Raw genomic sequence first — 144,179 nt, 5'->3', positions numbered from 1 at the left:
GCAGTGCCACCTGCCCATGAAGGGCTCACTGTGCTTCACTCGCGCCCCGAAGCGATTCCTGAGCAAAATTATTGTATAACCAGATTCTCTCATGTCTGCAAAGGTGCACTAAAATGAATGTGTACTTCTCGAGCAACTCTGACAAAAAGTTACTTGAGAAAGAAGTGTTATCATAATGCACTGTGTTCTTCAGTAAAAGGGCAGGGCCATGCTTCACTCGATGAAGTTGAGAGAGAGAGAGAAAGTTTAATGGGTGTACAAAATTGTGCTGGGGTGCTCCCAGTCGGGAGGCCTTGGTTGTGGGTGGTATCCTTAGTCCAGGACCCTATGAGCCGTAGCCACCCAGCATGTTCTCTTGACCAGATCAAGCTGGTCCTGGGCGTCTATGCCGGAGAGCAAAGCTTCCCACTGTTGTGTCTTCGGGTATGAGTTTGTTAGCTGGTATGCCCATGGTGGCCTGGTAAGGCATGGCCGGTGCTTTGCTGTTGGGGCAAGTGTATGGATAATGTGTAGGATACAGGGTGCGATACATAGCATGCAGTGTGGGAACGTTCGTCTAATTGCCTCTACAATGCCGGCTCATCACGCGTGAGTGATGCGTGGGGCGGGGAGAATTTCCGTCCTTGAAGTTGAAGAACTTCGAGCGGAGGCCCATTTGAGAATACGGGGGGGCAGCCCTTTGTAGGAAGCCATGGCTTGGTGTGCAGTCGTGAACAAATGAAATGCTAACAATGGGTTGCGCAGTGTAGAACACCTTTCCCAGTTAATCACTCTTTAGAAACATCTAACACTGCCACTTATCCTGTCACCAAGGATGGTACAGGCCTCACACGAAACATACAAGCCAAAATTATGCCAACATTTCATGAAGTGGCGAAAGTGTCTCAGAAATTGATGTGGTAATTTAGTTAGCCCTAACATGTATTTTGATTGTTCATGATAGTACATCAATGCCAGTCTTTGGTCAAAGTTCTTGGGTCATGTAACAGAATGGCGTCAGTTGTCCTTTGGCGAGAGATATGATTATACATATGTTAAGTTTGTTGTCCCGGAAGGTTTTGTAATGGTTGTGACATACCTCTGTGTAGATGTGTCTGCCAACTTTGGTGTGTATCGCACAGTTGTTGGAGCACATTCTGCGTGAAATGTGTGCCATGGTGACAATTGCTCATTATCTCGGACTACAAGAGCACCTGAAAGCATCACTTGAATTTCAGAATATACCTCAAAAAGGCAAAGTGAGAGTTAGAGTGCTACAAGTGTGGGGGGCTGCATAACTTAATTAGTTTACCGGCATATAGCTTCTTCAATATATGACTGGTTCTTATTGTATCTGAAAAAAACAAAAAAACTGCACATACACATACACGGCATGCTATATATATATGCTGTAGATGTTGGCATAGTCTAATGGTTTCCCCCACAGATTAAAACCATCTGCACACTAGTCCTCTGCAGAAATTAGCATTTAAGTTGGCATAATTCAGCCCTAATTATATGTTGCTCACAACATTGACCCAGTGCTAGTTTACTCATTGTGGGTTTATAAACTACAATGCCAGTTCTTCTTGTTTTTCTGTTTGTACCATTATAATGTTTCTATAATAAACAATTTGACTGGCCTTGAACACGCCATAGCTGCTGTTTGCGATAACAGCAGCAACATGGGAGATCGCCCAAAGAATTCAAGGTGGTGTACTACATCCTCATTTATTGGGATTTTTTTTTTTTAACTTTTCTGTGACGCACCAGGCATTCATTCTCGGTAAAGGCAACATATAGGTAGCATAGCTAGAAGATTTAGTGCACATTGAGGGCATGATGGAGGGCCGTAATAAGCACTAGTGCCTCTTTTCAATACACTCGATCAGACAGCTTTAACGTAGCAATTATGAAGTTATTTGGTAGGCTTATTATGAGACATGAAAAAGCAGGGCGGGGGGCTACGTGCTACACTTGAATGTTGCAGGGGAACTAAATTTTTTGCTGTTAGAGCAAAAAACTGGTTGGACAGCTGCAGACTCCAAAATCACGGTACCACAATTCCTCAAACGCGCAACAAATCGGGAACTGAAACATTGATCATTTAAAGTGGAAAATTCAAAAAGAAGGCCAAATTTCTTGGCGGCTAGGCGATTTGTAGCGTGGCCAGTTGAAAAGATTGTTGCCTCGGATGAACGACCAGGAGACAGACATTTATGTTTTCTTCCCTTTTATACCTACTGCCGCCCAGTTCATGGTCGATCCCCCATAGTGGGTTGAGCCATTACCATAACCATTTCTCGTGTCATGCAGAGAAACATGTCAACATAGCCTACGCGAAGAAGCTGCGCTCCATTTGGCGTATTTGGCGTCCATTTTGAAATGGTCACCTTGAAAGAGGATGTATAATTAGTGATCTTTTGCACATTCAAGGAATTCTGCCACATCATTACAGGGTCAACAGCTATCCGATAAAGCAAAACGAGAAATGCGGTAAACAATTTTTGTGTCAGCTAGTATTCCATTAAACAATGCATGATTTAGAAGGCGCAGAGGTAAAGCACAAAAACGGTCCGTTCCAATTATTATGGCGTAGATAAAGGTGTCGGCTGGACATATGGAGGTATTAGTTATGCTTGTTCTCTTTCGAAATGAAAGAATCTTGCAACAGAAGAATGTTTTGTGTCTGTTAAAGGGACTCTAAAGAGAAACACTGGGTCAATTTAGATTGATAAGTATTCTCTAAGAACTCTCTATAACTCCATTGATTTCGCATTAATAGGCTGTTTCCTGTGTTAGAGAGAAAACGACGGTCAAAGTTTTATTCTTGAATTCTCTGCCAAAACCTCGGGGCTGGTATGTAAGCTTGACGTCACAGTTGTTGTTTTTTTTTTTGGCTGTCGTGGTTCAGTATAACAGTTTTTGAAGCTTGCTAGGTTCCGTCTATGTCCCTTTTACAATGCAGTGCATTCGATATTTACGGATAGAAATTTAACTGGGTCCGAGCAGGCGTCGTCAAAATTGATGACGTAACGGCGAACTGTTGGCGGGAACTTGAAGGCGGCAATGCCACCCGCCTGATCGTTACTGCGAATTTTTCCTGCTTGCCAATTTAGCATCTATTCATGGTATAAAGTCTCGTGTTCTGTAGTCTTGGAGTGTCTGTAAAAGTGTCCGCTTAGTGGACTGGCCATTTCGGCGGCCGCCGCTGATTGGCTGGAGCTACACCACGAGCGAGAAATAGATTCGCTGCAGGGGGGCGCCTGCCATGTCCTCCTCACTGCAGCTGGTACCCCAGCCCAGCCAATCAGAGAGAGAAGTGCATGAGAAAAAGAATGTTTGGCGCTATCTTTTGCAGCCCTTTAGAGTTTTGTACAGGGAGCCTATACAGTAACTCTACAGCACTTAAGGGGAGCACGGCTCAGCGCCAACCCAATTCAGCATGTCGCATGTCGATAATGTCCACACTTGCAGAGTATACACTCTCTCCTAGAGAACCTGAAGAACGCCTCTGCCATTGTCTGCCATTGATCTGCCTCCTGCGCGCGTGATGCCGGCTGAATGTGGAAGCATCATGGAGAGATCAGTGGCGCGCAATGGCGAGGTCTTCATCGGAGAACGCGCCACCGGCTCCATCGGATACGGACTGCATGGTTATCATAATCCCGAGCTTAATCCCCTGCACTGCACACAGCACTGCTGCACTAAAATTATGTGTATTTATATCCTTGTAATGCCCAGAGTATCATATATCGGCCACGCAGAGTTCGGTGACTCAAGATGTTGCATTAAAGCGTGGGAAACTTTATGCAAATCCCACAGTTGCATTTTTGATAAGATGGAGTGGAGTTTCAGTGGTTGATAGTCTAACAAACCAATTATATACTAATTAATTTAGTACAGTAGTTAAATCATAACTGAATTAAAAAAGTATTTAAAGTACAAATATGCTTTCTCCTTGTCAAGAAATAGACGTCAACGATTTGTTTCAATTCTCCTTGATGTGGAGCTATGTTTGGGCATTACAGGGTTTAGCCGACTATACCGTGTATATATACGCTTCTGTGCTGGCTATGCGCCAACTACGAATCGGTATTTACGCGTCGCGACTAAATATTGTGCTCACTTCTTTTTTTTTTTTTCGTTTCTGAGAGCAAACATAGATGCGTCGAAAGCATGTCGAATATGTGTGACTGAAAGAACCGGCTGGATGACCCAGAAACGCTTGCTGATTCCCCGAAAGCGTTTGCACCACTGGCTGAAAACCACACCGAACGTTATCGTCCAGTCGCTGTATGGGAACAAGCGTGTGATCATTGAGTGAGCTTCAATAAAAGGCATGTACCATGTCCAAACGTATACGTCATTTGTTCGTTACATCACGTGTTCTCGTGACAGTTCTAGGATTCTGCTAATAAAAAATTAGTAGCCCCTCCCCTGTCGAGGAAATGTCGGTAAGCGAAGCTTGTCGTGTGGTTCTTCGGTATTTCTCCGAACGAATTGCTCTAACGGGTACCACGTTGTGCTCGAACCACAACCGGTGACACGCACTGCAGCCTGCGGCCCTTTACATGCAATGCCTCGCAACCTAATTCAAGTGTACCAGAGAGCTGGAAGAATGCCAACATTATACCATTCCATAAGAAGGGAGGCGTTAGAGAACTGAAAAATTAGAGGCCCATTAGCTTGCTTTTAGTAGTGTATAAAATATTCAACAAGATAATTTCCAGTAGAATCAGGGCAACACTTGACTTCAATAAACCAGGAGAACAGGCTGGCTTCAGGAAGGGGTATTCTACGGTGAATCGCATTCATGTCGTGAATAAGATAATCGAGAAATCTGCGGAGTACAATCAGCCTCTTTGTATGGCTTTCATAGATTATGAAAAGGCATCTGATTCAGTAGATATACCAGCAGTCATAGAGGCATTGCGTAATCGAGGCGTACAGGAGGCATACGTGAATTTCTTGGGGAAATATCTACAAAGATTCCACAGCTATATTGGTTCTCCACAAGAAAAATAGATACCTATCAAGAAAGGAGTTGGGCAAGGAGGCAATCTCTCCAATGCTATTCACTGCATGCTTAGAAGTATTCAAGCTCTTAGACTGGGAAGGCTTAGAGTGAGGATCGACGGCGATATCTCGGCAACCTTCGGTTCGCAGATGACATTGTCCTATTCAGTAACAATGCGGGCGAATTACAACAAATGATTGGGGACCCTAACCGAGAAAGTGTAAGAGTGGGGTTGAAGATGAATATGCAGAAGACAAAGGTAATGTTCAATAGCCTGCCAAGGGAACAAGAATTCAGGATCGCCAATCAGCCTATAGAGTCTGTAAAGGAGTACGTTTATCTATAGGTCAATTACTCACAGGGGACCCTGATCATGAGAAGGAAATTTACAGAAGAATAAAATTGGGTTGGAGTGCATACGGCAGACATTTGCCAATCCTGACTGGGAACTTACCACTGTCGTTGAAAATAAAAGTGTACAATCATTGCATTCTACCGGTGCTAAGATATGGGGCAGAAACGTGGAGGTTAACAAAGAAGCTCGAGAGCAAGTTAAGGACCGCACAAAGAGCGATGGAACGAAAAATCTTAGGAGTAACATTAAGAGACGGGAAGAGAGCGGTGTGGATCAGAGAACAAACGGGGATAGACGATATTCTAGTTGACATTAAGCGGAAGAAATGGAGCTGAGCAGGCCATGTAACGCGTAGGATGGATAACCGGTGGACCATTAGGGTTACAGAATGGATACCAAGAGAAGGGAAGCGCAGTCGAGGACGGCAGAAAACCTGGTGGGATGATGAAGTTAGGAAATTTGCAGGCGCAAGTTGTAAGAGGCCTTAATTCGTCCTGCAGTGGACATAAATATAGGCTTATGATGATGATGAAACCAGGAGACCTACATGGTGCAAGATAAATGCTAATATTTTTATAAGACGATGCCTAGGACAGTTTGTCGTCTTGTATGTGGTAGGAAAAATTAGAAACGTCGTGTCCAAAAGAAAAAAAAAAGGGAGGGGGAGGTTTGCTTCATGACATTTGTTTGTGGATTGTCATTCTCAAAATTCCGAGGAATAGCAATTGCCAAGAATGCAAGACAAGGTATGAGCAACATGAATGATAGAATGGTGTGGCAAATAACCCGCTTATACCGCATGTCATATGAGAAGGCGCGGCATACACATGTACGTAAATATATTCGGAGGGCCTGCGTGGTTGGGGATGATTTCCTCCGTTACCCGCCGACGCCGGATTTTCTGCGACACGGGGCCCTTAACGCTGTCGCGTTAAAATGCACAAATATCCAGCAGGATCCTACAGCACGAAGATTTCGGAAAAGGGCAGCAGCTGGGATAGGATGGCTGGCTGTCTATGCACACGGGTCAGCAAAGCCGGTATCTTGTAGCGATGCCTTTCCGGTAGTAATGCGTTTTCGCGCTTTGTCAGTGGTCGGAGCGACGGCCCGCTGGGGATCGGGTGAATGACTATAGTAAAATAAGTCATCGCTACGAAAACACGGCCCAAGTGATTCCACTTCAGCTACAAGTATTCCAATTCAATCGTCTTTCTTTGAATTCTTTAAGGAAGGGGGATAGCGCGAACGCAGTCCCCCACTACCAAAAATTGCATGCCCCATCTGCCCCAGTTTGGGGTAGTGGCAGGGGTCAGCACGAGCGCAGTGCAATGCCCGCGCCTCTCCCTGGGGACACCGCCTAGCTGATCACGGTAATCCCGGCACCAGGTAAGTATGCTTAAGGACGGTCTCGCACGGCCTCCCGACTCCGCGGAGATCGCCATCTTGCTCCAGTTCGGGACGAGTCGTTGAACAAACATTACGCCGTTCTCTCAAGCAGTTTGGTCATTACTTTGGCAAAAGTAGGGAGGTTTTTGACCTCTCCCGCGGTCCTTTTATTGCAATTTGTCTAAAGATGCAGAGAACAATCGGTACGCCTTATTTAGTTGCTCAAAACGGAACGTTTGCGACCACGGCAACCCCGTCAAGCTTCGTGTCGTTGACAGGTGGCGGAGCCACTTACCACACCATGGTAGAGATCGATGGGCAAGACGGCTCATTGAAGTGAACTGGTTCACTTAAATGCGTAACCTGTGGTATGCATAGTCAAGTTATTTGGATTTAAAAAGAAATGATATACAGGGTGTCCCAGCTATCACGCAGCACGATATAAAAAAAAGAGGAACGGTGTTACGCGAAGCAAACCTAGTGCGTATTGTTTCCAGTACAGTGGAGTAGCCGCCAGCACTTGTTTCGTTACTGAGATTTAATTAGGTAATTATAATTAATTATCTAACTCGAGAAGTACTGTCTTAATTATCAAAATGTCAATGAGGAAAGTGTAGAGCACCATGAAAAACTAAAGATACAGCTCACTGTTGCTCAGTACGTGCTACATAAAAGTCGCGAAGTGCTACAACGACGTAAGACAAAGACACGAAAAGTGCTACATAAAAGACTCAGCCGCGCGATTGGCCGCTCGAGGCACTTTGCGTGTATTCGCGGGCTTCTTTCACTCACGGAAAGACTTTTATGTTGCATGTATTGAGCAACAGAAAGCTGTATCCTCATTGACATTTTGATAATCAGGACAGTACTTCTCCGGTTAGATAATTAATTACAATTACCTAATTAAATTTTCTCAGTAACGAAACAATTACTGGCGGCTACTCTCCACTGTACTGGAAACAACACGCACTAGGTTTGCTTCGCGTAACGCTGTTCCTCTCTTAAATCGTGCTGCGTGATAGCTGGGACACCCTGTATACAGGGTGTTTCAGCGAACACTTTCAAAAATTCTTAAAATGGCAGATAGCACAATTTTAGTTCATGAGCTGGTCTACTCCAAGAGGCGGACATTACTTGCACAAGAAATTGAAATGCATAATCGAATAATTAACAAAAAATCACTAAGTTTTTAACTAATTACCCGATGGCCCATATTGCAATTTACAAATTGCAATATGGAGTTCGCAAGACGGATCCACTTGGAACGAATTCTCGGGATGACACCAGTTTTGAGATATTAATTCAAGAACTTTGCGGAGAAATGTATTGGCGTTCCAGTTAGTTGCTTAACAAAACTTCGCTTTATGCATTGAAGCACAAAATCGACTGGAACGCCAATGCATTTCTCCGCAAAGTTCGGGAATTACTATATAGAAACTGGTGTCATCCTGAGAATTCATTCCAAGTGGATCCGCCTTGCGAACTTCACGGTTACAATTTGTAAATTGCAATATGGCCCATCAGGTAATTAGTTAAAAACTTAATTACTGAATTTTTGTTGATGAGTCGATTATGCATTTCAATTTTTTGTGCAAGTAATGTCCGCCTCTTCGAGTAGACCAGCGCATTAATTAGATCGGGCTATCTGCCACGGGCAACCATGAATAAATTTTGAAAGTGTTCGCTGCAACACCCTGTATATTAGTAGAAGAAGCGTGTTATAGGCATTTTGATTTGAAGTGACTTTTAATCATTTCTTATTCTAAAAGCGCCAAGCTTTAATATTAATGAACCTTTCTTTTCTGGCATTGGGGGATAAAATGCTTCATAAACTGTAACTGACACGTCACTGAGTAAGCGGCGTTCACTCCCGCCTATATCCGTGCTGGAAAGCGCTGACGAAAGTGCGGTGCTAGTGAAACACTAGCGCGCAAACGAACGTTCGGAAAGCGAGATCGATGCTTGCGCGATCTCGCCCCTTTGAGCCGTGAGCCAAACGAGCTGAGCAGAGTTGCACACAAGGGGTAGGTGAGATCGCCGGCAGAAGACAGAAACAGAACGGCAGTCGAGCCCGAACCGAGCTGACTGGAACTCGAACGAACGTGGTCGAACGTTTGGAAAGCGGAGAAAGAGTGAGAACTGCCGAAGTCGCACCCCGAAGAACTGGCTCCGGCGGAATGGCTCGGCAAGGCTTCCTCTCTAAAAGAACCGCCGCTCACTTAACCAACCACGACTCACTCGTTCTTTAAAAAGACAGGCTTGAGTGTGCAGCATCACGTCGGCGTAAAATTGCCATATGACGCTTTCGAGCACTTGTTGAAGCATTCTTTTCTAAAGGCTGTATTTTATCCACACACAAATTTTCCATAGCGTTTCCCCCGTGTTCGTTAATGAAATTTGATATTGGTGGCTTCCGTATAGTTACGTCAGGGCGAAGTTTTGCGCCGATGGTAAAACACGCTCATAACGCCCAGGACAGGCACGTAGTATATGTAAATCGCGGTATGTAAAGTATGCGGCTTTTGAAATACTATTTTATTCATACCTTTATATGTTTAGTTTTCATATGAATCTTCCTAATAGTATGATATCTTTATACGGACGATTCGTCTCAATAGATTTCATTAATCAAAATAAAACAGCGTTAATCAGAGCCTAAAATAATTTGCCCGCGTTCGCTCAAAATGCGTGCGGCGTTGGTGACTGTTGCCGGAGCCTCTGATATAAATAGGCACTGCGTGCCGCAGCTAAACGTCACCTCCCTTCCCTCCCCCTCCCCCACGGCCTCTCGCTCGTCGAAAGAAGGCGCGTTTGCTCTACATACGTGGTGATTGTGAAGGAGAACAGAGACGCCTACTTTTGCAGCCCTTAAGCGAGCACGGCGCAGAACGCGCGTTTGTTCTCCGCCGTGCGTTCACTCCCCGTGAAAGACGCGCCCCTCGCGCCCTTTCACTCGCACGTACAGCGTTCGGCGCGCGGCGACGATTTCTTCTCCAAATGACGTCATACGGAACCTCACGGCGACGGCGACGGCGACGGCAGAAATCTGCTTTTGAGTGTCCATATAATTGCTATCGCAATAAAAAGACGAAGGGTGGAAATGTTCGTTTTATTGAGGCACACCCAAGAAGAGCTTCTCCCAGCGTCTGCCGTGTAACGGTCGGCAGCAGGGTGGCATGAGCCCTTCTGGAGAACCGCCCCACCGCCCTGGCTACGGGCCTGGCCCCGGAGCACTTGCATACGTAATTTATTGCAAAGTCGGATTTTCACCCGCACACGATTTCAACTTTGCCTACCAACTACTCACGACGCGACCCTTATTTTTGCAAATATAAACAAGGTGTCTTGTTTAGTTCACCAAGGACGCCAGATAAAGCAACTACGATTTAACGCATTAAAATAGGGAAATAACGAGGCTTCAGTAATTACTTGCAACGATTGTCATTAAACTGCAGAGACGTGAAAGTTTCGCCACACATTACACTTAACATTTCCCCTATTTTCACCGAGTCTGAAGTTGGTGTTTTTGGACTCTGGGAGGCGTCGAAGTTAACCGTTAACATTTCCCCTATTTTCACCGAGTCTGAAGTTGGTGTTTTTGGACTCTGGGAGGCGTCGAAGTTAACCGCTGATATGGTATACCTTGGAACGCTTGAATAAGTAACGCTTGAAAATCAACATTCTTCCTACTTCAAGGTAATATAAACACCGTGCCTAGCACATATCACGGAGGAAGCAACTATACATTGCTCGTATAAAGCATTACAATTGGGAGAAGACGAGTATTGAGTAATTATTATCAAAGCACGTAATTAACCTACGCACTTCAATCTTTCGGGACACTCTAGTGTTTTTGGTCATCCCAGAGAAGCGGATAAACTTTTAAATCGCCTCACAAAGCGTCGCTAAACGGGGCCGATATAGCGAAGGTTTAACCACTTTAATTTAACCCCCAATTGACGCACACACTTCGAAATTTCCCTGCGCATTGACCCGTATAATATGCTTCACGTTTCCTTCAAATATAAATTTCGTCAGTGACAGAGTTGATTTTATTATTTTGGGGGGAAACTGTGAAAACTGGCATAGAACGTTTTTGAACGCCGCTTAAGTTATATTCCGTTTACCGAGGTTCTGCTGTACTAAATTCAGCCTTCGACTTTATTTAGAACACAATGCCATTCATCCTTACCGATAAAAGACAAGCTATAAGGCCCGAGCAGGCACCGGCAAAACCGATGATGTTACGGCCGTAGCTCGTGCGGAAAATTCAAGGTGGCGTCGCGACCCATCTTTTGTTTCTTGCGTCTTTCGTGGCCTCTTGGCGCGGCAAGAGTGACAATGTTTCGGTATAATTGCATATAAGGGTCACAGCTCACTAAATAGACACCTCAGCTTATTTCTCTCTCTCTCTCTCTCTCTCTCTCTCTATCGTGCATCTCTAAAGCAGCGTTGCTTTTAAAGCGCGGGAACCGGGCAAGGGTGTGGGACCGAGCTGTATATAGCTGACATGTCACGCCTTTCCGTCATTTAAGTCCTCTGTCGCGCTTGTGGAAATCACCGTGGGAACGGAGCCCACTCCAAGACGATTGACGACAGAAATGGTGAGGAACGCAGACTACGTTGACTATAAGACTCCGGGGGAGGGGGTGGGGGTCGCATAGCTCAGACGAGTAAGTTGGGCGCGTTGGTATACGCATTGTGGTTTACTGCGAATACTGCAAACGGCACCCCTTTTCTTGTCCTTGCTATCCCGATGGATGGATGGATGGATGAGGCTGAACCCTTTAAATCGGGCGGTGGCATACGCCACCTAGCCGCCATGGCTATTAACATAATTTGTACTTTGTGGTGGGTGAAATTTCACCCCTGCCTTAATTTTATCCACCAATCAGATAACCTCTGTTTGGTTATTTCTACCCGCTTAAAGTCTATTTTGCCTTCACTGTCCCTAAACCCCAATGCTTTGAAAAAATCAGCCCCGTTGCCTTGCACTGTAGGGTTAAGCCCCTTACAGAAAAGTATGAGGTGTTCAGCCGTTTCCTCTTCTTCTCCACACGCACAGCACAACGTGTCTATACCTTGGTACTTGACTCGGTACATCTTAGTCCGCAATACTCCCGTCCTGGCTTCAAACAACAAAGAGCTTCCCCTAGAATTATCGTAGATATTTTCTTTGGCAATTTCTTGCTTGAAAGTTCGGTATGTGCCCAGTGCTGATTTCGTCTGCATCCCTGTTTTCCACAGACCCCTCTCTGTTTCCTTAACCTTTTTCTTAGCCGCTGTTTCCTGGTCTGCACCCCTCCTGCTGTCCAAATATTTGATTGACAGTTTTCTGGTCAGCTTCCTCCATTTTGTATCAACATTCCTCATGTACAAATAACTGAAAACTCTCCTTGCCCACCGCTTTTCTGCCATCTCTCTCAATCGCTCCTCAAATTCTATCTTGCTGCTGGCTTCCCTGCCCTCGAATGACGTCCATCCCATGTCACCCTGTACCCCCTGATTTGGTGTATTTCCGTGTGCTCCCAGAGCCAGTCTACCTACCCCTCGCTGCTTAACTTCCAACCTTGCTCGAACCTCTGATCTCATGCACAGGACCGCATTGCCGAAAGTCAAACTAGGGACCATCACCCCTTTCCAAATCCCTCTCACCACTTCGTACCTATTGTAATTCCACAGTGCCCTATTTTTCATCACAGCTGCATTTCTGCTACCTTTAGCCGTCACATATTTTTCATGTTCCGTTAGGTACTCAGCCCCATTGTTTATCCACACTCCAAGATATTTGTACTTATCCACCACCTCCAGCGTAACCTCCTGTATCCTATGCTCGCTGCCCTGATTATCATTAAAAGTCATGACTGCCGATTTTTCTTTACTAAACTTCAAACCTAAGCTATCTCCCTCTTTACCACAGATGTCCATTAATCTCTGCAAGTCTTCCTTGCTGTCAGCCATAAGTACAATGTCATCTGCATACATCAGTCCTGGTAATGACTGTTTAATCCATTCTCCCTGCTTGAAATAGGAAAGGTTGAAGCCAAGTCCGCTCCTCTCTAATTTTTTCTCTAATCCTTGTAAATACAGCATGAACAACAGAGGTGACAGAGGGCACCCCTGCCTAAGCCCCTGCTGTATCTCTATAGGCCCAGATACCTTGTTTTCCCATTTTATAAGCACCCTGTTACTTTTATAGATATCTTTTAAAAGATTTCTTACTCCATCTTCCACCTCTAGAGTGCCCAGTATGTCCCACAAATCCTTTTGGATTACACTGTCATAGGCTCCCTTGATATCCAGAAAGGCAAGCCATAGGGGCCTGTGTTCCTTTTCTGCTATTTCAATACACTGTGTCAATGAGAACAGATTATCTTCTAACCTTCTTTGTTTTCGGAACCCATTTTGTAGTTCCCCAGCACCTCCTCGCTCTCCACCCATGCCTGCAGTCTGTCCTTTATAATCTGCATCACCACCCTGTAAACCACTGACGTCACTGTTATGGGACGGTAGTTGTTTATGTCGGCTTTGTCCCCCTTTCCCTTATATATCATGCTCATCCTGCTCAGTCTCCACCCGTCAGGGGCTTTACCGTCCATTATCATTTTGCTCACTGCCTCTCTTAATGCTTTCTTAGATTTTGGGCCCAATGTCTTTATCAACATAATTGGGATGCCATCAGGACCTGTCGACGTGCTACTAGGAACCCTCTTCTCTGCCCTTTCCCACTCGCTTTGTGCCAGTGGAGCCACTGCACTGACTAGTCCATCCTCACCTGATTGAGCACATGCTATGTTTCGTTCTTTAAATTTTTCTGTCATCATTGTTCTTATATGTTCCATTGCCTCATCTCCCTCTAGTCGAACACCTTGAGCTGTAACTATAAACCTCTGCTCTAGGCTAGTCTTATTACTCAAGGAGTTGAGATGTTTCCAAAATTTCTTCGCTGCTTTTCTATCCTTTTTGTTTACTTCTGACAACCATTGGCTCCCCTTTCTTCTGATCTTCTCATTGATCAAATTGGATGCTTCCCTTCTACAGTTTAAGAAGTTGTTCCATTTTCTGCCTACATCAGCTTCTGGTTCACCCCTCTGCTTTGAATATCTGTGTTCCCTGGATGCTTCCTGGCGTTTCTCTATGGCCTTCTTAACCTCCTCATCCCACCAGCTCTTGGGTTTACGTCTTCTGTTCCCTTTTGTCCTGACTCGTACCTTAGTAAGCTCTAGCTCAAATAGTCCTGTTAAATTTGCATATGTCCATTCTGTTTTTGTATCCTCTGAAATTACTTCCTCAATTTGCTGGGTTGCTATTTCAAGCTGCTTTTCCGAGTAAAATATCCCACCTGGTTGTTCATCTTGCCTCCTACCTACTTTCATTTCCCTTCTAAAACTCACCTTAATACGTTTGTGATCACTACCTAGACTTCTGGAGCCATATTCATCTATGCTCATTACATTTAGCCTATCGTGCATCCTATGTGACATTAGTGCATAATCTATCGTCGACTGCAGGCTCCCTACCTCCCATGTTATGTGCCCTTCACACTTCTCAGTACTGTTGCATACAACTAAGTCATGCATTTCACACATATCCAGCATCATGTTGCCTGTTGAGTCTGTGTACCCGTCCATGTCTTCTATGTGTGCGTTCATATCTCCTAGTATAATAATCTCGCACCCTTCTCCTAGCTCATTAATGTCACTTGATATGCATTCCAGCATTTTTTTGTTTTCCTCTTTGGCATTTGCTCCTGTCCACAGGTATACAAAAGCCAAGGAGTGTCTGCTCTCCTGCAACTTTCCCTTTAGCCATAAATGCTCCTTGCATTCCTGTTTGACCCTTTGCCAGTTCATACTTTTATGAATGAATGCACCAATTCCACCCCCTTTTCTGCTGCCCTCTGTTCTATTGCAATATTCCCATGCATAGTCAGGATTACAGGGAGGTTGCTCCATGTCCCTAAGATGTGTCTCCACAAACCCGTATACCATCAGCTTTTCTTGCCTTAGTTGCTCGTCTATCTCCTCCCACTTCAGCCTATTCCTGCCACCTTGCATGTTAATGTAACCTATGTCAGAATGACCTTGCCCCTGGTGCTTACGTCTATTTCTTCTACCGATTCTACGTTTCTTGAATCTTGGAGCCTCTCTGGGTCCGTCTTCGTCTACACTGGTGGTCTTAGGGCTCTGGGTCCCCCCAAAAAAGCCGTAGCTTGGCGCCCTATCCTACTACCTACGCTCCCGCCCGTGGCACCACTGTAGTGAATGCCATCCTGTGCAAAAGGCTGGGAGCCAGACTCGTACACTTCCCGGTTTACCTCCATTACACCGTACCCAAGTGGTCTGCTCAGACCCGTAATGACCCGGTTAGCCTCAAGCACCCTCCATTCCATCGCGCTAGCCTGGCCCCGGACATGTGGGATTGTGCATATGGTCACATGCACTTTCGCAGAGGTTTCTCTGAGTTTACGCAACCCAACCTCTAACTGTCCGTTTAGGTTCTGGCTCCTTCCCTTCAGCACATCGTTGAGACCAGCATGGATAACGACCAGATGTTCATGCTCGAGGTTGTCCGATACCACCTTCTGAGCTTTTGCCATTGCGTCAACCATGCACTTCCCTGACTGGGCCTCCACCCTCACCCGCCCGTCTGCCTTCACTGTTGTAAGGACGCCCTCCTTAACCCTAGCTACGTTGGAGTCCCCCACCACTAGGACCCTTCGCTCTACACGTTTGCCTCCCGCCTGCGATTGTCGTCCTCCAGTTCGCGCTAGCTGGTTCTCCACCCGCCCTGCGCCACTGACACGTGACGATGTGCTCCCTGCCGTTCGTCCCTTCCCACCCGAAGCCTGCCGCACTACCTCGCTGTAGAGTTGTGGAACCGCCGTGTTGCCGCCGGCTCTCGCCTGCTGTTCAACGGCCCCTAGGCGTCCCTCCCTGCTCTCATGGCATGCCTCTGCCTGAGTCTCCGCGCTGTCCCCGCCGCCCGCCTGAGCTGACCCGGGATTACGCGCCGCCTGTACCATTAGCGCCTCCACCCGCTCTTCCAGCACGGCCCGCTTTTCCCGTTCTTCTTGTAGCTCGCCAGCTATTCGCTTTACCAGGACGGCCTCGGCCCCCTCCCTGTGAAGCAACTCGCCGATCCGAGTTTCGAGCTCAATTCGCCGCTCTCGCTCCACCTTCAGCTCCCCTTTGAGCTCTTCCACACTGGCTGCCCATTCCCTTCCATCCGCCGCACAGCTCCCTTAAATCCTTCACACGACCTGCACGCGAAGCTAGCCTCCTCAGCGTCGGCTAAACTGGCGAAGTGCGTCTCGTCCAAATAACACCAACGTTTGCACTCCTCGCACTGCACCAGCTCGTCATCACCCCTGTCCTTCCTAGCCTGCCGCGCCATTGTCCACCCGTCCACCTATCGAGAAAGCCCAATAAAATACCTGAACAAGGCCCCACGGTAAGCCGTACGGCAAACTCGCTATCCGGCTACCTCCACTAGCTTCCCTAACGCGGTTTAAAACTGCCGCTTTACACTGCTTTCACCATGCAACACGTGCGCCACAACCCGCTTCCAAAAAAAAAAAAAAAAAAAAAATTAAACAAATTGAACTATTCGCTACCTACTAACGTCCTACCAAACTAACCAAGAAACTAAAAAAACATGAAAAACAATATATATAGATAGCTCGGGTACCCTAACACTTCTATCAACCAAATAAGAATAAACAAAAATTGAACTTATTCACTGCTCCTGCTGCGCTGAGCTCCACTCGGCCACGACCGTCCTGTTCGGCTTCACTCGAGAGAGTCCCTGTACGCTGTGCTTGTCCTCCACGCGTGCCCCTTGCGCTTCAAGTTTATTTTAGTCGTGGAAAGCCAACTAGCCGAGTCTTGATTACCTTTTACCCCGTGTAAGGCCGAGCATGCGTCATTTAAGCATGCGCCATTGTAAGGCCGCGAGTGACTGACAGCGGTGACCAATCGTGCTCCTCCCTCGGAAAGGACGGAGAAATGGCCCGGCTGTCGCTCTCCACAAGCCGGCCGAGCGCCGAACCCTTTCTTCTCTTGTCCCCACGGGAAGAACGGAGCAAAACCGATTGTACCCCCCCCCCCCCCTAAAAAAATAATAATAAAAGTAAAGAAATAGCAGCGTCGTAGTGTCTGACGGCCTTGGCACCAACCGAAACAAAGGTAAGCATCGACTGGCGTGCGCCAGAATGCGAGAGCCTCGAGCAGGGAAAGCATAGGGCCAGTTTATAGATTAACGGTATGTGCTGCCAAATGTAGCATTGTTGCGCGTAGTTTTTTTTTTTCTTTTTTTTTTTTTTTTTTTTTTTTACTGGATAAACGCGGGCATTGGATGCAAAAGCAATCAGAAGCCTTAACATATGTTTTCTTTGCTTAAAAAACTGTTAGGCCCAGACAAATACGCGACTTAGAGCAGTGCAGTGTTCCGTTCTAGCATGTCTATATAGTGTAAGCGAGAAAGCGCTCATCTGCAAGTCCAACATCTTTTAGGCAATAAAACCTTAACGTAACAAAAAAAAAAAGGAAAAAGAGCGCCTGTGCGGACCTGTACTTATATAGAATACGATCCCGACACAACATAGCCAAATATTTTGATTTATAGTGAGCTGCATCAAGTTCATGTTCTCTCAAACAGAAAGCTGTACTGAACATAATGAAGTCTTATATCTCATGTGAACATATTTAGGTCCATATCTCATGTGCCAAAGCTTTCAGCATCCATTGTCTTCTAAGCACATTTCAGTGATGATTCAACGTCTCGCCATTCGTGTATAAACTATGGTGCACCTTCAGATTTGCTGTAAACATGTACCTAGCACGCGCCTACCAGTAGGCACCGGGTATCACAGCCACACTTGCAAGAAAGTCATTTTAGTATGTGCCTTTTCACTCTCGACATTCTAAGAGCAACCTTCTGTGGGATTTGTCTCTAAAAAGTCAGATAAAGCGGCACTGTGTATACAATAAAGCAAAACTTGAAAAGCCCTTACCATATGTTATATACATGACGACACACGAGCCTATATATTTTCCTTCCTGCATCCCATAAGCAGTAGTAGATGAAATACAATTACTTCAAATAATATGTATTGTGTCCAGAAGCAACATCCCAAGAGGTGCATTATTAGGAAAAGAAAATGTGAGCTCGCTTTTTTTTTTAACACTAATTCCAGCTACAACTTTGGTAAAACTCTGAAAGCTCACATTATTTTAAAAAAAATTCAGAAGACTTGCTGTAGCCTTTCATCTACAACCTGTGAAGTTTTTAGCACAGTCGACAAAAGCACCTCGTTACATACGGTCAAGCAATTTCACCTGAACCACACATGATGCTATCTGTAATAAATATATTATCTATGATAGGCAGTTGACTGAAAATTATTCTTTGTTGAGGCGTCCTTACTGAAGACCCTTCAGTAATTTTACAATGAAAGAACAACAGTTATGCAGTAAGGTCTCACGAGACAAAGTTATTTTCTAGTACCCAAACACGTTCGTATGAACTAGCTACAGTTGCCCATGTAGATGCGCATGTAAGCAGCTTTTACTTTTGTCAGGAGAGAAATTAGAGGAGTTTCTGTTCACTTTGATATGAAAATCTACTAAAACGTGTATATTTTGTACCAAGATTAAACACAGGCTTTGTATGTGTATGAGAAAAATCACAGCAGCATTTCTTGTTTATTGCCGGCAGACCCAGACAATTGATGAATGAGACAATGCCGAAGTAGGGAAATACAGGAGCTTCCCACACAGAGAAGTTGAAGTTGATTAATGCATACCAGCCGTTTCAAAAGTCAAGCAATATATTTTTTAATTAGCTACTGCTGATTATACCAACTGTTTCAAAATTCAAGCAATAGTTTCTTTTTAATTGGTAACTGCTGCTGATACCCCTACCACAAATTCTGAGCTTGATTACCCTACCGGTCGCACATTACTGGGTCAAGAAATCATTGAGCAAAATTAGACAATTCAACAAAATTGTTACCAAGAACTAGAGACAGGATTTTTAGGCATTAAAAAAAAAAAAAAAAAGAGCCCTACCCAGCGCTAGCGGCGACAGAGAGCCCAACTCCATCCGTGCCGCGCTGTACTTTTTTTTATTTTTATTTTTCTATTGCTTTTATAACCGCACTATGGAGCAGCCTGGACTGTAACCACGCGGTGCTAGAACAGTGACGCTCCGTACTATGTACTTCCTAGCAGCGAGCGTCCTGGGCTCTGACAGCCAGCTAACTTCCTTTTCTGCCCCCCCCCCCCCCCCCCCCCCTTCTCACATGATTCTCTCGTGAATCCACAATTGTTTACCTACCAACCCAGCTATGCGTAGAAGAGAAATGAGCGGCGCTTCTATTCCCTTTGAATTGAAAGTCTACTAACACGTGTATGGTTTGCTCTACATCGCACTCACTCGCTGTAGGTGTAACTAGTTCGCCTGTAAATCCAGTTCGTCATGCTTGTTCAGCGTTTCCTGCCCACTACTTCACCTCCGCCGAGCTACATCCCAGGGTCCTCGACCCATAACACCGCCGGAAAGGAAACAATGCAGGCCACACAACACCTAGCTTATCTACCCACAGTGCAACCAGCAGTGCTCCCCTTCGCCATTCTTTCTTCTAAGAACAACACAATTTTTTTCCTTAAGTTGGCACTCGTTTTTGCCCCGGACCTCCGCACACATGAACCCGGCACCTTCACGTGAAGACGCACAAGAAAGGGTAAAAAAAAAAAAAAAAAAAGTTGGGGAAAGGGGGGGGGGGGGGGCAGGAAAGCAGTGCACGGAAGTACGGTTCCGAAAGAATAAATATACACCATGGTTAACCTCATTAGAAAGCCGAACGAGGGGCACATTCTGGGGGAGCACCATACTCTGTGCCCGTCACAGGCGAGCCATATCTCATCGCGTGTCTGTCGATGACACGCCTGTCGGCCATCTTCGGGCTCCGCTCCCACGCTGGAAGCAGTGAAAAGTGCATCTGCAACATACACACACAAAAAAAGGAAGAAGATAAAAAAAAAAAAAAAAAAAACAGAGAAAGAAGCAAAGAAAAGAAAGCTGACTCCCTCTGAAAGAGCGAACAATCTCTTGGGTCTACAAGACCTCGTCCTGTCTGGTCTTCCTTATTCTTGTGTACTAGATTTTGGCGCTTTAGGTCAAGTGTGAACATTTTGGCATGCAGCAGACGGCCAATAGGCGGGTTCTTCTTCAAGTATGTGCTGCCCGAGGTGGCATCCGGAATGTTCGCGAGTTTACACCGCAGTCTGTGAGGCAACTTATCCGGCACCGAACAATCTACGACGCTGAAATGCATGTGCCGCTGAGAGGACAGGGGGACATGTGCAAAAAAAAAAAAAAGTATAAAAACAGACGACATTGGCGGCGCGGTTGATATGACCCAGACCGACCCTATTCGCAATGCACACTGACCATAGGTGGCGCCCTAGGTGATCCATGATGGCGGACAGAGAGAGTATCAGAATTCTCGACTGCGCGTCCGCGTCGTAGCACGCCGGGAACACCAAGTGTATTATTTTTTAGAGTTTATTCTCATCGGCTGGGGAAATGCCGCTGCCTTTTACAAAACAGCTATCTCTAGAAGAGATTATGGGATACCTTGAATCGTAAGAAAAAAGGATCCGGTGTCTAATCGAAGGCGAAGAGATTTTCAACGCTGGCTGTCTAATTTGTTGCGGCGTCAAGACATGCAGTGCTCACTGCATGTCTGACATGCAGTGCTGAAAAAGACTGTGTGTGCAGACGTCCCACGTGCAAGCTATTTGTTGTGTAGTGCAGCCGCAGTGCGCGCCCCGTAAATATAAATCAGCATTGAATGTAATAACGCCCCGCGTAAATATAGATGACTAGCGTGCATAACCAGAAATATACGTGCGTGCTTGTTATTTTACGGCGCATGACGCCCTTGACCTTACAGATGTATGCGACGCGAAGCGAATCTAGAACGCACGCTTAGGCTAGAGTGCAGCGTTATCGGTTTGAGCCAGAAAAAGTACCAGAAGAAGTACGCCGATCATGTTTTCAAATTCGGTTTTAATCCAAAAGGGTCAGTGCAAGCAAATATGCCACAGACCTAGCGATCGGCGCGCAGCTGCGAACGTAGTTACGCTCCGATGCAACGAGCCTGGCGAGGTCGAGGACGCGCTTCAGCGTGCCGCCTAAATTTATTGTTTGCTGCCGTTTTGCCTGCCACTGAGTCAAAAGTGAAGATTGGTGTGTGTGTGGGAGGGGAGGGGGGACATGTAGAGGTTTTGCAGCGCAAACTACGGCGACAAAACGAGTGCTGCGGTTTGCAGGCGCGGATCCAGGGGGGATGTCCGGATGTCCTGACCCCCCCCTCAGATTTCTGCATCGCCCCCTCGCTGACAGGGGGATGACCCTGTCGAAAAAAAAATATGGCCACCAGCATTCTTCAAAAGTATTTTTCGCGAGTACCAGTGGTATCAGCCTTGTAGAAGTAAAGCTAGTTCGCTCACAAGTATAGTTGTATTCCGTAGGAGTGTGGTGTCGCGAAGTTGCCGTAGTTATTTTTTCTCATGAACACCTTGGACCTCCTGGCGCCTGCCGTGCCTTACTCGTCCCGTCGGTGGCGTCGAATGAACGAGGGGACGTCCCTTTTGCCAAACACGCCGAGGTCCGCTCGAGCGCCTTCGCGCCTGATTAACTTAGTTTCCCCTTGGGATGTCAACGGTTGCCTCATTGGCTGCCATCGGTTCCGCGACCAACCTGCTTAATGAAAGAGATCTCTTGCTGAATGAAGTGTTCATATATAAATAATAACAACCAACAGCTAAACTAAGAACTACGCATAGGCATCTTTTTTTAACTGTAGCACTCATTGTGATCACAGTTACAAGTTTACAATATCCAGTACGAGCACAGTGCCGTTCGTACGCTACAAGTTTTTCATTGTAACTTCGCAGTTTTATTGTCGTACATTAAGCATAGGAGGCTCAAGCCCGCCGGATTCGTTTATCTGAGTGGGCGTTCTCGCGGAGCGGGGCGAAGCCTCGAGCCGCGGCTGCGAAGTCGGGGAGCGTGACGTCAGCGGCCAACGCCAGCGCGCGGGCCTAGGATGGCGTCGCGTGGTTAGAGAAATGGGAGCAGATGCGCGCCTTGTGTAAAAGGATGACGTCGCGTGGGAAACAAAACATGAAGACGCTGGCTCGCGCTCTCGCCTACTACGCCACATCGTTATTCTTGTAGGTGGCGTCGTGAGTCTTCATACGCGGTGATTCGCATATCGTAAACAACCAGCGTAGTGGTTGCTGCATTGGAGCGGAGCGTTACGCCCGTATTCAAGAACGTTCCTCTAGACAACACACCACCACGACTCAAGAGAGAAGATGGCACCGCCATCCCTCCACAGAAGTGGTCATTGAGCTTCATGATCATTCACGGGAATTCATGAGAATTGTCGCGTCTTTATTCTCGATTATTCTGCGCAGTACGACAATTGAAATTTGGAGTCTGATATCTCGGAGCACGGACACGCTAGAATAATTCTTCCGACTGATACTGTGTAGAAACTCGACTGTCTCTAAGTTTTCAATGCAAACATACCCACTTACTGCAGTCAACAAAAAAAAATTGTTCAATTTTAGTTAATGGGCTGCTCACAGCGATAATTATCATCTCACTTTGTGCCTCCCTAACCATATAACTTATTTGCACAGGTGGTTTTTGCGTGCCTCCCAGTGCCTAACTTTAAGAAAACTATAAAGCTTAGTTTTGAACACCCTGTATTATCAGGCGCAGCCGCCAAGCACATGGCTGTATTGGGTAACGTCCTTTTCCTATAAGCTTGGAGAAACCGATACCTGGCTTCGCTACAGGTCTTCTTCCTCTTTCTGGGGTTTTACGTGCCAAAACCAATTCCGATTATGAGTCACGCCGTAGTGGAAGGCTCCGGATTAATTTTGAAACCTGGGGTTCTTTAACCTGCATTACACGCAAGAACACGGGCGTTTTTGCATTTCGCCTCCATCGAAATGCGGCCGCCGCGGCCGGGATTTGATCCCGCGATCTCGTGCTCAACGCCTGAGCTGACTGAGCCACCACGGAGGGCTACATGTGTTGCTTTAGCCGTATAAAACGCGTGTTTATCGTGAGGAAAAACGCTAAATTTCGGTAAATAAGAAAGGCTACTATCATCATCATCATCATTGACAGAAGCTGACCCCCCCCTCAGAAAAAACCTGGATCCGCCCCTGAAACCTTCACTGGCGGCGCCTCAGGCTTGCCGATCCGGACTTCACCGCCCACTCCTCTTTAAGACACGCGTCCAGCGGAAAAGAATCAACCTTATCTCATCCTTCGCCACTCGGTTGGTGCACTGAGGCACGCAACACATCCTGTTGCTTTTAATATTTTTTCCATGGCTTAAATAGAAGCAGTAGCGCACCCAGGATCTCTGCCAGGGGAGGGGGGGGGGGGGGGGGTTGACAGTTTGCCAATACCTTCTAAGCAGCACTAATTTCGATTTCTTCACGGCAAATTGTCAAAAAAATGCGCTTTTTGCGAGTGTGCAGACGATTGCGCGTCTGACATCTTAGTTGCAGTACTCAAATGCGTAAGGAAAGAAAAGGGGTTAAACAAAAGGGGGGGTTAAGTCGGCCTCAGGGGGGGGGGGGGTTACAACCCCCGAATCCCCCCCCCCGTCGGTGCGCCACTGAATAGAAGCTGTTAACAAAACAGAAACGCGTCCGCGCATACCGAGTCACACGGTACCACCGTGCGGATACTCTTTGAAATATTTTTCTCGCTGGCCACTATACGCGGCGTGACAGCCTGTGTGCATTGCGAATACTGCATTTACACACTGACATCTTTCCAGGCGGTTTGGGGACGAGTCAAGGCATCCCTTAATTGCAAGCGAGTTGACTGAACTCGCATCGACATTCGCTCGGCCCGACGCGCTAGCGCTTACGTGAAACCGACGATACCGACGATCGGTTTTCTTCACCCAATTCGACCCAACTTTATCGGGTTCATCAGTTATAAATGTCGCTACCCCGTTATAAACTCAGTCGGCCCGAAATCCAATCGTCTGATTCACGGAGACGCCGGGTTGCCCCGAACGAGGGAGCGTCCGGGCGGGTTCAGTCAGTTCGGCAGCAATGGTCGACTCGCGTGATTCATGCAAGCACAGTTCCTGAGATTCCCTGAAAATTCCTTAAATTTGGGTTCTTCGCATGCGCTGTTAGGAAGGCTATGTACGCATTCATTTATATGTCTTGTGCTTGAATCACGTCTGAAGTCGAGACACTTATCTGGCTCACATAGAGATCATGGTCACGTCATGGTCACGTACTACAAATATACTAATCTTATTTCTAAAAAAAGTTTCCCCTCACACTGATATCGGAAGACCCTCACAGCGTTCTTGCTTTGTCTTGCTTGTCTGCATTGCACAAATCTATACTGTCCACATATTCTAGCCCGCGTGTTTGACCCTGGCTGCGGTTTTCCTCTCAACAAGCGACCTTTGTCTGGTGGGTGGTACTCTGGCGAAAGTGCCGCTGGTGATGATAATTATTGTTGGCAAAACGCGTTGACCGTAGTCCCTGCAGCTGCACGCTCGTTCCGATTGTGAGCGTGCGATCTTATCCTGACCGTCTCAAGAAACAACTCTATACTGTTGCATTGTTTGAACACGTATACCATTCGAGGTCCTGCCCATGGTTAAACAGCGCGTGACAATCAGACGTCGCGTTTCATAGATTTATCCCCTTGCTGATTTATTCCATTCTCCTCGAAAGTGGACCGCTGGACTTGTTTGCGCAAGGCTTAGCGTTAAACAGCGCCAAAACGTCAAAGATATGTCGAAACAGCGGATCGTCAACGCGCTGTGTGCAACGTTTATAGATAACTTTTCATAGTATCTATAAACTTTGTGTGTGTGTGTGTGTGTGTGTGTGTGTGTGTGTGTGTGTGTGTGTGTGTGTGTGTGTGTGTGTGTGTGTGTGTGTGTCCGCCTTCTGTTAATTGTACCTGATTTGACACACTGCAATGCTATCGCAACGGTAGACAAGTTGTAAACCCTACAAAACAACTTCCCCGCACTGCGCAATTTAATTCACAGCAGCGGTGCCCTTTGTCCTCGTTGCAACAATTTTTGCAGGAGGATGACAGATGTCCCAATCGCGAACGCATTGGTTCCGTATGGTACGAATGTGTAGCAAAATGTGGTAGACAGAAGGTGGGATTCGAAGAAGACCTGCAAAATGTGTTGGAGGAAATTCGAGATGTGAAAGGAGTTTGAACAACATTCCAAGATTAGTGGAACCTGCAAGAGACTCGGGACGTTGAAAACAAGAAGTATTATAGTAGTATAGTACTACAAGCAAGAAGTACTATAGCATTCCGGGGGGGGGGGGGGGGGGGGGACCTACTTTGTTTCGATCATGTGCAGCACAAAATAAGTCTGGGCACCTGAGGGAATCTGGGAGATTTATTTACAAACTGCTTATCTTGCACAAGACACTAGAGATGCAAGCCGGCACACGGCCACGTTCGATATTTCGATTTACTGTTTCTGGAGGTTGCGCTTTAAACATGTCGAACTCATCAAAGCAGCCAGCGGCCTCAGTAAGTACTGAGAAACAAGCGTAGGCAAACTGCTCTTCCGAAATTGGCGCGCGTACTCCGAAATCGAAGACGCAGTTTGCCCCGTTTGAGCATCTTGAAGGCCACAATATGCATCACAAATTGTCTACTACTGCGGCAGCTAGATGGCGCCACAGTCAAACATCCCAAAGCGGTTTGTTTTTGCTGAGCGCGCGCGCGCGCGTTGTACATCTCTCGCTAATCCGCCGAAGCATTTCTTCCGTGCACTCTCTTTGTGCCCCTCTCTCCCCCCGAAGTCGCCCCCGCACCGACCAATAAGCGAGGAGGATAAACCCGCTTCTCAAACCGGGCCGTCAAGCTCCGCCCCCAACCGGGGAGCGAGCGAAAACCCGGACGTGTTCACGGTGGGCATCACGCCGCCCGATCGCCACCGAGCGACCACCGAAGGCTCCTCAGAAGAGCCTCCGCGCTGGTTTGCGGTGCTGGTCGTTCGTTGCGTGCTGGTTGGTGTCGTAGTCGTGTAGTGCTCCTTTCTTCTGGCGCGCGCCGGATTGAATCGCGCGGGTTGGTTTGTGCGTCGTCTGCTCCCGTGAAGTGCTTTGTTTGTGGTGACGTTGCCGTCTGTTCGGTGGGGCGACGGAAGACAGGCAGCAGGCGTCGGATACACATACGCGCGTCCGACGTTGCCTCCGAGAGTCGTGGACACGATGACCCGGCGGCGACCCGATTCGTCGATGACGGTTCTCTGCTGACACGGCGTCGACATGGAATGTAACAGCCCCGGAAGGCCGCCACTCTTGGGTTGGCCATCGGTGCCAAACTCCTCGGTGCGATGGGTGCTGTGCGCTGTCTTTCTTCTGCTCGCTTTGGGACAGTGTGTCGTCTGCAACGACGCCGGCTGTGACTGGGATGGCAGGTACGCGTGTCATCTCTTGTCAGTTGACCTTTCTTTTTTCTGTCTAACCACGCTCCAATGCACCATCAATCCTGGTGTGCAATGAATGTCGTAAGATATTGTAGTGCCCATGACAGCGATCGGAGTTACGGCGATATCAGTGATGTCAGTTTGCTCCTCGAATCGATCGACTCTTCGCTACAAAGCGCATCTCGCAACTTGCTGCTGGAAGAAAAGCTATAAAAACATAACGTGCTCTGTAACGTGCAGGGATCCCTTGTCGGTCTGTAAAAAACATGCAACGTGCATTTGGTATTTAGTGCATAGTATTTAAAATGTTTATCTAAAGGTAATTAAAACTTATGCTATTGTCTTTCGAAATGACGTTATTTTAGTTATTTATACTAGCTTGTTCATGGTGAATTAAGAGCGTATGCCGACTGCGTTGCATGGTTTGAGCTCTAGAACAAACTTCATATTTGATGCATCTCTGTATCTTAGCCACTAAATCGGCGCGATTTTTCTTTCATGATCATTCTTGTGCACATATATTTTGTTACATTGCAAGAACGTTTTCTCTTTCGTTATTTTTGCCCTAGGGTTTGCTTCTGGATGTTGTGGGCTTCGAGAGGGGCGGCCTTGGGTTCGAACCCAACCGCGGTTTGTAGCTTAGGGTAACGCCATACGGCTAAGCGTAACGTACACCGCTCTAGCTGTGGGTGCCGCCATGTTGTGGTGGTGGCGCAGAACCTTCGTCACTGCACGGCTGTTCTTCTTCTTTCTGGGGTTTTACGAGGCAAAACCAGTTCTGAATGTGATGCACACCGTAGTAGAGGGCTCCGGATTAATTTTGACCACCTGGGGTTCTTTAACATGCACTACAACGCAAGCACACGGGCGTTTTTGCATTACGCCTCAATCGAAATCAGTATGCAAGATGCCAACAGTGAAGGCGCCTCAGAGCACCTATGACATGGCTCCATTACAGATCGTGTGACGCCGTCCAACGACGTCTGCACCGTATCCTGCCAATCGATTCCGAAACAATGCTTGCTGCTGGCGCATGACCATTAATTGCGTTCGTAACGTATGCAGTTACGAAGAACATTCGCAAGTCAGCGCAAGGTTATGAAAGGCTTACGTAGCCTAGAGGCGGTAGAAAGGCTGAGACACGTGACATGCTGTTGTTAATTGCAGTAACGCGCGACTGAAACACTGAAATGTCGTAATGCGTTACTGAGTGTTTATAGCCAGGAATTTCTTGGCCCGAGGAGCCGGGTGGGGCAGGCTGGTGTTGTCGTATGTCGTAACAATTTCGGTGTAGGAATTATTCTTGCTACACAAGTTCCAGGGGAGGGGGCAAGTGCGCGGAGTGCCCCTGCTACCGTATAATAGGCGAGAGTTTTCGAAGTATCTGCGCCAGTTGACCGAAAGAGTGCGTCTCTCTATCCTGTTTGGCTCAAAATGCAATAACAAAATTGTAATGGAACGTCGTTCTCACTGTAGTGAAATGCCGCAACCTGACAAACCAGTTATAACGAAACACCACTGTCCTTGCTAGGCGCTAATAATACACACACCGAAAAGCGCAAACCTGTCGGAGCGACCACCGGTTCTGTCCACATTCAAGAGATCTAATGCCTTGGCATTAGATCTCTTGAATTATTACATTAGATCTCTAGCGACGTCATTGTGATTCTTTTCTTGGGGGACACACCTTCTGGATATCCTTCATTGTTACGATTGCTCAAGTTTCCGGTTTGGCTTCTTTGTCCGCTGAAATGTGCCGCGGCGTGAATTATTACTGTGATCAGCGTTAAATCGCGTCGGGTAAAGTGACACCAAGCAGGAATACTAACTTAGTCTAGACTGGCATTCCTTCATAACTCTATTCGCATTTGCTTGACGAGAAGATGGTCATTTTTTACAGGAGAAAGTGAAGGCCAAATTTGACTTAAGTTTTTTTTTTCTTTTCACTTTCGCGCCAAAAGCTGCGGTGCCGATGACAGCGACGTCACAAATTTCACCGTATTTTAGCTTATATTGTAGTAATCTACCGTACCGATCCAGATTAACATAATACTTTGTCCTTGACTCTATCGGTGTTTCTTCAATCGCGCTAATAGAAATAAGATACCCAAAGTTGTGAGACGCAAACCGTTTGGCGTATATAAAAGAACGCAATGAGCCCACAACGGGAGCTTGTGTTTTTGGGTACGCTAAGCCCACTTGGGTTCAAACCCGTTCTCAATTACTGCGGCATTGTCGCGCGCGTATACGACTGCTCCTCGAACTCGACGCGTTTCCTTCGAAAGCTGTCAAGAAGTCGGTGGTGAGGGTTTGGAAGTGGGAAGAACAAGAAACGCGAGGAAGATTGAACAGGCTGGCAGTCGGTGAAGACAAGAAGAGACACCTTGTTTGCAGTGATGCTCAGTGAAGCGTTGTACATTGGCGTATCCTTTTGTGCCAGGTGTGAATAAGCGGCTGTACACACTACACGGAGCTTTGTTTACGAACGCCCCCATCAGTCGTCACAGAGAGGTTTCTCTTCCTCGTGGCTATCTGAAAGCGAACTCGGTAGTTCCTCGGTCTCCATTAAGGCAACAAGAGAAAGCATGCAGCTGCGCGTGCGCAGAACACAATGCGGGATAAACTCGTGAGAAGCAGTGACAATTCTGGTAAATGTCACAGGCACTGTCAAGTTGAAAGGGGTTGCTGCGAAGTGCGTTAGCCCACTGTTTCTTCCTGGCAGCTTCATACTTTAAAAGGACACTGACGAGCAACGCTAAATCATTTTAGGCTTGTAACACATTCTTTCAAAACTTCCTTCATCTGGCGAGAAACAGAACTCCAAGCTTGCCTCTCCCGAATTCCGCTCCAAAACCACAGCGTCTGTAAGTCAGTGTGACGTCACAGATTTCAGTGTCTTTCTGTCGCATATGGGCAGTTTTGGAGCAGGAATACATTTCTGTACTTGCAATGGCGTAGCCAGGACGTTTTTCTTTTGCTCGCTTAAATCTTTGGGTCTTTCAGAATCCTACAGAATCCGATCAGACGCTGTCGTAATCTGTGACGTCAGAGAATATGTGACGTCTAGAGCTAGGGCAGGATCTCGACGGTAGTGTCACCACTCGTCTTCCGTTCTTAGGTCTTTTCTGGTATGACAAGACATCTATCCATTATAAGAGCGACCGCTTGGCTATCTTAACTCAACATTCCTCGTTATGCTGTCCTAATTAACGCATTAATTAGCGTTTTAATGCGTGGGCAAAATGGTGGCAAACGCCACGGAGTGATGTGAACGCCTTGATTAACGTAGTTGTACAACAAACACCCACTGGTAGCCGTCTGGTTGTCTGGTGAATTATCGATACTGGGTCCAACGAACCACTGAGAGGTGACGTAGCGCTCGATTATAATTTGAACATTAAAATAAGAAACTTGTGTCCTTGGCACGTGCACACCAGTTGGAATGTTTTCTGCAACGCCGAATAGATTCTTCGGGCAGGCAGACCGATAGGCCGTGTCCACGTTTTATTGCTCAATGTCATCAACAGTATGTTCATCTGGACAGGGACGTTCGGATCAAGCTCAAAAGTGGAGAATTTGTAATTCACTGAACGGGGGGTACGGGGGGTACAGTGTAGTGCACTGTTAAAGGGAACACGCAGTTAGTATTCTGCCATCGATTATGGCAGAGACACGGCACATAGGGACCAACAGGCTAAGTTTTATGTTGTATGTAAATGCATGTCCTTCTTTTCGGTAAGGGCGAGGAAGTGTTTCAGTTAAGGGCCAGGTGTTCTCCATAACAATGACCAATGCTGTACGGTGCGGCATGGCAGTCCCCGTGCTGTTATTGCATTCAACGAACGACACGGTACCTATGGTGAGCTTGTGTCGATCATTAACTCCTCATGCTTACAATTCCTCTTACAGAGCCAATTTGAGCTTCACTATTGTGGCACTGCAGTGTCTGCTTTTATGGAGCTAGGGCCATGTTAGGCACGAATCACCGTGCATCGCAGCGCTCCCTTCAGTTGCAAAGTTGCACTATACAGTTACATGAATGGCCTCGGGCGGCGACTGCGTGATTCGATCACGGAGGCCATACTACATGCAGCCTTATACGAAAGAGCTGTATCGCTGTAAGCACCCTGCCCTTCCACGAGATACATGTTAAGGACACACTAGTGGCCGGAACGCTACTAAGACTTCATTAGAATTTCACAGCGTAGGGCTTCTCAAGAGCAGACCAGTGCAAAATGTAAGCCGATGTAGCCGAGATATGTACTACGTGTATGTACACGTACAGGGGGGAGCGATATACATGTCCCGTCCACTGCGCATACCGGCGGCAAGAAAGACTGGTTAATTATACCGCCGAGCGCGCACGCTTTCTTACTTCGATTTTAGATCTTTTCTTTCATTCGAATACGCCTAGCGACGTCCTTAAGCGACGTCCTAAATAACGAGCCGCGCCGACCGTGCATGTTTCAGATATGAATCGCAACAGCCCGGATTCCTAATTGAAAACTCGCTTCTGCAATCTCGCGAACTTGCATATTCGACGGGCGTGATGCAGAAGTGCCGTACTGTTCCAGACGACGACGACTTTTATGGCTGCATGCTATGGTGTGTCGCAATACACCGTTTTTTTTTTTTTTTTTTTTTTTTTTTTTTTTTTTGCTTTTTGCTTTTTTTCCGTTCGCGTTGCATTTTGTTGAAGCTCGGCGTACGTTGTAACATTGGAGCATGTAGTTACGCCTAAACCGCGTATTCAAATGTACCAACTGCTTATCTCTTCAAATTCAGTCGGTTCAGGCTACGAAAAACTGGTTGCGCACGACACCACGCGCCTTTACGGTCGTTGCTGCTGGGGGACGTCGTAACATTTGTGCAAGGCCGGTTTTTACTTTATACGATGTGTCCAGCTTTCTGGATGATTTCTAATACGTTGATTTCGCTTTATGTTTTGTTAAACTTCCATTCTTTACCTGTGCGCATTTATCGAGCTGCATTATCGGAAAGGAGAGAGATCGTCGATAGCAGACGACATTCGCCATATAAACTGTCGCAGGCATGAAATTAATTGGCTTTAGCGCCTTGCAATGGAAGATAATCCTCGGGAACTTTGACGGGCTCTTGTGTTGCCTTATGTCGCAAACTTGTCTGAGGTTCCAGAGACTTGAAAGAAAGACAATAAATGAAATTTAATAAAAAAAATAACTCTTGCGTTTGCCTTTTTACCGTTCATCCGTCTTCTAGAAATCCGCTGTATAGAAAATAATACAGTGAACTAAAATTAAAGCGAATGAATTAGTCTGTTGAACTTACAGGTCACACGTAGTTTAAATGGGCCCATTGCATATCACTACAGGTGGCACGTACATATCACGGCACAGTTTCGGAGTTTCCAGACGACTCGATCCTAAAACGGCCAGACGGCGATTGCAGACGACAACTCGTTAGATAGTGCCGCAGACGATGTCAAAATTGCTACGACGCTTTTAATGGAAACTGTTCTTCAGGCGCACTCCGGCTTAATTACTTTGTTTTATTACTTCTTGCCTTCGACGAACAGAACCGTGGTGAAATAAAAACATAAAGAAGAAAGAACGCGCAAGCACGGGCTGGGCGGACCTTGACAGGACGATGCTGCTGCCTGTTTTAGCCAGGAGAAACGGGCAAAAAAAAAAAAAAAAGAAAGAAAGAAAGAGATATGAGAGGCTCAGGACTTGGTAGATAAGAAGCTCGACGTTCACGGCCACCCACCTGTCCATGGCCATGCAGTCCTTAGATGAAGTGGCGATGGGCATATCTGATGTGTGCAAAGAAATTACACATGTACATATATATGAAGCATCTTTATGTTGATTTAAATTGCCCGGTAGTTTAACACAGAGAAAAAGAAAAGCTATAGTATATATACCCTGAGGCCTGAGGAAGTTGCGTACAAGTTTCAGCGTGTGACGTCACGGAGATGTGGCTACGCTGCTGTCGCGTTCAGCATGAGGCAAAAAGGAATGAAGAGCAGAAAAGTAATGACACGAATTTTCTCCGAAGGCAATACACGTCGCCGAGTTTTCACGTGTTATACCTGGCAAATATTGTTGTTCAACGCGGCAAAAAAGAACAGAAGGAATACTCCTTGTAGGCGGCTTGATAGACAACTAAGCAGTCATTTTAAGTGGTCGGCAAAATTATAGTGAACTAGCAGCAAAATTAACAAAAGAGAGAGCTTCTCATCGACGTCAAAAAACGATGCAGGCTACTTAGGCTGTCCAAACAAGACGGTGGCTGAGCAGATGGCGGCTGAGCCGAAGGCATCTATAGCTTGGAATCTCGACGGGAAGGTCGTCTATGAGAACTACGTTGTGTTTTTCACAAGTTCGCACACGCAAAGCGTTAAATATACAGCGATAATATGTGCTTTTCTTAAAACCCGTCTTGTGCACGCGAGGTGGCATCACGTCGCACAGACATCTGTCTTCCATACGAGTAACGTAAACAGGGAATTGTTATGGAATATTGTCAAGCATGAAGGCATGGATGACGATTTCATGGAGCTGCTGTGGGATGTGTGTGTATATATATATATATATATATATATATATATAGAGAGAGAGAGAGAGAGAGAGAGAGAGAGAGAGACAACCGAGTACAAATTGTATGGGAAGGCCGAAAATGTAAGGAAGTGGTGGAAATTCACCAAGGACTGAATTAAGGATGTCCTCTGTCTCTGTTGTTGTCCACGCTTTATGTTAAGGGCATAGAAAGAAAGGTGACTGGCAAACAGTGAATTAGGGTTTAATTTATCCTACATGCGTAATGGATAAATGGTGCAGCATAAGGTCCTGGACTGATGTATGCATGCGGACGACATAGTTCTACTGGCGGACAATGCAAGGGATTTGCAGACACTTCCGAATATCCGTGGGAACACAGCGACAAGTTTAGGCCTTAAGTTTAGCACAGATAAATTGGGAATTATGATTTCTAATGAAGAGACGAGTAATTAGGTGGTGCCAATTCAACGGCAAGTCATACCCATAGTAAGCAATATAAATACTTCGGTGTATACATAAACGAAGGATAGAAAATCGCCCACCAACATAATCAGAAAATAAAGGGGAAGCGGAATGTAGTGCTCAGTAATGAAACATAGAGCATTTTGGGGTCACAATAAATGTGAGGTAGTGCGTGGAATCTGGAAAGGAGTAATGGTGCCAGTGCTAACGTTTGCATTCTCTGCTTCAAATCGGATATCTTGTCGAGGCTGGAAGTTAACCAAAGATCGGCAGGCCGGTTGCCTTTGGGAGCCCACGGTAATATCGCAAATGACGCAGTACAGGGTGACATGGGTTGGGCCTCTTTTGAAGTCAAGAGAAGCGCAGAGCAGAGTTAGTTTTGAAGAAAGACTCAGGAACATGGGTCAAAATAAATGGGCGGCTAAAGTGTACAAGTATCTGTACCCGAAAAATGGGGACATAGAACGGCGAAATAGATCAAGAAAGTCAATTACAGGATAATTACCGTGTACAATTACAGGGTAATTGAAAGTGTAAATAGACAACCAGTGGTCAACAAAATGAGAGTGAGAGAAACAGAGACAGCGAAATGGATGCAAAGAATGGAAACAGAAAGGACCGTGGAGATTTACAATAATGAGAAGAAAGAAATAAGAGAACATCTGTACGATAACACAAAGAGTTTGCTATCAACCTTGTTATTTGAGGTTCGAGCTGGTTGCCTAGGGACAAAAACATACCGGAGCAAATATTCGCAATGATATGTGGCTTGTGTGTGCTGCAGCAAAAATCCGGCAACCACGCAGCACATCCTAATAGAAGGCGAAGGGATTCATGCAGTGAGGACCGTAGGTAACGTACACCTTCCAGAAGCGCTTGGGTTTAAAGTGGACGGAAGCATCAGCCGGTCAGCAGTCGAGATAAGCAAGAGACGTTTAGAGTATTGGTGGAAAAAAAAAAGCAGGGAAGAGTTTGATACGACCGGATTCGTTACAGGCAGAGGTAGCAATGCAACGTAGATAGAGAAGTTTTCAGGATAATATATATATATATATATATATATATATATATATATATATATATATATATATTATGGGCATGTATGGAAAAACGCTCGAATGAAAAACTTGTGCAGTATACCTGATTAAATCAAGCAGGCCGGGTGACTATTTGTCACCTCCCTGTTTCAAAGGGTATGCCAATAAATCATCATCATCTTCATCCTTCTAGACGGTTTCACGTGCGTTCCATTACTTGTGCTCGAAGCTGTCAACGAAGACTGTCACAGATGCTGGCCAGAATTGGAACTCCTTCTTAGTCGTCTGCTTCTTGCACCTGCTCTGTCCGTCTGTTTACGAACACGCAGTTTTTTTATACGCTATCGTCCATAGGCGTTTACACGTACTATCGACCAAAAAAGTTCACGGACCGAGGGATCCGACAAAAAGCTGAATATCTCCGCGGCCTCAAAACGCCCAGCCTGGTATTCCCATTTCCAGCTCTACTGGTATATGCGAACAACATTGTGATGTACGGTTTTACTTGCTATACTTTTAAAGGCTGCTCGGATATTTAGCGTTTTCTGAGATCCCGTGGTCCGTGGACTTTTCTGGTCGATAGTACGTACTGATACGTAAAATAAACTCGTACAAACTCCAGCTTGTCCCCGCTTAGAACAACAGACTATACCGAAGCCATCGAACGTCGCACTTCCACCTAACGGTACACGTAACAGGCGTTCTCATCAGTTATTTCCTATTCGCGTTTCAATTTATGCCTTTTCAATTTATGCCGCATTCCGATTGGGGCGAAATCCAGGAATGCTCGTGTGTCCCCCTGGTGGGTGCACCAAGAACCTCAGGTGGTCAAAATCAATCCGGGCACCTCCACTACGATGTCTCTCATAGCTCCAGTGTTGCTTTCGGACGCTAAACCCAATCAATCAATCAATCAATCAATCCTATCTATCTATCTATCTATCTATCTATCTATCTATCTATCTATCTATCTATCTATCTATCTATCTATCTATCTATCTATCTATCTATGTTCTGATTCGCCTTTTCCTCGCTGCTGAACGCCGAAGCCCCGTTCGCCGTCCAATCGGTCAGTGACTGGTCAGGCGAGAGACTTCGGGTTTTCAGAAATGGCTATGCAGTCGCGGTCGATGCCGTGTACACACAGTTGCGGCTCAGCCGGCTGCAGGTGTGCGCTCGCTGGCAAAGCACGACGGAATGCAAGCGTGACGCAATGCGTGCCAGGGCGATTGTGGGGTCGCCAACGGCCGCGTAAAAAAAGAAAGAGGTGTCCAAGGTTGTCGAGACCTGTACCCGCCTCTCTCCCCGCGGCCTCCCGAATCCTGCGGCTTCTTTTCTTTACGAACGTGCGGTGATTCGCCGAGTTAAGGGCGTCCTCCGTGCTGTTTTTTTTTTTTTTTTTTTTTTCCTGTTTATTTACACTCGCCGCGGTGTCTCGGTGTTGAACGCGAGGTAGCCGGTTCGATTGTTTCGGCCATGGCGGCCCCATTCCGATGGGGCGGCAGGCGAAAAATGCGATAGAACCGTTAAAGAATACGTTAAAGAACCCCAGCTGGTTAAAATTAATGCGGAGCCCTCCCTTATACGGCGTCCCTCGTTATGAGATCGATGTTTTGGCATGTAAAACCCCACAATTCAGTATCTTACTTGTCTGCCGCTGTTGTGTGTGATGCGCTCTGAGCCATGCATGGAAGTTCTATCCATCTGTCGCATTCGCGAAAAGAGAAAAGAAAAAAAGAAAAAAAAGGAAAGGCAGGGAAGTTGACCAGACGCCCGTCATGTTTGCTACCCTGCACTGGGGAAGGAGGTATAAGGATGAAGAGAGAGAGAGAGAGAGAGAGGGGAGATAGAGGGATCACAGTTTCGCGCACATTTGAAGGCACGCACCAAGTCTACACACGGTCGCCAAGACCTGTCGACTTCAGGTATACTATAACAACGCTTTCGTCGCTTTCTGTGCCATCGACGCGTACGGCCATGGTCCAATGCGTGTCGTCTGCTACTTGGAGTCCGTACGTAATCGCGAAAAAAGTTCTTACTTAAACACAGATAGGGCAAACAACAACGAATTCAGTCCATACGGAGCGATTTTCTCCCAAACGCTGCTTTTGCAATGGTAGTTGATGTGGCAACAAGTCGACGGAACAGTTTTTCCTGACGAACCGTATAGACCGTCGCAGCGCATTCTATTTGCTTATTTCTCGGTATCTTTAATTTCTTGTGCGTGTGTGTGCGTGTACACACGCTTGTTCTTGCCAGACTCCCTTGTCGCAAGTTGTCCGAGCGGCCCACCCAAGTCGTCTGCTACGCCCAAACAGCCCGCCGTTGGCGCGGCTGTCGCTGTTTCGCGACCTTGTTTCGTCTGCTAGAGGCGCGGAGGCGAGACGGAAAGTTGACGCGTGCTGGCCAAGAAAACGCCTGCATGTGGTTACTAAAGTTGCCGGCATTTCCTGTCGCGCGACCGCCTGGCTCTCCCCCTCTCTTTTTGCACGTCGCTCGCGCCATACTGTGCAAACCAATCGCGTCTTCCTCCGCAGCGTCGTCTGCTGGTCGTGCGATCTGGTTGCATGACACATGCGCGCGCGCGCGCCTGTAATGCAACACAGTGCAGATGACACGAGCGAGAGAGAGACATAGAAGAGGATGAAACAATTGGTAACAGGACGCGCTTAGTGGCGGCCCTCGCGGCTCGTCAAACTACAAACACGCGCGCGCGCACAGCAACTTCCTCGCTCGTGACATCCCGTTTGCCTAATAACATGGCGACCGACGGTCTCCGATGCAGAAGGACGAGCACACGACACGCTACAGTTTGTGAAGCAAGGTTGCAGACGAACGTATACTACGGGCTACTCCAGGTAGCAGACGACACGCTGTCGTCTGCTACCGCATATATATATATATATATATATATATATATATATATATATATATATATATATATATATATATATAGAACCGCATTTGTGCGGTTCTGCAACGATACATATAGAGTGCAGATACATAAGTGCGCCATGGAAGGGGGATTACCCCGCAGAAATTGCAGAGCGTAAATGAACTACGATAAAAAAAAAGGGGGGGGGGACAGAAGTGCGTTAGGGCAGAGAAGAACAATGATGGTTGCAGCGCAGTTGCGCACTTCGAGAGAAAGGACGTTCATTATGTAAATGCCCCCTGTGTGTGCTCTGTTCTGGACGCTGGCTTCGCCGAACTGCAATGACTGTGCGGTCCCGTAGAGACGAGAAGGGTCATTCGTCGGGCAATCGGCTGCTGCGCGCTCATCCGTGGAGCGTGTCCGTCCCTGTTATCATTTCGGAGCGCATTTATAATCTCTCTACTCGATCCCGCGCACGCTATTCATGAACGTCAAAGCCCCCTTCCCAGGTCTCTTCCTTCTTTTACCAGACGACGCGACTTGTGTACGTCTGCTACGAAAAAGCGAGCGACCTGAGTACGTGAGGCCGTTCACTTATCTCTCTATATGCTGTAAACAACGTACTGAAGAGCCAACCGTATAGCGACCGGCATGCTGAAAGTTGTCACGGTGAAATAATTTCTCCGTTTACCCCCCGCTCCGCCGTGGCCGAGCGAAGACGAAGGAGGGAGTTCTTTAAAAGTGGAAAGTCGCGTATACAAAGCGAAAACAGGTGTGCGTTGCGTCTTTACGGGGGGTATACGCTGTCATGCGTTGAGCGATTTGTTCTCTCTCGTCTTGCGTGCGTGACTCCGGTAATTGCAATGCCGGGCACTAGACGTCGCTCGGCAGAACGGTCGGGTCTCTGCGTACCCAGGTGCAAGCTCATCTAAAATTCGTACAGTTCCGAATAATAACAGTACTATCGAGAGTACAAGCCTGTCCGCTACGTGGAAGAAAAGAGAAATCTTCGCTATTTATTTTTTTTCCCCCAACCCTGAGGGCGTTGAGAGCCAACCTCCCATAGGCGTTCCGCTCGGTTGGTTCTCGACTTACGGAGCAAACAGATGTTCGCAGATGTATATTCCGATTTCTCGTCCTCGTCATGACCCGAATAAGAGTGACCGACAGCTACCGTGACTTTTAAATGCAAATGCGGCTGCATGTTCGCATGACGATAATCGCAAACAAGAGACGACAAACGAACAGCACGGTGTGCGCCCTCCTTATCTCCTTTGTTGATATTTTCTAAATTCGAGGCGATAATCAATTAATGAAGTTCACTCACGACCAGTGGTTTGTATTCGAACGTGGAGTTGGAGCCTTGTGCGAAGTTTTGGAAGCCAATGCGCGAGTGAGAACTGCCTTAGGGTGAGGGGAATCCCCTTCCGAGCACATGCACCATACATGTGTACCCATCAGCGCATTGGGTTCACAGGTGGACTTCCCTTCAGGGGAATGAACAAAATTAAATTATGGGGTTTTAATTAAGTGCCAAAACTACGATCTAATTATGAGGCACGCCGTAGTGGGGGAGGGACTCCGGAAATTTGGGCCACCTATGGTTCTTTAACGTGCACCTAAATCTAAGTACACTGGTGTTTTCGCATTTCGCCCCCATCGAAATGCGGCCGCCGTGGCCGAGATTCGATCCCGCGACCTCGTGCTTAGCAGCCCTGCGCCATAGCCACTAAGCAACCACGGCGGATCCTTCAGAGGAATGAATGAATGAATAAAACTTTATTTGAAACGGCTCTTCGACGTTTGAACTGCTTGCCATTGCTGGTAACACGAAGGGCCGTCGTTCACTGATGTGTTAACGGTGCAAAACGCTATCCTGCAAGCTGCAGTGTGCTCTAACTGCGTGTCGAGCACGCCGCCATATTGTTACCGCCGAGCGGTTACAAATCGCCGCCGTTTGACAAGAAGTGCGGTCACGAAGAAACTTGAGATATGCTGCTGCCTGTTTGGTAAAAAGCAGGTGAAACTACGAGGAAGTGTGAATGCACATCGATGGTAGGAGAAAAAAAAAGAAAAAAAATGTGGTTGATCCCTCTTATATAGGAATCGGTATAGAACACGAAAGTGAAACGTGTCTTCACAGAAGTAGTGTAATGTTTATTGCACATTGATATATAATGTCTATTGGTGTTTTGTGGCTAAAGCGCCCTTAGGCGTTGATGCACCCACGCTGACGCCTGGTGGCACGTCTCCTCCATCACGACTACCAACGTCGATGACCATGAGCAACCGTCGTGCATATGGAAGCTGCACTACGCTGCACACGCTAGCACAACGCGAAAGACGAAGCACGTAACTGACACACTAATACAACGCGCAAGACAAAGCACGTAACTGAATCGTCACCGAGTCAAATCAGCGCGTACAGCGCGTCGTAATTGCAGCCTCCGCGATCAACTTCAGAAACATTTTCAGAGCTAATTGCGGAGGCCACGCTCCGCTGTGCTGAGTACGGTGAACGCCACTACCAACGCCACCTAGGTGGCGTTGGTAGTGCTTCTTGATGCCAGCGTCCCTTCGAATGCTGGCATCGAGGCGTCGTAGTGGTGAGACCACCGAAGCGTTCACTGTCGGTGCGCGTTAGTGTCATAATGCAGTACTTCTCTTTTCTGCTCGTAGGCGGCGGCACCGCCCCGAACAAGAGCGCGGGTACACGGAGGAGTGTTAGATATATAAGGCGCGTCTGTGTAGCTCTCTGCAAATGCGTTTGTGGCGCAATGGGTTAAACGCTCGGTGATCTATCGTCGCGGACCGAGAGGTCGTGGGTTCGATTCCCAAATTTTGCATGTTTGTGGAACTTTTTCTTCTGGTTTCTTTCTTTGTATTATGTTCTATGACGTATTTCCGTGACGGAAATACGTCAGTGAAGTCTTGGTGGACCCCGGCATAAAACACTTTCGTGTTAAAAAGAAGCAGGACACGTTATAGTACTGTACGCAAATTGACGGCGAACTGGCGAGTGTTTCGAATCCCGGAACAGACAACAGTAATTGCGGAAGCAGACGACTAACGTGAGGCGAGCAGACGTCTCCCGTTGGCATTGGCCAGCGTCCCGACGCAGCCTCTTGATGCCGTGTTTGAGCAGTCCTCCACCGCCGCGCGCAGCTGCGCCTAATCAGTCTCGATAGCGCTCTTCTCAAAAGCAGATAGCGCACCGCAGATATCGTGCTTCCGGTCGTAACCTTGTTGGAGAAAGTGTGTACGCTGGAAATGGTGGCGACATGTATAGTACGGGTATGCCGTCCTTTCTCCGGGTGTGCGACAGAATGAGTCCTACGAATAAAATTAAATGTGCACTGCTGTTGCTGTAGAAATGGCCACAGGCCACACGTCCTGTTTATATGCAGTTCGCAAAAGCTAATTTATAATCTCTCCTTGGAACGAAAACTCAGAATTATGCTCTTCTTCACACATTACTTCTGCACCGATTACTTCTGCACCGATTATTCTTTGTCGAGCGAAATCGATCCTAACTTTTAAGGTATACCGTCTGCTCGCCAAAAAGGGTCGATGACAGGTAATCGCTCCTCGGGCAAAGCTCACTTTATTTTTTCCTCTATATAGGATCACGTGCTCTATGTTCTCTCATATGTTTGCCAGAAGCCGCCGTCAGAATCGCGTTTCACAAACCAACCCCCTACGGCGCCCGGGGTCTCTGCGCTGACACTAATAGACGGCAGGTGGACGTCCTGACGTCACTCAGCGCGCACTTTCTCTTTCGAGGCACGTATTTCAATCGAACCTCTCTCTACGAAGGCAGGATGATGGGGAGGAGAAGAAGGCTTGAAGCGGCTAGGCAGGCAGCGAACCGTGATATGGCGGCTTCGCGACACGCGACTGACGTGGTGCCTGCGACGCTTGTTTTGTTTCTTTTTTCTTTGTCGACACAAGAGACGCCACTGCCCGACAAAGAAGCAGACGACTACTTACGTATACACAGCCGGTGCCCTCACCCCCCACCGAAGAACACGACCGCCATTAAAAGAGCTGACACGGCCGACTAAAAGAAAGTATCAACAGCAGCGACCAACAACACGCATTTTCGGTCGCAAGGAACCGGTCCTCGGCGAAACGGAGGCCATCAGTGCCGCCTTGTTTTTCTTTCGTCTTCGTTAAAGCTAGCAGACGACACCGACGCCGGGGCGACATGCAGACGGGCAGCAGAAGTAGCAGACGACGGCGGTTCTTTTCGTAACGGGCCAATCAGGCGCCGCGCGTGGCAGGCGCGCGCGGGTAGGCGTCGCCGCCATCTTTGATGCCTCGACGACGGCAATTAGGCATAGCAGGCAGGCATGCCGGATGAAGGAAAGGGGCAGAGAGAGAAGGCATAGGCGCAAGAAAAAACCCGTTCCGGGTGTTTCCTCCGGACAAGTAGTCTCCATCCGACTCGGGGCTTTTGTCTATTTAGTGAAGCGAACGCGTGCGGGAAATTTGTCGGGTGTCGCGCGGACGTTCAATTAGCGTTCTCTCGGGAGCGTCGCGCGAGCAAGCGCGCGCGCTCGGTTTTTTTTTTTTTTTTTTTTTTTTTTTTTTTTTTTTTTTTTTTTTTCAATTGCTTCCGGTAGCGTTCAGCGCCAGTGTGTGTCTTGTGGCCTGATCAGGCGGGCCCGTCTTGGAACGTTGCGGCTTGGTTATATGCGCGGCCTTGGCTTTATATTGGCTCACTTTATATTGGCCGCGTGCTCGTGTATTAGAGTTGCGAGAGATGGCGAGTCTTGAGGCAAGGTCGTGTTTCTTTCTCGAGGTCCGCCGCGCTGTAACGGGTTGTTAGCCGTTTCTTGCTCCAGCTCCATGTCCCCCCCTCCTACCCCTCTCGCTTCTAATTACGGAAGCGTGCGGGTTGCGGCATGACATCGCCTTTCTTATCGCGTGTTGGAGAGCGTAGCGCGCCTTCAGAAAGGCGCCTTCTTAGACGGCCTTCTTGGAAAGCGAGAACTCTGCCTCAAACGTGCATGTCCGGGCCTCTTATCGGCTGATCGGAAGCGCAAGTTAGGGAGAGCGCTTAACTTCCATCCCACGCACCTATACGTGTGCTAACAGCGGCGTGTGTTATTTCGAGAGGAACGACATAAACGAGGGAGAGAGAAAAAAAAAAGATGTCTATGAGAAGGAAACGTGGTATTTTTCGCGCTCTCACGCAACGGGAAGAGCTTTTGTTTTCGAATGTGATAGTTTCACAAGGCATTATTAATCCGTGGTCAGCGCGAAAGAGCTACACTTTGTTGCTAGCGCGAAGGTAAGTAGTGACTTGTGAAACGCGAGGAGGGATGTCCAATGAAAACTGACGTACGTTTCCTGGACTCGGTATCACTAACAGGCACGATATTGATCGTGACAGCAGTCTCAAAAGTTTTGTGCAACCTAACGGCGCGAAAACAATAGAGTCGAACCGGGATATATCGAATCCGAAGGGGGGATCGCAAGAAAGTTCGATATATTGGTAATTCTATATATGGAATAAAAATTTTATACATAAATTTTCAAGGGGATTTTACTGCTGATCGTTGTACACAATAATTCGTTATATCCGGGTTCGTTATATCCGGGTTCGACTGTATAGAGGAATAAAGCATAGCAAAAAGCTGTTATGAATTTTTTTTATACTGTGCAACACTGGTTTTGGTGATACATGATCAATTCGTTCACCGTATTTGGCTACAAAGCTACAGCCCTCCGCTATGGCGTATTTCGTACCCACTCCAGTAATGATTGCAGGAAACCCTGTCGTATGAAAGACTGACTCTCTCTCTCTCTCTCTTTCTCTCTCCGATGTCCTTTTCAGCGGTCTCGGGTCTTCGGACGCTTCGTCGGCGAGGTCGTCGCACCGGTGGCTCAAGTCCCGGTCCGTGGTGCCGGTGTACCTGCGCTGCGACCAGGGTCGCGTCACCTGGAAGTACCCGCGTGGAGCCCTGCGCGTCCTGCTTCGCCTGGGCGGAACCGGAAGTGGGGGCGCCCGGGACTTCCGGGCCTGCGTCAAGATCGACGCCAACTCGACGGGCGCCGCGGTGCACCTGGAGGGCCACCGCAAGCTCATCCCTTTGCACAAGGTGAGCGCCGTTCGGGAGTCCCGTCAGCGGATCCCTTGGCGATGTGACAACTCGGGTAGAACATCTCGACGCGCGCGCGTCGACTCGGAAAGCGAGCTGACTTAAGAGGAAGCTTTAGCTCTGGGCCTCCTATCTGACTACATGGAAAAGCAGAAATAGTTTTTCTCGGCAACCACTGCACTAAATTTGATGAGGTCCGTTACATATAAAAGATGAAGTTAAAATATAGTGACTGTTGTTGCGATTTTTCGTATTTATTCGTTCATTTTTAAATAAAAATTGACAGAAATCGCAGATTTTGAGAAAACGAAACTATGAAGTTTGCAACTCCGTAACTCATCAATAAAAAATGATATCCTAATTTTGTCAATTGCACCTAATAGTACATCTAAAGCGGACAAAATTGATATATTATACATGGCTGTCAAATAGACCACTAATTTGTGAGTAGAACTTTTGCATTACCCTTGTAAACAATGTAACAAGTTCGCGTAAGATGTAAAGTGACATAATAAATTTGTCCGCTTTGGATGCTCTAATGGATGCAGTTTACTGAACTGCGATATCTGTTCTACGTGCAGAGCTACAAATTTGTAAACTTCGGGCTTCTATTTTTTTTTTCATACTTACCAATTTTTGAAAATTATATTTAAAAAATTCAGGTCCTAAATCGAAATTTCGCTTCCAACAGTCATTATAACTCAACCTTCTCTCTCGAATGCAACAAATTTCATTAAAATCGGCACAGTGGTTATCTCAGAAAAGCGTTGCTTCGTTTTACATGTATTTAAATAGGCGGCATCAGAGTTTGGGCCCGAGATAAACTTCCGTTTAAGCCGACCCGACCTGGTGTACGCGCATCCTGCCAGGTGGGTTGGGCGAGTCAACCCACACTCCTTGCATTGGGGTTGGTCGAACTCTAATCGACACTCCAATTCGCCTCGGCCCAACCCGCTAAAGCTTACAAGAATCCGCCGAACGGTTTCCGTCTCGACAAGCCTCCTCGAACCGACGTTATCGGTTTCGTACAAACGTAGCTTATCTCTAAGGCTGTTATTTGGACCTGTTAGTGTACCTTTACCGTTTTTCTCTCTCTCTGTTAGTGTACCAGTGGTGCAGATTACGTAGCGCTTTACGGACAACATCGTTTGTAAATGCTCTTTTTGCCATCGGGCCGGTCGCCCTTGCTAATAGTATGTCCAGCCAACGCCTCCTCCAGCATCAGGTTTCGCTGGAATTTGTTTTGCGAACGATTCTAGCGTAAGAGCTATTTGTCAGTACGGGCCAAAGATACCAGTAAAAGAGAATGATCACGCCCGCCGTTGTATGTGTATCGTTTATGTCTTTTTGTTGTCGATGTCAACGTAATATTTACCAGTAATCTGTACCAGTAGCTTAACTCAGGTACTGTGAGGAGTGTAGCGGTAGCTTCGACTCACGTCAGCCGATCGGGAAGGAGCAGCAGATGCCATTATCCGCCTCTGATCGCCCTTCGCGTGACGTAGACGGAATGGAAAGCTCACGGGAGGATTAGCAGCGGACAATGAGCGAGCCCGCCTCCTCCCTTCTCTGGAGCACGCAGCTGACGTCTCGTTACTGATTGGCTGACGGGAGCACACACGATCGATCTTGTAGAACTTGGCAGCCACTTGACGCTTATTACCGGCGAATTACCAGCTTCTTTACGTGAGACATAATTCAAGCTTGGCTTATACAAGTTTGTTTACATATGTGTATGAAGTCGTTTGCCGCTCCTGGTACTTTTCAGCTCCTGTAATGACGTTGACAGTTTCCACACGTGTGCTCTTTTTTTTTTTTTTTTTGTGGGTGAGACACCGATAGCTTGGTTCTTTCTTGTGCATAGAAGTTATAGCATACATGCTAGGGCGTACTATTTTTTAAAACCGTCGTGTGCTATTACGCAACTTCTAGCTTGACACCGGCTCTACAAAGCAGATACACTTTAATATTCGTGGTATAAGTGTTCTCAATGAAGTGGCGTTTATACGAGGTTGCGAGGTAGCGCTCACAAATGGCGTCTGCACTTCAACAGAGTTTTAGTAGACAAGGGGACCCAAGCTGCAAGATATAGAGGCCACGGAACTGCGCATGCGCGGAGAGGTCCGCGCATGCGCAGTACCGTGACCCCTAGTTATTGCGTTCTCAAGCCGCTTGGGTCCCCTAGTCTAACACTCTCTAATGACTGTTCGCGCTTCGCAGAGCAGACGACACACGAATTCTCGTCTGTTCTTTTTTTAACGCAACCAGTGTCAAAATCCGACTCGACTTTCTTTCCGGAACATTAAAGTGCGTGCGATGTAACTCTCGGCACACTATAGAAGAGCAGAGCACTAGTCAAGTTCGTGCGCACGAGGCGGTGCCTAAACGCTGTCGTCTGCTTGCCTCCTGCAGGGTCAGTCAGCGCCGCGCGGAGCAGAAGACGGCGAAGTGCGGCGCTGCTTCACCTCTTACAAGGGCCAGGTGGCGCTCTTCCTGGAGGCCACGCCCGAGACCAATCACCTGCTGAGCAGGGACACCTTTCGCCTCTGGTACCACCTCACACCGGTGATGTCGCAGCGGGACCTCGAGGACGAATTGGCCGGTGAGTTGCTTGCTTCCTCTTCTTCCTGACACGCAACGTCGCGTCGTCTGCTCGACTGGTTTCTGCGTTCGATGGCGTCGTACAGAGCCCGCTTCCGTCTGTCCCACGGTCGATGCCAACAAGCCCGTTTTGAGAGCCACTCTGTCTCCAAGAGGCATTTTTCTCATGGTCAGCAAGTTTTATGATTGTTCGTTGTTGTTGTTGTCATCGGTAAGAAAGACGACGAGACACGTGTGCGAGCGGTTGCAAAAGTTATTGCAGGGGCCGTGGGATTGGTAGTGAGATGCGCTTCGTGGTAGGGTGTCCGGGCCCATGCGCATGCGCAGTGATCTCGGGGAGGGGTGGCAGAAAACTGCCCAGTCGCAGTTCGAATTTCAGTTCCGTCGTAACCGTCATCCACGAATAGAAATGGTCATCCACGCGAAATGTGGTCACAACCATGATGCCGGAGCTGTTAGTGGTTCCAAACGACCAATCACGTTCTGGACTTACGAGATAGATACGAGAGCAAGTTCTGTTGATTGGTTAGTTGCCGCAAAAGGCACGTGGCGTGAGATGGTCCGGTACAGATCAGCATAGAGAAGCTGCAGCACTCTGCTGCTGCGGTCATGTTGATGCGAACATCTCCAACGGCCCACGATTACTATTTCTTCATGGAAGATTCTATAACGGCTGCATTCAGGCATGGCCGACGACGCGGTGGACTTGAGGGTCCCTCTTTCTGATCTCATCCCGTTGCATGTCTTCCTCGGTCCCCTGTACACTTTCTATGCGCATTGACCCCCCCCCCCCCCCCCCTCGCTATCTGGTCGGACGAGAGCGTCGCTTCGCGCCCCCAATCTCAACAGTGGACGCGAAAATACGTCAACCCTGCCAAATTGCCCTCGCTTCCGCGTAGCGGATCTCTTCCCGCCTTCCGGCGGATCCGTGTTACATTCTGCATCGCGAACAACCAACCTGTCCTCCCTCCCTCGGTGCTTCTGCCTTCTACGGCGATCATTCTATCCTCCTTAACTCGAGACACCGTAAGGTTTCACATATGCAGGGCTTGTATTAGGTCCATTGTCGGCGGTCGAGCCAAACCACCGGAGTGGTACGGCTGGACCACCGGGAAAGAGGAAGATGGAATAGCCGGACGGGTACGAAGAAAAAAGAAAACCCGGTATGATTGGACAAAAGACGTCATCTTGTGCCCAGAGGCAGCCTATAAATGCAACAGAAAAAAAAAGGAAAGGAGAGGAAAACGGTCGTGTTGGTAGGTACACAGCCGTAAGGAAGGAGCGCGCAGCAAGCGGAGACAGACGTCGTCGGCGCCACGTTAGTCCTAGCGGCGGCCCACAGAAGAGCGTCTCGACAGTGGGGGCGTAGGCTCAAAAAGATTGCGCACGCGCGGCTGTCCTGGCTCGCGGCACGCGCAGCTTTCGGTGTTGGTCTTCTTCTTTACCTCCTCTGGGGCGGCAAGCACGTGCGCGCAGAAAGCCTCCCGTCGTCTTCATCGTCTTCTCGAAGAAGTCTGTTCGTTGTTCTGGGCGCCCCGCGACTTTTCTTTCTCGGCCTGGGGATTTCAGCCGAGACTGACGCAGCAGCGAGGGCGGATGGGCGGGCGTGAAGCCGCGGGGGAGGCTGATCCCCGGCGTGCGCAAAAGCCTTCACCGAACCCCGTCCCGGTCCCGCAAGCGAACGCCAACAACAACCAGAAAGAAATGAAAGACGATAAGCCTGCAGTCTGTACGGAGCCAGGCATCAAGGTGGTCGTGGTAGTGCGTTGCAAAGAGAGAGAGAGAGAGAGAGAGATATGGGCGACGGGATTTCGCTTCGGAGATGGTGTGCGGGGAGGATTTTCTTCCTTCACAGCCGGTCCAGAGAGAGGCGCTGCATCGCAAGGCAAGAGGCACGTGTGTATGTAGTGCCTTCTTTACGTTCGCGCATCCCATATGCGCATCCGAGAGGAGGCGCTCGCGGAAGGAACAGAACACAAAAGAAAAAGTTAAAAGGAACGAGAGAGCGATGGGAGAAAAAAAGAAGAAATGGGAAAAGGTGGCTGCATGAAGGGCGTCGGTCGTCGCCGTTCAAGTCGTATGTGCGCGCACGCTCATCTGCGTTTTTTAGGAGGGGTCTTCCTCGGTCCCGACGGCCTTACACATAGCCAAGCCGCGGCGGCAGCCTGCCTGAATGCCCGCTGCGTTGTGGTGGGGGTCAGCTGTGTTGTTGGGGGTGCGGTTGTATGAGCCGGTGCTGTGGGGAGAGTGCGGCTGGCGTGGCCGGTCCTCTTTTTGAGTGGCCCCGCGCGGGGTTGGGCGGTGGTTGCGCTTTGCGAAGCGCCGGTTTGAACCGGCGGAAGACCGGCCAACGCAGTTTTTTCTTTTTTTTTTCTTAATTTGTTCGCATTCGGAATGTCAAAGTGGAATAAAGTGAATGTGGGGAAGCCGGTCGAAGGTAGAGATGCGATTGGAGAGCCTAGAAGAGCGTGTGTGTGTTATATGTAGAACACTTTACAATGTGGTGAACACGGTTTCAATCGTGGATCCGGAGTCTGAAAGAGATGTGACGTAAGGCTGACGTATTTCTCTCGAATTTACCGCTGAATCGCCACAGAATTTTTTTCTTCTTCTTTCCTTCAGTGTAGACCTCGACACTGTCTATAGGCGCGTCGCTTGCTCGGAATTGACGCCTGGCGGCTTTGGTAGCGTGTGCTAATGAGAGTCCACCGAAGTGGGCACCGTCTTTTTGTTGGTTCCCTTTTTTTTTCCGTTGCTCTGCCAACTCCATCAGGCGGGGGTAACTGCTTGTCTCACACTAAACTTTCATCACTTAGGGTTCTCAGACTCCCCACGATGAGGGTACATTTACTCTGCTCGACGCAGAAAATAGGCGAGCCTGCTGCATTGAGGTAGTACGAGAACTAAATTGGAGTCAGTTACTCCCTCGCGAAGGAGTTCGGCAGCACTCCTTTTGTTCTCAGAGTGTTAACAACAGTTTTACGCGTTACGCTATATACAGTAGCGTTGAATGTGTTTTACCTGAGTCTATTTTATCATCCCGCGAAGGGCATTTAGTAGATACCGGGATTGTACCCTACTTCCGATGGCTCCATTTTGGCGGGAAAGGTGAAGTCGCCGAGTCAGCATGTTGTAAGGATTGGGCGTCTGTTAATGATTGTGAGGCGGGTTCGAAGCAGTCGCCTCTGAGAACTGCTTGGTATTGCTTTGTCATTGGCACCGATATAGCAAACGGCAGAGACATAGAGCTGATTACATCAGATGGATGCCTTTGCGAAGACGTTCTACGTAGCGGGCTGTCCAGGCAAGGAACACATCGTGAACACGCTTGATTAAATGGACGTGAATGCTAAGATGTCGGCGAGCATTACTGACAGCCCAGTATACTCTTGATAACCGTACTCCCTGGACCATGGCCTCCATGATGAGGTGGTGTACGACGCCCAATCTCGGAGGCCACGCTTTGTTTCGCAATCATTGCGCATTGCAGCTAAGGTTGGGGCTTGCTTCAGATACTCGGTAAAGAGAGAGCCGGCTGCGTGTTTCAGAGAAAGGAGTAGGAGGAGTGGTGGCCCATTGTGGGCTACTAATCCCCTACGTGTACTAATCTTCCACTGTTCAGCACAGAGGCTGGGCAGTGGAAGAGCGCTTCTTCTTTGTTCTGGTTGGCTGACGCAACGCGCAATCTCCTCTGCACTAGACCGAGTTGGTGAGATGACGAAGGACCGGATGAACCAGAGCATCTTCGCGTAAGTCTCGTCTCACAACGATCTAAATTTAATCCGGAAGCCCGGCCAACGCAAACACGTCTAACGTCCTTGGCCAGCCGAACCCCATAGATATCTCAAAACAATTCAAACTGAGAGCCAAGGATGCGATTCATTTCGCATCGCTTCCAGCGCTTACGCGCGTCACTTGCCTTGACACGATTACATTCTTCGTTCGGCGTCCTCCGCTTACCCAAACGGTGTTAGAATTGGAAAATCCATCGTGGAAAGGTGGACGTGGCGTTTACGGCCCGAATAATCTGTCTCAACACCGCTTTGCCAAAAGCCAAAAGCGGCGAGCTGGTCGGAGAAACGTCGAAATCGACACAATCCTCTCCCTTCCCCGCGCACATTCGAATCGCATATAAACCGAGTGACTGCTTCGTCCATTTCGCGCCGAAATAAATAAAAGAAGCCGAGTGCCTTGACCTCGATCGCTAAGTCAAACGGCTGCGTGTGTGTGTATATGCCTTCCCAGAGTGCTCCCTCGTCAATCACCGGCTCTCTGTCGTTCCCGCTGAGCAACCTTTTACGCAACGGAAAAGCATAAGCAGACGGCGGCGGCGGCAAGCAAGCCAACGCTTCTTCCGCGCGTGCCCGGCCGGTCTCGGCTTGGCTTCGGCTTCCTCCTCTCCCCTTTTCCTCGGCTTTCGTCTTTTGCTCTCGCTGTTGTGGTACTGCATGCATCCACCTTGCGGTCGACCCGGTCGTCTTCGACGCGCGCGCTTCGTTGCGGCGTCGTCGTTCGTGTTGCTTGGCTGTTCCGACTCGAAAGGAAGACCAACCGGTTTGATGCCGTTGCTGCTGCTGCTGCATTCGGGGGGTTCTTCGGGGCCGCGTTGCTGGGATTTGGAAGTGGTTTCCGAGCCATCCTTGGAGGGGGCATGATGCGAGGCTTAGCGGGGATGGTGGTTGGAAGAGGCGGGGGGGAGTCGGTTTGGGGATTTGCTGTTGGTGCGGAGGCGGTGGTGTGTTCGGAGAGGAGGAGATGCGAGGCAGGCTTTACTGGTCGGTCGTCAATCCGCGGCGCTTCGAAAAGTGACTCGCGGTGGGACCCTGTGTGCGTCTGCTTTTGAACGTTTTATGTTCAGCTGTTCGCGTGTTGCGTGTGTGTTTGTGCTGCGAGAAAGGCTTTGAGAGAAGGGGCGCGTCGGCAGCTTTTGGTGTTGGTTCTGAAGAGAGAGAAAGACGTCCGAACAGGAATGAAGAACGCTGTATTTTTCGCGCGTGGCGTACAAGAGGAGGGGGCTGGGAGGATTGGCGGCGAGCAATTGAAAGACGACGTTTCGGACGAAAGGAGCGATTTTCACGCCTGACCGACGCGCGCCGGAAAAAGGGTTCCGTTCCCCGCCGGCTATGCGTGCGTATAGCTGTGGGATGCACGCGGGCTTTTCTTTTAAGCGAATCGTAAAAACAGACGAACGCCTCGGCGATTAAGTTGTGCAGGGTGGTCTCTGTTTATGGTTGGATAAGCTCCGATCAGGTTGAAAACTGCCAAGTTGTGCTTGTGGGTTCAGAGGGACGATAGATGAACGCATTGAAGGCCAACTGGCGAAGCTAAGCATGGACTTTTTCCTTCTTTTCTTCCTTCCTTCTTTCTTTCTTTCTCACTTTCAAATTCCCGCATCTGTGGCTCATTTTCTTTCGCTGAGTGGTTGTTCGATGTGGTTGTTTGCTAGTCTGCGTTAATTCTTGCTCTACGCGGAAATAAAGGTTTAAAGGCCAACTGCAGCGAGCAGGCAAGGGAAACTCGAGCCCACCGCTCTGGATTCGCCAGTGGCTATCGGAAACTATTTATCCGCTCTAAAATTTCGTTGGAACTGGCCTTTAACGACTCGTTCCTTCGTGAAGGGTATAACGTCATCGAGGTCTTGAATTGCTGTCGGAACACACGCAATTGGCGAACGCTATATATAGGTCTCACAAGCACGACGCACACCAAAGACGACGCTGTACTATAATCACCGTTCCCTAGGCAACCGGGCGGTAATATTTTCATAAGGGGCGGCGCTGTTTTTTTACGTTACGTTCGCACTTTACACGCTCACTTCCCTCTGTATATCTGCGGCCGGCTCACCCTTGAATCTCCTTCTCTCTTCAGAACAACATTCATGATGATGATGATGATGATGATGTATAGTGTTTAGTGGCGCAAGAGCAACATTCATGAGATTTTCGAAAGTCCGCTCGAGGCGTTCCGGCACCCAGAGAGTCCCGTTCCCACGGCTGCCCAAGGCCGGGCGACGCTCAAGCGAGCTTTCACACTTGACACCGATTCTCGATGCAAGCGGCAGCAGCAGCGGTTGAGGAAGTTTTTTTTTCTTCCCCCGACGAGTCCGACGCCCGATGCGTTCGTTGGTCACTGACACGGTACCCTCCACTCCCGTGATTGGGCCGAGTGTGTGCGAGATAATTGGCTCGTATCATGACGCAAGCAGCGTCTTCCTCTATCTACCCTGGCTGGCGCTTTCGCGATGACTTCTCTGGCTGTGGCCGCAGCGACTATAGGACAGCTCGGCGTTTAATTGCGAAGCATGTCTCTCGATATCGATCAGACCTGTCCAATTAAGGAAAGCAAACATGTTTGCGTTCAGGCGCGGATCCAGGGGGGATGTCCGGATGTCCTGACCCCCCCCTCAAATTTCTGCATCGCCCCCTCGCTGACATGATGGATGGCCCTGTCGCAAAAAAAATATGGCCACCAGCATTCTTCAAAATTATTTTTCGCGAGTACCAGTGGTATCAGCCATGTAGAAGTAAAGCTAGCTCGCTCACAAGCAGTATTCCGCAAGTATTCCGTAGGGGTGTGGTGTGGCGAAGTTGCCGTAGTTATTTTTTCTCATGAACACCTTGGACCTCCTGGCGCCGGCCGTGCCTTACTCGTCCCATCGGTGGCGTCGAATGAACGAGGGGACGTCCCTTTTGCCAAGCACGCAGATGTCCGCGCGAGCGCCTTCGCGCCTGATCAACTCTGTTCCCGGGCCATTAAGGTGTCATCGGTTGCCTCATTGGCTGTCATCGGTTCCTCGACCAACCTGCTTAATGAAAGAGATCTCTCGCTGAAGTGTTCATATATAAATAATAACATTGCAACTAACAGCTAAACTAAGAACTACGCATAGGCAACTATTTTTTTAACTGTAGCACTCAGTGTGATCCCAGGTTCTTCTTCTTTCTGTGGTTTTACGTGCGAAAACAAGTTCTGATTATGAGGCCCGCCGTAGTGGAGGGCTCCAAATTAATTTTGACCACCTGGGGTTCTTTAACGTGCACTCCAACGCAAGCACACGGGCGTTTTTGCATTTCGCCTCCATCGAAATGCGGCCGCCGCGGCCGGGATTCGATCCCGCGATTTCGTGCTCAGCAGCACAACGCCTTAGCTGACTGGGCCACCTCGGCGGGCTGTGTGATCACAGTTACACGTTGACAATGTCCAGTACGAGCACAGTACCGTTCGTACGCTACACGTTTTTCATTATAACTTCGCAGTTTTATTGTCGTACATTAAGCATAGGAGGCTCAAAGCCGCCGGATCCGTTTACCTGAGTGACCGTTCTCGCGGAGCGGGGCGAAGCCTCGAGCAGCGGAGCGGCTGCGAAGTGGGGGAGCGTGATATCACGTCAGCGGCCAACGCCAGCACGCGGGCCTAGGATGGCGTCGGGTGGTTAGAGAAACGGCAGCAGATGCGCGCCTTGTGTAAAAGGATGACGTCGCGTGGGAAACAAAACATGAAGACGCTGGCTCGCGCTCTCGGCTACTAGGCCACATCGTTCTTGCAGGTGGCGTCGTGACTCTTCTTCATACGAGGTGATCCGCATATCGTAAACAACCAGCGTAGTGGTTGCCGCGTCGGAGCTCCAAAGCAAACGAAGGTTTGCTTTGGCCGAACACTTGTTGTCAGCCGAACACAAAGAATCTTCTTAAGGAAATCAAGGTGTCCCAACAGAACTCCAAAGACGGACCCGTGCTTACGCATGCATAACAAACCTGCGACAGATCATCCCAAATTTTATTTTAAGAAACAATACAGGCTAGACATACAGGGTGTTCAAAATTAAGCTTTATGGTTTTCTTAAGATTAGGCACTGGGAGGCACGTAAAGAGCACCTGCGCAAATAAGTTATGTGGCCAGGGGGACACAAAGTGAGATGATAATTATCGCTGTCAGCAGCCGAATTACCTAAAATTGAATAATTAACTATTCATTGACTCTAGTAAGTTTTATGTTTGTATTCAAAAGTTAGAGGCAGTCGTGTTCCTACACAGTTTCACTTGGAAGAATTCTTCTAGCATGTCTATGCTCCGAGATATCCAACTCCAAATTTTAATTGTCGTTCGCATGATTACGCATGCAAGAGAGTGAGGATTGGCGCAAAGCTCTTCCATGATGTGACGCGGCTGTTGAGTGCGGCGTTTAGTCTGACAACGCGGCGGAGGCATTGGCAAATATAATAACTGTCCCCCTTCGCCTCACGGCTGGCGAAAAAAAAAATCGAAGAACCCGTAACTGCTGTCGTAACACGCGACCGCGCAGCCTGTAAAGCTGGCGGCAGCTGCCATGCCGAGATAATGGCGCGAGCGGAGAAGCCGGAGTGTAATGCGCGTACGTAATGGTGACTAGACGACCAGGCATGGTCATTGCCTGGGTTACGCAAATAAAGTGACTGCTGATTTCCAAGTATTGTAAGTTTTATTGAAATCAAAAGCAACAACTACGCCATCAACAGCAGAAACCTTTTTAGCTATGCTAACGAATATTTCATACATACTGCCGCTTTAAGTTTGGTGTTGTCATGCACAAATCTCATGACAACACTTCACCCATCAAGATGTGAATGCCCTAAAAAATCTTAAAAATGCTTCCCTTCCACAGCAACACAAAGCATAAACCGCTCGTGCGTCGAGTCGATAACTCTGCGCAGTAAGACAATTGAAATTTGGAGTCGGTTATCTCGGAGCACGAACACGCTAGAATAATTATTCCGACCGATACTGTGTAGAAACACGACTGTCTCTAAGTTTTCAATACAAACACACCCACTTACTGCAGTCGAAAAAAAATAGTTGTTCAACTTTAGTTAATTCGGCTGCTCACAGCGATAATTATCATCTCACTTTGTGCCCACCTGCTGGGTGCCTAATTGCCTAATTTTAAGAAAACCATAAATCTTAGTTTTGAACACCCTGTATTATCAGGCACAGCCGCCAAGCACATGGCTGTATTGGGTAACGTCCTTTTCCTATAAACTCGGAGAAACCGATACCTGGCTTCGCTAAAGGGCTTCTTCCTCTTACTGGGGTTTTACGTGCCAAAACCAGTTCTGATTATGAGGCACGCCGTAGTGGAAGGCTCCGGATTAAGTTTGACAACCTGGTGTTCTTTACCGTGCACTACAACGCAAGCACACGGACGTTTTTGCATTTCGCCTCCATCGAATCGAAATGCGGCCGCCGCGGCAGGGATTCGATCCCGTGATCTCGTGATCAGCAGCGCAACACCTGAGCTGACTGAGCCACCACGGCGGGCTAGAGGTGTTGCTCTAGCCGTATAAAACGCGGGTTTATCGTGAGCAGAAACGGTGCATTTCGGTAAATCAGGAAGGCTACTATCATCATCATCATCATCATTGACAGAAGCTGACCCCCCCCCCCCCTCAGAAAAAACCTGGATCCGCCCCTGTTTGCGTTAAGTTAGTGCAGTACCCGATTACCTGAGTCAAGGAGGGAGGGAGAGGGGGGGGAGGTAAATTTTGTTTCGAGACTGCCACTTCCGAATAGAAAATAACCATACTGAGCGGTCGGATTCGGTGATGAATAACTCGGGAACGCAAACGCTTTGAAGGGGCTCGATTCTTTTCTTAGTCGAAACCATACACAAAGTAGAAGACGGGGAAGGGAGAGAAGGATCAAACAAAGTGAGATTGTTTTCGAATACGACTGTCTTCAAGTTCTTATATAAACGCATACCGTAATCGCGAAAAAAAGAAAATGACAACAAATTTAAAATTACGTATTTGTGGAGTTTACTTGTTCGCAGGAACGGTCTCCGTCAAAGCCCATAAACCTCCTGTGCAAAGCATTCGAGTAGCTAACATAGCCCTTTTTTTTTTTCTTCTTCTTCTTTTTGTTGTAAAATTACTGATAGCGTTACCTTGAAGACCGTGCATACTGCATTGTGAAAGGACCTTTACGTGTATGAAACACATTTTCGCGGTGACGCGTCCGTCCGGCGCGCTTTTTTCCGACAGCTCTTGTGTGCGCGAAGTCCCGCGTCCATTCCTCGCACGTCCTTTCTTAACGAGATCCCCGCGAATTAGTCGGGCGTGACGGAGCACTTGGCGTTTCCGCCTGGCACCACCGCCCTCTCACGAACCACTTTCCTCCGTTGAATAGCGCCCCATATACAAATAAGGCCGAGCGTCGTAACGCGCGTGCGTGGCTTATTCGCGTTGTCTCTCTCGCAACGGGATCTCGCGAGATATTCGTCCTTGCGTCGAATGTCGGGCGAGATATGCCACTCACGAGCGCCACGCCCCAGGGGCTCCCCGACCAATTCTTCTCGCTGAGACTGTACACGCACAAAAAAGAATGAGGCCCCTTTTTTGCCGACTGGTATTAGTATACGCTTGCAAGGCGGCATGTAAATTCCGCGAATTGCTTAGACAGCTTATCTCTAAGACCTGGTGTCGTTTGCTGCGCTCTGGTATTATATATGTGCACAACGGAACGCGGCTCCATTGTGCTCAGACTGGACTCCGGTGTTAGCATTGACTAAGGCGGAACTTCGTCGGCGTCGCTGAAACCTTGGTTACAGTATACGCGTTTGTGTGTGTGTGTGTGTGTGTGTGTGTGTGTGTGTGTGTGTGTGTGTGTGTGTGTGTGTGTGTGTGTGTTTTCTGTCTGTACGCTCCTCCGGACGTAAGCGCTTCAAGGATTCGTTTTCTGCTCGTATCTGGGTGGGTGTAATGTGTGCGAGGATTTCTTTCGTTCGATTCTGTGACCTCGTCGTCGTACGCGTTTCACGAACGGCCGATAGAATAGTCGGTAACGTTCCGCCTCTTCGACAAAGACAAAAAAAAAAAAGACAAAAGAAACGAGAACAATACGCAATAACGAAATGTGGGTTGCGACGCCGCCCCGAAGATGACGTCATGGATTCGGACATCGTCTACTCTGGTCTTAATTTTTATTTTATTTATTTGCTTCTTTCTGTATACAGGAAGGTAAACAAATAGTTTAATCCGCTAGAAAAAAAAAGAGTATCCACTCACATTTTTCGTGTTAAGGAACTAAAGAGTCAACCGGCCAGTTTCAAGAACATCTCCTGCGGCACAGCGCCCCAACACGAATAAAAAGTACCTCGAAACCTGTGACGTCACGCTCACGTTGCGGTGCCGAGGTTGCGGCGCCAAATTGAAATACGTTTTCTACATATTCTTTTTTTTTCCACTAATAGTCATCAACCTCTGTTCGCCAGACGAGCAAAGGAGAGTTTTGAAATACTGCCTTACGAGTCCGACCTACTTTAGCATTGGTCTTTATATAGTGCGCCTTTAAGCACACAGATGTAGGATCCGTAACTCGCGCTTTGATGCTGTTCGTATGTTTGTCTATATTGTTCTCAAGGTCTGTATATACGCCTCGAAAAACAAATCACCGGGTGCCCCCCTACCTACCACGTGTGCTCGGTCACACGACGACGCGCTGAAAATCGCGCGTTGGGACGACGCGCGACTTCGACGACTCGAGACGATTCAAGGGCCGCAGCGAGCAAACAAACGCGCAGTTGGTGTCGAGTCCGAGCCCGGGTGTCCATTACGAGCGGGCACAATGGAACGGCACGCCATCGCCTCTCTTCATTCGGCTCATGTGACGTCACTCGAAGCCAGCGTGCCTCGATCGCGAATGGACCAACCGGTGCGGTATCACGTGTGCGCGTGTCGGTTGTTGTGACGCCTGGAGTGCCTGGGTGGACTTTGCGTACGGCAAGAGAAAGCTCGCAGATGGCGTTCTTCACGTTTCAAACGGCGCATTCCAGTCTCGAACCATCGTCGTCGCCTCCGGATCGTCTATCTGCTCCAATGGCTGGCCTTGGTTTTCGATGTCACGAGGTCCTGTACGTGGGAATTGGGAAGAGAGGAACCTCGGTCGGTTAAACAGCAGCAGGCGTGGCATTCGCCTGCTGCGGTGCCCCGTTCGATATGGCGCTGAACGGATCGAAACCCTAGTAGCTGGGACCGCGTTCCGATGGAGATAGAGCGCTCGTCTACTTGAATTGACGCCGAGGAATATTAAGTCGAGCTGTACTAGTAAATTACGGTTGTGCGTTAGGAATAAGCCGGCTACTCTTACCGTGAGGCTTGGCAAAGCCAGAAAACACGCAACAAGTGGCGCGGGTAGCGACGCCTGTGGGAAGTTCCCGCACTAGCCTCTCCCGTGAGGTTAACTAATTCTGACGGCGTCTGCTCGGAGTCTAGTTATCAGTTTATCGGTTCAAAAAGTACTGTAAATTGCATTCTAAATGAACAAGACTCGGATATGGTTTGCCCGGTTTATGGTTTAGGAGGGTAAATGAAAGAACTGTATGTTGAGGAACAGGACTTCAGAATATTGTAGCTCCAGTAAGTGGTTGACCTGTTTACGAATTCTCACTAAACTAGGCAGACGTTGTAGCACACCACAAAAGAATGAACCTAAAGAAAAGAAAACAAAGAAAACTATATAATACCGCACTTGTAGTTGTAGTGAACAGCATTGGCAGCAAGAGTGAAGGGCGTGCAACTCGGTTCCTGAGCGCAAGACCTTGAATGTTCACTGTAATCGACGATGCATTGACTTTTGTGCTTTCTCCGCAAGAGCCGAGCTGAATTTTGCGGCCTTGTATTGTCGGTGGGAGTGTGTGTATGAGTATATAGTGGAGGGTGCCTGCCGTCATCGCGATACGACTACTCCGTTGCGAAAGAACAAACATCCACGTGCGCCCCCGTGCGGGGGAGGGGAGTTCCACAAAGTTGGTGAGGATAGAAGCCCGCGATAAATTGTTTCGCGGCGCTAGCAAGCCTCAAAGAAACCACAAAGCCGCACGGTCGTCTTAGGACGGGTATTTAGGGGGAGGTGCTCAGAACGCTAAAGAAACAAAGAAAAAGCAAGATTGCGATCCCCCTTAGCGCTATCATCTCGGAAAAAGCCGAGCAGAAGACAAACAACCACAGCGGCAATCTTCTGCTAGCGGGTATCATAGCAGACGAACGCTGCTGCGGCGTTCATGGCAGCAGCAGCAGTGCCTTGTGACGCACGTGTTTTTGCAGCGGACGTGGGCGTTAGAAGAGATGGGGCTGTTCTCTTTGCCGAGGGCATCCCCCCCCCCTCTCCCCCTCAGGGGTGCAACAGGTCGTTCCTCGGGGCGTCTTCTTGCTCTCGAGGCCGTCCGAGACTGGTCAGTCAGCGGGGGCGGCCTCTTCGGCTCGCTTGCAGACCGGACCGGGCCCGGGCGGGGGGTCAGGGGTCACGGCGGCTCGCCCCGCCGCTCGCTGGCTTTTTCTTTCTCTCTCTCTGGGGTATCAGCCGCGAGCACGTTCATGGCGCGCGCGCGCGCGAGCCAGCGAGCTGCCCAGGACCCTGGACAGCAGGGTACGGTGCGCGGGGCATCGTACGTATGTAGACCTACCTCCACCGCGGTGTGGTTGTTGGTGCCGCGGTATCTTCCCTCCCACCACCTATCGCCATCTCTCTTTCTCTCTCTCGCCACAATCTAGCAGGGCACGAGGCTTCTTCTCTCGTGTGTATGCTTGCGTGCGCGCTTGTTACCGGGTCGTTTGTCTTGCGCCTGTTTTTTTTATCTCTGCGTCGTTCCTGCCGCCTCTCACTCTCCTTGCGTTTGGTTTGTTCTGTTTAGTTGTGGCGTCGGGGGTCTGCTTGCTTGGCTGCTGGACGGCTCTTGGCCGTCGTCGTCTGTTCCGTCGTCGACGTTCGCCTGCTTCAGTTCTTTTTGTCCGCTGACTTGTTTATCGGACCGTAGTCGTTTGTCTGTTTCCTTGTTGACCTTAGACTGTTCGTGGTTTGCATTCCTTTTCCGTCCCTTTTCTTTCTCGATTGGTTTTCGCCTGCTATTTTAACGTGCGCTTGCTCGCGCCGCTCCTCTTAGCTGTTGTGTGTTTCGTTGTTGACGTTCGTCTGCTTGGCTATGTATTTTCGTCTGTTTCTTAGCGTCGGCGAGTCTTGTCGTCTGCGCTTTGTCTGCTAGCTTGTTTCGTAGTAGTTTCTAGTTAGCGGTCGTTTCCTTCGTGTGCTCGCTGGAATGCTCTGCTGCGTGCTGCGCGCCACCCCGTGGGCAAGTGTTGTCCATTACCCGTATCTGCCCGTGCCAGTGGTCTCCCTTATCTTTTATCTCCACTGACGCGACACGGCCCACCACGGTGTCGTGATGTGCGCCTTTTGACTTCGCGATTCGTCTTCGGACATGTCTTCCGACTGGCACGTTTCGGTGATTTGTCTTCTTTTCCTTTGTCGCCGGCTTGAGCATTGGTGCACGCCTAATGCGCCCCATGGGCTGTTAAGGTCACGTGATCTTCCGCTTGGCTAATCTGCCAACGAAGCTATCAGTTGCTGTAATTCTTGCAGTACTTTATCTTTTCTCGGTCTCTGGAACTTCTTAAGCTGTCATCGGTCGCTTTTCGTTTCTAAAACGGTTTCTTTAGTTCTTTTTTCTTTGTCCTGCTGTTCGTCCACCGGACTGTCCGTTTTTCAAGTGCACACAGATGGCGCAGGTGACATGAGTTGTGGAGATTTCCGATGACAGGTTGCTGACGTCGTCGGTGAACGCTATAGTATATATACGCTTTTCTATCCAGTTGTGTTTCAGTATGGTGGTTTCACGTCCCGCTTCTCGTATTTCGGCCTTGTTCGCAGCCTGTTTCGTTCATTTGTTGAAAGGCGTCCTGCATTGGCCTCGACCACCCACCTACTTTGAAATGTGCTTCGTTACGAAAGTCTCCAGCTTACATTTCTGGCAGTCGTTTCCGTCTCTCTTGGCGGTGTGCATATCGGCGCTTGCAAAACCTCGCACGAGCCGTCGTCATTGATTCATTTACATATGCGAGTTCTCTTTTGAATTGCGTGTAGCGAGCGTCAAGTCCATTTGCTGTTCTAGTTCTCGTAATTTGTCTTTCTTTGGCATTCTTAACTTGTAGCAAAGTGCTACTCTGTCCATCTGGGAAGTCGCTTGGAACTATACCGCAGACGAGCGAAGACGCGTAAATGAATGCTATGGCGTTTAGTAATAGGCAGAGGGAAACGAGGGGTATATACCGAAAACGCCACGAGAGTGCAATGAAGCGGGCAGCGACTGTAGCCGGTTACGGCCTGGCTGCGCGTGGTTGTTCCTGGCTGTACGCGTGCGCGGTGCCCGCTGATTGCGGGCGAGCGTGTGGCGTTCAGAACCTGTTTCTCGAATCGCTTGCCCGCGAAAGATCGCTCGGCCAACACACGCTGCACACGCGCTTGCAAGGGTTCGCGCGCTCACCGAGCTTTCGTATGTGGGGCGCCGGGTCTTCGGGCGTCCGCCATTATGGTGGATCCGACGCATATGTGTTGTGAATCGGCGATAAGCGAAGCTTTCTTTTCATGTTTCCTGAACTGTTGTTCACTTCGACGTAGCTCAACGCCTCTCGCCGTATACACGCTGTGGTCATTGTTGTTTTGCTGCCTCAAAACGTGGCTCGTTACCCGCGAGTTGTTGTTGTTGTCGCCTTCAGTACTGGTACCAGTTTGTTCACTTTCAGCCAGTGCCCCGCAAAGTGAGGAGAAGCGGCAAAAAAAAAAAAAAAAAAAAAAGAGGCTTCGCTTTAAAAGCGATGTCATCCACTGGGAAACATAGAACGAATGAAATTGCCCGCATGGATTTCTTAGAAAGACACCTTCGCTGCAGTTGGAGAAAAGTTCATCCTGGGGGCCGGGATGGGTCCAGGTCGAAACCTGGACTATAACGATGCGTTTCCGCTGCAGGGCGCCTAGCTCTATCATGTGAGCTTACGTTTCTGGCTGCAAGCCAAGGTATAAAATAGAACGTACCGACGACGAACGGACGTATTGTCACGGAAGCGAAAGGTAAACAGGAGTATATTTGCAGGCTATTACACAGGTTACCTGCGACATATTTGCAAGATATTAAATCGATTGACGAGAGCTTACAAGATGGCTGGTGGATCTCTTGCGAAGGCAAACGGTCGTCATAATGGTCCCGACGAACACTTTTCTTCCGTTTTCGTCCAGTCGCCTCTCAACAATGTTTCTCGAGAATTTACTCGGATTTGACCACCTTTGACGACTGCCGAGTGACGTTAAAACCGCGATATAACCGTACGTACTCGGACCTGCGCAACTCACGCCTACCGGAAAAGCCGCACTGGCAACTCTACGGCCTCGACGACGCCGCAACTCAGGTTTTCTTTTATGCATCCCGTTATGCATATGACTCCAAACGCTTTACGAGCAAGCCTGGTGGCCTCCCTGCGCAGCTCCATCATAAAACCACCCGCGGACGAGAACACTGCGCTTCGCATCGCGTCGGCCGTTCATTCGCTTCGTTGACCGTTCCCATGGGCGCCGACGACATCAAAAGCGTCCATGACTCACTCGCATGCAAACAGCTCGCGTCAGCGCCGGACTCGGCCCGTAGGGTAGGGGAGATGATGACAGGCAGGCCCGACGAGAAAAATAAAAGAGACGCCGCCGCCGCCGTCAAAGCGCGGGGGTTGGCGAAAAACATCAACAAACATCGCAGAAAAGCGTTGCTTTCCCGCACCCGGATGCAAGGGAGAAATGACGACGTCGTCGTCGTGGTGGTGGGGCGGTGGCAGCAGACCGGCCCAGCTGAAAAGCAGACGAAAATGCCTGGCACGCGTCTCATCGCGCGAGATCTCGTTTTCGCTAGGGCCGGTTCAAGCGAGAAACCGAGCACTGTCGCGTGTCTTGCGGCGGCGTTGATCGTCTGTCGTCTGCTCGATCACACAAAGCGCGAACGAAAGAGAAGGGGGAACAAAACCGTGAACGGCTGCTGGCACGTGACAGCCTGTGTGCGTGCTTTTAATCGCTCGCGAAGCAGACGACAGAGGATCCAGACGACAAATGCAGGCACGCGTCATCGCGCGAGATCTCGTTTTCGCTCGGGGTTAAGCGAGAGCAGACGAACGACCGTCGCGTGTCGGCGGTGCTGATCGTCCGCCGCTCCCGCCGTCTTTGATGGCGGAACGAATGAAGAACAACCATGGAACAAACCACGGTGCCCCGCGGCCGGCCTTTCGGCACGTGACCGCCTGTAGGGGTGTAATCGCTTGGAAACCGAAGTGATTTGCACTGCTTTGAAGGGGAGGGAAAAGCAGACAAAAAAATGTAGGCACGCGCCATCACGATATCTCGTTTGCGCTCGGGATTAAGCGAGAAGAGAAGCAGACGACAATCGCGTGTCGGCCGCCGACGTTCTTTGTCTGGTCCAGTGAGAACGAACGAGGAGCAGACGGTCACGCTTTGGCACGCGACCGCCCGGCTAGTCGTGCTCAACCGGTCGAGAAGAAACAAAAAGAAACGTTTTACGGGGGTGATGGGCGGTGACCCCTCTTTGTTCTGCGGTGAGTGGACATAGAGAACGCGAAGCAAAGGAGAGAATAGAGCGGCAAGTTGGAAAGCGGCGACAGCGTAATTGAATCGCGCAGGACGTACTACGGTACAATGTCCCCTTTTGGCTCACCCTCACCTTACTGCGCGTGTCTCACACGTGACCTCGGCTGACGTCATTCCGGGGTGGCCTTGGTTATTAATCCCGGCGTGCGAGAGTCCTTGGTTCAGGACGGTGACGTCACCTACTGAATCTAACCAGCCATTTTTGCGACCATGTCGGTGCGACGAACCGCTTTCTATATTGCGAAGGTGGGGTTGAGGAGGAGGATTAATGTGTGAACAGGTCTGTGTCGTCTGTTCTGACTGCGCTGAATACGTGCAGTCTGCGTCAAAAGTTTACGGATCATGAGTTCCGCGGGAAAGTTCAATTTCTGAGCAGTATTTGCACTCATGCGAGTGTGACCGTACATCATTATGTTTCTTGCATGTAATAGTACAAACTAGAAATTCGAATTCTATGCTGCCTTCTGAAGCTGCGGTAATATTCAGCTTTCGCTCAGGTCCCGAGGTCTGTGATCGTTTGACGCCGAGTGTACATATCAGCAAATAATCTATGCGCAAAAGGGGACGCTTTTCTTGTGTTTGAAAGCTACGTTGATCAAAATAAGGAAGATACACCTTAGCGCATGTAGGAAATAGTCCACACACTGACCAGCGCTTGCCATACACGTAACGGTCCAATCACAGCACACGATAACGGCCGGCAGTAAATGAGAAAGCCTAAGAAGATGGCGGCTAGAATGCGCCGGGTACATCAGCGGGATCAGTTGCAACAGTATGCGCAGTTGGGGATGGTAATCGGCGACCCTAATTTTAAAGCACTTAGTATCCCGGCGGGTTCGGCCACATCGACCAATACACCCATCGGTACGTTAGACGCAGCGGGAACCCCCATCAAAGGAAACCATCCATTCTGTCGGCACTTCCCACCGTCCCCATATATAGTGCCGCTAATCACTGCAACAGCAGCAGCCGATGCACAGACCCACAATAAAGGGCACCGCGTTTACTGTCCGCTCAAAGCTGCGCCAACCGTGCACGCCCATCCCTAAAAACTCGTAAAAGGTAGGCCTCTCTTCGTCTTTCTCCCTGTGGCAGGGATGTGTGTCGCTTTGCTTTACAATCACTCGTATAAGAACGGCCGCGTTCTTTTGCGGCGTTTCTCTTCCTAATTGGTCATCGCCGAAACGCCCGGGGCAAACCGGAGGGACCTTCTGAACAACGTCGGGGAGCTTTTCAGAGCAGTTCCCGCGCTTTCCCGAAGCGGCGCAGTTCCCGAAGCGTAATGAGCACCCGCCCTTATAGTGCGTTGTCGTCTGCTTTCTTTCTTCTGCAGACGATTTTTTGTATCCTCTCCCTTCTCGCCCTTTCCGGTTTTCTGTTCCTTGAAGGAAACCCTGTCTCACAATCTCCCCGGAACAAGCCCAGGGACAGAAAAAAAAAAGGAAAAGTCTGGTTCCTACTCAGCTTCGTGGTTCCTTGCCTTTCCGCCAATGGTATCTGGTTGACGGCGTCGTCTTCTGCAAAAAAAGGGTCCTTGTGTCGTCTGCTCCCCCACCCCTCGTCGTCTGCTTTTCTCGCGGTCAACTTCCTAGCTAATCGCTTTTCCGTGCGGTTCGCCCTACTCAGCGTTTCCCGCCAACAATCTCTTTCTTTGTCCCTTCTTCGTCTGTCGATCGCTCGCCAATCTCTACCTCAAAGACGACTTCGAGCTGCTGCCCCCCTCCGCCCCTCGCCTCCCCCTCTCTCCTTTGAGGTCTGTCCCCATTTTCGACCGTTTCACCCACGACGCTATCGGAAACGGCCACCTACCTGCTGACTTCCTCAACGTTTCCACAAACTTTCTCGAACTTCCGCACCTCAGTGGTCCTTTGTTGGGCGCGGTTTGCGTTGTCACAAGCGGCGTTTTTCGGCAACAACGGGTCTGTTGACGGGAACAGAAGACAGCGACAACGACGTTCCCTAGCGGTCGTCTCTCTCCCGTTTTCGCGACGTCTTCTGCTGTTGCTGCTGCTGCTGCTCGGTGATTGGGCATTAGCGACGGTCGAGTGGTCATCGTAAAGTCTGCAGCTGCGTGCCAACAATGCGCTGCTGCTGCCGCTGCTGGCGAGGAAAAAAGGGGTGACGTGGATAGAAGCCGGACGACAACGCTTGGCCTTGTGCCTTCGGCCGCCCTTAATTGGATTGGCGTCGGCGCGGACCTCTCCGTTGTTGACGGGCGACCCCGGCGAGAGAGCTGGAACATAAGAGAGTGTTTGGCCACGCGCGCGCTCGTCCGCCGGGTGACGTTGAGGACTTGACAGGCCATCTATTTCTCGGCCGGAGGTCGTGGCGACTATAGCAGCAGGGGCGTTTATACCTTGAATAGGAGCCCCCTTTGTGCGGGACGTTCGCGTGCTGTACGTCATCGCTGAGGCGACGTTTCCGCGAAGAGACCACCACCACCGCTGACGTGGGAAACCGTATATATACATCAAGCGAGGCGACGTCGAGAGCTTGCGTTTGTGTCTCGGTTAGGTTGCGACTCTTGGCTAGCTTCTCCTTGGAGGCTTATCACGAGTCCTGATAGTCTACGATAGTGACTTCAAAAGCAGCGATGCTATATATATATCGAACCCATGTATAACGAATTATCGTGTATAACGAACAGCAGTTTAAATTTTATGTACCATTTTTATATACCGAATTACCCATATATCGCACTTTATTGTGATCCCCTTCGGATTCGGTATATCCGGGTAGGACTGTATCCGATAGGGTTGCCGTTTTGATAGATATGGTCTGTCTAGTCGGTAGTTACAGATACTCATCGGTAGTTGCTTTCAGGAAATGAGAATCGAAAAATATCGATTAACTTTATTAAAGGGTACAAATTGTTGCATACCTATTAATATTCGCTTCCATGAAACTGCTTTACCATGTTCAGCGTCCCTACGCTTCGAGTTGTCGATGAACTCGGTATTGCCCTGCAGTCTGCTAACGTCCTGGTTAGCTCGGATGGTACAGCGCTGTCGCCGAAGAAATGCGTTGAGCCCGGGTTCGATCACCTGGCGAGGAAGAATTTTTTTTCTCTTTAACTGACAAACTTTCTCTGGGAAACTCGCGCGGGTTTCCTTAGCGCATAACCATCATGTAGGGTAGATGATAATATGTTACCTACGCCACGCGCATATTGAACTTGACGAAAAGAGAACAATTTTATTTTAAGCTTGCTACCAGTACATCTTAGCTTCAAAACGCGTGTCGTGGTCCATTCTCTACTGTTCTTCTAAGAAGCTACTAACTAGTTAAAGATGAACTGCAACGAAATTTCACTTTAGCTAAATTAGTTATAAATGAGTAGTATGTACCACTAAAGCAATCTTGACGAAGCCGCAGGGCCGGTAATTGCACAGCATTCTCGTTAACAGACTTTAAACAGCACGTAAGCAGACGACACGTGCACCTGGTGGTTGTAGCTATGACGTAAGTCCCGGTACGCCGCCTCATCTCGGAGGTCATGCCGAAGAGCCACGCGCTCTAGGGTATGCGTCACTTCCGGTGAGTGGCAATGGCGTTTCTTTCTTTTTTTTTTCAGTTTCGGATTCAAGAACTGCTATTTCTTTCAAGCTTTTCGTAACGCTTTCGCTCGCATTTCAAAAGTCAAATTTTGTACAGAGGATCTTAAGCTAGGCTTTTTTTTACGCAGTCCAAAACTTCGTTCGCAGTTGGCCTTCAATGTAACGGCATTGGAATTGATGACTTTCCCGTAGCAGCGTGCGGCACTTCCACCGGAAGTGAGCAGTCTCCGCCATCCGAGTCCCTCCCCGTCTTCGATCTTGTTACCGTTATACACTTGCGCCGACTCGCCATATGGCCGCTGGTCCACGCATCAGTGGTGCTGGAATCTTTTCGAGGAGCGGCGGAATGCGTCTCCCGACAACCACCAACACCGCCGGACACCGTCACTCTCGCAATTTGCAAACACGCCCGGCCCTCCGATACCTCGCCCCCATCTCTACGGTCCCCAGCAAACTTGTGGGCCCAACAGAGAACCACGCTTCAGTTAAAAAAAAAAAAAAAAAAAGAAAGTGCGAGTTCCTGCCGAACCCCCGAATCCGCTAGTTGGCAGCACTGTACGGTGTTATTTGGCGTTATTAGCGGAGGCTTCCTTTTCTTCATCTTCTCTCGGGTCTATGTGGGCCTTTTTAACTTCGCTCATGTATATATACATGTACGTTTCTTAGTGCTAGGGAGAAGGGCAGTTCGAGCGGGAAAAACTCTGCTCGGCCAGGATGTGCTTCGGCGGGGCGGACGGGCGGTGTGGGCAATCGCTTCAAAGAACCGAAAATGCCCGCTCTCGTACACCGTAGGGAAAAAAAAAAAAAAAAAAAAAAAAAAGAGGCAGTGGGTTATTCTTCGGTTGTTCTTTGTTGTTTTCGCCTACGCGGGAGGGGGGGGGGGGGTGGCGCTCGCACAACCGGCCCTCTAACTACCGCCTTCTCCGCACCCTAAAAATTCATCCTCGCCCTTCTCTTGCTTTGCCCTCGCTTAACATTCCTCCCCACTTCGAGTCCTCTACCTCCGTTTTACTGCATTTTGTCGGCTTTCGTTTTTCTTCTTTTTTTTTTTTCGTCTGTTTTTGGTTGCAGACGATCAGCTAGCTTTTCGTCTGCCCGTAACCTCCTCGCAGACGGCTCTTCGTTTGGCCCACCTTCTTTTTTTCGTCTGTTAAGTTCTTTCTTGCCTGACCCTCGGCTGCACACGGGCAAGGCAGAGTAGTGGGGTGTTATTGGGCGGACGCTTCTATGTGGGAGGGAAGTTAGTTCTCGGCATTTTTTCATTTGGCTATTTTATTTTACCGATTTCTGTCGGCCCTTATCGTCTGCCTGTGACCGTTCCCGCCCTTGGCACACGTGCGCCGCCCTTCACTGCATAGGCCACCGCGTTGTTGGGAGCACCGACCCACCGACCGGCCGTCAACGGTGAAAATGGAGAGAAATTGCCCCTCCAACAAGCCCAGAGACGGTTTTTCGCGCCACTTGGGCTCTCCGTTTCTTCCTTTATGTCCTGAAAAAAAAAAAAAAAAAAAACCTCGAGGAAACTGCTTCTCTTCACTGATTGATCTTTTTTTTTTGTTTTGTTTTGTTCTTCCGCTTCCGTCCAAATGTCGTTGTAACGACGAATCGAATTGAAGAGCAACTACGTCTTGTTCTTTGGTATTGGCGTTTATTCGGTGTCTTCTGGAAACGCATTCGCAAATGTTTTCGTCTGCACCAACTGAAAAGTCACATAAGCAGACGACCCTACCGAAATGCGCGAACTTCTGTTACGCCCTGCGCACACGGAACGTTAGAAACCCATGTTGGCGGATTATATCGGCGCAATTTAGCTGCAGACGAATGATCGTAAGCTCGTGCTTCCTTAGTACGATGGAGTTCTCGCGAGGCCGTCATTTCTCCCTAAGCGAGCGTTTTTTATTCATCTTCCGCAAGGCAGAATGTAGTCGCCTACATCTTCTCTCTGTTCTTCCTGCTTGCGCACGCGTTTTTATTATCGCATTCATCATCGCCATCGTTAACATCAACAAAGCAACAAGGACCCAGAAGTACGGTTCTGGCCGTTCCCAAAAATATTTCCCGAACAAGCACGCACGTCACTGATGATAAATGACGAAAATGATCCTTTTTAGTGCTTTGAGAACAATAGGGGCAGGCTCTTACGCCGGCTCACATGTGGCGCGTGTTGTCCACTTACAAGGAGGTTCGCGCTCTCTTAAAGCCTCGGCACAGACTCCCTAATAGGCTCGCGAATCAGCAAGACGGGGTCAAGACGAGCAGACGACGCATCGCCAGACGGCCCCGATCTCTGGATCTTCCTCGCCTCTTCATTGCGTTCTCGAGCTGTGATGGGTGAGCGCGAAAAAAAAAATAAAGAAAGGAAGCCATTCTAGCGAGAGAAACAATAAAACAGAAAACGACAAGCAGTCGACAAGCCGAAGCAGACGACGAAGAAACGGGTGCAGGCGGCCATCTTGAAAGTTTCATCTTACCCCCGCAGCATGGCGCGCGTAATGCTCGCCTTAGGGTGTCTGCCCTTGTCGACCGGGTGCCGGCTTTTCCTTGCGTTTCCTTTATTTCTTTTTTTCGGTGCTTTTCTTGCGTAACTGTCGTGCCTGTCTGCCCCGCCTTTGTAGTTTTCTGTTCTTGTTTCGGTTCGCGAGTCTCGTTGCAGACGACATCTGACAGCGCGCATGCGTCGGATCTTCGCGGTAATGGCCTCGCTGCTTAAGTAGTGACGAGTGAACGACTAAGCGAACGAAAGATGGAAAGAAAGAACCAATGAACCTGTGGTGCGCAGACGCAGTTCCAACTTCGCCAGCTATTTTTTTCTTGTTTTTTTTTTTTTTCTGTCGACAATCGCGTATAGCGGAAGTGCGTAATCCACTTCAAGAGAACACTCTAAGCGCAAAAAAAAAAAAAAAAAAAAAGCCTGCCTCGTGTGCAACACTAGGCGGAGAATAAAAACACAGCATAGCTGCCGCTAGCGATTGGCCGAGAACGGTGATTAATGCCGTTTGCGCATCGGTAATATTCTTCTAGGCCCTGAATGCCAACCGAGCAAAATTAATTGGTTTCTATCCTGACCACCATTTCGTAAGTCGTTAAGGTGAGACCGTTTGTCTATAGTGGAAATTGAAGGACTGTGGGGATGTACTTTAAACAAAGTTTTGCAATACTCACAGTCGCTGTACAAGGAAGGCCGTGTGGTCGAGGCCGGTTTGCCTGCGAATGCAATTTCTTTCGCTGCAGCGAACGATTGTTTGCTTGGGGGAACGGAGGGGGGTGGGGGGGTGTAATGCGAAATTGTGGATGGGCCTACACCGCTATACAAGATGAACTTAACATTGCCGCAGCGTTACTTCAGCGCTCACAAATGAGTGTTTGTTGCTTATTGTGCAATCCCCGTTGAGAAAACCGTTCCGCTGTCGTGCATTTCAAGCGAAACCGACTTAAGCAGGCGATCCCACGACGATTCGGTTGTAGCCGCGCAATTACGCAGCAACGGGCTCGTTCGCCGTGGTTCACTCTTCCCATGACTACGAGAAGCGTCGTGCGAGCCGTCGCACTTAGTGCAGCCGTCTGTTAATGTGTCTTCTGTTTTTCAAGGCCCCACATCGCGTGCTTGTAACCGCAAACACATGTGCGGCACATGTCCGCCTTCTTTTTCTGAAAGGGCATGTCAGTTTTTTCGCGGCCAACTACTGTACGGCGGCCGCTCCAGACGTCGGGAGCAGACGACACCCGATACGTCGGCTCCTGCTTTTTACTAAGGGTGGCGCCCTCGTGCGTTGGGTCTTCGAGGCCGTTTAGGAGAGTTCTCCCCGCATGCTTATTTTCTTCTTTTCCTAAATTTCTCATTTGCTTTTTGCATTCCAAGGCTTCGCGTAACTGCAGTTTTCTGTCTCGCCGACGACAAATCGTGTTTTTGAGAGTCTTTTAATTCTAGATTTCTGACGGTGCACCTGTTTGGACAGACAGACGGCAATTGAAAGCTTAGTTCTTAGTGCTTACAACGTTGTGGCTGCGCGCACAGGCTAACATTCCCGACTTCGCTTGACGTGAAGGCGAATAAAGCAGCAGATGACACGTGCGATGTTTCGTAATGAAGCAGCCTGCGGAGACCAGACGCAGTACAAGCGCCCCCAGCTCAGCAACGCGCACAACGCAGCGACCGAAATCGTCTTCTCGAGCCCTAGTATACATCTTCGGAGGGGCGTCGTGGTCCCGCTAATGCACTCCGCTGTTGCTGTAGTCAAATGCACTGCACCGCGCGATCTGTGCTCCAGACATGCGCATTTGCATTCTGCTCCACACGTCTTCTCTTGGCGCGTCTGCCGTTTGCGTTTGATATGGGAGGTCTTTTTTTTTTGTGTGTGTCTGGTACCCGTTCGTTCCTGCTGCGAACTCTTCTTGTAGTGTGCGGCCGATGTCGACGAAACGGGTTTCGCTCTTTTTTTGATGATCGATATATGCTCGCTGCGTGCTATAAGACTTGAGGTTAAGAGAACTGCAAACTGTACCGAGTGCGTGACGAGGAAGTATCCGGATTTCTGTTTCTTTACTTACTTCGTTCGAGATTTGATAGGGAGAAAGGGTTATCAGGAGGTAGGACTGACTGGCGATGCCGAGGGCATAAAACTACTCGAGGGTATGTACATTTCCACTAGCTTATGGAGCCAGCGTACACAAATAAATAAAACAGAGTCGCGTCGCCACTTAAGGGCCACTATACGTGCCCTTGTTAGTAAACGAGTCCTTAGCAGACGATAAAGTTAGGCTTAGCAAGGACAGCTCCGCATTTCTGTCGTCTGCGCAGACGACACTGGGAGAATTCCTCTGCAAGTCGTCTGTTCGGACTTATTTTGTTTCCACAACAGGTCTGTGCTGCCGATATGTGATACGTTCAAATCGAGCAGGGTTGATTGGGCAGGGTGGTCTTCGCAACGTGCTGCGGTTTCAGGCACGATCTACGGTACGGTATATATGCGACCGGTTGAAATGCCTGCTGCTTTTGTTTATCTATGTCGCTCCCAGAAGCGGCCACACGCGCGCTGGCGCTGTATTTCAGGATGTGATAGTATCGCGTTTCTAAGCTGCCTGACCTGAGTTTATCGCAACGACTGCACTGCACAGATCTTCTAGTTCCGGTGGTATACTCTGCGGTCAACTGTACTTATGTACTGTGCGAGATTACCATTCGCACCGAGGAAAGAACGTGCGGCTTTGCATAATCCCTCCATCCGTTCGAGCACTCGCCATGTGCACCGCTTGCAAAATGCACTCTTCTGGTAACCATGTATTGGCGCTTGTTGAATTGGTTAAATCCAACTTGATCCCAGCGACCGTAATGAAAAGTTAGGATTACGAAGAACCCAGTGTGAGCGGAGCGCTTCTGTATGAACATTTCCTGAAAGGTATATATCATTTGTTTTGAGGCGTTGCATTTCAAACAGCTGGCGTGGCTGTACTTTTGTCTACAAATTCAGCAGCTAAAGCTTGCAGGAAGCTGCGAGTAAATCTGCTTATGCAAACAATAGTTATTTTCTATGTCACCGTCGACGTGCTTGCACGTTCAAACCTTGCGCGTAAGGGCTTTAAATAAACACCGAGAGCTGTTGGCTGCGCCGCCAGAATTTTACTATTGAATCGTTCGCACTTCTTTGGCCGCCGTCAGCAGCCTGTTTCTCGTAATCGAAATCGTGACCTGGGTGAACGCCAGCCCTCCCCACCAATGCTCTGGCGGCGTCCAAAAACTCGGCTAAACGCCACACAATAAGAAATAGGAAGCAAACGCCTCCGATTTTGCGGGCCCCAAAAGGAGGTGGGAAACGAAGGTCGCCGATGTTATCGTCTGCTTTGTTCTCAACCCCCACCCCTATAGCAGAACCGGCCCCTGGAAGGGCGCACAAAAAGAGACAAAAACAAAGCGTTCGCGCCATCCATCCGGCCACACACCGTCGTCGTCACCACGTCTTCGAAAAAAGTAACCGGAATGAACTCAAGTCGATAACGCAACAAGCTCCAAACAAGTGGAAACAGACGGAACGCGCAGACGTCCGGCTTTATTAAAAGTCGTCTGCTTCACCCCGCTTGTCGCGCGAATAGTTGGGAACGCGTACGCAGTAAGCAATCTTGGAACAGGTGGAACAGACGAACGCGAAAACGTCTGTTCTCATTAGTCGTCTGCTTCCAGCGCGTTACTTGCCCGAAGCACTTCCCCCATTGGCCTAGCAGAAACAAACATCGTGACCCGGTGACTGCGCTCCTACAGCCGGGGTTGGGGAAGTGGGGGGTTGGAACACGATCGAACGTGCGTTCCTTTAAAACATTAGCGTCGAGGCGTGAAAAACATAAGAAGCGAAGGCGGGAGAGAAAGCGAGCCGGGAAGCGATGCGTGCCGGTCCGTTATAGAGAAACCGAAACTGGTTCCCCTTCGGCGGTTCACGCTCGCCCGCCGCGGTGTGCGCTTCGAAAGCCGCACACGACGACGGCGTCCCGATTCGTGAAGTCCCTGGACGAGCCGCGAGTTGCGCGCGCGAGGTCAACCGGTGGTGCGGCGCATGAAAATCGAACGAAAGGCCCCCTCTCGCGGGTCGTCCGGAACGAGGTCGCCCATCGGCTCGGTCTGCACGTTCGGGCCGAAGCCGAAGAACGCGGCAGCAGCCGCCACCATCGTTGGCCCCTCTCGTCTGCAGTCTTGTTCGCCTTCTGCAGTTCGTGTGCTGCAATCGCGACTGGTCTTCTGCATCCTTCATCTGCAGTCTTGCCTTTTTCTTTCTTTCTTTTTTTTTCTTTATTATTATTTTTTTCGTCTGCTCCGCTTACAAGTGGAATTCTGCTTCGGGTATATGGCGCCTTCTTCGTCTTCCGCGATGATTTTTTTTTTTTTTTTTTTTACGTGGTCATTTCTCGTCTGCTATGCGGCGACCTACTCGTCTAACATATTTTAGTTTTTGGACGCGGTTAACAAATTTGTTTTGTTTTTGCAACAAGCCTTCCGCTTGGTTCGTCTGTTACGTTGACTTTCACTCGTCTGGTCCATCTTTTTTTTTTTTCGTTTCGTCTGCACGGCTTCCGAATGTTCGTCTGCTTTGAAGCCGTAGCCAAAGCGTTTTCCGTGAATATATGTGCCCGCCCCGCTGTACTCTTTCCTGTCTCATATGCAGTGACCTACTCGCAACGCGCGTCATGTTCTTGTGGTGAACTGATTCATTTTCCTTCCATTTTGCTCCTACATTACTTCGTCTATCGAGTTCGTGTGCAGTTTTTGTCGTCTGTTGCATTTGCCGAGGAGAGGTCTTCTGCTAGTCCCGGGTAAAGAATCTTCTCTGCGCTGGCCTAACTGTATTATTTTCTCGTTTGCTTCTGTAACAAGCCATCACGAATCGATGATAAGAAGAAAAGGAGCTGCTACAAGCTGTGCATTGGACAATAATTCACGTCGCGCGAATATTAATTTCCATCTGCAGCGTCTCCTGCGCTACTTTCCGAGCGCTAATTACACAAAGACTATGACTGTTTGGAGAGTGATACTAGCTACCGGAGGGCATGCCTCACAGCGATGAACTGTTGTGAAGTCATCGTACAAGCTGCCAAGTTGCGCTTCGAAAATACTGCATTCTAAGATGCGTTTTGATTAGCTATAGCAGATACAATTTGCTGCGCCCCCCGAGTGTAATAAATCATGGCTTGGCATCCACAAAAACCAATTCCACACCGCTGCGATCGTCTCGAAGATGGCACGACGCTGCCATCACATTCCGTGCTGGCAAAAAGATAACTAATAACAAGAAGAAAAGGAGAAATAAGAATAGTCAAATTCTAATGTAATTACGTCATTTCTCTCTGAAGGCAAAATTATTGCACGCGACCGATCTTTTAATAAATTCTTTAGCAAATAGTATACTGTTCAAAGCGGTGAACAGCGAATAACTGCAACGCCAACGTGGTCTGCACGTCTTGCCTGTACTGCGCCTGTTTGTTCACATGTTCACAAGCGTAAAGCTGTATATAAGAACCTGTTTTTGACTGTTTCTTCTTTTTATCACACCACTCCTGCGTGGAACGCCTCCAACTGATAAAAATAAAATAAAATAAAAACTATCGTGATTATTATAGCGTATTTCTTAAATGGTCCATCTGCTTTTCTTCTGCCTCGCAAGGTTGCGCCACCTCCGAGCGTCTTCTGCTCGCGAAATTCCAGTTTTCGTCTGCACACACATACACAAAAAGGAAAGTTTCCTATACTCTCGCCGAAATAAATCGTCCGTCGCGATACGCAAACCCACAAGACGTGTATGCTGCGTAAAGTGGGTTCGCAGAAAAGGTCGTTTCTGTCCACGACTTTTCGTATCGGACCCTATTTATGGAACAGGAAAACGCGTCCCCCCAAAACAAACTCGTGACGGAGCTATTTGCGTTCTCCAGAAAAACAAGGCTCTCGATATCGCTGCCGCGTTGAGAGCCTATATACCGCCCGCCGGACCAGTTCTTTTGTATGATAGTATTTTGATGTAGGATGGTACGTGTTGATTCAGGGTTGTTGCCGCATATGGAAGTTCGTGGGACCGTACGTGGATTCCTTTATATTGAAGCTAAAGACCGACATTAACTCAGTTGAGACTGATGAAGTACGAATGAGTATTAGAAGTTCCTCTCATATATGTACACGCACTTCATCACAGCGGCGTCCGTATGCGTTAATTTTCACTTATCGGGTAACCTTGGGTTTTCATTTGTTTATTTTGTCGTCGTTGTTATTGTTGTTCCGTGGTGAACAGTTCTTCGTTTCAGGCATGCGGTATCGTCCAGCGCTAATCTTTATCTTTCTTTTTCTTTTCTTTCTATCTTTCGCAGAATGCAGACCTTGCACGGACAGGGAACTCCTGCACCACTACTGCTCCAGCGATTTCGGTAAGTGTACATTTCGACGCGACCCGTGTTTGCAAGCGTAATCTCCAACCTTGAGCCAGAGACGCACTATGAGCATAAATTCAAGCACGAACAATTCCGCAACTACATCATTGCGTTTGTTCAGGTTGTCCAGGTTCACCCGCATTGATAACAGTGGCTTAATTCGGACTCCAAAAGTTGTTCCAGGCTTGGAACAACCGGATACAGAGCGATTAGAAGTCGTACTTGTAATATCATTTAAAGCAGACGAAAGCTTATGCGCGTGGTATCGTCTGTTAAGCCCTGTCTGTTGATTACAAGTCGACTCGGTTATTTTACTGTTCGCGCTTCAATTTATATGATGAGTGAGAGCTTTTGAGACACCCGTGCGTCTTCTTGCAGCCCATCAACGCTTTTTTTTTCCTTCTTTTTAATTGTTTCCTCGAGTGCAAAACTGTTACCCGAAAGAGTCCCGCATTGTGAGCTATTCGAGTATTTCATCTACGTCGTCTGCCGCTATAAAACCTTTGTTCGCCTGCTGGGAATTGCGGCTTAATGTATGATCATCCACTTGCTGCAATCGGTCTTCCTTTTGGAAGCGATCAAGAGCAAGAAATAAAAGGAAATAAAAGCATGGACAGTCTTACATGCGCCTGCGGTTGTTGCCGTCTGCTAGGCATATGACCAGGCGCCAGGGACTTTTATTATATTTCTTTTCGCCGAGTTAAAGACTAAAAAAACAAAAAAACGAAGGAAAAAAAACCCGCTATGACTGCTTCATTTCTCTCCTATAGAGTTCCTTAGCGATTCTCGACGAGGAATGACTTGCAGCCATTTTCGTTCGCTTCGTGGATGCGTTCTCCACCGTCCCCACATCGACAAAAAAATATCGTTGAACGCGTATTTTCTTATAGCGTGGGGCTGTCTTCGCGGCAATGTCTTTAACCGAAAAGCCGTAATATTAGACGGCCCCGTATTTATGGACCAACGCCGCCGGCCGAGCTTTCGCGTCATTCCACAAAGGACCGTCGAGGGTCATGGCGCTCGTTAAAAAAGCGGTCGTCTGCTACGGCAGGGCTTAACAGACGATACCACTCGCATAAGGTTTCGTCTGCTTTAAATAAGATTCTCGCGGCGACAAGGTTACGACCGTTCCAACCACCCCCACGTCCCCTGAAGGAAAAAAAAAACGAAAAAAAAAAAAACGAAAGAAATACTCAGCAGCAACAGGACGAAGTGTAAAGAGATAGAGGTCTTCGGGCTAAAGACCCGCGTGCGTGTGTGTGGCTCGCGAAGTCTTGTTTATGACGTCTCAAACTCTGTGTGCCACGCCACCACGCGGCCCGTGTCTGCATTCCCAGAGTGTCTCTTTTCAGAATCTGATGAGAAAAAGAGGGTGAGGGAGCAGCGGCACACGGGGAGAGGGTAAGAGACGTTGAGCAGACGACAAACATAACTCGAACAAGCAGACGACGCTCACGCGCAGACGCAAAGCACGAACGAAGAAAAGGTTGGCAGTAGAGGAGGAGGAAGAGCGAGTGCATAAGCTCTGCACTTGAAACTTGCGTGAGCGCGATGATAAGCTGTACGTGATGTAAACAGAAAGAAAGAAAGAAAGAAAAAGAAAGACGCACTCATCGCCCCTGCGACATCATCAAGGAGATGCTTGCTCCCTCTCTCTCACACGCCGAGATTCATGTCTCCGTGAAAGCGAAGCCAAGATACAAGAAAAGAAAAAAAGTCGGGGGATGGGCAGGCTCACGAGTCTGCACCCTGGGTTCACTCCCGCGGTCTCACGCTCCCACTGGTTAGCGCGCTCTGTTGTCACCAGAGGGCGCCACGATGCGCCGAAGTATAAGAAAAAAAAAAAAAAAAAAAAAAAAGCGGCAGTCCCAGTGTACTGTAGCAGAAGTTCACGCAACCAACAGCAGCGTCATCAAGCGGCCAGCCCTACTAGAGTGTACTAGAATACACTCTTGCCCTACGAACCACCGGCGCAGCAGCCGGCTCGTCGGTGGCTTGGCTACGGGCTAAAAATAAAGCTCGCGCCTCTTCTTCGCCTCGTTGTGGGAGTCGGTGGAGCTTCTGGAAGGTTAGAAAGGAGGGACGGCGGCAGGCAGCAAGTCGCTAGGTGCAGGGGCAGGAATCTCAAATCTTTTTCTCTCTCGCCAGTGTCATGGGGGGCAGGGGGTCGGAGAGGGGGCAGTGAGCAAAAGAAGAAAGATTGCTGGATACGAGGCGACGCGGGTTATCTGTAACAGGCCACCCTGTGGACAGATGCGACCCAGCCGAAAAAAACGTCCCCTCTCCTGTATACCGGCCATTTTTGGTCGGAGAAGGGGGACAACTCGGCACAAAGTGTCTGTTGGCGGGCCGGTCGACAACAACGGAAAGGAAGAGGAAAGAAAGAAAACGGAAACAGAAGAGAACCACGTGACTCCATTCGCCATGTTGCATGCACGCGCAACATTATCGGCGAGCTCCTTTTCCCTCTCTAAAGGCTGGTGGGAACAGCGGCGCGCGTGGGAAGATGTTGTAGGCGGGAAATTGGAGACGCCATATTGTTTCTGTTATACTGAACCGGCGTGACGCGTCGTCTGCTTGCGTCGAGTTTTTCGTCTGCTCTGGACAACAACAACCGGCCCGCGCGTTTTTCGAACGTCTGGCTTTCGTCGGGCGATCGACCACTGCAGAATGGTACACATCACGTCTTAAATGCCGCACGTTCTTTGGTTAATGCTTGCTTCTGGACGATCGGTATAAAGTCCAAATAATCGGTCAATCTTATATATTGTCATTACAAACATGCTGTGTTACTTAAGAAACACCTACAGCCTATAATATCTGCATAACCGTTCGCTACACAACAGTTAAATTGTTCATATAACCGTTCTCTACAAAACATGAATGTTTGGCATTACTTGGACGTCAACTACAGTTGAGTCTGCCATTTTTTTTTTTTTTAGTTTCTTAAGTCAGAATTTTACGTAGCCCTCCCAACTCCTGCAAGTGGAGTTGGGGCTAGTCATGTAATGCGTACAACAGGTAACCGGTGGTCTATAGATTAGAGTAACAATGAATGTTAAGGAAGCAGAAACTACAGCTGAGGTAGTGATATAATTAGAGGACAGCGGTGAATTAAGGAAGTTCGTTGACACAAGGTGGATTCAGCTGACGAAGAACATGGGTAACGGGATATCGCTGGGAGGGATCTTCGTCCTGCAGTGGAGCTATACATGATGATGATGATGATGATGATGATGATGATGATGATAAAGATAAATATCGGAGGTCAGGTGTAGCGCACCGTATTCAGTATCCCTGTAATGCCCAAACGCCAGTTCCACGTCACGGAAAATTACAATTGCTCCACCTTTGCGTCTGGCCATCGAGAGAGTACACTTGTAAAAACCAAAACGAAGAAGTGCAATTCCAATAAAACTTAATCATATAGAAATTAATTAGCGATTTGTTTACTGAACTCCATGCGTTAAGCTTCCCGCGATTAAAACATAATTTTGAGCTATAAAAGTATGCGTAAAAATTGATACGTTTGGGGCCATTACGGGGATATCCATTGTATTCGCAAAGCACACCTTGCCTTTTAGGGGAGCAACCATAGCTACTCGATAGGCCCGCCATTTCTGAGATGTTGCTTCAACGTAAGAGGTGAGCAAACGCGCTAGCTCGTGTATATGGGTCGCTCCATGAAGTGTGTATGTACACATTCACTCAGGGTCACAACGCGAGTGTGCGTATACTATGCAGGCAGGGTTCCAGGGCGTGTGTACACTCGATACACTCGTCTCTCGCGAGTACAGCGTCTTATACTCCCTGCGACCCCCTCCCTTTCTTGGAACTACCGCGGAGCGAGCCTATAGTGGTTTCGGTCGTGAGAACCAAGCGTCGCACAGTCATCCACGAATCTCTCTTCCTCATTCTACGCTCTCGCGGGTATTCCGAAGCGTGTTGCGCAATAATGAGCACCGTGCGACCGTGACGCTAGTGTCATCTAGCGGCGAACGGAAGATTGCTCGGGGGTGCGTTTGTGCGACGTGGGACTTCCGTAACTTTTTTTTTTCTGTCGTGCTTTTAGGTCATTGTATTATGTTTAATAAAAACCGCGCGTTGGTGGTGGAGCATAGAGCTGGTTGTCATCGGGGGCCGGGTTCGCAGTGGCGCGGTCAGCCCAAATAGGGAGTTTTAGGAAACATGGGACCCCAAAGTTAGGGGACGCTATCGGGTCATGCGTTAGGGAATTTTAGAAATAGCGTCGCCAAGCGCGGCTACTAATGACCGTATGCTGAAGCACCTGCGCGGCCTGCGGAAGTGCTTTGTGCAAGCATTGGATCTGTTCAATTTGTCAAGCACCCACTTCGGGCAGTCCTGGGCAGTCCGGCGCGTCAAATCGAAGGTGCCCGTTTGTGTCACATGGGTGGCGCTGATGTAGCCACTGTGTAGGCCAGTAACGAAATGTGGCGCTCCAAAAGAGACAAACGATCGAAGCTCTCGAAAGGGGAATGGCGTTCTTGTCGCCTGCCCTAATTCATTCGTCTAGCGGCGCTATATATGAACGCTGCGATTCAGCGTTCATATAGCGTTCATCAGCGTGCTTGCGCGTTCACCTGCGTTTGCGCGTTCATCGGCCCAAACACGCGAAACAGTATACGGTGTCCTGGTCAGCCTCATCCCAGATCTGGCCATAGCTTCGACCGAGAACTGCCAACACTTCTCACGAGACAGCGTGTGCGCGTCAGCCAAGTGGTTCGCTTATATGCGTTCTCACTTTCTTGTGTTCAGTTGCCCGAGTGTGTAGTACATTATTGTTCGGCGTGACTCGAGGCGTTCGTTAAACAGAGGCGCGGCCCTCTTCCGAGCGAAAGTGCATCTTCTCGGTAAGAGCAAGGAGAGAGAGGTACAGAGTGCGGGTGTTGGCGATTGGGGAAGGGAAGTGCAGCAACAGAAACGCGCTCGAGTCTTTGGGATCGCCGTCCACGACATCTTCCCATGGTTGCCCCCTCTGGCACCCTTGGTATTGTACAGCAAAGCGCGCGCGCACTGAACTCGTGTGCACAAGCGCATAACGGAAACGGGACACCACGTCCCTCGTTTCGTGTAGACAGCACAAGCGTACATAGCGCACACGCGCAACATGCCGCGTATGTGTCCTCAGAGCGCGCAACTTGTTCCCACACCTCTGATCTCTGCTCGGAGCGCGCACATCGCTCGTTTCTCTGATTTGTGTGCTGTCTATGTACGTTTTTGTTTCTTTTGTCTCTTGTACATTGTGGTACAATAGCGTTCGCTGTGTGTGACGCCTGGAGTTGACACAAGCGAGCCTTCGGTATGCGCTCGTCTTTCGATGCCGCCACAGTCTGCTGCTGCTGCTGCGGCGGCGGCGTGCTTACACTCTGAGTCTTTCCCACAGAACCCCTCGGGCTCGCTCCCCCCCTGCTCATGCCACTTCAAGCTCGGTTTATCTTTCTACGCAACAGTCTCTTGTTTCATTAGTAAACGAAAGAAGCCTGAGTAAGCCCATCTGTCCTGTTTAAAAAAAAGTGTGTCCTCGGGGTTCTGGTGTGCGCCCCGTTGTTAATTGCCTCCGGGTCTTTGCTTCCGTTCGACCTTGGCCGATCATGAAACTGAGTGGTCGGCGAGCGTGTGTGCATGTCTTTGACTTTTTTTTGTGTGTGTGGATCGGGCGTTGGCCGGTGTGGACGTTAGCGAAGTATACATTCATGCGAAATGCGGCCACCGTATACGACAGGACTGGATGCGAATGCGCTAAGAGCGGGAGTTGTCACAAAACAGAACGCTGCTCTTAGCTACTCCTCTTGGAAATCGGTAATTTGGGGTGGCCTGGCCAATATGCGGTGCGTTCTGCAGCAGGTGGTTGGTGTAAGCCAGCGACTAACAGACATTAGGCTGTGCCTAACACGAGACGGCAAAATAGCTCTTTGGAGAATGTCAGTTCAGGAATACCAGAAACGGCGAACTCTCTGCGTTTACAATTATTGGTCGGCACTCTTGTCGAAGTGTGAAATTCGACCAACGAACGCCGACCTGAGGCATATGGAAGAGTCATAGTCAGTTCGCGGAAATTGACGCTCGATGGCGATCCACTGAGCCAACTGCACAACGGCCTCGCAACTGTGGTGACGCGCGACCTTAGTCAGTGTGCTCTGTTCACGCAAGCTACAGTCGGTGTAAGAACGCATCCGCATTGTCCAACTCGGAAAGAGAATTCGAATAGATCTGTCAGCCATATTGCGTACACTCATCTCCGTGACGTCACGGTGGAATACTGTTGACACTTTCAATGTCAACGTTTCTCAGGAACCGTTTCGTTGCGCGGATGCACAGGGGTGCACTACGGATTTGCGGCCGGAGCTCTAAATTCTTACAAGCCGTCACCGAACTGTATTCAAGTTCTATCAAGCGGCCACAGACGTTTAGCTTGTAGTCGGCGAAAACGCAATAATTCAGTACGAGCTCTGGAGGCCCACAAAACCGCACTGCACTTGTCATGGGTGCATCCGCGCTTCTGAAAGTTCCTGAAAAACACCAATATTGGAAGAAGTTCGCTTCCGTCATGACGTCACGGGAAATTCACGTAGTCGGCTGACGAATCTATACAAGTTCTATTGGAGATGAACAGCGATGTATTTGTCACTACGTTCTTAAGGTTGTACACGACTGTAGTTCGAGGCTTTAGGCCTCGTCGTGGTTAGTCGCAGCTGTAGGCAACCCTCTCTCTGTCTCGCTACGGTTTCACGAACGTGTGTGTCCACAAGAACTAGCGTTTAACGCCATCACGAACAAGCGGGATCCCTTGGTTGAACTTCTAAGATTGTTTGCCCCGTCCTTCCGGGGCGGCATGCATAAATCTCGGCGCAGCGCCCTCTATGCGAAGCCCAGCGCAACGCATATCGCACCGCGGCCTGTTCTTCTTCTCTCCGCCCACCTGCTAAAAAGCGTGCGACCTTCTGGCCGCCAACAGGTGCGGCCGGGCACGCGAAGAAACAGGTGACCGACGCCGCTCGGTGGTGGCGGTGGACGACGCACACTCGACGATCGCGGAGAAAAATCTCGTTCCCCGATCACGATCTCGCGGCGCGCGCCGTGTCGGCTCGGCTCAAGATGACTCGCGCGCGCGTGCCTGATTGCCCCCCACCTTTTCCAGTCCTCCTCGCTAAATGCGAGGGTGCTGACCTCTGCCGGCGCGGCACACAGCTGACCGACGCGAGGCCGCATCATGAGTGGCGTTTAAGTGTCCCGCAGCCGCACCATCACAGACCCTCGGCCCACACAAAAGCCCCCCTTTCGCAAGGTCCCAGCCATCTTACTGCACCCCATCCGCGCACCCTCCACGCCCCAATGCAAATCGCACCGTCGACTCGGGAAGAGCAAAAGCCGCGAGCCCCGAAAGATCGCGAGCGAACACACAACGGCGGCGCCGCCTGGCGGCGTCGTATCGGCCCTGCGAACGAACGATGTGCGTGTGTGCGCGCGCGCGCGAGCAGACGAATACGCAAGCAGACGAAAAACAGACGGCGAATGCAAAAGAAGACCGGCGACCGACCGCTCGCTGAGCAGACGACGAACAAGATGTACGCAGACGAGAGAAGTAAAAAGGGCCGGCGCAGGAAAGACGCAGCAGACGACGCGTGCCCGCCGCGTCTTCCATCCAGCGTTGCCAGGCCGGAAACCGGTTCGGGCCCAGATTAGGCCTAAGTGCGAGCGCGAGGCACGGTAAAGAAAAGAGATTGCGCGGCGGGGGAAGGACGACGCGAAGGCCTGCGAGCAGCCAGACTGGCGTCGGCCCGGGCTGCTTCGTTTGCGGGTTGAGCCGAGTCGATGAAGCCAGCGCTGCGGTCGGTGTGCCGGCGGGGAGAGGTCATGCAGCGGCTTGTGCGGAGTTTTGGGAGGGGGGTAAGAAGATCAAGGGTCAGCTGCAACGCCGCGACTTTCGAAACGTCACGAGCGCAGCCGCAGGTGGCGGGGTTGTTCCTCCGCGCGCGCGCGCCCTCTCGGTGTGGCTTTTCTTCTTTTCTTGCAAGCGGTGGTCGTTTAAAGAGGATGCATCCGCGGTCTCGTGCGCGAGTCTCGTCTCGTATCCGAAGCGACGGCGCGGAAATGAAGAGGAACGCCCAGATGAGAGAGAAGTTATATATCCACCGAGGAAGGAGGACTTAGGCGGCGGGTGGCGATTATAAGCGTGGGCACGAATCTCGCGTCCAGATGGTAAACACGGTACGCCCGTAAGGAACCCAGCTCGGTGGAAGGGAATGATGCTCGCTGCAACAGCGATGCAGTCCTTTCTTTTGCAGTTCTGCCACCGCCGCCCTCAACCCCCACCCCTTCTTTCCCCTTCCATGCGTACGCACTTGCTCGTAGCGCTTACAAGTCACGCCGGTTATGTACTGCGCTGTGTTCGCTGTCATGTAAATGCCTGTAAACCTTTTTTTTTTATGCGTTCTATTTTATGTTTTTTTTTTTTTTCAAACTCAAATCCGCTCTCGTCGGCGCTCAGCGGGATGCTTAGGTGATCACGAAGCTCTGTGTGTGTGTGTGCCTGGTAAAATTGTAAGTGATGTCCGTTTCCGCGTGCTCATGAAAGAATGGGAAATGACCTAGCAGGGTCTATATACCATAGGCTGTCAGCAGCGACATCAAGGATTCATTCAGCACTTCCGTTTTATACGATTATACGGGGCTCGTGGAAATGGTTGCCCTCGATCCTCCCACCCCATCACCACTGCTTGTGGCTACACGTAGGGATATGTATTTCAACAGGAACTACATATGACCGGTGTCGATAGGTGGATTGAATTTGCTCAACGAGCAACCGATCGATTATCCTTAGTTCCCTTTTTCACCCGATATCTATATTTGGAACCCCGTAGTCGTCGATGCCTCCGTGAAAGTCTGCGCTTCTCTTTGGTAATGGCGTGTCGAACTGCCCTCCTTTTGCATTTCCTGCACTTCCCATTTTAGGCATTTGCAGGAAAGATGTGAGAAGAAGCGCAAGGCGCGTGGCGTCACGCAGCCAAGTGAATTGATTGCACCAGACGTGTGTCAGATTAGAGTTTTCAGCTAATCATCAGTCACAAAAGAGCACAAGAGCACACCTCGCGTGGAAGTGCAAACACAGATAACGCAATTTTGCCATGGATCAGTTCAGTTTCTTGGCAATCTGTCTGAAAGTGCTTCGAGTTGCTTTTACAGTCAACTTCGCGTTGAACTTGCCAAATTTCCAGGCTACATACGTTAGCGCAACCCTTGCTCTCTAGTAACACGGAATCGCTTACTGTTAGGATAAACACCTCTTGTTATTCACACCGCTCAAAACATCATAAAATTTATTTATTTCGTGATAAAAAGCCACCAGGCAATCAACTCTTTCAGTAAATCGCACCAACACCGCCGTCATACCGTTCGCATTTTTTTTTTTACCCACGTAGTACTAAGAAGTGTTGTTACATCGGATTGAAGTACTGATGAGGAGTAGACGACTATCGATGTGCTATATCTGATGGTGATAGTCCAGTATCGACAGGTCGCATCGTCAGGGTGCCGTGTACCGCTTAGCCGAAGGTACGCAGGAAACGTCACCGTTAAGTAAGCGGCGCTAAAGAGATCAGTTACGCTTTTACAATACGAAAAAGGTCACTGTTACTGTCAGAGGAGGCTTGACAAAAATGAAACACGAAGTTCCCGCACAAGCACGCCGTGGACGTTTGAATTCTTGCGGCGTCAGCTCCGAGCCAGTTAACGTCCTTTATCGGCAAAGATCGACTGGGCCTCGTATTGCAAAAGAACCAAAGACTGGGCTTAGCAAGTTTTCAGAACTTTCACCGAGCGACATTGACCGAAATATGAGAAAAAATACTTAATGACGTCACACTCGCGTGCCGACGCTGCGGTTTCGGCGCGCAATTCGAAAACAAGGCCCCGTGACATTCAATTTTCTTTCCTAATAATCATCCTATTACGCGCAAAATTAACGATAATAGTTTTTAAAGAAGGCTTTGCCAGTATAAACTCATGTAGTGCTTCTGTTTAGTGTCCCTTTAATACGGCGTCTCTCTAGAGTGCTTCTTGATGGCTTGAAGCACCGCCTCCGAGAGGCGCGCGCTACCCGATCACGGAGGCCATTCTTGAGATGAGCGATTTCTTGTATACGTGAGTTCCGATGGTGTCTGCTGAAAAGCATGCAACATCCGCTATGCCTCAGCTGGGTTAAATAGAAAGAAAAAAAGAAAATTCGATACCACCCACAAGGGCACAACTTGTGCGCAGACACACCCAGCATGCCGACACCTCGTGCTCCTTCTGCTGGTCATGACTAAACTGGAGAGATTCCGGGAGCCCTGGCGCACGCAGCCGACCGAAGCGCGATGACGACGGAGTCCACGCGAAACCCGACACGCCCTTAATTTGTCCCCTTGCTCGGTGCTTATGCAACGAGAGTCCTTCGGTGTACGGCCAGGCACAGATTGCCTCCCGCGTGCCAGGCAGCTTACGCAGCGGAACCTCCTCCGCACGCGTGTATTGCATATGGTTCTCAGAAAACCATAAGGTGCTCATCGCCCGATCCCAGGGCGGCAGCTTTTGCCATATGGTGCGATCGTGCCTATCCCTGTCGGGTACATCCTAGACTGTACATAATTTTTACACTCTTGGGGGCTTATCTTGTTCCCAAACAATAATGGTGAGTTATTTTGCTTGCATTTACTTTATTATTACTCTGCTCGCGCTGTTTTGCCACCAGGATAAGGCGATTTCACGCTGATATACGCGCATGCAGTATAGGGGACTCGAAAGTACCGGGAGCGCAGCGAAAAAAAAAGAAACAACTAAATGCACGCATGTATAGCGGTTAATGTTTGAGGGCAAGTTAAGCCCCAAAGGCGGGTGCACCTTAAGAACCGGTGACTTTTCTACGCCGGAGTAGCTGCTTGCCTCGTCTTTTGACTCTTTTTGGAGAGTCATCGAACTCCCAGATGGAGTAAGTTCATTCCTCTTGCACCTAACCGGAGTGTAAACGTACTCCATCGGTATAAGTGCTAGAACTCCAGGATGCACGAGCAGTGTAAACGTACTCCGTCAGGGACCACGAGAACTCTCCAAAAAGTTCAAATATGAGACAATCACTATTACCACATAAAGAAGCTCCCGGCACTCTAGTTGTTCTTGGAATGGTTACCGTGGCTTCTGCAATGCTCAAGTGTGAGGATCACAACATCTTAGGAGACAGTTTTTAATGAAATTTAACTCTCTTTAGATTATAAGCGCCACCTTTCCTTCATTTTTCTCCCGACTGTCTCGTGCACATGTGGCGTTATGGAGCTGAGGAACACTGTTCCAGTAGTAGAAGACAGAAGAGTGTCGGTTCTATGCGTAGAAGTTCTTTTTTTTTTCAATGGAGTCATTATACTGCACACCTCTTCTTCACCATCGCCCGGCCCCTTCGGGGTTCAAGAGTGCCGTCTCGTACAGTATTTGCCTTTCACTTAGCTCTGCTCGAGGCACGTTTCCGCTCACGGGGTTATCTACCGGGACCTGCAAAGGCCATCAACGGCGAAAGAGCAAGGCAACCGAAGTTTTTCGCGCCCAACTAAGTTGCGGTTATCTGGATCATTACTTTCTTTTCTCGTTTCCTTCACTTCGCTGCGACGCCCTTCTCTCCCCACTCTCTCTCTCTCTCTCTCCACATCCTGGGGCGTGTCTCGCTCACGACATTCCCCGAAGTGCGTGCAAGGAGTATGCCGCACTGTATGCTCCGTCGAGTTCAAACGGGCGTCGGCAGAACGCGCGCACTCGAAGGAACACACACTCGTAGTAAAGTACAGCGCGCGCGGCGAAAACTGCGCCCCCGCCCAAAATCCCCGTCGCCATCGTCAACAGCAAATAGCGGCGCGCGCCATCTTCCGCCCTCGCAGACAAGCAGAAAAGAGAGAACAGACGAAAACATCCTTGCCCGTCGTCTGCTATGCCCCCTAGACGCCACGCAGCTTCGACGCCCCTCCCCCACCCCACGAGAGCGCGCTTTTGGGTTCTGCACAACAAAGGACGAAAAACGGCGCACACTGAAGCAGAGGCAGCCGGGTTCTGAGCAACTTTTGGAGACAGATTCGAACCCCTCTCTGCCTTCTCGTCACCGGACTGCAAATAACGCGGCGCGCGGCAAAAGAAGTTTGCTCAAAAAGGGACGCCGCCTAGCGGTGAACCACCGCCCCGTCGACCGGACTGCGTGCACAGCCGGCAGCGGCGGCGTCGTCTGCTGCGGTTGTGTGTGTTTTTCGTCTGCTCGAACGAACGAGTCCGTCTGCTCGGGTGGGCAGGCGGGCGGGCACAATGCTCGAGACCTGTTGGAGGGTTTTCTGCTCGCACCGTGCTCGGAGAGGAAGAATAGAAAAACGCAGTTTTTCTTTGGGGCGGCGTCTTCAAAACCTGTGCCGTCATTATGGAACCACTATATATGCGGCGGGCCCCGCACTTCGTTTCTTCGCTCCGTTGCTGCTCTCGTTTTGCGTTTTGTGTTATTCTGGAACTGCGCCTGGGATGAACGGCGCACATTCACAGCAGCCTATAACCTTCGAGGAAAAAAAAAAAAATGGAGCAGTGCTGGCGTGTCGATGACTCGAAACTTCTTCTCGGTTGAAAAATTATAGGTCCTGTCAGGTGTCCTTGCCCTCTCCGTTTGTTGGCGCACGCTCCGCCGGCTGCTAAGGACAATTGTATCAATAGGTTACTCGAAGAACGTATGTCTGGCCCAACACAAGAGTACATCGAGCTGCTCTTCAGAATTGAAGGGGGAACGCGTACTGAGGAATACGCCGGTGTCAGGAGAGTTAGCAATTGCACGAGGTTCCCGCGAACACAAGAGTCGACTTCTCGTTTTGCGCGATCTTCCTCATTTCTCGTATAAGACAAATTTATGTCTTCCCCATCCAATTGCGGTAGGCGGAGGAAAGCTCCCTGGATTTCATTCATGACCTGAAGCCACTACACAGTTCAGAACTTCTGAGACCCCGGTTGTTGTGCGGTGATATGAGCGGATAGCAGACGACGACTGCAGCGGACGACAAGAACATATCGAAGAAAAGCGTGGCAGACGACAAAGACGAATGCTCGTGAGACGCGCTTTAGCTGCACGTCCAGACATGCGTCTGCGGAATGTCTTTTACTCTCATCCGCGTTCACTAAATCCCTCTTTTATTATTTAGCGGCCCTTTGCTAACGCCCAGAGTACGCGTACAGCCCGACTCGCATCTTCCATTGAAAATGGAAACCACCCGACCAACAAAAGAAATCGCCCGCTCGAGCGCTGGCAGTGTTCGCTGACCCGTGCAGACGCGACATCTTTTCCCGCCTAGGCGGCGATTTTGCCTTTTTCAATAACGTTTTGGTGTTGCGACTGTAATATGGGCCTCCGAAAGACCCAGAATGCCAACTATCTGGAGAAAAACGCGTCTACGATGCAGAATGGTGGGGGTGGAAACTAGAGACGATAGATTCGCGCCCGCAGCGAAACTACGTTACTAGCCGAAATCCGCGGAGCCAGACGAACCATTGTTGTGCTCGCAGTTTAGAAAGCGTGTTCCTCCCCATCTTGCTAGATGGAAAAAAAAAAAGGAGGGGGAGAGCATGCCCCGACGTGCCCACGTCTTATGGCCCGTGAGGAATAGTGCATGAAGCGCTCGGCGGGGATTAAGTGTGCGAACCATGAAAGGACCGCGAAGCGGGCAGGCAGGTCAGGGTACAGAAGCGGCAGTGGCGGCGGTAAGGGGAAGCAACCATGTTCAACTGTACCACTGTGATGTGATGTCCAGCAGAGAACCAACCAGCCATCCAAGTAGGTGCGGGGTCAAAAAGCAACGCTCTGGTGGACATAGGAGACAAGATCTTTTCACGCCGTTACCTTTCCACAACCCCCACGCCCTTCCGCTCTGCCCTCTGGCGGCGGTTGGGCACACAATGGAAGGAGACCCTTCTCTGTCAGGGCTGCGTACGCGTAGCTTTAGAACCGGGGACGACACACTCGAATCGCAGTGCAAACGCCGTCGACCGAAATGTCTGTTGACAGAATACGGCCGGCGGATTAGTGGGCGCCACAGTGCCTTTGAAGAAGAGGCCTGCCTATCCGGGACATGCCGTAGTTCCGTTTTCTTCTTCTTCGTTTCACGTGTTCGCCTATGGCTTGGCGTGCCTTCTTTTCATTTGCGCGACGATGAAGGTGGACGGCCTTTCACTTTCCGGAGAGCCCTCCTCTTCACGGGCTTTTAGAACGCTCGTGGCTGTTCTGGAAGGCCCGCGTCTTCTTCCCCATCTGGAAGGCTGGGGGCGCGACTGCACAATGCGTGATTGGGAGGCGGATGACATCTAGTGGTCCGCTGCTTAGCATATCCACAATAGAGATATATCCGACCAAGACCCGCCTGAAACGTGAGGTCGGGTCGTCCGCTTTCCGACGAACGAATACGTGACGAAGTGGTTCGCGCGGTTCATTGTTGACAGGACAGCGAAGCGTCGTCGGGTGTCGCGGAAATCCAGCCGGGGAACCCGGTGATTAAAGCTCTTTTGTGGCCGCTCGAACGTGCTTTAAAGAGTCTCTCGAATTCGCCGAGAGTAAACTTTTTATCGAACGACCCGCGACCCATGGCATCGTGCGCTCGTGTTTGGTTTCACGCGGCCATTTTCTTGCTTCGTGGCGTTGACGTTCTTTGTTCGCTGCTACTGTCGTCTTCTCTCTTGGATTCGCTGCACATGATGCGGCAAGAAAAAAAAAAGAAAAAAAAGAACATTGAAAGCGGCTTGCTTTACTACCGGCCCGCAAGCTGACGAGAAGCAGTGCTAGCGAATGCAGGGAAGCGTGTTAGGTTGAGGTGCTGCGTGTAAGTTTGCTTGTGTGTGGTTGTTACCCGTTTTTGCATAACAAGCGTGCAGGGCTTCTTTTCGCATGCCGTTACCTGTCCGTCTAATACAGTTCGCAGTCTTTTTTATTCACATTTGGTTTTGGTTATTACTTCTACCACATCTTCTTTGGAGTTGTTACCTTTGTTCGCTTCATTGTTGTACAGTATTAGTGCCTTAGTTTGCATCGCTGAAGTCCAGTGTACGCCATGCTCATAATAGTGAGCTAGTTTTGTGCAGTGTATACAGCGTATGTGCGGTAGAACGTACGTGAAGTATAATTCGTTAAACAAACAAAGCTATAGATTACCCTTTTATTTTACTGTGCTACGTTCAGGGACTAACAAACATTTCTCGTTTCTGTCTTTTCCACCTGCAGTTGCGGAAGGCGTCGTGGCTTCCCTGAGGCACGTGCATCGGCGCGACGTCACCGAGATCATGGTGTCCGCTTCGCGCGTCCACAGGGACTCCATCGAGGAGCCCGCGTTCCTGCCCGGAAACGACAGGAAAATGGCGGCTGTGCTGCAGCGCCCTCTGAAGTGTGGCACCCGCGCCGGGCGCGGTCACTTCTTGTTCATCGGCGTGCATATGCTGGGAAAGCCCACAATGCGCTGCGCGCCCAGACTCCAGTACTGGAGGAAGCTGAGGGACCGTGCTACCAGAGACGGGACGAGCATGTGCACCCTGCTCTGATCGCCAGCGGATATCGTGCCAAAAAGGAACCTTCGAACTGCTTCGTCGTTATCTGACACTCTCACGTCGTCATCTGACACTCTCGGGTGTGGGCTACTGGACTTAGCCACACCCGATTTCCGAGCACCCATGGCGGAAGCTACAGGTGTCGTGTGCTTCAAACAATGGCCTCCGAGCGTCGCCCTATTTCGGAGGTCACGTTCCAACGTTGCAGACGTCAGCGAAAAGATCGTCTGTATCTGGTTCTCGCTTTCCCTAACGGATACGGCTGGATGTGTCGTCTGCTCCGAAACGTCGACAACGAAGGCCTTCCGGAAATGACGTCTGCATTTCGAACATGACGTCTGCTTTTCTTTTTTTCTTTTTTGAACACCTGCAAAGCAAGGCGCCGTCTGCTTCGAGAACGCCCCCAGCAAGAGCTTCGACATGTCACCTGCTTTTCGAGCGTGTTCGATGAAAACTTCGGTGAAGCGCCTGCTTCTGGGAAGCTTCTGGATATGGCCCCGGTATTCCTAACGGCCCAAGTTATGACCTTTGGATGTTCCAAACACCGACGAGGACGACACCTGAAAAGATCACGTCTGCCGTTCCAAAACCCACGAAGTGCGTCGTTGATTCGCGATTGGTGCAGCTTGGTTGTTCCCTGGACGTCCGTCGTCTGACGTTATAAACCAGTGTTTGACAGTGAACTGCGTGCGCCCCTGTCAAAAGTGCGCGCGTGATTGTTACGATGATTTGAAAAGTTTATGTACTGTATCGTGCACGAATAGGAAGGACAATTATTGTGGAAAGCACTGGCAAAAGTCAAAACGGTGAAGTTTTGTGCGTGTGTGGGCATCGTACAGCTTGTGGCCTTCAGCGTTCCATACCGTCTGTATTTCTCGGTTCATAGCCTCCAGTATTTTTGCAATGCCTGCCCAGTCGCTCCGTATTCCACGGGAGCCACCGATCCACTGCAGCGGCTCCACGTACAGTTCCGTTATTACAACTCTGTTGTTGCTAGAGCATGGACAACTTTTACTGCGCGCTGATGCTCCCACGCTGTCGCATGACGTGCGATGAAGCAAGGTTGACGTGACCCTAATCTTGCTCTATAAACTGATCATTTACTGGGAAAGCTGCGCCCTCTTGGTAACCTCTGCTTTTCTCGTCACTGTGCAGATATTGAAAAAAAAAAATTAAAAATACGAGAGACTATGCTTGGCTGCTCCGCAAAGGTAAATTACCCGCCAAATGAGCGCTTAACAACAGTATAAATATAGCATGCTGTATAGCTTGCGCTAACAGAGCTTTAGCATAGCCGAGCAGATTTTTTTTTGTTGAGCAGCTGTGTTCCTGCCTACGTATTGCCCGATTTATCAGTGCCAAAGGTGCTACTGTAAACTGTCCCAGAGTGCCAGGTCTCGCCTGCTTTTCCAGAACAGCAGCCCAGGCGACCGAGATATACTACAAAAGTGCAATGTCAGCGTGTAAATAGTGAACTATACATGTTCTCATGTAAATATTTCCACGTGAAGGAGGCGAAAGCATAAAGATTAGAATGGCGGAAGTGTACAGGAAATATATTTTTTTGTTTGCGGCAATTTTTTTATACTTTTTATTAACGCCGGCTTAGCAATGTTGCTGATCTCTCATCGTTCTGATGTACTAGAAATGTATTGAAGGAAACGTTCGTGGCAAGTACGATTGTGTTTGTCTTTCGTCCGAAATGTGCACTGTCGCTTACTGCGTTAACCGAGGTGCACTGTTTTTGTTGCTTGACTCGTGCAATCGGGCCAACCTAGCCTTTTGTTCAGATTCCAACGAATTGAACTTTTGATTTAGTGCATGAACTTTTGTCAGAACAGAAGCAAGAAAAAAAAAAAGTCCATGCATTTGTCGCATTGAGCACTTAAAGGGGAAAAAAAAAAGCCTGCCTTATAGCAAACGTGGCCCAATAACGCTTGTTTGTTACGTGTTGCCTATGTAGATACGAACGATGATGTACAGCGCTGTGTACCATACTGTAGATAGTCCAGAATAAAGTACGTGTTGTTGCAGAATGACCTTCGTATTACTGTGTGTGACGTTTTGTGGGCGGCCGAAGCCTGCACTAAACACTACGTATATATGCATCTCTATGTACAGTGTCCGCGGAAGTGACTGATTAAAAAAAAAAAAAAAGCATCCGTCTTATGCTCCTAAACGAACGCTGAGGAAAGTCCAAAATGGACAACATTCTGCAGCCGCCTTGTGTGACGCCCTTTGACGCTGGACACAGAGTCGGACCAAGAGAATGCAACATTTTATTTGGTGCCGAGTACACCGCACCAGAACGTCTTATTTTTGCACGGTCGCACTCGTCAAACGCAAAACGTTAAAACACGGGCTATAAAAGTAACTTAAATAAATGCACACAAAAAATGTTCGCCTGGGATCGGGCCGGCAGTTGTCAACGAATGCGAGGACGTGCACTTTCTCCGGCATTTCGATGCCGTATTTGGCAGTTGTGACACAGCGTCTGCGACAATTAACCAGCGGTCGCAGTTCCGAGCAACCACCACGTAAGCACAATATACCGCGGTGTACACGTCTGCAGGAAAAAAAAAATGCACGCTCGTTCACAGGCTGCAAAGTCGACGAGGAAGTGCGGGCAGTGAGAACTTGTGAGCCGCTTCAAGTTAGCAGGCCATATAGGGCACAGAACGAGGCTTCACTGGGAAGTGAACAAACACTTGATGGCAGTTGCAAGTTGTCGCAGTTAACTCTGTCTTAGTCATCGATACTTGGCAATTAATTGCACGTTTCACTAATGAGGAACAGGGCACTTCCATAGAAACTGCAAATCGTGCCTTAGTCATCGTTGCTTTGGAAACTTGCTCATTCTCTCATAGAACGAGACAGTTTGGTAAAGGCTGCTTAGCGTAGGGTGTAGATTTCCTTTAGGGTACAGGACAACTATTGCAGGGATTTAGCATGAACGCTCAATTTCTCAGCACCGATGATGAATGTGCACGTGACACACAGCATGCGCATCGCCAGGTTTCAGCAAAACATGTCGGCAATCGGTTCCAAGTCACGTGACCTCGAATCGGTTACAAACGCCAGGCACGAAAGGAACAGAAGAAAGTCGTTACAGCGAACGAATAGTTCGATGTAAATTATTTCATCACTCGGTCTTTTACTTCATTCAAATGACTACACATAGTGAACAAGTAAAAACAACACGAAAAAAAAAAGTTTCTTCACGCACCCACGGCTGATGTGAGAAGTCTATAGCCGTTGAATTGAACTCTCATAAAGTAACAAAAAGGAAACTTCGCTGATCATTGCGACCACCGAGAAAAGTGCAGGGATTGAAACAAATGCAGGCTGCTAAATGATGTTCGGTCAAACATAACAGACCAGTCTTTCAGCATGATGAACACCACCATTCATGTAAGTGCTTGAAAAAAAAAAAGAGCTCTTCGATCTTACTACTGCGTCAATCCTGTGCTTTTCCTGTGCTGTGCTTCGATCTTACTACTGCGTCAATCCTTATATTTCATTTTTTTCACAACTCACTACCTGCACTTCGACCACTCCCAGAGAGCCACAGAAAAAAAAAAAAGGAGTCCATTTGACTAGTCCTTGTGCAGCTACCATCTGAGAGCACATTAGCAAGGACTTAGCTATAGCACATCACATGACGAATAGCTGGTGGTCAGCCTGTGCGAATTTTCTTCACAAATCTCAAGCTTCGTCTGCGTGATGCAAAGCTGCATAATGCCAGGTGAAGTCGTGATCCTCTTTCACGCATCGCAGCAGTTGTGCTCCTTAAAAGTACCAAGCGCCACCAGCAAATGGTCCTGCAAGTGGCGTCTGTGCAAGGCTGCCATGACCACAGGTTTTTCCCAAGCGCGTCCACGTTCACTGAAGCCTCCCACAAACTCTTCAATCCTGTCCATGTGGTCGCATATACGGGCAAAGCTCACACAGGCTCACACGGGTGGTTCCGTAGGGCGAACACTTGTCAATACGTCCACAGGCACGTCAACCAAATCCCCGCTTGTCGCGCCAAGAGCAGGGCTCTCGCCATTACTTGCCGTAGAACTTCTTGTTGAGGAAGAAGAGCAGCAGGTTGTTGTTGACGCGCGCCCGGTCGCAGAGGTTGGTGACGGCGACGCCCTCGTACTGCTGGCGCAGCAAGTCCTGGATGTCGAGGGTGAACTCGTCGGTGCTGACGCCGAGGAACTTGGTTCGCACGCTGAACACGCCGGCGCGGTCGGTGGGCGCGATCTCGAAGCTGACGCTTTTCAGCTGGTTCGTCTCCAGCCCCGAGACCTCGAGCAAAATTCCCTTCTCGTGCAGCTTCCAGCCCGAATACTTGAGGGCGCTCCGGGACCTGTCGTTAAAACGAAAAGGTATGGCAGCATGCTTGGACTCAACAGTGGTATCATCCCCAGGCGTACTGAAAAACCACAGTGCTGCCTAACTACCGCTTCGCTGATCTGAGAAGAACCGGTGACCTCATATATATATATATATATATATATATATATATATATATATATATATATAACTTTGCGATACTTGACCGTAGTTATAGAACCAAGAACGTTAAATTTCAACGGGAGCCGTGAGCCCAGGTATTATGGCAACACATGCCCCCATGCCTACCCACAGCAAAGTTCGTCACCGGCATTAGGGAAAGGCATGCAGTTCATAAATGCTACTGAAGTCAAGGACGCTCAGACGGCTCGACCTCGAAGGCCATGCACTAACTTCGTGAACGCCGCACGTGTACTGACAGAGTTGCCTGTCGCGTCAACTGTATGACAGAAATGAGCACCGACCGATTTGGTCGGTGCTGATTATACGGCAGAGCGGCCTGTGCTGCGTGCTCCCCCAGTGTCCGCCGCTGATCACCCTCCGTTCGAAAGTCGACTAAACACAAGGGCAATAATAGGGAAAATCAGAGGCGCACAATGGACGAGCCGTCCTTCATTCTCTGGAACACGCAGCCGGCTGTCATTTACTGATTGGCCGACAAGGGCCGTACACAGCTTTTTCTGCAATATATGCACGGAGAAATAGCGCCTCCAAGCGACTTTGCGGAAGCGAAAAAAAATCCGCCTCCGTTTCACCCTTTATGTAGAGCGAAGCTGTTCTCGACGCTACACAAGCACAACCGACGTTAAGACGACGCTAGACATGCACCACCACTACAAGCGGCCTACGTCACGGGCGCACACACGTGTGCGGAAGTGCAGCATACATCACCATGCTTCTAGGCCCTCCGCCAAGCGCAAGTGCCTTATCGGACTAATCGAATTTTTCAATGTAAATTGCGTCAGACAATTCGTATAATATACGTACGACTTACACACAAGCTGCAGACATGATAGCTTCGGATTGTAATTCGAATATACGAGAAAATAAATAATTATGTTATGCGGGAACTCAAAAGACAAAGTCCTTTTCCAGCTGTCGTTTGAGATCTGTCTGAGTGGCCGCGGCCCCTAGGTGGCGGTACTGTTTTTTTTTTTTTTTTTTTTTGGGGGGGGGGGGGGTGAGCACAAAGCGAGCCCAGGAAAAATCCCGACCAACTACAGGCTTACAGCTTCGCTGTATATGTAACCCAAACTCGCTTGCATTCTTGTGTACCAGCTCTTACTGGGTTTTGTAAGCACGGCCGATAGCCGTCCCCTAACTTTTGGTCCCCGATTCCTAAAGATCAACAGTGAGACGGAGTATGAGAAACCAGCGCTAGTCACGAAATGGCCACGGAAATGGCGCGACATTTTGAACTGGTTACCCATAGAAACGTTTCGACGTCAGAAGCGTATACACGTATCCCTCTTGACCGCTGGGGTAAATTAATTGGCGCGAGCCTCACTTGAGTGGCTTGAGGTGCTGGATGTCTCCGGCCGACTGTCCGGCGCCGCCAGGACCGATGGACTGCCGCCTGGACGACTTGCCCGCGGACAGGTTGGCCAGGCAGGCGTCCACGTACCTCTGGTAGTAGTCCAGCGTCTCCTCGTAGTAGCGCGTCTTGACGTCCAGCTTGCGCTGCGTGTCCGCCAGGTTGGCCAGCTCCCTCTTGCGGTTGACGCGGTGGTTACGCTTCTGGAGGATGTCCGTCGCGATGCTGCTCATCAGGGCCTGCGGGTTCGTCGGAAGAGTGAACGCAAATTACTGGGAGGCACGTGTCGAACTATACACACTCCATGGCACGTACACCCGCCAGCACCGGCTCATATCGGTGCCGGTCCATGACACTTCCCAACGCCATGCCGGAAAAGAAAGTATGCGCTTCTCTGCGTCGGGGTGCGTCGGCACTTGTGCGATCGCTTCCAGTTGGCGCAAATTGCGCCAACTCGGCAGATCACGTGATATTCAACACTGATCGTGCAGGAAGGCAGCGCGCATTTCAAGGTATCGGCGTTCTCGGCTTGCCGCCGCACCCACAGCATGATCCCGTGGGCTCCAACACTGGCACAAACACTGTGCTAGAGTCGTGCAAGCGTAGTAAACATTATAGCATATCGTACGATTATACAGCCGATAAGTAGTCTCGCGCATCATTCTGCTCATCCGTAGCCTTTGCGATAGTTAAAGACAATACAAAGTTTGCACGCGCGTCACTTCCGGTCCGCTCCGCTCCGCCATTGCTAGGTACCTGCGGCCTAACCGGCTACTCGCGCTGCATATATTCTTGATCCGAGGTTCCGTCTCGCGTCGTGATCATGTCAACCTGCGCAACTTTTTGGTTGCCGCTCAAGAAGCAACACTGACAAGAAACCGTTGCCGCACAAAAAGCAACACTGCCAAGAAACCGAACTACGCAGAACAAGGCATACATTATATATATATATATATATATATATATATATATATATAGATATATATTTGTGACAGGGCGTCAAATAGGCTAAAGGCGAAGCCCGGTATATAAACAGACTATATACAGAGATGGCCAAGATGGCTGAACACGCGCATCATCTCTTTCGTTAGTTCGAAGAGGTGGCTCATAACATCTAACCGCTCCGGCGGATGGTTGAATTTATTTTATTTGTGGTCGTATATTTCGAGGCAATTTGTGTAGCCACAGAATACTGTATTTATGTAGGGAAATAGGCGAGCAGTTTGTCGACTGTAATTTGAGCGGAACGGCTTCAAGCGCCGTTAACTTATGCTATGTTCAAAAGCCTCCGTACTTGCTCTGGTTAGTTCGCAAGTATCGTCTGCAGGTATAGTTAACACTATAGGGGAAACTTCACGACAAAGGTTTATTTTTTAAAGCTTTCTTGAGATTAGTTATTGTCCTTTAACTAATATATTCAAAAACACAAAAAAACTGCTTGAAACTGGGGTCTTGAAATATTTGCTGCTCATAGATATTGAGAAAAGGTGCTTCGATGTCGAAGTTAGCGCTCATCTTTTGCTGGAAAATAACGGGGATGCTTAGAACTTTCTAAGAATGTGAAGGCGAAAGCCTAGTTGGACATATATATGTGTACATTTTTGTTATTGCGATAGCAATTATATGGACACTCAAAAGCAGATTTCTGCCGTCGCCGTCGCCGTGAGGTTCCGTATGACGTCATTTGGAGAAGAAATCATCGCCGCGCGCCGAACGCTGTATGTGCGAGTGAAAGGGGGCGAGGGGCGCGTCTTTCACGGGGAGTGAACGCACGGCGGAGAACAAACGCGCGTTCTGCGCCGTGCTCGCTTAAGGGCTGCAGAAGTAGGCGTCTCTTTTCTCCTTTACAATCACCATATATGTAGAGCAAACGCGCCTTCTTCAGACGCGCGAGAGGCCGTGGGGGAGGGGGAGGGAAGGGAGGCGACGTTTAGCTGCGGCACGAAGTGCCTATTTATATCAGAGGCTCCGGCAACAGTCACCAACGCCGCACGCATTTTGAGCGAACGCGGGCAAAACGCCGACGGCGTCGACAATAGTTCTGCGTGTTGCCGGTGCTTCCGCATGTCCAAGTTTATACAGCTGATAAAGCTAATATCATTACTCCGTATAGCTCTCTACAAGTTTGCTATCGCAATTGATGCTTCGCCTTTCAGGTGAAACTGCGACAACTTTTTTACCAAAAGTGACAACATGACAGCTCGAACGCATAGTGCTGTCGGAAAAAAAAGCAAATGCTCGTTGGCTATCTCGGAAACCGGGATAAATCGGAATCATTTTCACAGCCCGAATGACTCCCTTTCATATTTAAGAAATAAATTCAGTGTTGGGGGTAGCACAACAGACAAAAAAAAATTAAAAAAATAAGCGAGATGACCTACATGGAATGAGCGTCGTGTTGGCTCGTTTTCTTCGTCCCTTGCGCTGCCCCTGATGACAAATCCAAACCAATGCGGAAATTTTCTGCTCGTCAAACAAAAACAAAACAAAAAAACTGCCTCAAGTTTAGCCGCTGCAGGCATGCTCAAACACACGGTAAGTACGGAATGTCGCCGAATGCTTACATTTTATTGTGATAGCAATTATATGGACACTCCAAAGCGGATTTCTGCCGTCGGCGTCGTCGGCGCCGTTGCCGTGAGGTTCCGTATGACGTCAACGGCGATGAAATCGTCGCAGCTCTCCGGACGCTGTATGTGCGAGTGAAAGGGAGCGAGGGACGCGCGCTTTCACGGGGAACGAACGCACGTTCTGCGCCGTGCTCCTTGAAGGACTGCAGAATTGAGCGTCTCTTTCCTCCTTTACAATCACCATATATGTAGAGCAAACGCGACTTCTTCCGTTGCGCGAAAGGCCGTGGGGGGACGTGAGGGAGGGAGGGAGGGGAGGCGACGTTTAGCTGCGGCACCAAATGCGTATTTATATAAAAAAAGTTGTCGCAGTTTCACCTGAAAGGCGAAGCATCAATTGCGATAGCAAACTTGTAGAGAGCTATACGGAGTAATGATATTAGCTTTATCAGCTGTATAAACTTGGACATGCGGCAGCATCGGCAACACGCAGAACTGTTGTCGACGCCGTCGGCGTTTTGCCCGCGTTCGCTCAAAATGCGTGCGGCGTTGGTGACTGTTGCCGGAGCCTCTGATATAAATAGGCACTTGGTGCCGCAGCTAAACGTCGCCTCCCTTCCCTCCCCCTCCCCCACGGCCTCTCGCGCGTCGGAAGAAGGCGCGTTTGCTCTACATATATGGTGATTGTAAAGGAGAAAAGAGACGCCTACTTCTGCAGCCCTTAAGCGAGCACGGCGCAGAACGCGCGTTTGTTCTCCGCCGTGCGTTCACTCCCCGTGAAAGACGCGCCCATCGCGCCCTTTCACTCGCACATACAGCGTTCGGCGGCGCGCGGCGACGATTTCATCTCCAAATGACGTCATACGGAACCTCACGGCGACGGCGACGGCAGAAATCTGCTTTTGAGTGTCCATATAATTGCTATCGCAATAAAACGTTGCGAGGCGAGAAGGTGGGTAAGATTTCCGACGCTGCTCGACGAATGTCCCATTCTGATCTCGTCGAAAACCTCCTAGCCGCCCCCAGAGGCACCGGCAATAGTCACCAACGCCGCGCGCGTTCGGTGCGAACGCGGGCAAAACGCCGACGGCGTCGACAACTATTCTGCGCGTTGCTGGTGCATGTCCAAGTTTATGCAGCCGATAAAACTACTATCATTACTCCGTATAGCTCTCTACTAATTTGCTATCGCAATTGATGCTTCGCCTTTCGGGTGAAACTGCGACAATTAAGTTTTTGGGGCTGCTTGTGCTTCACGAAACAAAATATTCATTTCGACATATAAGAGCGCACAATAACGACACCGCCACCCCTAGTGTTGTGTTTCCCCAGCCCATCCCTTCTCCACCGCAGCGTATAAAAGCGCAAATAAGTGGAATAAACGAGTTACCAACCAACCAGCTTGTGTTTCACACACAAACAAATAGAAACATTGTGCAAGCATGATTGAACTTGTCGGACAAGCAGGGCCATCTGTGGATTCGGAGCAACAAAGCAAGAATGCTTTTACTGCCGCACACAAAGGAACTTGCTTTCTTTCAATTCCCTGAGGATGGTGACAAGACCCGCCGGCAAGCGCTTCACTGGTATACATGTTCCTCACCCAAAATAATTGTTAAGCCACAGTGATTTGCAGGCTTTCATTTCTTGCAGACTGACGCAGGTCGCAGTAAACGCCAGGTAATTGTAATCATTTCAACGTGCATCGTAGCTGCCAGCGCCTCGGGGTCTCAAGTCGCACCGACGCGCAGTTTGTACCGAGTCCACGCCGTCGCACATTTGGACTTTCGCTTTATGGCGAGCCCACGTTGGCCGGAAAAAGCCATCCATGTACGAAGGGCGGAATTCGGGACTTCTAACTTTTACCATCGCGCAGCCCCTAGTGGCTCCTAGGACCATAAACGTGCGGCGCATATGCGTCGAAGCGAACGGGGAACATAGAGCCGCGCACAAGCGAGGTCACCCTGCAGCAATGGCGGACAGTCGGTTCAGACGATGGATGTGACGTCACGTGAAAACTATGTATACGAAAGCGGTAATTAAAACAAGGATCCATGTTCTTATTCTGATAAGGACTGTAGCTGGTTAATGGTATATATATTGTCAGTGTGATGTCCGCAAAAAAGAAAGGAGAGAGACAATAGACAATAGAAATCTGGCCGCGCCTCTCCGACCTCGAGGTAACTTGCCAAGACAGACGCCGTATAGGATTTGCATCACTAGAACGTTGACTTGTGACAGTTGGCGCATCTTCCAGGTCATTAAAACTGCCCAGGGGTGATTCATTTTCTAGTGCCGCGCACTTATTATAACTTGAAACAGTGAAGAGCACGTGCAGACCGCGACGGTCCGTAACCCCCCTCTGACGCGCGAGCACACAAAGTCATATAGAGACGAACCTTTCATATTTCGTTCGCTGCCTCTCCTGTGACTTGTTGCAAGCATGGCCAGCAGTTCGCGGCGAAACATGAATGCTTTCCTCCCGCGTATGCGTTACCCCCCGCGGCCTGAACCGCTTTCGAACGCTGGCTATACCAGCGGACACGTCCAAAGCTCCACGACGGGGCTGCCCCCATCTGCAGCGGAGACGGGAAAAACCGCCGATGCCCCGCAGGGCCCGTGGCGAGCCGAGCTGCTTCCGCAGAGGAAACGCTCGCACGGACGCACGCGTGGGTGGCCGACGACGCACTGGCGACGGTGGCGTGCGGTCTGACTGACCCGTTGACTCCTCCTTGAAAAAGATTCAGTGAGGCCCCAACGGCGAAAGACCATCTGTGCAACAGCAACAATGGCGAGAGATAGAGAGATAAGCATTGTTCTGGCGATCGCTGGCAGATGGGAATAGAAGCCGGCGTCGTCCAAAAGGGATCAAGGAGGGAGACGAACGCCGACAGGTTGGACCGAGAAGACAGAAAGAGTCCCTAATCTTAGATGTTGGGCAAGTAACATATTGACACGTGTACTCATTTATCATTTTATTGCGATAGCAATTATATATGGACACTCCAGGCGAACTTTCGCCGTCGGCGTCGCCGTGATGTTCCGTATAAAGTCCAAGTGCGACATCGTGGCCGCGTGCCGTGTGCAATAGCTGCGAGCGAAAGCTTGCGAGGGTGAGCCGAGATGAGGATGGTGACTTGATGCGGCAGTGTCTTCTCATGCTCCCAAAGGAAGAAGGCGAGGAGGGTGCGCGCCGTCTTCTCAGGCGCGCAATTAAGGAGGGGGGGGGAGGGTAGCGGGGAGGTGTGCGCGAGCTAGGAGGGATGTAGGAAGGGGACAGGTTATAGTGCGCATATCCTCTTCTACTTCGGCTGCTGCGGCTGAGAGCGGCCGCGCGCGCCCTATTTTCGAGGGAGGTAATGTGCGGTGGGTTCGCAGGCTAGGCTGCCCGAGGATAGATGATGCCTTCGCATGCGGTGTGCTCTCGCGCGCCTAGTTCGCCTGGATGCGAAAGGCAGCACGAAGAGGATTGCACGTCGCCGCTGCTGCTATACCGCTTATCACGCCAGCGTTCTGACAGCGAGTGTCCGCGGTCATCGAGTGAGATGTGTTCGTGTTTGCCTGTGCGCGCGTGAAAATGTGCTTGTTAATTTAGCTAGTAAGCGAATGTTTCCAGCAGTTTATTTCCGGGGACCACCTTTCACAGTATGTTGCCCGTGGTTATGAGTTATAGACAATAACACGTTAGAATGTAAAGTGAATATTTTATTATTTGGGTTGATTAGGTGAATTCCGACCAATAAGAAACGATATATTGCAGTTAAATGTTATTTAAAGGACTCTAATGGCAAGATTATAAGTAATGAGCTCTTCAATGGGTTGTTGAAAAATTGGACTCATGTGTGCATTATAACAAGAAAACGTAATTATACAAAGCGCCTGTTTTTGTATGTTCTGCAGAGGTGCTAAATGACAAGAATAAGACCCCATGGTGACATGCAATAATAAATGAAACTGTGTAAGAAAGCATAGTAAAGTGTAGCCATGGTGGGAAGATTGAAATAGCGAGCTTTTAACAGTTTTCTAATATAAGTTACCTTTGCCTTTAAGAGAGAAATATGCGTGTTCTTTATATTACTATATCTTACATGACGCCAAAAAACGTACATTGATCCGTAGATATGATAGGAAACGAGTTATTATATATTGGAGAAATGTTAATCTTTTTCTTGTCGCTTGAAGAAAACACCATGCACTTTGTTTTAACTGGATTTATTATTAGCTCATTTCTTTCGCACCATCAATAAAGTTTAGTAATCTTGTCGTGAAGCCTGTTTGTTATTTCGTTGTTGTCATAGACCAAAGAAAATCTAGTGGTGTCGTCCGCATATAATAAGCAATCACTAGAATAAGTTAGTGTGTTAGGCAGGTCACTAATGTAAATTATAACAAAAGCGAGCCAAGAATTGAACGTTGGAGAACCCCCATATAAACCGTTTTAGTGTCAGACATTCCTCCGGATATGCAGACCGTTTGTTTCCTGTTGTGAAGGTAACTACGCATTAATTCTAACGGGGGACCAGTAATTCCGTAAAAAGTAAGCGTATGCGTAAGAATGTCATGGTTAATTGAGCCAAATGCTTTAGTGAAAGTCAATAAAAACTGATCCCACTAATTTCCCACCGTCAACATAATTCTTAATTCAATCAGTAAAAGCAATCGTGGCGGTGCCAGTTGAACATCCATGACGAAAACCTAATTGTCTATTTGTTACCAAGTAGAATTTATCCTGGCAGTTGTAAAGACGGGATGCAATATGCTTTCTGCAACTTTTCCAAAGAAGGGAAGGTTAGCGATAGGCCCATGGTTAGTAACTGCAGTACTGACGTCCTTTTAGATGACGGGAATAATGTTGCTTTCTTAAAGTGCGTCTTAGAGCACAGCTCTTGGGCGCCCGTTCTAGCGTTGAGCGTCGGCCTCGGCGTCCCTCGTAACCGATCGAATGAGCACAGCCAAAGATGAAAGAGCGAAGGCGGAGCGCAGCGGGGGATGAAAGACGGCGAGAGCGAAGACAGCGCGAAAAGGAAAGGGGAGGAGGAGAGTACGGCGAAAGGTAGAGGAGGAAAGAGGAGTGCCGCACGAGAGATGCTCAACGGCGGCGACCAGGCATGCGGCGAGCGCTATGTAAACAAAGCGCTGGCGTGGGCTTGGGACCCATTGCGCATGCGCTACTTCGCCTGCGCTGCCTCCGCTAGAGAATGCGCTGGGCGCGAGGCCACGCATTCCCGTGTTCGCGCTTTCTTTCTGAACCATGAGCGACGCAACCGGTGGAAATGCTTCGTCTGCCGCTGCTGCTAAACGAGCTGCCCGAGCAGAGGCTCAGCGCCGCCGCCGAGAGGACCCTGTCGTTCAAAATCAAATTATTTGCCACTACGATATCGCGAATTCAAAACACCTAAACGGCTGCGCTCAAAGTTCACATTAGGGAGTACCGTAATCGGTGAATTAAAAAAAATATGGTGTATGGTCAAGTAGTGGATATAAAGCTAACTGTATCTTTGATGTAGCCCGCACGAATATTATTGATACCAGGACTTGTGCATTTGTGATTAAGTGTTGAATTGCATGTGCACTTCGTTTGCTGTTTCCGGGTATACAAGAAAGAATGAGACATGTCGAAGGTTATCGCACAGGGAAGGAGTATATAGGTGTGCGTTGCAGAGAAATAATCACTGAAGGGCCCGGGTGATATCACACAAGTTGGTCAGCTTATCTCCGTTGAACTGAATTTCTGATATGGCATTGGTATCTGCTCTTCTGTTCAAAAGGTCGCTGATTATACGCGATTGTTTGAGCTGTTGCCTATTGCCTGAACTTGATTATGATCGATAGTGAGCCACTGCATGTTCGTGAACCTTAGCTATAAGCCTTCTGGCGTGTTTTTTCGCTTGCTTGCTTGTTAACTTAAGTTGAGCTTGCTGTGTCTGTCACGAAAAAACGAAGACATGCCTCCCGAGAAAGTTTGGTGTATATAAGGTATCATATAGCCTTAAACTTTGTGTATACGGCTTCGTGTCCCGATTGCAGCTGTTCAAATGTTTGGGGAACGTCGAGTCATTGTCTCGTTCAGTTGGCAAGTGTGTGTGTTTGAAATGAAGCGAAGCAATCGCGTCTTCTATCTCTCTATCTCCACATTTGCGGCCTCGGCATGGACCAGGGTCAACCATCAACTTTTACCATGAACATCAGACAGCTGACGCTGACTTATGTACTAGTGCCACGTCAGTGCATATGACTGACAAGGAATTAAGGTTCCTCGCTCTTGGCTGAATGTTTCTACGCGGCCCTCGTCCTTCTCCCCCCGACGCGTTTATTTGGAATGATTGCTTTAAAGCCACATGCACGTGCCGATGTTGCTGTAACCACACCAATGTTTATCATTATTGATGTAGTGATGCCTGTACTCGTTTGTTAGGCGATCTTTCCAAATTTAAAATTTCGTTCAACATATTCGATGTCAGCGCATGCGCAGTAGCGCTCCTGGTGGTCTGTTCCTCAAATTGAATTGAATTGAATTTTTATTCCGCAACAAGAAAAAGCTACCAGGAGGGCCGGTAAAAGCTGTAAGAACAGCTTGAGGTGCGACCCCCCTAGCACACCGGGAAGCATAAAAGCTTTCCACTAAGGAAACACTTACACTCAGTTGCAAGCGAGCGTCTTTCCAGTCTTGGTCTCTTTTCCTCAGCAACACTTATGCGGTCCCCTTTGCAAGATAATGTCAAACTAAATAGCCCCAACAACTTACTACTCTAAAACTTACATACTTGATGCATGCGCGAAAGGTCCGTTGTAGTCAGCGGCTCAAATGTGCTCAGTCCAGCGAGCGGTGTCACCGCCTGCTCACCTGGTAGTCGTCCTGAGCCGTGGCAATGCCGCGGCCTTCCAGCATGTCCAAGTTTCGCAGAAGCGCCTTGCGGAAGGCCGACAGGGAGCCGTACTTGCGGCGCCCCAGGAGGCTCGCGGTGGACACCTTGGGGAGCCGCACGGTCGCCTGTGCCTCGAGGAAGGCGCGCTCCAGCTCGGGCCCGGCTTCCCCGTGGAGGATCTCGTCCACGCTGCTCGCGTGTCGGAGAACCTGCATGATGAGCGGCCACGAGTCGCCGATGAAGGTCCGAACAAACGGTGGCGAGTTATAACAAACTATAGACTATATATATCTTCACGCTATACTATAACACGTGCACTTGTTTCTCTTTCTCGAGTGAGCGCGTTTCACCGTCTAACAAATGCTATCGATGGTTCTGTCCGCTGTCTGCTGTCAACGGACCTTATGTATATAATCTGATTGCATGTATCGCCGACTGCGTTCGCCGCTATCGCTGTGCTTTGAGTGTAGCCTGTTTTTCTGGGCACAGGTACGTTCGCCCAATAAAGAGTTAGTTTCGTCATTCATAGTTTTGCTACTGTGTTCTTGGCCGTCACTACCACGTGACAATACCATATCCTGAAGATAGCGAAGATCACGGTAATCCCGCGATGCCCCTCTTCTAGCGCAAGGCAACCGAGTCTCGATCTGAACGCGGGTCGTGTCTCGCTGGTCAGGAAACTGGATGGAGGTACGCAAAGAAATGCGATCGCATTCAGTAACCAACAGTGGGCGAACAAAGCATCGAAGAACGAAAATTTCTTCGTCATGCAGGGCAACAACAAAGTCACCTTATCGAAACAGTGGCTCCAGGTCAAGGGATATCTTTGTTCGACCCCTGATAATCACTTCAGTGAGCGTCCACATTCCTGCGAACCTCTGTGTTCTTTGGCTATCGATTTCGGTATCGCGCGCGTTCCGCGTTGTAAAATTATTCTTCTGCGCAGTTCGCGTACAAATATGCGAGAAGGGGACATCGAAAAACAGGGGTATAGGACGTCAACCAGGACTGCGCCCGGTTTGCTGCTACTTCTTCTCTCTGTGGTTTTACGTGCCAAAACCAGTTCTGATTATGAGGCACGCCGTAGTGGAGGGCTCCGGATTAATTTTGACCACCTGGGGTTCTACGCTGTACCAGGGCAGAGAAAAGGGAACCGCAAAAATGAGAATGTAAAATGAACTGTACATACACGTGAGCAGTGATGTCACTAGGCTTCCCGGAACCCGGTGCGGCTGCTCGGCGTACCCGTGTCACCACCCACCCCTCTATGCCCTCCGACCTATTTCTTTCTTAACGTACATTTTGTATACTGAACGTGAAATTTTTAAAAGGGCAACGCTCCTATTTTTGCCTGTAATTCAGCATTTAATCATTTCCGTAAAAATTAAACAAAAAAGGCAATATGGTGGCAGTTTGACACGTCACATGCCACATATATGTTCCCCCCGATGCTTTTGTTTATCGTAGGCAGTCCAGCGGAGTGATTTTTAAATGATCACGTAAAGAACAGCAACTCTAAGCCACGTGTGCGCTTTTCATATGACGCTGCTGGAGTCATTAAGTCTCGCGCCAAGTGCCTGATAGCTTACACCACGCAGGCTGTTCGGCTGTTAAGCTCTAGCTCGAACCTACAGCGTACGGCGCACGACAGCGATGTTATCGCACTTCGACGTTATGTGGAACATCACGGCGACGGCAACGGCGCAAATTCGCCTGGATCGCCTATAAAATTGCCATCGCAATAAAAAATGCAATCCATGGTCTATTGCGTATATAAGTTTACTGATGGGTTTTCATGCGCCAATCCTGGCCTTTGAGGGACGCCATACAGTGGACGGTTCCATACTAATCTTGGTTGCCTGGAGATCCTGCACACCATCCTGAATCCAAGTCCGCGAGCATTTTATTGCGATAGCAATTATATGGACACTCCAAAGCAGATTTCTGCCGTCGGCGTCGCCGTCGCCGTGAGGTTCCGTATGACGTCAATGGAGATGAAATCGTCGCCGCGCGCCGCCGAACGTTGTATGTGTGAGTGAAAGGGCGCGAGGGACGCGCGCTTTCACGGGGAGTGAATGCAAGGCGGAGAACAAACGCGCGTTCTGCGCCGTGCTCCCTTAAAGGCTGCAGAATTAAGCGTCTCTTTCCTCCTTTACAATCACCATATATGTAGAGCAAACGCGACTTCTTCAGACACGCGGGAGGCAGTGGGGGAAGGGAGGCGACGTTTAGCTGCGGCACAAAATGCCTATTTATATAAAAACGTTTCGAGGCGAGAAGGTGGTAAAGACTTCCGACGCTGCTCGACGAGTGTCCCGTTCTGATCTCGTCGAAAACCTCCGAGCCGACCCCAGAGGCTCCTGCAACAGTCACCAACGCCGCGCGCGTTTTGTGCGAACGCGGGCAAAACGCCGACGGCGTCGACAACAGTTCTGTGTGTTGCCGGTGCTGCTGCATGTCCAAGTTTGTACAGCTGATAAAACTACTATCCTTATTCCGTATAGCTCTCTACAAATTTGCTATCGCAATAGATGCTTCGCCTTTCGGGTGAAACTGCGACAACTTTTTATTTGATACTGTAGAGAGAAAAGCTGGACCAGTTTATTCTGGTTCAGAGTGCCTCTTTTCAATCGTTCGTGTTTTTCAGCGCTATAGGACAATGTTCAATTTCCAACTGGTTTTTGCACTACGCCACCATCGGAATGCGGTCTTCCGAGTCGGGGAAATGAACCCGCGTCTTCGTTGCTGAGCAACAAAATGGCCACAAACCCCGAGTCACAATGGTTGCCGAGCTTGAGTCCCAAAGTTACGTTTGGGTTTCGTACGCCTCATAGTATAGAAGGCAACAGATTACTTTGACAAGGGACTGTGTTTTCAACGGGTGCCAAATTGTCAGTACAAAGGTGTTTGCGCATTCTGCCCGACATCAGAGCACTGACCTTGAGCAGTTCGACGATCATGTACTTGGTGTCCCTGAGCAGCTGGTCTGTTTCGGGAACATCTTCCTCCTCTTCTGAGAACTTTCCGTACAGGGACAGAGATACCTTGGCCGAAGACAGCACACCCACATCCATGGTGTCTGCCGAAGCGCCTCCACCACCAACCAAGTCCTCGAGCGTCGGTTCGGGACCGAGGTCTTCCAGGAGGCCGTGCAGGGGATCCTTGAAAGAGAGACGCGTGGTTCGGTAACTATGCGGCCGGTTATAAAGGTCATCAGTCGAATAGCGTACGGCACTGCAGACCGAATCGGTTGGTACTTTATAATGAGACAATACGCCAACACGTTGATGCGTAGAGCAACGAACTAAAAATTGACAGTCAGTTAAGTATCCTTACGTGATTTCAATGCGAAAGCACTATGTCTTCTCTAATAATTTGGTTGCGTCCATGATACGTGACGTCATACATTGTCACGTGTCCTTCGAAACTATCTTAATCCACCGTGTTCTAATTTTTACCAACATTAGTTCACCTTAATCCACCTTGCTCTAGTTTGTACCGACCTTAATCCAGCTTAATCAACTTTAACCCACCTTAATCCACCTTGATCTAATTTGTACCAACTTTAGTCCACCTTAATTCACCTTAATTCTCCTTCATTCACTTTACTTCACCTTAATTCACTTAACTCCACCTCAAGTCGCCTTACTCTAACTTGTTCTAAATTTAATTATGTATTAATCCTGACGTCATACAACTGACTGACGTCATATACTACTGGCGTCATACAAGACGTCATACAATCCGTCATACTACTGACGTCATACAATCCTGACGTCATATACTACTGAAGCCATACAAGAGGGTGATCACGTCACTGATGATGATTATTTTTGGCACCACTCGTTGCCTACAACGCCGGTTTTTCTGCCTCATGGGGCATATAATGCTTTCGCATTAATAAAAGCGCCCCCGTATCTAAACAAGTACAAGCGAAGAGCGAATGGCGTTTCAAACGACGAACATCAAGATCACTCATGATTTAGGTTAAACAACTATAAGGTCAAGTTGAATGTCTAACGGACTGTCGATTTATATAGACTGCTTACTTTGGTCGACTAATGGATTTTAACATATGAACGCAACACGTGTGTTTCGTACGGTTGTACGCGAGGAACCAAGTCCTGCTGGGGAGCAAGTTCTCGAAGAGTCCTGAGCACTATCTCACGAATCCTGTGCATGCAAAGAAACTACTTGTTTGCTCCTAATGCTACATTTGTGCTTTTAATAAACAACGCTTCATAACGCGTACTATGTGATAACAGAAACTTGCTAGTTTTCAGAACATTAAGGATGTGAACGTGGTTTCCTATTAATTTTTATAATGGCTGTTCATTAATCGAAAAGTCTTCGAAAACTACTCGATATTGGATTTGATTCGCTTCTGGAACTATTCGATTCATATTCGATTCGGTCTCAAAAATCACTATTCGCACACCGCTAAAGAGGTATGAATGGGATAATGATTAGAATCCACTGAAGGAAGGTACTCAGTTCCCCCCCGTAATAGATTCTCCTCATTTCCCGCTTTCTGCGAGCGCGCAACGCGCAGCTCCCGAAGTTCCTGCCCCGATCACCTTGGGGTCCGGTGCAATGTCGTCCTCGTGTTCCAGCAGCAACCTGTGCGTGCTGCGCAGCTCGAGCGCCGTGAGCGTGATGGTGGGCGGCGAGATGTACGTGGCCTCCGAGTAGCTGTCCACGCTGAACCGATCCTCGGGCTCCGAAACTTCGCACGCCTCCATGAAGAACCTACGCCATGAAGGGATTACACGCAAAAGAGAACGCAACGCACTCTTACAAATCAACGGCATGGAAGAGCGGATGTCCCCGACAGTTAGACAGAACCACGGCAAGCTCCCTACGCGCACCAAACCCCGTTCAATGATCCCTTGCCTGCCCCCGTCAGCACGTTTTGCTGACATCGCGATGGGGGGTTCCTTCGTCCTTCAAGAACCATACACTGCTTGTACTACAGTTGCAGAGAAACGCACATGCAAGGCGTCGCGTACATAATCCTGAAATGCTTAAAAAGCTCCGGTTTCAAAGTACAGTACTCCTTAAAGCGCCGCGATAAATTTGTATAAACGTTTCGACCTCATAAGAGCAGATGGCTTGTAAGACTCGAAAGTCAACGGTGCGAACTAAATTCCAATGCCATCAAAGGCGCCCAGAAATGAGAGAGCCGCCTGGTCAAGTGTGCTGTCCCAAAGCTATACGCACATGGTCTGACAGGCACCGCACCAAAAGGCTGTGGATAAATATCGACCGCCTTGGTTTTTCCGTACCAAAATCTTTGTACAAGGACGTTTCTGCGGTCGTAGTCAGGAATCTGTCTTACCGAAACGCCTTTGAAACTGAGTTGCGGCATCGACTCGTGGGTCCCAGTAAACAAGTGCAGTATACATATAAAGTATACGAAGATTACTTCTTTCGTTGTGGACAGTGCGGCAAACACTCGCGCATACCTGTGGAGGATTTCCCTGCAGGACTCGATGAGGTTGTTGAGGCGAATCTGGTAGGCGTGCTTCTGGCGGTACGGCACCCCTGACGTGGCCGAACTGAGGATCTTGGAGATGTTGCCCAGGTTACGCCGTTGCACGTTGGTCACGGGGCATTCGGGCTCCAGCTTGACGACGCCGAACGACTCCGGGGCCACGATGCCCGGGTTGAGGTAGCGGTAATACAGGATGTTCCCGATGACCTGCATCATCAGGGCATGAACAAATCGGGCATCAGCTATGTTTGCGCTAGTGCTGCATAATGAACCTAAAGAAATAACTGTCTTCAGCGATTCCTACGGCTCCGAACTCGCTTAATGAGGCAGTTCTGCATGCTCTCAAGAGCACGCGGGTGTGCTTGGAAGCTGTAAAAACCTCACCACATGGCCCACAGTAAGGTCGGGTAGCACGTGAAGTATGCACAAACTGCGAGAATGGATCATTGATCATTGTCATTTCTTTGTGTGGGAATTGGTGCTCCTCCGCGATGTGCTGTTCTTGTTAACTTTAAAGTGTACATTTCACACTTTCATATAAGACTGCGCATAGAAGCAACACAAGGCCCACGCAATGAAGTGGCGACGATCATTCATTCTTTATTATCATCAGCATATTGAACTCCACTGAAAGACAAAGGCCACGCCCAGAGACCTGTCAATTATACCACTGCCTAGCGTTACGCAATTCCATGCCTTGTCCTTAAAATATTTTACTCTTTTCCTTCTCCCTCCATTTAATCATTTACCAACCTCGACTGCGTTACCATTTCGTAGGAAGCTTACTTTCTAGCAAATGAATTTATATGTATCCGAAGTGCGAAGCGCATACACGAGCAAAGGGGGTCACAGAAAAGCGAGACTTGAAGCGGCAAAAAATTGACGAACGAGAGAAGCCTAAGCCTGGAGCCAACGTTTCAACAAGGGGATAGTCTTTAGTTGTTGCCGCGGACGAAGACAATCCCCAAGGTCGAAACATTGGTTCCAGGCTGGGCGCTCCCGCTTGTTCGTCGACTGTTCATCACTTCAAATGTATACACAGAGGCTGTGGGTCACCTTGGTGATCTCCTCTCCCGCCGATTCCGGGAACTTCTCTTCCAGGGCCTTCTTGAGGACCTTGCAGAGATAGAGCATGCCGTACGGAATCTTGCTCTTGCTCTCCGCTATGGTCCGCGCGAACATCTTGGCCTTGTTCTCCAGCTGCATGACCGAGTTGTGCAGCATCTTGTAAACCTCGTTGTGCTGCAGCGCCTCCTCCTCGTTGACCTCGTACTTGAGGCCGCTGGGCTTGCCCGACGTGGTCTCCATGTCGTTCACCCACTTCTTGTAGATGTCAACGGGGTTCAGGTCGATCTTGAGCTCCTTGTCGTCGAGCACCCCCTTGACCAGCGGCGAGAGAAGCAGCTCGAGGCAGTTGTGGCCCCCGCGGGTGCGGAAGAAGCCGACCACCATGCGGACGACCAGCGGATTCCCGCGCAGGATGTCCGAGGGCTTCTCGAGCTTGGAGCGCACTTCCTCCTGCAGGGCGAACCGGAAGAGCCGCAGCAGCAGGTATTCGTCGCGCGGCGTCGAGCCGTAGTTGTAGACCGAGTAGATGACCGACTCGACGAAGTTGTTGGCCATGGCCAGCGGTATGACGAAGATCAGCTTGGCCAGGTAGTGGGGGTCGACCTGGTGAAGACAAAATAAAAACAAAATAAAATAGCAGTGTGTAGGCGAAGTCCCCATTAACGAGCGAGTTCGACGTCTGCGCGACGTGCTGGATTTCCAAAAGCAGCCCAACAATTTCGTATCGGCGTTAAAATCCACAGACATCAGCACGTCTACCTTGAAGAAACAGCAGCTTTGCATTTTGTGTCCTCCAATACTGTTCGCTTTAATAATAGCTCTGTCATTCTCACCTTTGTCATTGCGTGCACGGCTGCATTACAGGCTCAGTGGTAATGACACCCCTTTAACTAGACAATATATGAATATAGTGACGTCAAAAGTGAGAGATATAATCGTACGGTGTTGAACCGCTGAGCGGCCTTTATCTCTGCTCCGTCGATATGGCTTCACTGCCAAAGACGTGCGGCTATATACGGTCTCTACTCCACGACGTTCAACTCAACCCGGTGATCGGTATACGACTGGCTACAGGAACCGCTCAAACGGGGAACGTAACGGGGAACATGTGTCAAAGTTATTTGTTGGATGACTAATTTGAAGGCGGCAAGAAAGAGCTACACATCGAAGAGTTGGCAGGCGAGGCGGTCAAGGCTCTTCTCGAGACCAAAAATAGAAGAACTATACGACAACTGACCATTAGCAGCAAAATGCTCATCGACCCTTTCTTGCACACTGCTTGCTTCAGCGTCGAAAACAGTTGCAGGAAAGATGAAAAGCGTTATATATCTCTAACGTACTACGCGCTAGCTGTCCTAACGTACACACACAGTACCGACCTGGAGCAAGTAGAAGACGTGCTGGTACGCCTCCAGCCTCTGCCTGCTTCGTCGACTGAGCGCCGTTAGGCCGCCGCCCGAGGTGTGTAGCCAGTCGGACTTGACGGCCGCGAGCGCAGTGTCCTTCTTCTTGGCGCCGTGGCTCATAACGTCCTCGAGGGTGATGCAGTTGCGCACCAGCAGGCCGATGCGGATGTCCATCTGGAAGACCTCCTTCTCCAGGGCCTGGTTGTGCCGGATGGTGGCCACCACCTTCTCCTTGACCTTCTGCAGCTCCATCTCCTCGGACAGGTCGTGCTCGCTGATGTCCAGCATGTGCAGGAACCGCTGAAGAACCGGCACCGTGGGCGTCGCCCTGGTCAGCAGCTGGTAGTCGCGCAGCGCCCGGTGACCCCGGTACCGAGTCTGCACGAACGTCACCACGTCTTGCCGGTCCCTGTTCGAAGAAGAAAACCAAACTGAAGGGGGCTACTCAAAGAAAAGTTTTAACGAGACTGTGAAGAGATAAAAGAGAACAAGTTCCGCTGTATTAGTGAATTACCATTCTACAATACCAAAAACGCAATGTATTTTTGCCGTGGAAGGACGCTTGGTAAGCCAGAAAGTCATATTGGCAACATAACGAGGCATGTGTTGACATAGAAATGCCGCTGCCATGGCCGGGATTTGATCCCGCGACCTCGTGCTTAGCAGCCTAATCGCTAGACCACAGTACGGGACAGGTGGCTGTCTCGGCTCATGGCAAGGTTAAGTCGAGACTGGGGTTTCTTTTATACGAAATCCGGGACGGTCCCGCAGAATGCGAGATGGTTAGCGGTTGACAACCAGGTTGACAACCAGGTTGACAACCAGATTCAAGCATAGTTGACAACCCTAATTCATCCGCGGGCATGAGTATAAGCAGTCTTGACGATGGAATTGCTTGAACGCCGGTGCAAGAATATGGGGATCCATGTCGGATTCCGACTGGTGCGCATGTATTTGTAATGACGGTTACCATTTCTAAATTTTAGCTTCCTTGACTGCGCATGTACGGAAATGACTTCAACATAGTACAAAACAGAAGAATAAATAAACGAAAAGAATTCCTGCAGAAGGCTTCTCCCCACAAGGTCTTGTGTTGCGGAGAAACTAGCATCGGGGTACGCTCACATCGGTTGGTAGCTACGCACGCACGCATGGACCGATATTTTGTGGGGGCATCGCAAGTATCGCGCACAGACTGCACCTCCGCTGAACGCCGCGCTATCGACGAAAAGCTCACTTGTAGTGCTCGTAGAGCTCCAAGACCTTCTTCCGGGCCAGGAACCCTCTCGCGTACGACTGGAGCCGCACGACGAACGGAACCAGAGCCTCTAGTTCGTATAGCATCCGGCGGTAGCGTCGGCGCTGCCGTACTGCCCGGAACCACGACTGCAGACGCACGATGTCGTCCAGGTGCTGGCAATAGAAGGCGTACTGTTCGCGCACAGCGCTGCGGATGAGGAACCCGCGGGCGCGGGCCTGGAACTGGGTGATCATCGGGGACAGTTGGGCCATGATGCGGGCCTCTTCCAGGCGCTCGTTCACTTTCAGGACGGCGGCCTGTGTGGAAAAAAAGTAGCAGGTTCGCGGCACGAGGAAAAACTTCGGCGGATCTGAAAACTCTCTGTAGAGGTGTACATCAAGAAGATCGTCAGGTGAAAGCGACGCCACGGCGTCTCCCGTCGCCTATGTGTTGCTCCTGGACGGTAAACCCAACAAATTAATCAATCAACCAGTCAGTCAATTGATTACACACACACTTGGAAACCGCGTGGTCTTAGCAACGTGGTTTCGGAGAGAGGCCCGATATGTATTTCGCTTGCTCAGCACGAACTGTTGCATCGTCTTCATTCTGCTTGGTGCACACTTGCTGCGTGTTCTGTAAACATCACTTATAAATCAGCCACTCAACTGTCCCCATCATTCCATCACTAAGTCACTCAATGATTCTATCAGTAAGTCGCTCTATTATCCAATCTGTCAGGTACTAATTCAATCTGCCAGTCATTCCATTGTTCAATCAGTCGCACCACGCTTCAACCACTCAGTCACTCCACAATTCAATCACCCACTCACTTCACGGCTCAATCAGTAAGTCACTCCGCTATTCAATCTTTCAGTCACTCCGTTATTCAGTGAGTCCGTCACTCCAAAGTTCAATCAGGCAGTCACTCCATGTTTCAATCAGTCACTCCATGACTCAATCACTAAATACCTCCATGGTTCAATCCGTAAGTCACTACATGATTCAATCAGTGTCCATGATTCAATCAGTGTGTCACTCCATGATTCAATCAGTCATTAATTCCATTATTTAATCAGTCATTCATTCCATTATTTCATCAGTCATTCATTCCATTATTTAATCAGTAATTCATTCCATTACTTAATCAGACAGTCACTCTATTGTTCAGTTAGTCAGTCAATCTAAGCTTCAATCAGTACGTCAGTGCACCAGACAGTCACTGCGTCGTTCAGCGAGTATACACGTTGAAAGGAACGAGTGTCACCACCTACCCGCACGTCGTCCTGCGAGAGGAACGACGTGTGGTCGGCCTTGGGCGTGGGCGACCACTCGCTCCGGAACTGGACCACGTTGAGGTTGAAGAAGAGCCCCGGCCGCACCAGGTAGGCGAACCACTCGATGGGCGCGAACGCGAACGGGGTCCGCTTCTCGAGGAACACGGCGCGCAGCTCGCGCATGTACGCCTCGATGGCGGCCGCGTCGTCCCCGCAGAACAGCGGCACCACCCGCAGGCTCTCCAGGCCCCCCCGCACGTCCTCCACGCTCTGGTTGCAGACGCCCACGTTGAGCGTGGCCAGGCCGATGCACATGTTGCTGGCCTCCACGGCCACCTGCATGTACACAGATGTGTGCAGGCCGAGCTGGATAGTATATGGCTTGACAGCATCACTCTTTGAGGGAAGCTGGCAAACGCGACACACCATTCTATATGGGTTTGGACAGCGCTTGAAAACTAACTACCCGTGCTCGAAGTGGAATTCGATACGTACGAGTACGTCGGCCACTATTAGCCGCACGTAAACGTGCCGATGGTTTTTTTCAGCCCCCAAGAAGCTTGCTCAGCTGAGTCGTCGCATCACTTGTGCAGACAGAAATGTGGGCTGTGAAAAGAACCACGAAAATCGTCCTGTTAAGTGTGCCAACAACGTCGTGTACGAGATTGCCCTATCCTGCGGAAAAGTATACATCGGCCAGACGGGGCGATGCATCAATGACCGACTTAGGTAGCATGCAAGAAATCTAGCTAATAAGGAGGAAACGCATCTTGATGACCACTGTAGTAGCTGTCCCACTTGTGAACCACTTCAGCAAGCAGAAAACCGGTAGTGAAACGTTAGATACATTATCAAGAAAGCAGGTCAGGAGTGTGTATAAGCGATACATCGATTGCACTGTACAATGCAGTGTACAATTGCACTGTATTGCACTGTACAATTCCTTTCGCGCCTGGTGTACTCACTTCCTTTTTTATGGTTTCCATATTCCTTGTAACGGTGCGCCTGCGCAGCTTGCCGATATATATACCTGTGGGTCTGCCTTCAATAAATCAGTTGTTAGTTTGCGCCTGTGTTCGTCTTCCTCTCTGTTATGCCGCCCCGTTGCGCGCCATTTCAAGATGAAATTCTTACGTCTGTATTCCCACTTCACAAGAACGACAGCATAAAGTTCGCCTCTCAACTACCACCACATTTCTCTCACTATAGTATTCCTTGTAAATTGCTCGAGCATATTTTGTTTTCACATTTATTATAAAGCATTTAGAGGATAACTTATTGTTCGCAAAGGCACAACATGGTTTCCGAAAAAGTTCGTCCTGCGAAACCCAACTTTTTTTTCTTTCAGCCACAAGCTTCATCTTATTCTTGACAAAGGTTCATGCGCTGACTGTGCTTTCTTCGACTTTTTCTTCTTTCAGGGGTTTTACGTGCCAAAACCAGTTCTGTTTATGAGGGACGCCGTAGTGGAAGGCTCCGGATTAATTTTGACCACCTGGGGTTCTTTAACGTGCACTACGACGCAAGCACGTACACGGGACTCTTCGACTTTTTCAAAGCATTCGATAAACTCTCAAATTTCTTCTTTTTAAGCTTAATAAACTGTATCTTGATCCTAACCTGCGTGCATGGCTTGAGCACTCTCTTCTTAATCGGTCACAGTTCATTGCGTCAAATAACCACTTATCTCCATTTAGCCGTGTTGAATCTGGTGTTCACCAAGGATCCATTTTAGGCCCTCTTCTTTTCGTTTAAGTTACATTATGGTTCGCAATTAGTTCGAACATTTACATTTTTGCTGATGACTGCCTTATCCTTCACCAAATTTCGGACAATTCTGATACTAACATCCTGCAAGACAACATTAACGATATCTCTAACTGGTGTGCCATACGGTTAATGCAACATATTTTACATATTCCATCTAAGTGCAAAACCAGGCGTGTAACACGCAGCGAACTTGCTCCCTCGACCTACTACCTAAATGATATACTACCTTGTAAGTCGTAACCACTTACAGATAGTTAGGCGTCCGCATAACCTCGACACATTCCTGGTCGTTACACATCGATTACACAATCAACAATACTAACCGTCATGCTAGGATATGTTCGCCAAAACTTCTCTTCTGCTCCTTCGCCATTAAAGTATATTTTATACAAGACATTAATTAGGAATAAAATGGAATACGCTTCATCCATCTGGATTCTGGAACCCGCTTTCTGAAACCCTGATTCAATCACTTGAACGAGTTCGAAATATTGCCGCGCGCTTTCTTTTTAGCGATTACTGCATAACCGTACATCAAGCGTAACTTACATGAAAATTTCCTAGCAACAACCGCTTCCTGCCCGTCGTAAGTGCTTTCGCCTTGCCCCGTTTTACAAATTATACTTCCAGAATTCTTGCCTGCACAAAAACCTTATTTCAACCCCCACTAATCACGTAACCACTTTCCCGCGCAGTTATTGCGATTGAAGACAACCAGAAATTTCGTATGGTCATAGCCGACATCATCGCTCCAGGCTTCACTTGACCTTATAATCATGCCCTTTTGCAGCCTTACTTTGTTATATGTGTTTGTTTGCTTGTTTGTTTCGTTTGTGTTAAATTTACACACTCCCGTTCTGTTATATCTTTAGTCTTGAGGGCATACAATAAAACGAATAAATTATCGTTTCTGCATAGCCCATCGATCGTTCTTTGCGTAAGTTCTTTTCGGTCTCGAGAAATGACAGCTTTTAAAGACAAGCTCCTTCAGCCCCTCAGCCCCTCTCTTCTCTCCCCCCCCCCCCCTCCCGGCGAATGCTTAAACAGGAGGGACGGGGCAGTTGGGGGGGAGGTACGGTGACTCGACTCTGGTATATATCTTAGTGACGCGCTGGCACCACCGTTTCATATATAGCTCGGTGAAAGCGTACACCATGCAGAAAAGGTTACTGCGTTCAAAGTGAGGAACGTCGAAGCTGAGCTGCGCATCGTGAGCTTTACTTTAGACATATTGTTACGGAGAGTTGGGCAGAAATGACTTTATTTACAGGAGATGGATGATGGTGAGCGCGCAACCAGGCCTAGAAGCACTTCGTCCTCCTCTTCTTTTCAACTGCCTCTTGTATGCTCGTTACATTCCCCCACAAGCAGACGAAGCCCGTAGGGCGAGTTAGGAGGCATCAGTAGGGTAAAAACGTTTCAGGCGAGCAACATGAGTCACTTGCGTTCTACTTGATCGCCGGCCATTGTCCAGGAGGCGAGCTACCACATAACAAAGTTCACTCAAACGTTCCAGGACAACGTATGGGCCAGAATAGTGGGACAGGAACTTTTGACACAAGGCCCGCTTGCGTTGTGGTGTCCAAAGAAGCACCAAGTCGCCTTTGGCGAACGAAACAGGCCCGTGACGCTCGTCGTAACGGTCCTTTGAACGGTGTTGCGAGGCCAAAGTACGAAGGCGGGCTATTCGGCGGGCTTCTTCAGCGAGGCACACAGTCTTTGACACAGAATCGTCGTCGTGCAGAATAAAGTTTAAGAAAGTATCGAGAGGGCTGCGCGGTAGCCTTGCATAGAGGAGATAAAATGGGCTGTAGTTCGTGGTTTCATGTTTCGCCGTGTTGTATGCGTAGGTTATGAAGGGCAGCACGTCGTCCCAGTTCTTATGGTTGGAGGAAACATACATGGCAAGCATGTTGGTCAGTGTTCGGTTCGTCCTTTCAACGAGGCCATTGGTCTGTGGATGATACGGTGTGGAGTGACGGAACTCAGAAGTGCACAGACGAAGTAGCTCCTCAACGGCGTCCGCAGTGAACTGGCGACCACGGTCACTGATGATAACACGCGGTGGACCATGACGAAGAACTACGGAACGCAGCAGGAAAAGCGCCACACATGCAGCGGTGGAAGAGGGTATGGCTGCAGTTTCTGCGTACCGTGTGAGATGGTCCACGCAAACGATTATCCAACGGTTCTTATTGTTAGATAACGGGAATGGACCCATAAGGTCAATGCCTACTTGCTCGAAAGGTGTACTGGGCGGTGTCAATGGCTGCAGGGGACCTGGTACAGCGGTGGTTGGTCGCTTGTGACGTTGACACGTTTCACAACTAGCGACATAGTGTTTGGTTGTCTGGTACATGTTGGGCCAATAAAAGCGCTCTTGCGTGCGGTGTAGCGTTCGCACGACACCAAAATGACCAGATATCGCATCGTCATGCATGGCGCGTAAGACGTCGGCGCGGAGACTCTCGGGAACAACTAGAGAAAACGTGCTCCATTCCCGGAGTAATTGTTCTTATACAGCAACTCATCACGAATGGTGAAGCGACCGCTGCCTTGAGCAGTACGAGCGGCGGCAAACAGCGGATCCAGGTTGAGATCATTGCGTTGCTCTCTCTGAAAGTCTGCCGCGTCGGGGAACGTACGAGTAATGGCAGCGAGATAGTCATCAAAATTCTCAGCTTCGCAGTCGGAAGTCGCAAGAGGAATGCGAGAAAGGCAGTCTGCGTCGGCATGACGACGTCCGCTCTTGTATGACACCACGAAGTCATATTCCTGTAGGCGCAGCGCCCAGCGCGCGAGTCGACCTGATGGATCACGCAAGCCAACCAGCCAGCATAAAGAGTGATGATCGGTGACTATCTTAAATGGTCTTCCGTAAAGATAACATCGACGGTGTCCTTCGTGGCTGATTATATTATAAGCTCGGCTCAGTCAACTCATTTCCGGAGCCACCTAATGTACATTGCAATGCGTTCGCTTCGCGGTGACGTTGGGCTCCGGGAAAAGAACACCGTTCACATTACCTGGTTGGCAGTGTCGATGACGCTCTGAATGTCGTCAACGCTGAGCGGCCGCTCATCGTCCAGGGACCTCTGCTTGACCTCCAGAAGGTCCTGATAGAGAAGCACGTGGTCGCGGCTCAGGTGCTGAATGCCCGCTGCTGGCGCCAGCAGCGCTTCCATGGTTGCCTGCAAGAAGTGTACGCGCGGTGTTGCACCGTGAGAAGACGCAAGCTTTCAACAAAAGGTGTTCGCGAGTCCAGGCTGTCACTTTGCTCCCCTCGAGCAAAGAAGCGGCCCATAGCAGCACAAGGCAAGGTCCCGAAAAAACGGATTCGGCTTCGCCTCGAGCAGCAGTGACACCCCTCCCCCCCCCCACCCCTTTTTTTTTTCTTGGTACCTATATAGCGCACGTCGCTTATAACGAACCAAATTTTTAACTGCTTGTTTTTATCAATGGACGACCGCGTAATATGGACCTGTGGGTAACTCAACGCGGCGGTGTATAGTTGCGATATTTCGCTCCAATTTCCACTTCGTTATATCTAGTTATACACAGAGCTTCGGCGAGGTAAACACGACGGCATCGTAGACGCGCTGTTACAGTCCTCCGACGGTTACTTCGTTATATCGAGGTCAGACCACAATACGCGTCTATCTGCGGCTTGCCCAGCAGCGCTATACGTCGTGGATGCGCTATTATGGCCCGACTCCTTCGTTATATCGAGTACAGAGTTCAATACGCGTACACCTGCAGCATGCCCAGCACGATGATGTCAGGGATGCGCTATTATGGCCAGACTACTTCGTTATATCGAGTTCAGAGCGCAATAAGCGTATACCTGAGGCGTGCCCAACGCGACGGCGTCGTTGATGCGCTCCAGGGCGTCCTCGCGGTCGGCCTCGCCGTCCTCCGCCGCGTTCACCTCGTTCACGATCTCCTGGATCTCGGTGTGCGTGAGGAAGCCGTCCGCGCGCTCGTCGAGCACCGCCTTGAGCGCCGCCAGGTACCGGTCGTGGCACTGGGGCCGCACGTCAGCGATGTGGGCGTGCGGGTTCTCCAGGCAGGCTGCCGCGTCGAAGCTGCCGCTCGCCTTCAGCGCGAAGTTCACCTCGGCGATGGCGTTGAGGATGCGGACGCCGCCGATGAGCTCCTCGTGGCTTAGGTTGTGGCCGGCCTCGCGGCGGATGAACGCGAACTGGTTGTGGTAGAGCGGCGCGGCCAACGGGTACACGCCGGGCAGCCGGGCCGCGGGGTCCCGCAGGGCCTCCAGGGTGTCCTCGGCGCGACCGCAGTCCAGCGACATGTTGACGGCCTCGATGGCCGCCTCGAGCAGCGTCTCCTCTTCGACCTTCTCGTTGGCCAGCTGCACGGCCACCTGCAGGTCGCTGCGGGACAGGGTGAAAGGGTTGTTGTTCGCCTGGGCGTCCTCCTTGATTTTGGCCAGGACCTGCACGGTCGAAATGGGACAAGAGAAAAAAAAATGAGGACCTCCAAGACGGGGAATCGGGGATCGAGGTTTAATTGCCGTTTATTGTTGCTTTGTTTGCAAACAGGAATTATATACAGGGTGTCCCGACTATCATGCACCAAGATTGAAATACATGCAAATGCCACGTAGCTTGACAGAACGAATGTGATGTTGTTTGCCGTCGCTTGGAGATACTCAGATTATTTAATTCATTCCGCCTAATTACATCATTAGTCTTAATAAACTTCTCAAATATTAGATGAAAACTGTAGAGCGACATGAAAAACTCCCGATACAGCTTTCTGTTGCTCAATACGCGCTCCATAAAAGTGTCTTCCGATCGTGAAAAATGCCCGCAAATACACGCAAAGTGTGTAGGCGCAAGCTTCGCCGCGCCCTGCAAAGTGATCACGTGACGGAGCATCAGCGGGCGCACCTGAAAGTAGGCGGGCACGTTGTCCTCGACGATGTCGTGGACGCCCAGGTCCTTCCTGGTGAGCAGCAGGTGGCCGAAGAGCACCACGTCGCCGTGGTTCATGGCGTCGTCGATCTGCCCCAGCAGCACGTTGACGTTCGTCTCCAGGACGTAGCCCTGCACCTCGGCCAGGCTGAGCAGGCGCTCGTACATGTCCTCGGCCTCGTCCTCACCGCCTTCGAGATGCCGCATGGCGCGCTGCTTCAGCTTCGAAGCCTTGGCGCGCTCGAGAACCTCGTGGTACCTACGCGAGCCCGCAAGAGTGCGTACGCATCATTATACGTTTGATTTAAAAAAAAATTAACACGCATTCCTTACAAAAATAGTTAGAAAATTCTGTTGCGTTTCTAATGCGTTTTTCTTGACATCCCTAGACTTTCTGTTGAGATGCAGTTGCATTTCATGCATGATTTAAGAATGTCGACATCGAACCGTTCTCTTCCGCTGCTTATCGGCACCGACATGCACAGAACCGGCTACTTTGTTTTGTACGCCCATGCACTGACGTATGCTTGAAATTTATTTCTTTGCCCGTGCGATCACAGAATGAAATGCATTACCTGATTATGTTGTTGCGAGTAAATCTGAAAGTGGTTTTGAATGTGCCTTGAAGTCATGAGGGACTCAGTGAGGGACGAGATTGTGACATAACTGTCACTACAATATCTTGCAGTGACAGTTATGTCATAATGTCGTCCCTCACTGAGGCCTGAGCCATTTATTCTAATGTCTTGTACGCCATACTCCACTGCTTCTGATATGTCAAATGTATCAAATATATGATTATTATATTTATGAACGCGTCGGTTAACTGCTGCAAATTTCATGCGCTGCTTTCTTGTTTTCCATTACACTCCCGCTGACCTGCTTGGTCTCCCCGTAGACCGCAGTATGCACATCTAAAGTAAATAAAATAAGGCTAATACGAAAACCGACGATAACGACACACGCACGAAATACAAAGAGTATACAAATAAGACAAGTCAATTGCTGGACTCGCAACTTAACTACATTGTTGCCATAACCTCAAGGTTTCAACATGCGCATGCGACATGCGCCAGCACAAAGATACGCTACAACCACCACGTGCATATACTACACAGACCACTCAAATTTATTATCATATTCATGATTTCAGATAAGCATACTTGTCTTCAGTTAAGCCTGAAAATACGCCTGACGCAGATGCCACTGTGCTTCTTTATCTGGAAGGTTTCAAGAACACGTATGCTTTAGACTATGCTTCAAGCAGCTCGCGGCAAGCTACCGGTGACGTCATGGCTGTGACATCTTTTGAACATCACTCACTGCGGGATCAGCATCAGCGCGCTTTGAAAGACAGCGCGCATGACAGACCCGCGGTTTATAAGACGACACGGCTCGCAAAGTATACAGAAGTGCCGCGAACGGAGAGGTAACATATATGTAATGCACATACCTGTGCACGTTCTCCGGCCGCACGCCTTTGAGCTGCGCGGCGGGCGCCGAGAGCGTCTCGAAGAGCAGGTCCTCCTCGCCCTTGTCGATGGCCGTGTTGATGGCGATCACGGCCGAGGAGTCAGCGCTCGTCTCCTTGGCGAGGATGCCGTCGATGAGGCTGAACGCCGGCATGGGCACTTCGGCGTTGAGCACCAGGCTGCGCCGGACCTGTCCGCAGCCATCATCAAGCAACCCCATCGTCATCGTTATCATGATCATCAGTAAGCAGCCATTGGAAGTATGCGCTGATGTGCTGTTTCTGGGTATTCTCAAATTCCGCGGCATTGTCGACTTCGCCATCTTGTCATCTCTGATTGGCCCAGAGGGCGGCTACGGCCTCTGTGGTTGGCTCAAAATTCCTCCGTTACAGAATTCGACAACATGGTGGTATTTGAAGATGTCCAGAATAGCACCTCTAGTCTCGTCCGCGTCAGCAGCGTGCATCTTCTTCGTTGTCACCTTGCAACAGGGCAATTGCCAGAAATTTATGGAGTATAGCCACTTAATTCCTACAATAGTGCTCGACCACGACCTCCGAAACCAGGAGGCGCGTGCGGCGCAGCGCACAATGTCGGAGGCTGAGCTTGACGTAAGGCGATTTCAAGTATAGTAGAGATCAGTGATTTCAACCTTGGAAGAAGGTAAAAGACTAGGAGGGAGCATGACGTCAGGCAGCTAGCAGCGCCAAGGCAGCCTCCCCTGACGCCGCACCTGCTTCGGTACACTTGCGTGAATATTTAAATTTAAATTCTGGGGTTTTTATGTGCCAAAACCAATATATGATTATGAGGCACGCCGTAGTGGGGAACTCCGGATTAATTTTGACCACCTGGGGTTCTTTAACGTGCACCCAATGCACGGTACACAGGAGTTTTTGCATTTCACCCACATCGAAGCGCGGCCGTCGCGGCCGGAATTAGATCCCGCGCCCTCGGGCCTAGCAGCGCAACGCCAAAGCAATGCGCAACCACGGCGGGTTGTGTAGCTTTGGAATACGAAAGTTATCTCTGTCGCTGTCAGTGTAACGCCACTTAAGCGACATGAACCAATAAACTTGGAAGCAACCGCCCTTTGCAGCGTATACAGTTCAGGTGTCCCCCTAGAGCGAGGAAGCATTGACCAAAATTGTCCCCGAATCAACGCAATCCAAAGAATGAATGGTCAATCAATCAATCTGCAACACGGTAACGTCCGCCGGTCGATGTCCCTTTCTACAAAACCTTAATAAGCCCTATCATTACAGGCATGATTACGCTACACTATCAGCACTATGATTGAAGATTTCCTTTGAGAACTTCGCCGAATTTCGTGACCTTAGCTGTGGTATGGCTGTTCCCTTACCGAATAAGAACCAATGACAGCGGAGCACGCGCGCCGCGCGCGCCGCTGGGTTCCTTGTACCACCACCAGATGGCGCTGGCCTCCGCGTAACCGCGGCAGCGGCGGCGCCGGTCGTTCGGAAAAAAAAAGGAACAGAAATCTCGCCTTCGCGTATCTGCGGCTGCACGGTAATGAGGAAGTAAACGCTTCTTGCGGATAGAATGAATTAGAATTGCGCTAGTTAGGTGCTGCCTCTGAAACCATGATGAGTTCAAGGCGTCCGTCGTACTCGCTAGTAGACAGCAACTCCGCTTAACAAAAGGCTCGGTATAATTTGTGCGCGCACGCGCTTGTGCGTGCGTGTGTGTACTCATGTTTCGACTCTTTATCCACTCACACAAAACTTCGCTGTGCATAGATTCCAACTCGTTGGATCTGATGCACTTTTTACATTTTTTTAAGTTGGATTGTTCCCTGTAAATGCTGTGTGACTTCTCCCTTATGTAATACTCTCGTGTTGGTGGTCTTCAGGGGTACTTTGAATGAATGCATAAATAAATAAATAAACTGCATGTGACCAGAGAACGTGCCAAGTAGATAGACTGGCCAAATGGTTTGGCAAATCAAGGAAACGAGTGAGCGAGTGGCATCTTCGCGACTGGCGATGTTCGATGTGTTTTTGGTTATGCCCGCGGAGCAAAGTCACCACCAAGGAGTTCGGCGCTTTTTAACATTTAAACAGACGATTTACAGCCTTTCCAGGGTCAAGATGTCCTGCGCGTAGAATAATGCTATACAGGTGCGAACAAAAGTAATTAAAACACGGGAGCTATGACCAAAACTATATCCCAATGCCATCCAGCAGCCTCAAGGCTGCTAGAAGGTATTAGGATTGAACTTCTATGATCACCGGCCTGAGCGTATGCGTAATACAATTTATCGCTCCCCCTTGAGGTTGCTGAAGGGCATTGGGACGTAGTTCGGCCACAGTTCCTGTGCTGCTTTTGTCCGCACCTGGACATTATCCACGGCAGTGGTGGTAGACTGACCCGCCGTGGCTGCTTAGTGGCTATGGTGTTGGGCTGCTAAGCACGACGTCGCGGGATCAAATCCCAGCCACGGCGGCCGCATTTCGATGGGGGTGAAATGCAAAAACGCCCGTGTACTTGGATTTAGATGCACGTTAAAGAACTCCAGGTGGTCCAAATTAATCCGGAGTCCCTCACTACGGCATGCCTCATAATCAGATCGTGGTTTTGGCACGTAAAACCCCATAATTTAAAATGGTGGTAGGCTTCACGGCAACAGAAAACGCTGCTCAAGCCGCCATGCCAACCGAAGTTAAACCGTATCTCTTGGCAACAGTGATGTTGCCACCTGCTTCATAAAAAGGCATAAATGAACTTTAAATTAAATCCCGCTTTTCATTCGTCACATTTCCAGTGCTTGTAAGAAAAGAAAAGTAGCACTTGAGGGGAGAAAAAAAAGAAAAAAAGAAACAGGCAGCGCGGGAAAGGGCGCTGGCAAACATCGCACATGCGCTCTACCATGCATTCTTCACAAACGTGTTAAAGCCGACGACTATCAGGTAGTCAGAGAAATCAACTAGGTGCAACTTATGCACTTATCGCCTTCTTTTTAGATTATGTAAGCTTAATAAAGTATTCTACATTTTCCTTATCCATGTATCCCCTGCCCCCTTGCACACTGTCATTCTTTTTATTTTTTATTTTTCGAAACGCCTTTTTAGAAACAAGAGCTGTAAATGCCAACTGTAGCTTCTAACGTATACTCTAGCCCAGCTTTCAGCTTTAAATGGCCCACTTTTCACGGTACATTAAGAACTGACACGGTCCCCCGCTCCGATTTCCAGTTACCGCTACTGAACTATTCCTCAAGGAAAAAGTGGTATAACGGTGACACCTGCATCCCTAGCATTCACAAAACTGTAAGAAACTTTACAGGGCATTTACGGGACAGATAATTAATAGTATCGGCCAATACATCCCCGCATTCGGTCACACTAGTTCGCGGACCGGCCTGCTGTATTTTTGCTTCGACACCATGGAGCGGCGATGACAGGCGCGGGTGTGACTCGTATAATGCTATCGCATTAAAGAATCGATTGCTTTTTAACTGTGCCACGCTCTTCGACGACACCTTTCCTCGCGCGAAAAACAGTTGGCCACGGCGTGTGGTGCAATATGCATACCTGTTCCACCTCTTCGTCCGAGAAGCGCAGCTTGCCCATCAGCTTCTCGATCCTGGGCGCCTTGCCCAACTTGAACAGGTACAGGCTGAGCGCGTGCAGGCAGTAGATGACCTTGGGCATGTTCTTCTTCTCGTACAGGTCGAACGGGTCCGGGAAGAAGTGCTCGGGAAAGCCGATGGCGCGCATCGCGTTCAGCCAGTGGTTGATGTTGTCCGTGTGCCGGAAGCACAGGCCACGCTCCCGGTGCACGCTCTGGTCCACGTCGTAGATCTTGCGCAGCGGCACTTCCTCGGGCGCGAAGAAGTGCGACAGCCGCGCCAGGTAGACGCCGTTCCTCAGCGATTCCTCGAGCCGAGTCGCCGACGGCATCTCTTCCTCGATGCACGACGACAACCACAGCCGCGTCTCCTCCAGGTGGCACAGGTACAGGTAGGCCATCTGCAGCTGCCGCTTCTCGTCCATCTCGTCCGAAGACGGTCGCGGCTCTTCGTCGTCGGCGTCGGTGGACATGGCGGCTTCACTTTTTTTCACACACTATACTACGTAGGGGCCACCCCGTCGCAAAAGTACTTCGCTTTCGGTCAGGTCACCAGGCCGGCACGACGTCCCGGCATATCGCCATGCTCGTCCGCAGACGCTGGAACGTACCGTGACCTAGCCGTCCTGGACAGGACGGTCGTTCTTCGCGAAGAGGCGCAGTCCCGGTTTGAATTTGGTGGCGGCGGGGCCAGCGAGACGGTCAGCATTAAACATCACACACGCACACACCACAAGCACGGCGTTCCTTCCTCGCTGTTTGCCCCCTTCTTTACCCTCGTTCTTCTTTATCTGATTCGCTCCATCTGCATCTTTTTTGCGAAGGTCGCGCAAGATCACGGACACTCGGCGGCTAGCGCTAGGTCGGACTTTCATTGGATAGGCAGTGAATCACGTGACAAGAAAACGTTGGCCATATTTACAACAAAGAACAGTATATATATTTATACAGTGACCACCCCCCGTAGTGGGTACGTGCCATGTTCGATAGACATCAGCAACAACTGTGACCGCGAACTGCGAGACATTGATGGTGGTCGCGCTGCCACTCAGTTCGTTGGAATGCGGCATGCATGAACGGAAGCCCAGGACAGATAACTCCGTTCAGAACCTTCTCGATATAAGAGCAGTTATTGCCTACACGTGGTCCTTGTTTTAAGCTCTACGTGCACGTCATCCCCGTATATATACTTCAATTTCCTTTTGTACTTTACCTGACCGTTTAAAATCACGAAATGGCTGGGAATGGAAGGGGATGTCGAGAGTGGCAAAAGATTAGACGAAAAGATCAGATAAAGAAATTCGCATGTATAACGTACAGCTTCGGCTGGCGCAGGATAGCGGTAACGGGATATCCCTTCGTCCTACGCTAGGACATTGGCAGATGATGATGATGGTCACCATGCCGAAGTACACAAATTCTTGTCTTTCCACTTGATTATTCCTCGCGGACACTGAGGTCAGCAACATTGTTCAGCAAGTATTATCTAAGTGTTACTGCTGCTGGCAGTGCCTGCACACTTTGACTACCTAACCTAATCTAAGCTAAGCTAACCCAACCTTAACCTAACCTATCATGGGCGACACGCAAAGGCAATAATCCTCACGGCGTGACATCAGGGCGTCGCAGGTGGCGTTTCAGCCAATCTCGTTCAACCGCGGTTGCTAAGGCGCTGTGCCTTCTAGATTTTCAATATACGCCGCCCGGCGCACTGCACTTTGCAGCGAAATAAAATTTATGTTACACGAAATTAGCAAAATTGCACAAGCAATACATGTGAAGCAGTTGTTAGATGCTGTAAAACTAAATGTGATGCGCACAGTGTCTTTAAGTCATTCTACACAACGCGTAATGTCATGCACTGTTTGTGCACTACACCGTTCGCAAGCTATGCCAAAATGCAAACAGCTTGCAGTTGATGCGAATGCACACTGCGTGACGAATTCGAAGCAAATTCAAGAACTGAAATTTAAAAAAAAAACGCAGTGTGGACTAGCATAGCTCTAGTCACCCGCAATACCATGGGTATATTTGTAATTTTTTCAGGGCCTGCATTTATTGTATCTAGTGACTGACGCGCATATCGAAGCTGGAAAGAAAGGTCTTCTACAAGCCGGTATTTCGATTTTCAATAAAACAGGCAACTGGATCCTAACAATCACGAAAAGTGCAATCGAGAGGCTGTATCTTCGCACATAATTGTTCACAGCGGAAAGCAGAATCTATAGTGCTGCATTTTCGACTGAATAACAAACAGTTCACGACGTGTGAGGTGATGGAGTCCCAGCAGAATATTCAGCATACTGAGGACAACCACATTTTTATGCAACTTAGAAATTGTCGCAACAAGAACGCTGATGAACAGGAAGGAAGAATTTAAAAAAATGCAGCATTAGTGGACGCTTTACTACGAGCAATAACTAAAGGCGCCTTACCTCGCAAACAACACTGTTCTTTGTCGGAACAATGTTCTTTCTGCCAATGTTGTGCAGCCACTGCTTCTTGTGCAAGCCGTCACGCTTTCCTTGTGGTATCATAAAAACTACATAAGCATCTTATCTAAGCTAAGGAGAAAAATGGCGCCAACGAGAAAGAAAAAAACAAACAAAACGCAAGATCTGCGCTGTTTCCAAGGTAAACGGCAAGGAGACCAATCGTCCTGTGGAAAAAAGGCCTTAAAACCGGTTCCCGCGGAGGGGATGCGCAAGGGGCGAGGAGGTCGCGCGGAGGCGGCAGAGTTCAAAGAGTGGCGGTACTTTTAAATTATCAGGGTACTTTAGGTAGAGGGGGTGCGTTAAAACGAAAGCCCTCTGATAGTCAACACATTTACCCCGTGCATAATCATAATTTTACAAGTTTGCCTTAAGTTTTACGAAAAAAAGAAGAAAATCACGCACCATTCCACTGCTGTGAAGGTGGATTACCAGCGAAGCAGTTCAGCACACGACACAGAGGTAACACAGAATTTAGTTCAAAGGTATGAGCAAATTTTATCTCTTGAGCGGCGACGTCGGTCATCACGAATAAAGAATGACGTACACGCACTTTTATTTTGATCGGCGGCATACATTCGCGTGGATCACTACCGCCACCTCGGAGAGCCGGAGGAAACTAGACACGCTGCGATGGGACCGCCACGCCGGGAGAGCGGAAGGAAACTAGGCACGCAAGCGCTTGGAACGGCGACAAAGGGAGGGCGGTGCGAGCGTATACATGGCCGACGCGGGTCGCACAGCGGAAAATCTTTGAGACACCCTTATTATCTACCCGAGAGTCTACGGATTATGAAAATGGTGCACCTATTGATAACTAATCTACTGAAAATGTATATCCAAGTGATGAGACGTATAAGCTTCTGCATAGAATGAAGCGATTTTGCATCAAATTCGGGAGCTTAGTTTTTGCACACGCAGATCTGCTGACGGACACGAAAAATGCATTGTGGGGTCTCACACGTGCTCTTGGGACAAAGGAACGACAACACGGTAGTGCAAACGATCAAAAGGGCATTTATTGCACCTTTCATACACTAATGCACGCTAGCCAAATTACTACGCATAGAACATTCACATGGGCGCGCGACAAGTCAAGGAAGTCCGACTCACCGCGACCGGATAGCGAGCGAATATGTTCGCCCGCATGCTAAACACCAACGCCTAGTCGTTCACGTGTACGGCCACGCGAACGGTGGCGAGTTCGAACGACCCGTGTTCGTCCATTCCGATGTCGTGCTCCTAAGCCTTCTTCCCGCGAAGCGGACAGGCGCACGCTCGAAGCGCACGTGCTGCTCGCCGACCCCACGCCGAATAGGAAGCACAGGAGGAAGCGCCTTCTCCCTTTTGCGCCCAAGTAATCCCGCTGTTAGGTGGCGTTAGCCGCTAAACACTAGCGCTATCTCTCGCAATACGCCGCCGCCGTAAAGCCACGCGGCGAAGCCGGATTACAGGAGACGTGAGCCATGCGGGGAAAACCACATCAGGGGACACGCGAGAGCCGCGCATCCCCACAGCATAGAACCCTAGCCATAGACAGCTTCGCATAAAATTATTGTTTGAGGAATCGTGCGCCTTTCTTTTATCGAAAAACGCAGAGAGTGACTTTCCGAACATCGAAACAACTTAAAAACACGTTTCTTTGTTCCGGCGTAGTAGATGATATAAGGCACGTGACCGGATCCCAGTAACAATGACGGCAAATGCATATATCCCTATGGACATGGATATCCTAGGGATGTGTCGAATACGTCATGCGGATGCCCTCACGTGATCGTTTTGCCGCACACGTTTACGGGCGCACGCACGAGTGCGGGAGTATAGAAGTACAGTATACTAATTCTTCTAGGCCTTTCTAGCAAAAGTGGCTTACTGAACAAACGTTTTCAAAGCGAATTCGCAAAGTACTACATACACACGAGCCACACATGGAAGCTTTGCAATGTAATTCGACTATACGCGTAAACTCGAAAGACAGCTTCCTGGAGGACGAACTATGCAATGTAAGCCAGAAAAGGTCTATGTGCGATATCCTTGGGACGTCCACGGTAGGATATCCAAAAGGTGCACGGACATCGGGGCATGCTTTGGATTTTCTATGGACGAAGTGTTTTTTTTTTTTTTTTTTTTTTTTTTTTTTTTTACTGGGATGTTCCTTGGGCCCACAGGCTCGCTGCTGTTAGCGTGCACGTGGAACCGTTTCACGTGTAGTGGACCGAAATTAGGCTATGGGTCGTGCCAGACAACAGAGAACCACATGAACAGAATTCCCTCACATTTTCCTCTTATCGCCCTTCCACCAACTGAAAGGAAGGTTCAGAGAAAGATTAGTAGCACATAATGGGCGAGCCTTCCTCCCATCCATGCTGCCGTAGAAAATGACAGTACCACTTGAGCATGATGTCCAGGATTTCAACATACCTTTCCAATTCCTGTTGTGCTGGGAAGTTCCAGGAATTTCGACGTCGAGCTTTGTGATGCTCTCAAGTGTGACACAATGCTCGTTTGCTCACAAGCACTTAGCTTGCACCTAACGGACAATGTCAAATGCGATGTTGGGAACTTAAAGGTGGCACAGTCAACTGTTTCACGGTTATGTCCTCTCTGGAACCTTCTGAAAGTGTCTGACATAGCCTGAAGTAACGCTAAAGTGAATCACTCGAGACTGGAAACATACTTTTTTGAAACCTTTTTTAAATTTATACGGCAGAAATATTATGGGAGATAACTATGACCCCCCAAAATTTGTTTTCATATTTGCTACGGCGGCATTTTTTGAAGTCCTGATTGCTGTGCGTCGTGACCCACTGTGGTGACTCACAAGAGTGCTGTGCTCCTTTTTATACTTCCTCAAGGTGAAGAGAGATGGCACCATGTTTAAAGTCAGAAGCAACAGGAATTTTTACTCTCCATTGACGTCACTCGGGCACTGCAAAAAAGCCATACACAGCCGTGCAGGGGGAATAACTGTCATGACCCATGTCACAGTGAAAGTGTTGCATTTTGTGTGATAGCCTTGGCTCTGGCACATCCATGTGACACCACGGATTGCAGTATAGTGCTTTCTCATGCTTGAGCAATTTCAGTACCACCAGAGTTTCTGAAAATTGCTACGTTAATTCCTTCGTTAACCGAAAGTCCAATGAAGTCCTTCTTTAGCAATAAGCAACCAACTAAGCACAAGTGGGCACTGTCGAAATCCACGACACCATAAAGAAGTGGTTGGCGCTTCATGATAGTACAGCCACCTGCACTTTGTTTGTGCACATTTTCTGGCTTACCAAGCCTTCTGCAGTTGCCAGAGCGGCCAATTTGCTATTCCACAGAAGCATAATTTGCTAATCCAGCTTAATCTTGTGCAGTGCCCATTTAACATGTTGTATTTTTAGTGCCTCTTGAGAAGCTTCAGCTAGCGTGAAACACACAAATACTCCTGATAAAACAAATGTTGACATGGAGCAAATGAAAATTGCTGCATCGAAAAGGTAAACTACATAGTGACCGGTCATCATAAAGCACGAATTTCAAAATATTTTATCTAAACTGACAAGCATTGCAAGCTTTCAGAACAGTAAAATAGCTATTTACAACTCTGATGAAAGCAAGCAACATCACAATTTTGTAAACTGCCCTTGACAAAGTATAGAAGCAGATGAATAGAATTCCCTACATGTGGCTTTAAACAATCATAAAATTTCAGGAATAAAGCTGCTGCAAAACTGAGATACGCAATGCAACTAATACATGTACACAGTCTTTTTCTTTTTTTTCAGGTCAAAATATCAGGTCCTGCTCATTGGTCTGAAATGTTTTGGTTTCAAATTACATATTGCTGTTTAATATATTTCTTCTGTCAGCTCTTATGATGTAGTTAAGGGACAAAAAAAATCATAACAGTTATGTCAGTCACTACCTCCTGACTTCAACCTTTTAAATGCCACATATTTTACTTTAACTGCCCGAGTGATTTCCTAACGAGAGCATTTCTGCATATTTCATCTGTACAAATAGGAAAACTGAAATTTGACATCAGCCCAAGCTTCCTCAATAGGTTTCTACATAGCAGGATGACTTCACCAAACACGGAAACAAGAAAAGACACTCAGTTTAACAGTTTGAAACTTGACCAGTGTTTATTTACACACATCGCTGGTAACTGGATTTAGAAAAAAAAAAAAAGGAAAAGAAAACATGTGGCAGCCCAGTCCATTCGCTTTCATACCTTGCACACGCACCAACATCAATGTCGATCAGATTTTGTTGCCTTAGTTGCCTAGCACAAATAAAAGACTTCCATCAGAGGCAGCGTGCAGTGTCATTTACGACTCTCATTCATCAACTTGCTTTCCCTTCGGTACTTCAATGCATGAACACACACACACACATCATTCACACGGTGTATCAGCGCTTGCGCCTTGCTTAAGCTAGTGCGTAGCAGCCATCTGAAGCATCAATAATCGTAGACAGAGAAAGCAAGCAAACGCTGCGAAACACTTGGTGCCTGCAGCACTGAAGTTTGTGGCGCGATAAAATCCAACTGCTTTGTTCCAAGTGTAACGCAGACACATAGTGCGCTATGCGTCCTCTGTGCAAACACTTCTTTAAAACAATGCAACCTGGGTCATTTTCTGACAGCATTGCAGAATTTTCAAGCTTGTGCCACGCAAGTATGCAACGAGCGTCTATTTCCAGCACCAAGCGACAGTGGGAAAAGAAACAAGTGGGGAGGACGTTGCATGCTAATGTACACTGTTGAGAGACACCAAAGGCAAGCACTGAATCTATCTATGTAGTTGCGTTAACCTTCCAGAAACCTTGAATGTTTCGTGCCAAGAGCGGTGGCAGCTCTGGGGAAGCAACTGATCCCCTAATACTTCCTACTGGCCCCCTAATATCCCCACCCCCCTAGCACCATCGAGTGCCAAGTGATGGAATACCCTCCTATAATCATAACTAAACTAGACAATTATGCTCTGCTCCAACAAAAGAATCCTGGTGCCACTCCTGGCCAAGAGATTACTTAGTTGCTGAGAAAACTGCAACTTAAAGGGCCACGCACTTCGTCTGCAATTTAGATCAGCAGCGACAAACAACACGGCTGCAACAGCAACCTCGGACGTCCTGCGCTGCCGACTGTTTTGATTCGCAAGCTTCACACGGAAAGGGTACCCGCACTTCCGCAAAAGAGCGCCAACAGAACCATGCGATGTAGCAGCACCAGCCAGTTTGGCAAATGCAATAAAGACTGGCCCAACTGCATTAGATTTCTGCCGCAATGCAACGGAAGCAACCTCTTCATCATCAGTGATTGACTAAAGTTTACCAGTCATAAATGGGACATGCTATATGCCAAGAATGCTGGTGTCACATTTTCGTAGTGGCTGCCCTAATTGTCTCTTTCCGTTCATGGCATTACCTTAATCATAAAAAGAAAACAAAGTGTTCTAATCTATTGCATTATCTCAATTTAATACTTGCCTTTAGTGCAGCATTAAGCATGGCTTTTGTAGTTTCCTGTAGAGTTACAATGTCTTCCCAGTGCGGCCATCAATCAAGAACCATCACCCAATTTAACAAGAGCTTGGAAACTGATTGAGGCCGTAAGCAGACAATCAAACTTCAAGCAACAGCAGTGCGACCTGACACAGCATTGTGTCCACACCTCGTGTAATGCTACTGGCTTAAAGTCGCACACATTGGTTCCCTTGGCCCTAGGGTCTCTTCGTTTCGAGTGTCTGAGAATTCAAGGCAAGGACCTGTCAGCCCGACTCCATTCCTCCCCTATCATCCACCACTCATGATGGGCTAATCCTGGTGATAACATAGCCGGAGCACCACTGTAGAATCACTGCCTAAGTGCGAATGAGAACTGGCAGAGAATGGTCACACTATTCCAGCCCAACTGTGCTAGAAGAGCCGATGGCATCGCACCGGGAAGGACAAGTTCAACATACCCTTTATCAACATATCTTGACTTGCAACTGCAAGCACAAAAAAAAAAAATATATATATATATATATATGGTGTGCCAGTGCTCAATTCACCAGTCAGATTGCTCAGATTGCTGCCAGACCATTTGCGAGATCAAACCGCATCCAAATCAGTTGAAGAAATCAAACACTCTGAACTGAAGTAGCCAGGAACAACAATGCAACATCGCGTCGCTTTCACCGCATGTGTGCAGCTGGCACTATGTGAGCTGACAGTCACATAATGCCATCAAGATGAATGACACAGGCTGTACTGCACTACCCTCTTTGTGCAATACGTGGCAATTCAAGTCTCATCACCATCATGCACAGCTTTAAAAAAAAAAAGGATACTGATATCGTTTTCGCACTTACAACAACGCAAGAAAGCTAGTGTCAGTGACTGCTGTAGTTATTACGACAGTCCCACCACTATACACTCCTGAACAAAGCCATACAAGTGAACGCAGGACTTGATAACGGGGAACCCAGAACCACACTTGATAACAGTATACAAAACGGCATGCCCAGACAATCCCAAGTTCATGACACACAATGTTATCAAGCTTTAAAAACAGGCATTTCTGGAACCGGCTACCGCTGGGCTACCACTTTGGACTCTATGGCTGCAGTGGAGCGTACAAGTACAGAGGCTAGTGCGGTATGCGACAAGCAGACCTAGAGCTACGGGACCACTCGAAGAGTTAGGCGGCCCTAGGGCAGTAATGGTTCATCGCGCCCATGACACTGCCTGTATGTACAATATATACCTTTACATGGGCGGTTGTGGACCGCAGGCAACAGGCCACTGACACAAAGCGACAAGACTTCGACCTACAGGCTGCACACCCCCACGTCAATTTTCCCGCTGCCTCTTCGTACATACACATGAAGTTCGCCTGAACCTCGCACTTTCAAGAGATTCCATCAGGCGCTTATGGTGGAAATAATGAGGTCGTCACGGCCAGCAGTGAAAATGGAACAGACGATGAGAAGGGAGACAATGCCAGCTTTTCTCGGATCTCCTTTGTCATCGTCTGTTCAGTTTGCAATGCCCGCTGTGGATGAGGCCGCTTCCAGCTATTCCAAACCATTCATTTAGGTTTGCAGGAAAACACAAGAAACTTGTTTAGTGTAAGCTTCTATGAAGCAAGTGTGGTACAACATCGCACCAAAGGCCCAAGACCTTCTCCAGTTGTCCACTGTAACACTTCCATTAGAAACTGATGGAAATTGCGACTTTCTGACTGTAACTTATCTGTCATTAGAGGCTCATGACAGCTCCCCAAAAGTCTCAGCTTCCAGATGCCACAGTGCACCGTCCTTTCAGGGTACGATCTTGCCATTACGTTTCATTTCAAGTCCTGGTGTTGAAGACGTTGGGTGAATCGAATACGACACTGTGCAATCAATCAAGGCAAGAAAGAGTGAACAACATGCTGCTTCAACAGCTCGTTAATTTCGTAATCAGAATGCTCAAAGAGCGCGTGAACCCGTGCTACTGACCATTACAGCAGAGGCCCGCACAACGCAATTAACAGCTGTTACTGAAGTGAAAGCGCACAAACCATTCACTCATGTGCACGAGAGACCGATCTAAAAGCAGGACTCATTGAAGACCTGATTTCATGGGGACACCCGACGACCAACTGTGGGCATGTTGAGAACAGACAGATGCGGGCAAATAAAAAGAAAAGGACGAGCCCGCCGCCTGGTAGCTGCGTAACACTCGCACAGCAACTTATGGGGGCGCCCACCAGCTTGGTCTTGTTCAGAGCGAAGAAAGCAGGCGGTGACATGAAATCGAAGCGGGTGACTTTCGGCGGGGACTACGCACAGTCCTTTGCAAAGTCACCGGGGGCGTTCTCAGTAGTCGAGGGCCCACTCGTTTTCCGCAAGGAAGCCGTCCACCACCTCCTTCATTGCCAAGTTTGGAATCAGCTGGTCCTGGGTCAGCGGTGTTCTCGTCACTGGGTCGAAGTGGCCGACCCTCTGTTCGTGTTTAACAAAGCGAAACCGGTTGTTTAGGCATGACACCCAGCAGCAAGCCAGCAGCTTGCATGTGAATTGCCAGAGCAAAAACATTGAGTACCTTCACTCTCTCAAAGCAAAAGGCGGCCACCCACCTCAATCACATACATACATGCATACATAAACAAGCACGCACATACACAAACTAAAAAAAAGTGCAGGGGCGACAGCCACCACTGTAGCTCAGTTAGTACATGTGCAATGCAGTTGTAGGTACGGCTCCTACCAGCAAGAAAGTTTTCTTCCGTTTTCATTTCATTTCTCTTTTCGAAAGGATATTAGCTGTACTACAAATTAACCATTTTTAATAACTATACAGGTAAAAAAATCCTTAATCTTACCCACACTGTCCTTGGCTCTACGGTCTCTTGGCTTCTTACGCATGTGACAAGTCAGAGCCTTGTCATGTCCTTTTTTTCCCCATGTAAGTTTACCTTGCGCTATTTTAGCCACAACGAATTCATAGTGACTAGCTCAACTTTCATTGCATCAACGTCAATGGCTTCTTATGTTTGTTACTGGAACTCAAGCCCCTTTGTTTCCCTATTCATCTGCCCGAATGTTAGCATGAAGCCACAGTGGAAACCCACACATTCCTTAGAGTGAGTACTTCGCAGTCGAACATGTGAGATCAAAGCCAGAACCACCATCTGGCCAGCTAACCAGCAGGATACCACCTCACAGCATGTGGGTCAGAATGAGCATCAAATGTCAACTTTATAAAGGCAGACTGCAATTAAATTTTGGACTGGTACATAAAAAGCAGTTTCAGATAGTGCAGACATTTTGCAGCCTCTGCCCAAAATTTAACATTCGATAAAAAAAAAAGACGACTCTTTTTTCAACATGCCTCTTCCCAACCAGACGGGATTCCGTGAAACCCTGGATTTTAATTTAGCATTTCAAATACAACTGGATGCATCACAAATAGTTCATAAAAATAGACGTTTTTGAGACCAAAACTGAAAAAATTTCACCGACGATCTCTGCAGCCACACCATTACCACTCTGGGACCTCTTCCTGTATGTTTGCTAATCATGCGCTGAACTATATTTGAAAGTGATAAAACTAAAACTTGAAATGCCTTTACTGCTATGCAAAATTTCACTGCCCTTAAGGCACTCCATTGAAAAAGGAATTCTATTTGTCCACTGCCTCCACGGTAGACGAGACAACTAGAACTGCAAACGAAAGACGTGACGGAACTTGGTGCAAAAGAACCCTTGCATGAGCCAGCACGGGATAAAGAGAAGCTAGTGACAGCAGCAAACGGAAGCAAAAATTGAATCACCTGTAGGTGCTCCTCGATGTCCCGGCGGTCGTAGGTGATCCCGCTTGGCGTGATGACGGGCTCGCGCATGATCTCGAAGCTGATCTTGCCGCACAGGTAGTCGGGCACGTCTCGCTTCTGCACACCAAAAACATTTTCCCCGTATCGGGACATTAGAAAAAGAAAAAAGTCTTTTAACGATTTTATCAGGCTGACAAGGAACAAACATGGATGAATGCTTCTACTACTGAGGCACTGGAAACAACTGATGTGTAAGAAGAAGCGATCCTGCCTTACAAGAAGATTTTAGTGCTCAATTTAAAAAAAAAGAAAGTAAGGAGAAATGCGCCGTTGAAGGAATAATTCTGCAGTTTCGCCCGAAAGGTGAAGAATTAATGGTAATAGCAGAGCAACAGATAATTGCGTGGACAGGGGTGGGACTGCTCAAGGTCATTTTGGAGCAATTCTTGGAGCAAGTAAAACTGCATTTCGGAGCAGTTTGGAGCAGACAAAATTGAATTTTGGAGCACATTGGAGCACCTTGGAGCAGACCTTGGACCTTGGACCTTGGAGCACCCTTGCATGCTCACCCACTGCCCTGGCGAACCGCTGCATGTGACCTGCTGATTCTTTATTTCATGTTCCATCGACATAAGGGTGCGAGAGAAAAAAAGCTGCGGGCGGTTTTGTGAGCTCTCACAACCCGTACATAATGCGCACTTTGGAGTGTTGCAGATTTCGGGGAACGAAACAGCCATGCAAGACTATTGTAACAACTACACTAATACATTAGAACCCCGCTGTTACGTTCTCGGCTGCTGCGTTTTCTCGGCTGCCACATCGTTTTTGGCCGGTCCCAGTATAGCTCCCATAGGATTCAATGCATTAGGAACCCCGCTGTTACGTTGCAAGTGTGGGAATGTTCCCGCATGTTATATCGCGAAGCGGCACTCCAAGCAGCCAGTGCCGACGACCATATTAACTTTTCACGTAACTTGACTTGGCGTGACTGTAGGATTAGCCGCACAATGGGCGACGCCCCTTACGTTTCCGGCTCCCGCCAGCAAAATTATGGCCTTCGAGATCAGTATTTACTATTTATAGGTGGCATCTATGATGAGTTTTTAGCCTTGAAATTTGTTTCGGCGCATGCATGTAGTAAAAGCAGGGCCTTCGAGATCAGTTTCCGTTGCCCAGAGAGCCGTCGCGTTGGTGTGGACTCATCGTCATCATTATCGCGTCCAAGTGGTCCGTCCAAGCTCCCTGCAGTTTTCTCGCGCTGCCTTTGTAATGCGAGCCGTCGCACGAAGTGGTTGTGTAAGCTTTGTTCTTCCACTTCGACATTCTTATAACTCCGACGCTCTAAGTTGCCTGCCTGCCGCTGCGCCAAACGCTTCTGCTTGTCAACGTGGCTGACTGTGTGTAGCGGCTCCCTTGCTCCATCGCCCGTCATCTCCTTTGGTTCAGGCCGCACGGACATGTAGAAACAAGTTTTTAGCTCCAGTCTGAGCCATCTTTGTTTGACTGCTGTGGAAGCACAGTCTACCACCAGGATGGAATCAAGAAAACGAAAAGCATTTTCACTGCAAGAGAAGTTGAATATCCTCCGCGCTGTGGAAGAAAATTTTATGCGGAAGAGCGTGTGTACAACGAAGGAACTAGGACTAATGCCTTCAACTCTCAAAACCATTGTCGCAAAAAGGAGCAAAATTGAAGAAAACGCCAGAAATTTCGCCGGTGGATGCAAGTAAGCCCGGGGTTCGGACCACACACAGCTTGATGAGGTCGTAATCAAGCTTAACAAGCGAGGGCCGCGGGAGTCAACTTCGATGGCACCATCTTGTGAGAAAAAGCAGTTGAGATTGCCGACAAGCTGGGCATCAACAGTTTTTGTGCGTCAAACGGATGGATCGACCGCTTTAAAAAGAGGCATGGGATATGCTACCGGATGGTCAGCGGAGAGGCTGCAAGTGTCGACACAGAAACCGTCGACACCTTGAAAGAGACTGTGGCATCCGTTATCAGCGGCTACCCACCCAGGGACATCTTCAATGCCGATGAAGCAGGCGTTTTCTTCAAAGTGCAGCCATCCAAGACACTGAGCCTAAAAGGTGAGGCTTGCCACGGAGGAAAATACAGCAAGCAACGCTTAACAGTGCTGCTGTGCTGCAACTCGGATGGCTCCGAATTGATGAAACCCTAGGTTATCGGCAAATTTCGGAACCCACGCTGCTTCAAAAATATCCACCACCTGCCCTGCCACTACAGGAACAATAGCAAGGCCTGGATGACATGCTCGCTTTTTGAAGAGTTTTTGGCTTATACGGACTCGAAGATGGGCTGCCAGGACAGAAAAGTAATTCTTTTCTGGACAACTGCTCCGCGCATCCGAAAGACACCAAGTCGCTACGAAATATCAAGGTGGTTTTTCTCCCCACCAACACCACAAGCCACCTTCAGCCCTTGGACGCTGGCATAATCAAAAACGTGAAGCACTTCTACAGGAAATTCATTGTAAAGCGACCTCTGGCCCATGTGGAGCATGGCAAGCAGCCGACAGGCATCACAATCATAGATGCCATGCATTATTTAGCTTCGGCATGGAGCGCTATCGCTGCAAGTACGGTTCAACACTGCTTCGCGAGGTGCTTCAGCGTGCGCGCAGACAGGACCACAGAAGCCGTTGAAGATGAAGCCTTTGCCGACTGCGAAGAACTCTGGACAGCGATGCAAACTGTTGGTGACAGAATCGCGTACAGTGATTACGTTTCTATTGATGACGCCATTGTCCCCTCCAAGGATTTATCTGTGGACGAAATAGTGGCCGAGTGAGCAGCAGTGAAGACGAAGTTGAGGACGAGGGGGAAGGGAGCAGCTGCCGGATCCAACCTCCTCGTCGGCCGTAACGGCACTAGATTTGCTCAGAAGGTACGTGAGCTCAAGCGACGATGTTGAGCGCCACATGGCACTGCAGCTTCTCGAAAAACGCCTCGTGCTGCTGGGGCGTGAGAAAATGCGCCAGGCAACGCTTCACGAATTGTGAGCCGATCACCACTGCTCTCATTTTTCAATTTTTCCCGTTTCTCGGCTCTTACGTTTCCCAGCTCTTACGTTTTTCATTTTTTTTAAGGTCCCGTGAAAAACGTATCAGCGGAGTTATACTGTATACACGTTCATACAGAATAAAGAATTATAACACAGAACAACTCTTGAAATTTGTAACTTTACAATATAGTCGACTCCTGTTAATTCTTCCTCGGGAAATTAGACTTTCATTCAATTCACACGAACTAGAAAGCCCTGGCGAAAAACTATACATCCCTTTGGAAGGAAAACTTTTTTTGTTCGAACTCAAAAGCATGCGCCATCGGTTGAACACCCATCGATGCAACGGTTGCTAAAACCTTGAAAACACACGAAATTCAGCAGATGGTGCTATTGCTTCCTTAGGTCATGAAG

At 49.0% G+C, this 144,179-nt stretch overlaps 3 protein-coding genes and 1 non-coding gene across 5 annotated transcripts in view; 1 reads left to right on the top strand and 3 right to left on the bottom strand.

The window, feature by feature from the left end:
• Nucleotides 1–6,584: 6,584 nt before the first annotated feature.
• On the bottom strand, nt 6,585–6,748 carry LOC119454690 (U1 spliceosomal RNA). Its single transcript, XR_005192622.1, has one exon. It is a non-coding gene; the product is annotated as a U1 spliceosomal RNA (small nuclear RNA).
• Nucleotides 6,749–25,754: 19,006 nt separating this feature from the next.
• On the top strand, nt 25,755–93,427 carry LOC119453259 (meteorin-like protein). The gene is made up of 5 exons (XM_037715284.2): nt 25,755–26,268; nt 43,033–43,297; nt 45,710–45,899; nt 75,738–75,794; nt 91,072–93,427. The coding sequence occupies exons 1-5, from the start codon at nt 26,117–26,119 to the stop codon at nt 91,383–91,385; spliced, it is 978 nt and encodes a 325-aa protein (XP_037571212.1). The 5' UTR covers nt 25,755–26,116; the 3' UTR covers nt 91,386–93,427.
• LOC119453258 (ras GTPase-activating-like protein IQGAP1) lies at nt 93,228–130,014 on the bottom strand. The gene is made up of 15 exons (XM_037715283.2): nt 128,921–130,014; nt 125,348–125,556; nt 123,871–124,153; nt 122,805–123,413; nt 121,987–122,151; nt 117,188–117,526; nt 115,911–116,230; nt 114,647–115,082; nt 113,256–113,870; nt 112,171–112,406; nt 111,283–111,454; nt 109,645–109,866; nt 106,684–106,914; nt 97,243–97,508; nt 93,228–95,748 (listed from the first exon to the last, which is right to left on the bottom strand). The coding sequence occupies exons 1-15, from the start codon at nt 129,428–129,430 to the stop codon at nt 95,442–95,444; spliced, it is 4,920 nt and encodes a 1,639-aa protein (XP_037571211.1). The 5' UTR covers nt 129,431–130,014; the 3' UTR covers nt 93,228–95,441.
• Nucleotides 130,015–135,555: 5,541 nt separating this feature from the next.
• The window catches only part of LOC119453256 (E3 ubiquitin-protein ligase CHIP), a 26,913-nt gene continuing 18,289 nt past the window's right edge, over nt 135,556–144,179 (bottom strand). The window contains exons 6-7 of one of the 2 annotated variants that reach the window (XM_037715281.2): nt 140,742–140,858; nt 135,556–139,410 (exon numbers count right to left, since the gene is read on the bottom strand). In XM_037715281.2, the coding sequence (XP_037571209.1) occupies nt 139,190–139,410; nt 140,742–140,858 (338 nt within the window). In that variant the 3' untranslated portion in view covers nt 135,556–139,189. The remainder of the gene's footprint in view (nt 139,411–140,741; nt 140,859–144,179) is intronic. The other variant, XM_037715282.2, reaches the window with a different exon arrangement.

Source organism: Dermacentor silvarum, chromosome 5, assembly GCF_013339745.2.
Source record: "Dermacentor silvarum isolate Dsil-2018 chromosome 5, BIME_Dsil_1.4, whole genome shotgun sequence".
NCBI classification, from domain to species: Eukaryota; Metazoa; Arthropoda; class Arachnida; order Ixodida; family Ixodidae; genus Dermacentor; species Dermacentor silvarum.
This window is presented reverse-complemented; position numbering and strand designations above follow the sequence as displayed.

Excerpts from the sequence above, each read along its gene's own strand:
- LOC119453259 (XM_037715284.2), top strand. The coding sequence starts at position 26,117 with ATGGAATGTAACAGCCCCGGAAGGCCGCCACTCTTGGGTTGGCCATCG. Across the intron at positions 43,298-45,709 it reads AGCTCATCCCTTTGCACAAG|GGTCAGTCAGCGCCGCGCGG; the intron begins GTGAGCGCCGTT and ends TGCCTCCTGCAG. Across the intron at positions 75,795-91,071 it reads CTACTGCTCCAGCGATTTCG|TTGCGGAAGGCGTCGTGGCT; the intron begins GTAAGTGTACAT and ends TTCCACCTGCAG.
- LOC119453258 (XM_037715283.2), bottom strand. The coding sequence starts at position 129,430 with ATGTCCACCGACGCCGACGACGAAGAGCCGCGACCGTCTTCGGACGAG. Across the intron at positions 124,154-125,347 it reads CGGCCGGAGAACGTGCACAG|GTACCACGAGGTTCTCGAGC; the intron begins GTATGTGCATTA and ends GGGCTCGCGTAG. Across the intron at positions 106,915-109,644 it reads TGATCGTCGAACTGCTCAAG|GTTCTCCGACACGCGAGCAG; the intron begins GTCAGTGCTCTG and ends CTCATCATGCAG.